The sequence below is a fragment of the Durio zibethinus genome, chromosome 21 (genome assembly GCF_047325235.1).
Source record: "Durio zibethinus cultivar Kanyao isolate XHJ-2024 chromosome 21, ASM4732523v1, whole genome shotgun sequence".
In the NCBI taxonomy this organism is placed as follows: Eukaryota; Viridiplantae; Streptophyta; class Magnoliopsida; order Malvales; family Malvaceae; genus Durio; species Durio zibethinus.
The window spans coordinates 5,987,876-6,114,827 of NC_143182.1; the positions used below are offsets into that span (position 1 = coordinate 5,987,876).

At 34.5% G+C, this 126,952-nt stretch overlaps 20 protein-coding genes and 1 pseudogene across 43 annotated transcripts; 11 read left to right on the top strand and 10 right to left on the bottom strand.

The window, feature by feature from the left end:
- Positions 1–1,845: 1,845 nt before the first annotated feature.
- LOC111305165 (E3 ubiquitin-protein ligase SP1-like) lies at positions 1,846–7,565 on the bottom strand. Of its 4 annotated transcripts, XM_089750395.1 has the most exons (12): positions 6,953–7,565; positions 6,808–6,860; positions 6,057–6,181; positions 5,866–5,961; positions 5,539–5,676; positions 5,387–5,452; positions 4,550–4,672; positions 3,751–3,863; positions 3,536–3,646; positions 3,342–3,385; positions 3,156–3,258; positions 1,846–2,196 (listed from the first exon to the last, which is right to left on the bottom strand). In XM_089750395.1, the coding sequence occupies exons 1-12, from the start codon at positions 7,024–7,026 to the stop codon at positions 2,094–2,096; spliced, it is 1,149 nt and encodes a 382-aa protein (XP_089606521.1). In that variant the 5' UTR covers positions 7,027–7,565; the 3' UTR covers positions 1,846–2,093. The 4 variants fall into 4 exon arrangements, with proteins under 4 accessions (XP_089606521.1, XP_022758154.2, XP_089606522.1 ...); XM_022902419.2 differs by lacking the exon at positions 4,550–4,672 and having other exon boundaries at positions 6,953–7,553; XM_089750396.1 differs by lacking the exons at positions 5,866–5,961; positions 6,057–6,181 and having other exon boundaries at positions 6,953–7,564.
- Positions 7,566–9,068: 1,503 nt separating this feature from the next.
- LOC111306076 (GDSL esterase/lipase At1g54790-like) lies at positions 9,069–11,027 on the bottom strand. The gene is made up of 5 exons (XM_022903981.2): positions 10,666–11,027; positions 10,351–10,551; positions 10,044–10,213; positions 9,670–9,940; positions 9,069–9,578 (listed from the first exon to the last, which is right to left on the bottom strand). Exons 1-5 carry the CDS (start codon positions 10,892–10,894, stop codon positions 9,319–9,321), a joined length of 1,131 nt encoding a protein of 376 aa, XP_022759716.2. The 5' UTR covers positions 10,895–11,027; the 3' UTR covers positions 9,069–9,318.
- A 1,455-nt stretch (positions 11,028–12,482) lies between these two features.
- Positions 12,483–17,021, top strand: LOC111305166 (elongation factor Tu, mitochondrial). Its single transcript, XM_022902423.2, has 12 exons — positions 12,483–13,053; positions 13,364–13,439; positions 13,554–13,646; positions 13,735–13,809; positions 14,275–14,379; positions 14,488–14,578; positions 14,679–14,884; positions 15,380–15,463; positions 15,669–15,734; positions 15,808–15,870; positions 16,190–16,430; positions 16,610–17,021. Exons 1-12 carry the CDS (start codon positions 12,863–12,865, stop codon positions 16,678–16,680), a joined length of 1,362 nt encoding a protein of 453 aa, XP_022758158.2. The 5' UTR covers positions 12,483–12,862; the 3' UTR covers positions 16,681–17,021.
- A 1,224-nt stretch (positions 17,022–18,245) lies between these two features.
- LOC111305167 (uncharacterized) lies at positions 18,246–21,967 on the bottom strand. 2 transcript variants are annotated; one of them, XM_022902426.2, is made up of 5 exons: positions 21,594–21,967; positions 20,950–21,130; positions 20,048–20,465; positions 19,644–19,724; positions 18,246–19,094 (listed from the first exon to the last, which is right to left on the bottom strand). In XM_022902426.2, exons 1-5 carry the CDS (start codon positions 21,684–21,686, stop codon positions 18,593–18,595), a joined length of 1,275 nt encoding a protein of 424 aa, XP_022758161.2. In that variant the 5' UTR covers positions 21,687–21,967; the 3' UTR covers positions 18,246–18,592. The 2 variants fall into 2 exon arrangements, with proteins under 2 accessions (XP_022758161.2, XP_022758160.2); XM_022902425.2 differs by having other exon boundaries at positions 20,950–21,133.
- Positions 21,968–28,254: 6,287 nt separating this feature from the next.
- LOC111305168 (BTB/POZ and MATH domain-containing protein 2-like) lies at positions 28,255–32,843 on the top strand. Of its 2 annotated transcripts, none has more exons than XM_089751152.1 (4): positions 28,255–28,909; positions 30,374–30,830; positions 31,224–31,500; positions 32,299–32,843. In XM_089751152.1, exons 1-4 carry the CDS (start codon positions 28,494–28,496, stop codon positions 32,478–32,480), a joined length of 1,332 nt encoding a protein of 443 aa, XP_089607278.1. In that variant the 5' UTR covers positions 28,255–28,493; the 3' UTR covers positions 32,481–32,843. The 2 variants fall into 2 exon arrangements, with proteins under 2 accessions (XP_089607278.1, XP_022758162.2); XM_022902427.2 differs by having other exon boundaries at positions 28,259–28,909; positions 30,374–30,722.
- Positions 32,844–32,964: 121 nt separating this feature from the next.
- Positions 32,965–35,921, top strand: LOC111305170 (sm-like protein LSM2). The gene is made up of 3 exons (XM_022902432.2): positions 32,965–33,295; positions 33,484–33,642; positions 35,600–35,921. Exons 1-3 carry the CDS (start codon positions 33,293–33,295, stop codon positions 35,717–35,719), a joined length of 282 nt encoding a protein of 93 aa, XP_022758167.1. The 5' UTR covers positions 32,965–33,292; the 3' UTR covers positions 35,720–35,921.
- A 134-nt stretch (positions 35,922–36,055) lies between these two features.
- On the top strand, positions 36,056–37,912 carry LOC111305169 (heavy metal-associated isoprenylated plant protein 37-like). Of its 5 annotated transcripts, none has more exons than XM_022902431.2 (5): positions 36,056–36,196; positions 36,343–36,675; positions 36,769–36,807; positions 36,879–36,957; positions 37,080–37,912. In XM_022902431.2, exons 3-5 carry the CDS (start codon positions 36,784–36,786, stop codon positions 37,574–37,576), a joined length of 600 nt encoding a protein of 199 aa, XP_022758166.1. In that variant the 5' UTR covers positions 36,056–36,196; positions 36,343–36,675; positions 36,769–36,783; the 3' UTR covers positions 37,577–37,912. The 5 variants fall into 5 exon arrangements, with proteins under 5 accessions (XP_022758166.1, XP_089607282.1, XP_089607280.1 ...); XM_089751156.1 differs by having other exon boundaries at positions 36,778–36,807; XM_089751154.1 differs by having other exon boundaries at positions 36,769–36,957.
- A 387-nt stretch (positions 37,913–38,299) lies between these two features.
- Positions 38,300–41,572, top strand: LOC111306077 (Exonuclease family protein). 2 transcript variants are annotated; one of them, XM_022903982.2, is made up of 7 exons: positions 38,300–38,504; positions 39,156–39,307; positions 39,386–39,519; positions 39,863–40,092; positions 40,187–40,393; positions 40,935–41,015; positions 41,147–41,572. In XM_022903982.2, the coding sequence occupies exons 1-7, from the start codon at positions 38,464–38,466 to the stop codon at positions 41,394–41,396; spliced, it is 1,095 nt and encodes a 364-aa protein (XP_022759717.2). In that variant the 5' UTR covers positions 38,300–38,463; the 3' UTR covers positions 41,397–41,572. The 2 variants fall into 2 exon arrangements, with proteins under 2 accessions (XP_022759717.2, XP_089607279.1); XM_089751153.1 differs by lacking the exon at positions 38,300–38,504 and having other exon boundaries at positions 39,156–39,255.
- A 2,170-nt stretch (positions 41,573–43,742) lies between these two features.
- LOC111305171 (mediator of RNA polymerase II transcription subunit 33B-like) lies at positions 43,743–53,534 on the top strand. Of its 4 annotated transcripts, none has more exons than XM_089751066.1 (12): positions 43,743–44,094; positions 45,117–45,227; positions 45,589–45,936; positions 46,167–46,486; positions 46,592–46,683; positions 47,234–47,594; positions 48,108–48,327; positions 49,402–49,516; positions 49,676–49,837; positions 50,230–50,890; positions 51,526–51,732; positions 52,112–53,534. In XM_089751066.1, the coding sequence occupies exons 1-12, from the start codon at positions 43,814–43,816 to the stop codon at positions 53,221–53,223; spliced, it is 3,990 nt and encodes a 1,329-aa protein (XP_089607192.1). In that variant the 5' UTR covers positions 43,743–43,813; the 3' UTR covers positions 53,224–53,534. The 4 variants fall into 4 exon arrangements, with proteins under 4 accessions (XP_089607192.1, XP_022758168.2, XP_089607194.1 ...); XM_022902433.2 differs by having other exon boundaries at positions 48,120–48,327; XM_089751068.1 differs by lacking the exon at positions 45,117–45,227.
- A 392-nt stretch (positions 53,535–53,926) lies between these two features.
- Positions 53,927–58,674, top strand: PAC (pale cress protein (PAC)). Its single transcript, XM_022902438.2, has 7 exons — positions 53,927–54,125; positions 54,246–54,313; positions 54,861–55,055; positions 55,714–55,800; positions 56,766–56,816; positions 57,503–57,682; positions 58,175–58,674. Exons 1-7 carry the CDS (start codon positions 54,017–54,019, stop codon positions 58,406–58,408), a joined length of 924 nt encoding a protein of 307 aa, XP_022758173.2. The 5' UTR covers positions 53,927–54,016; the 3' UTR covers positions 58,409–58,674.
- A 260-nt stretch (positions 58,675–58,934) lies between these two features.
- LOC111305172 (isoamylase 2, chloroplastic pseudogene) lies at positions 58,935–62,571 on the bottom strand (annotated as a pseudogene). Of its 2 annotated transcripts, XR_016331719.1 has the most exons (3): positions 62,263–62,571; positions 59,150–61,851; positions 58,935–59,052 (listed from the first exon to the last, which is right to left on the bottom strand). The product of XR_016331719.1 is annotated as an isoamylase 2, chloroplastic pseudogene, transcript variant X2 (transcript). The 2 variants fall into 2 exon arrangements; XR_016331718.1 differs by having other exon boundaries at positions 58,935–61,851.
- Positions 62,572–62,734: 163 nt separating this feature from the next.
- On the bottom strand, positions 62,735–69,680 carry LOC111306078 (hyperosmolality-gated Ca2+ permeable channel 1.7-like). 2 transcript variants are annotated; one of them, XM_089750654.1, is made up of 12 exons: positions 69,540–69,680; positions 69,111–69,457; positions 68,692–68,841; positions 67,913–68,048; positions 67,015–67,116; positions 66,739–66,855; positions 66,502–66,582; positions 65,590–65,930; positions 64,771–65,016; positions 63,952–64,276; positions 63,250–63,483; positions 62,735–63,148 (listed from the first exon to the last, which is right to left on the bottom strand). In XM_089750654.1, exons 2-12 carry the CDS (start codon positions 69,422–69,424, stop codon positions 62,939–62,941), a joined length of 2,256 nt encoding a protein of 751 aa, XP_089606780.1. In that variant the 5' UTR covers positions 69,425–69,457; positions 69,540–69,680; the 3' UTR covers positions 62,735–62,938. The 2 variants fall into 2 exon arrangements, with proteins under 2 accessions (XP_089606780.1, XP_022759719.1); XM_022903984.2 differs by lacking the exon at positions 69,540–69,680 and having other exon boundaries at positions 62,811–63,148; positions 69,111–69,503.
- A 3,096-nt stretch (positions 69,681–72,776) lies between these two features.
- LOC111305174 (EID1-like F-box protein 3) lies at positions 72,777–74,261 on the bottom strand. Its single transcript, XM_022902440.2, has one exon. It carries the CDS (start codon positions 74,161–74,163, stop codon positions 73,261–73,263), a length of 903 nt encoding a protein of 300 aa, XP_022758175.2. The 5' UTR covers positions 74,164–74,261; the 3' UTR covers positions 72,777–73,260.
- Positions 74,262–76,766: 2,505 nt separating this feature from the next.
- LOC111305176 (uncharacterized) lies at positions 76,767–77,856 on the bottom strand. Its single transcript, XM_022902448.2, has 2 exons — positions 77,081–77,856; positions 76,767–76,908 (listed from the first exon to the last, which is right to left on the bottom strand). Exon 1 carries the CDS (start codon positions 77,714–77,716, stop codon positions 77,120–77,122), a length of 597 nt encoding a protein of 198 aa, XP_022758183.2. The 5' UTR covers positions 77,717–77,856; the 3' UTR covers positions 76,767–76,908; positions 77,081–77,119.
- A 1,083-nt stretch (positions 77,857–78,939) lies between these two features.
- Positions 78,940–90,351, top strand: LOC111305175 (Tudor/PWWP/MBT domain-containing protein). 4 transcript variants are annotated; one of them, XM_089749684.1, is made up of 13 exons: positions 78,940–79,323; positions 79,967–80,043; positions 80,669–80,792; positions 83,447–85,519; positions 85,856–86,321; positions 87,550–87,658; positions 87,774–87,886; positions 87,954–88,141; positions 88,226–88,709; positions 88,811–89,252; positions 89,381–89,560; positions 89,714–89,766; positions 89,852–90,351. In XM_089749684.1, exons 3-12 carry the CDS (start codon positions 80,788–80,790, stop codon positions 89,737–89,739), a joined length of 4,086 nt encoding a protein of 1,361 aa, XP_089605810.1. In that variant the 5' UTR covers positions 78,940–79,323; positions 79,967–80,043; positions 80,669–80,787; the 3' UTR covers positions 89,740–89,766; positions 89,852–90,351. The 4 variants fall into 4 exon arrangements, with proteins under 4 accessions (XP_089605810.1, XP_089605811.1, XP_022758177.2 ...); XM_089749685.1 differs by having other exon boundaries at positions 89,381–89,536; XM_022902442.2 differs by lacking the exon at positions 80,669–80,792.
- Positions 90,352–90,639: 288 nt separating this feature from the next.
- Positions 90,640–94,456, top strand: LOC149512808 (putative glutathione peroxidase 4). 2 transcript variants are annotated; one of them, XM_089749688.1, is made up of 6 exons: positions 90,640–91,225; positions 91,326–91,402; positions 91,486–91,547; positions 91,852–91,970; positions 93,908–94,075; positions 94,194–94,456. In XM_089749688.1, exons 1-6 carry the CDS (start codon positions 91,172–91,174, stop codon positions 94,227–94,229), a joined length of 516 nt encoding a protein of 171 aa, XP_089605814.1. In that variant the 5' UTR covers positions 90,640–91,171; the 3' UTR covers positions 94,230–94,456. The 2 variants fall into 2 exon arrangements, with proteins under 2 accessions (XP_089605814.1, XP_089605815.1); XM_089749689.1 differs by lacking the exon at positions 93,908–94,075 and having other exon boundaries at positions 90,957–91,225.
- Positions 94,457–96,704: 2,248 nt separating this feature from the next.
- Positions 96,705–97,408, top strand: LOC111305179 (uncharacterized). Its single transcript, XM_089749690.1, has one exon. The coding sequence runs from the start codon at positions 96,842–96,844 to the stop codon at positions 97,259–97,261; it is 420 nt and encodes a 139-aa protein (XP_089605816.1). The 5' UTR covers positions 96,705–96,841; the 3' UTR covers positions 97,262–97,408.
- A 632-nt stretch (positions 97,409–98,040) lies between these two features.
- Positions 98,041–104,200, bottom strand: LOC111305177 (uncharacterized). 4 transcript variants are annotated; one of them, XM_089749687.1, is made up of 9 exons: positions 104,156–104,200; positions 103,518–103,582; positions 103,150–103,312; positions 100,498–101,333; positions 100,011–100,184; positions 99,789–99,905; positions 99,258–99,437; positions 99,115–99,161; positions 98,041–98,698 (listed from the first exon to the last, which is right to left on the bottom strand). In XM_089749687.1, exons 2-9 carry the CDS (start codon positions 103,563–103,565, stop codon positions 98,374–98,376), a joined length of 1,890 nt encoding a protein of 629 aa, XP_089605813.1. In that variant the 5' UTR covers positions 103,566–103,582; positions 104,156–104,200; the 3' UTR covers positions 98,041–98,373. The 4 variants fall into 4 exon arrangements, with proteins under 4 accessions (XP_089605813.1, XP_022758186.2, XP_022758187.2 ...); XM_022902451.2 differs by having other exon boundaries at positions 100,498–101,339; XM_022902452.2 differs by having other exon boundaries at positions 103,518–103,593.
- A 763-nt stretch (positions 104,201–104,963) lies between these two features.
- On the bottom strand, positions 104,964–110,477 carry LOC111305178 (DUF21 domain-containing protein At4g14240-like). The gene is made up of 13 exons (XM_022902454.2): positions 110,102–110,477; positions 109,731–109,807; positions 109,528–109,611; positions 109,326–109,439; positions 108,769–108,852; positions 108,597–108,668; positions 107,603–107,670; positions 106,930–107,017; positions 106,731–106,804; positions 106,275–106,647; positions 105,964–106,010; positions 105,782–105,863; positions 104,964–105,318 (listed from the first exon to the last, which is right to left on the bottom strand). Exons 1-13 carry the CDS (start codon positions 110,331–110,333, stop codon positions 105,211–105,213), a joined length of 1,503 nt encoding a protein of 500 aa, XP_022758189.2. The 5' UTR covers positions 110,334–110,477; the 3' UTR covers positions 104,964–105,210.
- Positions 110,478–111,289: 812 nt separating this feature from the next.
- On the top strand, positions 111,290–112,007 carry LOC111306422 (uncharacterized). The gene has a single exon (XM_022904294.2). The coding sequence runs from the start codon at positions 111,405–111,407 to the stop codon at positions 111,873–111,875; it is 471 nt and encodes a 156-aa protein (XP_022760029.2). The 5' UTR covers positions 111,290–111,404; the 3' UTR covers positions 111,876–112,007.
- Positions 112,008–113,781: 1,774 nt separating this feature from the next.
- On the bottom strand, positions 113,782–115,497 carry LOC111306079 (adenylate isopentenyltransferase 3, chloroplastic-like). The gene is made up of 2 exons (XM_089750299.1): positions 115,360–115,497; positions 113,782–115,188 (listed from the first exon to the last, which is right to left on the bottom strand). Exon 2 carries the CDS (start codon positions 115,179–115,181, stop codon positions 114,222–114,224), a length of 960 nt encoding a protein of 319 aa, XP_089606425.1. The 5' UTR covers positions 115,182–115,188; positions 115,360–115,497; the 3' UTR covers positions 113,782–114,221.
- Positions 115,498–126,952: the final 11,455 nt, after the last annotated feature.

Genomic DNA, 126,952 nt, shown 5'->3' on the forward strand with positions numbered 1-126,952 from the left:
CTGGTGGTATAGTCAAACTTGATGGGAATTTCTGATCCTTCACTACTTGTAGGTTTGGGGCGCTGTGGAGATGTCAGTTTGGTTTTGATATTAAGGGGTCTTATAGGAGTATCAGAGTTCGGTACTGATGGATTTCGAGCATGTTTGGCAGGTGAAGAAGGTGTTTGTGGTCGGCTCGAGATACGACGAATGGTACTGAAACCAGGACCGAAAGTGATTGCTCTAAAGATTTTCTCACACACACCCTTGGGGCAACTAGTCTGATTCTTTTCCATTGATACGAAAGGGAAGTGGAAAAGTTTTTGAGTAGGTTTTTGGTGAACGAAGTGACAAGTAGAAACTGGAGCAGCTGCCTACTCAAGATGGCAGAAAAACGCGCCAGTTTTATACTCAGCATAAGCCTTGTAAAGAGAAATTAAGAATCAAATATTATTATTTTAAACCTAGTAGTCTCCTGATCATTCTCGTGTGCCATGTGTAAAACAAAGCTGGCTTAATCTTTGCACAATTAAGATGGAAAATTTTGGCCAAGATTCCTAATGATTTCTAAGTTAAAAGGGATTGTTTTTTTTCAAACTGATGTGATGGATCACGAAGTTAGGATCATATTCCCTTTTCATTTTTCGCCTCCTTTCTCATCCCCATAAGCTAGAATCTAACCAAATGTACGGCTTAGAAAGCGCAAAATTTTCTCCATTTTATTTTTTTGACAATCAGCACACTCATAGCTGTTCTACATGATGAAAGAAGTTAGAAATAGGGAAAGTTTGATGACTTTGTGATGAAATTGAGAGGGTATCAGATTCGGTATCAGGGCTTGAAATATGAACATGTGAACAAAAGCCATTGAAAAGGTGACATGTTCAGGGCATGACTTCATGAGTTGGTGACGCTCAAGTTTTCTTGTGGTGAATCGCAATTATAATCCGACCTTCCCCAACCCAATCTAAAGTTCCTAGCTCACGAATAAAGTGGTGTGTAGTGTAGTAAGAAACCAATCAGTTTTACCAGAAAAAAAAAAAATCTTTTGCCATTTGAAAAGTGAATATGACTGAAGGGAAGTTACCAAGACTAGATTCAGAACATTGTGGGACGTGGAAACCTCCTTTCTATCCGAAGCTGTATTTCTTTCAGATTTTCAAAGTTTAGATCTTGACTATATTATTTGTAACAGAACTTCCCTGTTGGATTCCAGACAGCCTTTTTTATTTTGTTGTAATTTACTTCTCCTTTTTTTTAAAAAAAAAAAAAAACTTCATATACCTTCTAATCCAAACTAGCAATTTCTAAAAATCTGACCAACATCCTTTCTATCTGACCTAATTTTCAGTTGAGTATTACAATTTAGTTCCTCAATATTCGTTTCACAAACAAACCGCGGCACCTGCATGTTTCTCGCGTTCTGTTAAAGGTCGATGCTTTTTTCATATAAATAGTACCATATTGGTAAGTAAAATATAATCACGTTTTGTATGTTGACTATTACACAATTAAGCCACTTCCAAAATTAATGTACAAAATACATCTGAAGAGTCCAAAGCATCCTTAGCAAATCACTCAACAACAAAGATTTCTCGGCATCAATTGTGTTTCAAAAGATGATCATGATATACATACTCTATGCCATAACTAATTTTTCCAAAACCAAAAAATAAATAATTAAATCATAAACTTGAACTTGGGCAATGAAAACACACGCACACACACAAACAGGCTGGACCCAGCCCAAACCTGCCCATGGACAGTGCAACTCTGAATAATCTGCATCTTTGTTCCTGATTGCTTAAGGAAGAAAACACCTTTAGAGGTGGCGCAAATTTTTCAACAATAGAAATTGCGGGAACGGAAAAAATATAAACCTCTGCATCTGTTATTAAATTACAACATAAATCATTGGTCATTTGAAAGTAACAATTTAAAAAATAATCTAAACATTTACAGGACGTCAAGCAAATTATGAATTTACAAAAGAAGTGCTTGCTAGTCAATGGGGTTCTATACCACTCAAATCTTACATTTCTGACTAAAAACGTAGATCCTGGTTTTCCAGCTATTAGATTGCCACTTACCAAATCTCATAAGCAAGCAAAACTTCAATGGCGAAAGACTCTTACAATCTGCTCAATATGTCTCCGGCAAAGAGGACAGTTGGTCAAGTGTGAAGCGCATGTTGTACAACAGCACATATGACCACACCTGCATATAGTAAGCAATAGGTCTTTCATTATGGTTCTACAATTACAAAGGAGTAAAACTTAAACATAACCAAGTATGTCATAACTTATGAGTCTGTTTGAGTTTAAAAGTTGGATATGAAGAAACAAAATTTCAGAAGCCAAATTTGATATGAACACGTTTGATCATCTCACATGCTCGAACAAAATAAAAGAAAGAATCTATACAAGCTTTATGTATGGGTCAACCTAAATATTAATGCTGTCCAGAAACCTAGCAATCACCAGTTGCTTAATGCCTCTGGCTTTGGCTTGTAAAAGAGGAACATCAAATTCATGTGTTACTCCAGCTAAATATGGAAATACCGTGTCAACCAATGGGCCAATGACATTCTAATGCACCTCTTAGCTGATTCCAGCCACAACCCAAAAAAGATGGAGGGAAAAACAGATGACAATCTTGAATCAACAGTATCAGCACATTTCACATCAGAGACAAACACCCATCCTTCATATAGAATAACTTAGAATTTATGCAAATTAAAGATTTTACATAATAATACTGAATATACCTTTAAAAAAATCCAGCAGACCATCTAGACCCCAGCACCAATAAGGTGCACAAGGAAAACATCTTATTTGCAACTCAGTATGAAACAGAGGCAACAAAAATTCTTTGAACTGATTGATTCAACTTTGTGTTGAAGACCGGATATTGACAGAATTAATTTGGTAATAATAGCTGTTACATAAGCTGAATTTTCAATGAGACTGATAAGCATTAAGCATGGTTATACACAGTACATTATGGAAATAGATGCACAAATAAACTACAGTTAGAGAAAAAGCCTTTATTCTCACAACAAGCAGTAACTTGTTAAATTTAAGTACTGAGACACAAACAAGCATAGAGGGCATAGATATGAAGGCACTTTGGCCGCTTCATATGCATAATTAAGACAATACAACTAGTGGACTTACTGAATGAAGACGGCATTGTACTCTTGCTCAAGGCATATTACACATAGATCTGGCATTATGTGGTCCCTCTTGGTTTCTCCATTTTCAGCTTTCCAAGTTGAATCTACAGAAATGATTGTGAGATCCCAACATCTTCTACAAAAAAACCATGAACAATAACTATCCTTTAGACAGCTAGTAAATTACCTTCTTTATCTGGCCCTGATCTCTTAGCTGCAGCAGCAAGAACCCTGAACGAGCACAGTTTCACAATTCAGTTCGTTATTACAGGAAAAAGAACAAAAGTGGATGCTTGTAAATACATGCCTCTCTTAAAAAAGGGGTAATCAATTGTTCTCTATACTAGTCAATTTATATTCCACAACACTCATCAAGCATACCTTCGCCGCAATTCCCGCCGGCGTCTTCTCTCCAAAACATAATGGATTACATGCTTGGTGATTAAAAAGACACCAAAGATGGTCAGTCCAAACGATGCATACTTGTACCACCTAAATAATACACCTGTTATTTTCTCCTTTTTTGAAATAATCATCAAAACTTATCTATGCAGGAAAAAAATGTGGCAGTAGTCTAAGTCTGTAATATTTACAACCTTGCCCACTTCCCAAGGTTGGAAATGAGTTGATCAATAGATTTGGGGGACACATAAAAAGGCCCTTTATGGGGCTTCTGAATCCGAATTGTTCCAATGTCATCCTTGACAGCCTACCAAGTACAGGAGAGACAAAATGAGGAGAATTGGTAAATAAACCAATTATATGACCCAAATATGGATGATGAACTCAGAAATTGCAGCTTTCTAAATTCTAGATCATAAAAACATCTCGAACTCAAAAAGTTTGTAACAAAGGTTCCATAATAGTAGGACATTAAAGAAGAGCCGTGGCACTGTTAATTGTCTGATGCTTCAAGTGAAATATTCTATTCATCAGGCAGTGGTATACAGGACCAAGGTACAGATTTACCATGGTAGGCTGGTCCTTGGTGATTATGCACAGATAGAAAGGCTGAAAACTGATACTCCATAAAATCAGTCACTTTGGATGATATAAAGAGATTAAACTGCAGCACGACCTTTGAATAATAACTGGCAGCATGTATTAATTATTTTGATGATAAAAGGTGAACTGTTAGGCGCACATCTAATCAGAGCCACAAGGAATGTGTTAAAGGTGAATTATCTTGAAAATTAAAAGTATTTTATAGAACACATGATGCATGACATAGCTTTGAACTTAAATACTCTGTATACGCTACATGAATTCATTAACTAAAATGCACTCTACGCATTACTTTAATTCATTATTTGGAGAGTTTAGGCATGCAAGATCAGTACATTCTCCAAGAATTTTTGTACATTCAAGTTACATTTCAATGTCCACAATTGCCACCTTAAAGCTACCAGGAAGAACATAAGACAAAGCTATGAAAGCCTGCTCCTGGGTGGATGCTTCTTGAAACAACGAAATGCTCAAAGGGAAACTCAATACTCTAACCATACTAAAGAAATGAACCTGCTTGAAGTTGCCAATAGAAAAAATGTATAAGTAGAAATCTAGCCGGTCAACGGAAGAAGACATATAATTTGGAAATTAGTCATAAAAAATGAAAGGAATAATATTAGACAAAAAAGTCTTTGTGCCATCAGAGATCAACTTAAGCTTTTATAATTATTGATAAAAAGATATTGGTAGTATATAGATGGAGCTGCAGCTTAAAACTCCTAGGCAGAGCCAGAACTGTGGCCTTGGGCCTTGGCCTTGACTAAATGGTACCCAGGCCAAAGATCAATCTCAAATAACAGCTTCCAGTGTCTCTCATATCCATTCAAACTATCATCAAGCTGCTTCAGCACCAAGCTTTTAATGTTTTAAGATAAGACTCTAGCCATCCAACCACACTGAAACAGTCTTTTATTCGTTTAGTAGGACCATATATGCATCAGGCTGGACCGTTTTAAAATGAAACATAAGTAACCCAACTTCTTAAGGAACAACCTATCAAAAAAATTGATTTCCTACCATAATTATGTGCAAAAGATACTTTAATACACATTTTATCCCAGAATTTCAGGTGTTGTAAGGAAACAGCAGACTGCACCAAGTATATTAAAGAGTAATAAACATTTTCATTTCATAATATATTGACATTGTTGTATATTTGAATCTGCATTGATATTTCTGCATCATTTGCCTTAAAATAAAGGCAAACTTTAATCCAAAACATACCTCACCCACAACAGTCAAGGAAGAACCAGTGGGAAGCACCCGCTCAATTCTCTTGACACCAAGCATCTAAAAGCAGAAGTTAATCATTATTAAGCTTGACCAAACTGAAAGTGTTACCATAAAATGGACAAGTTGATCACGGGGAAAAATACCTTGAGACCTTGGAGATAGTCTAATGTTCCACGTACAACTGATCGACCTGACTCTTCAAACACTTCACTTCCAACAGTTAGAGCAAAACCTGATGCACCACGAGCACCGATGACATATACATGACCAGTCCCATCATCCTATAATTAATAGTTTAAAGATATTGTCAGCAAATCTGCTACGTTAACAACTTTACTTGTTACACAGCACAACATAATTCCTTCAAGTGTGATTTCTAAAGACAACCATCTTAAGAACCCCAGCAATCGTAAAGAAATAATTTCAGCATACTACTCAAACTAAAAAAATGGAGAAAAATATGTTCTAACCAGGTACCATGGAACCTCTTTACTCATAGAAAGCATCAAAGCAGAATCTTGTATCCAAGAACCAGCATCATTGTGCTTTAGAAAATGCTGTTCAGCCTAAGGACATATGAACACAAATTTTGAGATGCAAGTAGAAAAAAAAGGATGAGAAATTCTACAATTAATGCTCTTTTAATTAAAAAAAGAGTTACCGTTTCCTCTACTATAACACCTCTTAATCCACTGTGTTCACAATTGATTGGTGTCTCAGAACCAACTCTTCCAGAGATTGTAACAATTAAAGGAAGCACTTTACTTTCAAGGTCAAGCAATCGAGCTGAAATGTAACAGAAGCATGGTATCATTAAGGAACGTGTCTTAGCACATGCAAATGATAGCAATTAAAAATCAGTCTCCAATTAAGCATATCACCTAACATTAATTTTATGATGAACACCTTTAGGGGTCATAACAAATGAAAATGCATATAAAACTCACACCACCAATCAAATACAAGTGTCCCATACCCATTTTTCATTAGTTAATGTATAAGTTGCAGGAGACCATTTTTCCAATGTTATTAGATTTTTTAACATGAAATGCAAACTTATCCTCAATATCAATAGGGAACAACCTTGCTGCCAAAATAAAGATCTAGCAGAGCGAACTTATTGCTACATTTACACATGCCCAGGATGTTCCAGCGTGGCAAAATAATCAATAAATTCTTAAATGATTAACAAATACAAAACCAATCCTCTTTGAAATTGATATATTATAAGTTTCCATGAATTATAAAATGGTGCAACAACTTAAACTACCTTCTTACTTAGCACATTTCTCACATTACTTCCAAAAGTTGTAGAAAGCAAAGGAAATCAATATCCAGTAGTTGTAAATCTCAACAAACTAAAAAGAATTCCAAAATCACATAAAAGGAGGAGGGAAATTGGGGCTACATACCCAATTCCTTAAGTTGACTGACTCGAGTGACTGTCTTGAGAAGCTCCGCATCCCTGCTCCACCATTATTAAGTACAGAACTCGATTAACACTTTTTGAAAAATTCGGTCAAATGCATTTGGCAAATAATGTCGATGAAAAGTAACCTGCCACTGCTCCTTCCGAGAAGATAGAGAGCGGCTGCACTCAAACAGCAAGTGAGGCCGCCCCATGGAATCATCTTAAAAGGAAAACCCTAAAACGAAACCCTAATTTCTAAAGACTTTAAGCTACAGCATTCATTCCTCGTAAACAAGCACCAAAGCCAATTTGATTACGGAATTATCAAATAACTTATCACACCAAAATTGAAACAAAATTCAGTATAATAAACCTAAAATAATTTTTTTTTTTTTTTAAAAGCAGAAGGGTCGCTAAAATGGTGGGGAAAAGGTAGGTCGAAGGTGCAAAGAAATTAATGAAGTTATATCAATTTTGTTGTTGTTGTTTTGGTGTGTGTGTGGGAAAGAGAGGAGAAAAAAAAAAAAAGAAGAAGAAATTAGATACGAAATGTGAAGGAAAGGGCCAAGGAAGGTGATTATCCAAGGCACGCAAGATTCATCACTGCCACTCTTCACCCCCAACCCCAATTATTCTTGAATTCAGTACAGAAAAAACAGAGAGAGAAAGAAAGAACCGACTTTTTTCGCCTGAGGCTGGGGCTCAGGCCCAGGCTGAAGCTCTTTCACAGCCCAATCAGAAACCGCTGAAGCAAAACATATTTTGCACCAAAATAAATATTGGCATTAATGTAATTTGCATAGAATAGGGTTTCTATATCAGTACGATTCTTTTTTTCTTTTTTTTTGGGCCAAGGGCACGACAGGTTTTGGTATAGTTTTATATGAAACATAACTTTTTTCACTTTGAAGTCTTTTACGATGCATTTTTATACTTATAATAATTAAATTAGAAATATATATATATGATTCTTTTAGAACATATTTTTAAATGATGATGTTGACATAAGGATAAAATTTATGAGAAAAAGGATTCCACATTTAAAAACATAACCATTTTAAAGAAATAAAATAAAATCTATTCTTACTATTCTCCCAATTCATTTTTTATTTTCTTTAAAGTAGTACAAAAAAAAAAATTAAATCGATCTTACTTTCTTTATATATTCTAATCCATCAAATGAGTCTTTATTTTTATGAACTAATTAAACTATTTTTAACTTTTAGAGGGATATATGCAAAATTTTCCTTTGAAATGAAATCAATATATTTTACCTTAAAAAGAAAGATTTTAATATTTTTACGTGCGAACTATATATATACATACTTAGATGCACAATGAGAATTTCGTTGATACCAATTTTATAATTAAACCTCTAAAACGACACAATTTTAACAATGCTTACCGTGCATACGTTGGGAGCCTCCTCCCACCAAGCATCTAAAGGGACTCTTAATTATTTAACATGCTAACTTTGGGGCTTCTTTGGAGTCTATGAGGTGTACATATATGCCTTAATTAGATGAATTAGCTTATTAAGCTTCTTTAGCTGAAGCATCAATTTGCAGAGCAAATTTAGAGGAGAAGGGTTGTCCTACAGAGCCAAAAAGTTAGATATATAACTAGGATCAAAACCGATGGCTTACCTGCCTACCTTTTCTTTACCATGCCAATTAAAGAATTATCAAATAAGGTCTTGCAATTGCAATCACAACAAAATTAAATAATATTGTCCTGGTTTGGAGGAAAACCACACATTAATGCTATTTAATTCTTCCATTTCCCTTGTTTTTTTTTTTTTTTTCTACATTTCTATATGAAAAAAAAAAAGGATTGCCATATGATGGATGATGAAAGTAATTCATATATATGATTTTAATCTATATGTATATATCTATTTATATATTAAAAAAAAAAGATTTGTCTCTTAGAAATTCGTTTATATATTAATTAACATCTAGCAATTGTGCAGCCGAATTTAGAAGTAATTATTCACGGAACTCTAATGCATGCGGCAGCTTTTAAGACACAGTTGCATGCATGGTTTTTGAGGTTTGATGGATGTTAGGGTTAGGATGATGCTGACTTATTCTCTATAAAATCGACATTCAAGCTAATTATTGCACCTGTCAACCAATCATTGCATTTCATATTTATGATTTTGGATTGCTAGCAACAATGAAAATGATACGTCTGCACTAATAATTATATTGGGGCTCGAGCTATGCGGAAATATGATCCAACCTAAATTAGTACTGAATGAGCTGAAGAAACTTTGTATTGGTAATTTGTCCTTCTAAGCAGCAAAAGAGAACCAAAAAAAGTTTCAGTACTCATCAAACTATAACTCTTTTCGTGAACCTGTTGGTTTCAGCGGAGACATTTCACTGGTTGTCTTTATTCAACACATATGCCATGCTTTACATCTATCTGCCATTTTCATATGAACTCTGATTAAGTAATACAAAATACAAACTGAATAGAGCAACAATAGCTCATTCCCCCTCTTTGCTCAGGTAAGAATTAATGGTGTATTTGCCAACTGAGGTGAATCGGAGTAGTTTCCTGTTCGTATTAGGTCTGCAACAAATCTGTTTGCAGCTTCTGTATAATGATTTCCATCCCAATTTATATACTCAGCGGTGTTATTACATGGATTTGCTGACACTATGCTCCCATCCAGATCTTTAGTTAGGCCACAAGCAATCCTAGTGTCAAAATTCAATGGAGGTCCACCATAACCACAGCATGCTGCTAAACGTTGTTGGAATCCTGGAGAAAGCAAATATCCAGATCGAGTAACAGATGATGAACATGAAAAAGCATTGATATATGAAAGATGGACAAGTAATAGCTTGCTTACCATATAGAGAATAGTTTGAAATAAGGTTTAGCTTTATTGAGTAAATGTCAATGTAAGTGCAATTAGCTTCAGGCAATTGTGCCAAGAACTTTAGACATATATCATGGAGTTTCATGTTGAAAACATTAGCTGCTCGATTGTGTGAAATTACGCAACCAAGCTCATCTAGGTTCGAGGCGTCTTTTCCAAATGTAGCAATGATTCTTGGCAAGCATCCAAGGGGACCTGTGTTATGAATCCAGAAATTCCTTGCTCCTGCATCATATAATCTCTAAAAAAAAGCAAGAAAAAGAAATTAAGTATAGTAGTAGTAATATTTACTTAGATGAATCAGAACTGATATAATTTCTGTGCTAAAGAGAGCTTGACAGAACCTTCATTCCATCCTTGAGTGCTGACAGAAGTTTTGAGATCAAAGCAAGTACTTGTTCCTCCGACGTTGATGAGTAGAATGCGAAATCGAGATCATTCTGGCCGATATCAAACATGTAAAGGCCCTGCTTGAAATAATCTTCTGCAGGAAGATACTTCTGAAGTTCTTTATCTGAAAAAAAAAAACCCATTTTTTATGTCAGTGCGATTTGTTGAATGTTATGATCACAAGTATGGGATTTTCTTGTGGGGTGTGGTTCTATTAAGGTTGGTATCAAAAAACCTAGAAGCTTGTCCAATGATGAATACCTTTCGAGAGTAACGCAAGAACTCGATTCTTTAATCTGAAGAATTGAGATAGCTGAAGGTTAAAGGAAAAAGGATTTGGAGAAGCTGCATCGGCTGGAAGTATGGTCGACCCTCCGGTTGCAAAATTGCACCCTGTCTCGAAACTGGGAGAGCCAACAGAATCCAAATATGGGTTCAGGTATGGAAGCTCCATTGCCTCCACTGCCAGAACAAAACCAAAAAGTACAATATGTTAAATTTCCAACACATATTAGAATTAAATTCATCTCCAAGGACAAACATGTAGAATAAAAATAGGAAGATAACAATATATACTTAGAAAATCAATGATTAAGCGACCATCACAGAATCTCCCAGAGGGTTCATGGAAGTAAGTTTCTCCATTAAGTGGTATCATCGGAAAAGCTTTTCCGGCAACTAATCCGCCAGTATCTGAATTTGAGTCCCCAAAGTTGAACACCGCTGGATAATTCAAACTCAAGGGGGTAATAGTAGGCCAAAAGGAACAAATTAGAGCTAGTTTTAGAAGAGAATGCATATTCATATTCAGAGCTACGGAAATGGAAGCTGAAGAAAAACTGACAAAATCTTTGGCAAAAACAAACAATAGTTTGGATTTCCTTAAAATGGCTGGACCATGAAGACAAAGGTTGGTAGGAAGTAGATTTCTTGCAGCTGAATGAAATTGAATAAAAAACAAAAAGGTCTGTTATTTTAGCCTCAAATTTAAACTCCCACAATTTACAGTAGTTTATTGAAACGCTCCATTGCAAAAATGGAAGAGTACGAAACAGAAAGGAGAGAGGCTAGAAAAATATTTCCAGGCTATCGATCGCTAGGATGTCTTATCTCCACGACTAAAGGATGTGGACATATTTTCTCCACTGAACTCATAATAATAAAACCAAAAAAAAAAAAAAAAAAACAGAAACAAAACAAATCACAGTCAAAGGACACTGAATCCACTTTCCTGGTGGCCTTTTCCTTCGTTGTTTGTGTTAGTACTATTATTATTTTCTTTTTTCTTTTTTTTTTTTATAAAAAAACCCATTGTTTTTATCAGACTTTTCATGCAAGCAGTACTTTTTCAGCCTTGTGGGATCAACCAAATGTTTTTTTGTGGGTTTTTCTAAAGGGTTCATGATGCGATATTATTTAATTTATTTTATTATTTAATTTTCTGATAATAATTTATAAGATATATGCTCTAATAAAACATCAAATATAAACGTTTGTTTTGGAGCAACGCTCTCATGGTCTCATTTCGGACACTGGACAATAATAAGAGAAAGAGATTTAAATCAAAATCTTAAATTTCAAAGAAATAGCATCGCCTAAAATGTAAGGAACCATAACAATTGGGGTCTATTTAGATGGATAATAAAATTAATTTTGATAAGATTAAAAAAAAAACTAAAAGTGATATCAGTTCTTATATCAATAACATTTGGTACTGTAAAAATAATATTAAAATCAATGATAAAATAATATATTTATAGATAAATGCAATAATTAGATAAGATAAAATATAATAAAAAATCATTAAAAATATTAAATTAAAATTTATATATATTAAAAAATTTAAATTATTTGACATTTATGAAAGTAATTAAAAATATTAAAATTTTTATGTTAAACAATGATTTTTTAATAAATAATTAAAAATTAATAAAAATGATAGCAATATATCAAATGATTTTTTTAATTTAAAAATATTGTACTCTCAACTTTTTTATTTACTATATATTTGATTACTAATTTATGCATTAATTTTATTTATTAAATATTATTAACTTGTTTAATTCTAGATGAATATAATTATTATTTATTTATATTAAAGTTTAAGGTTTTTAAGGGACATTTTAAGAAAAATATTAATTGCTTAAAGGTATAAAAATAATAATATGATAAAAATAAAATGTTATTTTTTAAATTAAAAAAAATATTTTAGTTAAATTTTTAAATATAAGAATAAAATTGTATTTAAAAGATATTAACAGAGACAAAAATATCCAAAATAAGGTAGGGTGGCTCACCACATCCATTAGGTAGCAATGGAGAATCGGCCATCCACTTGTGCCATGTCAACACAATCGAACCGTGTTTTTACCATCCAAACAAGAAATAACGGTGCAATTGCACGAAACAGGTGTTTGTGAACGGTTGCCGTGAATGAATCCAAATCCAGCCTGCGTATTGGGCCGGAAAAGAACATGTAGATCTATGTTTATAGCGCTGAGACAATTGGGGCGGCCGACAACAGCGTAGAGCCTAGATTAAATGGATCTCGTTACGATTAATAATCAGCTTCGAAAAAAACGCTCTTTTTTTTTCTTGTCTAAATCTAAAACCCTTCATTCAGAAACAAGGTTGATAGCTAAAACCCTTCCCCAAAAGCCAGCGCTGCAGCTGTAGCAGCAAAATCCCCCACCTGCCTGCGCCAGCGCCACTCTTCTGTACATAAAATCCTTTGCTTTTCTAACAACAGATCAAATCAAAAGGACAAAAGAAAATGACTGCGGTTGTCCTTCGAAACCCTAATTCGAGGCGCCTTTTTTCATTATCTTCCCCACTTTACTGGTCCTCTCGTGGCTCCATCTATTCTTCCCCCTTCTCTGTCTCCGATTCTCTCTCTGGAAATGAGGCGGCGATTCCTGCTATAGCTAACCCTTGGTGGAGATCCATGGCTACTTTCACTCGCACGTCAGTTCTCTTCCTTTGATTTTGCTACATAAATTAGATCTCTTTCTTTTTTATACTTTCAACTCTCAAGTGCTTTCTGGGGGTTTTAGTTGGTAAAATTTGTGACTTTAAGAATAGAAAGGGTCATTCCTTTCCGTTTTGGGGGGTTTTACCATTTTGAAAAAAAAAGTGATAGGTTTTTTGTGAGGTTTAATGGGGGTATCTGTTGAAACATGATAAACTAACCATGAAAGGAAGAGATAGATGAAATTGGTTTTCATTTTAACTGTTGAAATCGTTTTCTTATTTGTATGATGATTTTATTTTCCAGAAAACCTCATGTTAATGTAGGAACAATTGGGCATGTTGATCATGGAAAGACCACACTGACTGCGGCAATCACAAAGGTTGGCTTATCATATGCTTAATGGTTTCTCTCCACAAATCATATCATTTTGGAATTGTTCTGAATTCGTTATTGCAATAGTGATCTGATGATTAGTTCGGTATTTTGTGAACAGGTGCTAGCAGAAGAAGGGAAAGCCAAGGCTATTGCCTTTGATGAAATTGACAAGGCCCCTGAGGAGAAAAAGAGAGGAATTACAATCGCAACGGTTTGTAAATTTTTGTGTTCTCTTGAAATGAAGCTGCTCACTTGAATTTTTTCCCTGCAAAGCTATCACACTTGATTTCATTTTGCAGGCTCATGTGGAGTATGAGACAGTTAAACGTCACTATGCACATGTAGACTGCCCTGGACACGCTGATTATGTTAAAGTAAGCCAATAATTTAATATGGTAAATGAAATTATGTTTCCAGAGTCTTTTTCTGCATAACCTAGCTGAAGATGTTGCAAAAAGAGGATGGAGCTAGTAGTACTAGAAAGATTTGTGATAAGATAGTGTACAGAAATGCCGAAGCTTTTATGGCAAGAAACATGCAATTTTATTTTGTAAAAGAAACCATAAACACTTTCTTATTGGGTTTTTTTTTTTTTTTGGGGGGGGGGGGGGGCGGCGGGGAGTGTTCTATTATTTGGATTTCCTTTATTCTATTTGTTCTCTTATCACAATGTCTGTACTACTTCTACTGCTAGTTTTATCTAATTTCACAATCATAGATACATTGAAATGATATTAACCATCTTGAATCTTTAATTCATTTTTGTTTATTAATGCACGACATGACTCTAACCATCAAACAGCTTATGAACAGTGGCCTAACTCTAACATGTTATGCAGAATATGATCACTGGCGCTGCCCAAATGGATGGTGGTATTCTGGTTGTATCTGCTCCTGATGGACCCATGCCTCAGACTAAGGAACATATTCTGCTTGCCCGACAGGTGGATACCACTACTAATAGCTGCTTGAAACTTATTTATCACGGATGTTTTGCCTGTAGTTATAGAGGAAAGTAAATTATTGACTTAGAAAAACGTATTTTTCTGCAGGTTGGTGTACCCTCACTTGTTTGTTTCCTGAATAAAGTTGATGCTGTTGATGATCCAGAGCTGTTGGAGCTTGTGGAAATGGAGCTTCGTGGTAGGTAGCCTTTTGAGTTATTTTGTCAACCTGTTATTTCTTGTTTGTTCAGTGCTGTCGCTTCTTTAAACTAATTCACATAAGTTTATGTTTGCAACAGAACTTCTTAACTTCTACAAGTTTCCTGGGGATGAAATACCTATCATTCGGGGATCAGCATTGTCAGCTTTACAGGGTACAAACGAGGAAATAGGCAAAAATGCAATTTTGAAACTAATGGAGGCTGTAGATCAGTATATTCCTGACCCTGTTCGCCAACTTGACAAGCCTTTCCTGATGCCAATTGAAGATGTTTTCTCAATTCAGGTAGAGAGCCATGCATTTTTTTTGTACTTATTATTTCTTTGGTTGACTTGCAAACCTTTGGCTTTGCTATATCAGTTGCTTTAGCAGCTCTTTTTTGTGGCTTTGATTATCATCAGTCTTGGTCTTTCTTCCTTTTTTGGGCCATTCAAATTCCTTTAGGATTGTGTTCAATGTCAGGTAACTAAGTTGTGGCTATAATATTACTGTCATTTACCCTTTTTTCTGTTTCATGTTAGTACGTGGAGGAGGCTGAATGCTTGAAAATGTGGGCTTTTTTTTCATTTAAAATGTGATCATGTTACTTGGCCATAAGTTTGCATTTTCTTTAATTGGAATTGTAGTCATATTATGGTCTGCACCTGTATTTCAGTAAAATTTATTTCCTATCGCATGCAAGGGCAATTTTTTTTAGTTAAATGTCATAAAATCAGAAGCAGAATTTTTGGAGTTAAAAATTTTAATTTAGCTGTAATGATTTTGGTTGGTGTCTTGAAGGGACGTGGAACTGTTGCAACTGGCCGTGTTGAACAAGGGACCATTAAAGTTGGTGAAGAAGTTGAAATTTTGGGGTTAATGCAGGTATATTTGTATATAGATTTTTTTGGTCATTTTTCTATGAAGTCCTTATGCATTTTCTTGTGATAAATTTGTTGGACTGATGATGTTCTGGAACTCTTAATCTGATTAAGTCAGCATGATGTGGGTTGTTTGATGAAGGGTTCTGTTGATTTGTTTTAATAAAATGCCTTTTACTTTTAGTTCTAAATTTAGCTTTCTTCTGCAGGGCACACCTTTAAAAACTACAGTTACTGGTGTTGAGATGTTCAAGAAAATCTTGGATCAAGGACAGGTAAGTGAACTATTATAGAGGCTCTTCTGCATTTGGTATTGAACTATATTTATGCGTGTGGATACTCTACTAGGCTGGTGACAATGTGGGACTTCTTCTGCGTGGCCTAAAAAGAGAGGATGTGCAGCGTGGAATGGTAATGGCACCAACAAAGCTTCTTTACATTCACTTGTTCTCTAGCAGCAAATAGAACTTTTTGTAATAACTCTAATCTATTTATGATTTATCTGAATTTTGAAGTCACATTTGCCATTGACCCCTTGTTACACAAAACCTTGTGAATCTTTCATCCTTGGAGGAATATTTTACGTAGTATAGGAGAGAAAAGAGTTTTGCAGTAACATTTACTATTAGCTTTTGAAAGAAATAAATATTTTAATGGTAAATTAGTTTTGTTGGGCATGATGTGCAAAAAGAGGATGTAGTAAAACATCTGATTTCTTCCAACTGCTTAGGTAATTGCAAAACCTGGAAGTTTGAAGACATACAAGAGGTTTGAGGCAGAGATATATGTCCTCACAAAAGATGAAGGTGGACGTCATACAGCCTTTGAATCAAATTACAGGCCCCAGTTTTATCTGAGGACTGCAGATGTAACTGGAAAGGTGGAATTACCTGAAAGTGTCAAGATGGTTCTGCCAGGAGACAATGTTACTGCAACTTTCGAGCTGATCTCACCTGTGCCTCTCGAAGCAGGTATGCTGCAGTATTCCCTTTTTTCCCAAAAAAAAAAAATCTATGAAGTTGCTAATTGGAAGTTCCATTATAGCACATTATCTGTGCCGAGAAGAGTTTTTTTCTCTTCCTAGTTATTGAAGTCTCAAAGCTTAGAAAATAAGACAGCCTTAATATGTTGCTTGCCATCAATGTAACAGGACAAAGATTTGCCTTGAGGGAAGGAGGTAGAACTGTTGGCGCTGGTGTGGTATCAAAAGTATTGAGCTAAGAAGTTGCTGTTCCATATTGTTGATGGTTTCTCATCTTGTTAGTTGCAGAATGGATCAGGTGAGAAAATCAGTTGGTAATATCTTTTGTTCTAGAATTGCTAAAGAGATTGTTAGTGATATGAAATTGGGGATGTTAATGGAAATTATTTTCATTCAATTTCCGGTGGTGCGGAAGTAGTCAGCATGTAATTTTTTTTCTTTTTCCATTTTCCATCTAAAAATCACAATTGAACAGCTTTTAAAGGTTATTTGAAGGTTATGGTACTGTTGAACATTTCTACAGTGCCATGTAAGCTTGGTATCTGCAAGTCATAACCAATCATTTTTCTTTGGAGTTGTACTTTTTTGTAGATATTTGTTGTTTATTTTCCTTTTCTTAACAAATTTGTAAAAAGAAAAGTTTTTCTTTTCTGTCAAAAGGGTATTTTCAGGGAAACCTGTCTCAAACCTTTTACTCGGCGATGAGCTTATCAAAAGCCTAGGTATTTCGAGGGAAACCAGTCACAAGGCTTAGGTGACATTATTATGAGGCAAAGTTGAAAAAATCTGACGCTTACCAATTTATATTATAGAGGTATAGAGTTACAAGTAAGCAACCACCAAATGTCATTGTTAGACTTTAACCACGTACAAAAAACGAAATAAATTTAAGCAAGCATTGATAGAAACTTACCTTTACATGGATTCAAAATGGCAATGCTACAGCTTGCCTTTTTTGTTTCAAATCTCACAAAAAGATCCAAAATGGCTATAGTACAGCTTGTTTTTTTTGTTTCAAATCTCTCAAAGTTATATGATTTTGTTATTACTGTTATCATGGAAAAATCTCATGTGACAGCTCTTGTAACGTAATAATCTCATAGACCAGTTCTTATAAGCTATTTTCTGTAGCATTGAGCCCTAGGAAATCTGAGGAAACTATGTCCAAGCAACTGAATACTTGGGTGATTCAACTTTAAACGCCTATCATATATTCAGCAGGCCATGCCTATCCTAGTTAACGTAACATTCAAAGAGAGAAATAAAGTTCCCCCAGTCCATATAGCATAGAGAAACTTGACCCATTATAATCATCATTTGTAATTTATTCATTGGGCCTGTTATCATAGTCCTATAAAAGAGTTATTAATCTTATATCGATTGTGTATTAAAATTAATTTTAAGATATAATGATTCATATCCCTTTAACTTACGAGATTTTTTTTGTGCGATAAAATTATGAAGTTAACGGATCAGAACGAATAATACCTCATAAGTTAATGTGAACTCTGACATTTAATATCATAATTGACTTTGAGAATACTAGCAATGTATCACCGAAAACGGTGAAACTCCGTTGGACTGGTGAAAGAAGTCATTGTCTTAGAAAAGAGTGTACTAAAATTAATTTTGAGATATAAAGATTTACATCCTTTAAACTTGTAAGATATTTTTTGTGAAACAAAATCGTAAGATCAACGGATTAGAGCAGACAATAATTCTGTGAACTGTGACACCTGTCTTGTGCACAGCATTCGCTTCTACAAATCAAATAACAATTATGGTTATTAAGACTAGCTTCAAATAGAATGACAAAATTGTATTTTTATAGATATGAAAGGAATGGTTCTTTTTACCCGTGAGGCAGTGACAACCCTTACAACTTAATGATTATTATACATACACAAGTTGACAGAGGATTAGGTCCTGCTCATATGTGCTCAAGGCCATCACAAAACCCTCATGGATAGCATAGAAGTCAAAGTTCTATTCTTGATATATCACGCTTCACCTCTTCAGATATTCACGTCCAAGATTAATATACTTGAGTCTAACTTTCAGCTAACTAGAATATTGTGATTAGAATATCCAGCCATTCAAGATGTTATCCAAATGGCTAACACCGTCATGAACATGAGTTTTCCTCAGAATTCATGCAAACCTTAAAACTGCTACAGCCATCAATGTTGCAGCTCTGAAGTAGATTTCATTAACACTTTTCTCCACTCTCTTAATCATCTCCTCTTCCTTCAGACCTGACTTGCTAGCATTCTTGCTGATATGTAAGACTGTGTCCCTCAGTCTGTTAACTGCCCATGAGAACCAAACTAGCCCAAAACCAAGGCCAGTGCTAAAGAGTTTAGACGTACAAAATGGAACTCTCCCACAAGCTACCTTACAAATAACAGAGAAAAGCACAGCAAGACCAGTCCCAGCAATACCAGCAGAGAATTGGGTCAAGAGCTCAGGAAGTTCAGGGCCAGATTTCTTCAGGGAAAGAATTGCTGTTCTGCCATGCCGTCTCTTATTAGCCATCAAGGAAACAAGGCTCTCACATGCATGGAAATAATTCTTTTTGTAGAGGTCTCTCTCCCTGGCTGACTTCCTAGAGGTCTTCTTCTTTGGTGATAGCTTGAACTTGATTTTCTCAGGACTGTCAAAAATGAGTTGCATAAGAATACAAGAAATAAAAACATGTTCTGAACAAAAAAAAATTCAAAAGAAAGCACCAAGACTATAGTTTTTGTAGAAGTTTACATTTTAACCATGTATAAGAACAAGCCATTTTTTAGGTCCCATAACTAGTGGACAATAGACATGTTGGAAGATACCTAATTCAACATAAAGGTCAGATCTGCCACTTTTAGCATATTTAGTAGATCATTTTACTTTCTATGATCCTATTTTTGTTTCACACTCTATTATAATTTGTATTTCTGTTGATACATACTTTCCTATGCTCATCCCATTGCTATGGTCTTAAATGCAATTAACATAAATGAAGGACAGCAACTCACAAGTCATTATCCCTCCATCATAGAAATTCTACGCATAGAATTCAAGATCCCAAAACAAGATAATTCCAATTACTTCAACTGGACAGTTTCCACTTTATTATATAGAAGAATTTTGGTAAGAGCAAGGGGAATTGATAAATGAGGTCGCAATGAAACATTCTTGAAACAGATGATCAGTCACGTACCTTTTTGGAGGTGCAACACTCGCAACTCCAAACCGTGGAGAAGACAGGTTAGCACTAGCATGTGCTTCGGTGCTCCAAGTCCTGTTTAATCGGAAGATTTTAGGGTCAGATGCCTTTCAAACAACACTGGAATCAACTTATTGTTTTACATTCCAATAAAATTAAACCCAAGCAACAAAATTTACTTAACCAAAAACCAGAAGCACAAGTAATGAACAAAACCATTTAAAATCATCAGGTAATAACACGAAAAATACAAATAATGACAGTAGAAAATTTTCATCCTAAGCTTACTTTTCAATAATAGTGAAAATATCATAATATGGTGCATTCATAACAAGACTTGTTTGTTTGTACTGATAGTTTTCATATAATTTAAATCAAACAGGTGTTAGTTTCCATACCTATCGAAGTGTGGTACCAGTGCCAACTGCTTTCTCCACTTAGTTGAGTTGCTTGACAAGTAGAATTCAGTAACGATTGAAAGGATGTCTTTCATCTCAGTCCCACTAGCTATCAGCAAAATTCGACCATCTGGGTTAACTGTAATTTTCGAATTACGCACCATCTCTCCTACAAAGTCTGGGAGAGGCTTCTTGGCATCAATTTTGCTACTTGGATATATTAGAGAAGAAGCATAAGGCTGTTGATGCACGCCAAACATCAATGGTTGAAGTCCCATCAAATCAGATAGCAAAGATAAATCAAGTTCCCCTCTTTCCACTTCATTTGATCCCGACATAAGAAACTTCAAGATTTTTTCATGTCTCATGCACTTTTCAGCTATGCCAAAGCTAAACATTGCCATGTCAAGATAAGCATCTGCGACCAAAACAGAGTGACTATAATTATTCGGCAAAGACTACCGGAGAGGTGTTGAGCAGAAATAAATAAATAAATAAATAATTGACATTGCAAATGAACGTAGAAGTGTCTGAACAATAGTCACCAACAAAAAAGTTTTCTGCTTTCTTATTGTATACTACATTGTTGCAGCATTGTATCAATTGGATTCACCTAATCTAGCTCTTAAGATCAACTTTTTTATAATTATGAATCATAGAACCGATTTGAGTTCCATCCCAATTCAAATATACGAACTCTCACCGAGGTGAAGCAAAAATTTAATTAGAATGTCAATTAAACTTCATACATTAACAGACCTTCCTTATGATGTTTTAGGAAGAATTATATAAATTTTTTATCGAGACTCTAAGAACAAAAATTGATTTATGTCTGTTTTCCTTAAGTACACAGCACAAGAAAAAACTCTTCAATAAAAGGAACTAGGAAACAAGTTGCAGACCTGGTTTATCAATAATCATAGGCTTTTGCGCCATAGGATCAACATCTATAATCAGTTTAGGCTGACACAATGCAGTAACTGGTTTTGGCTGCTCCTGGAATCGGTTGCATTTCAGATCAAAGGGACCTGTTTGTACTATGTCTTGTTTCACTAGCTGACTTGGCAAGAAGGATTGACACTCCTGCTTCGGTCCAAACAATAAGCATTCGTTAATAAACAAATACTAATCCAATTCTTACAAAAATATTTAGTATTAGAGAGAGAGATAAAGAGCTAAAACACAAATTATAAGTAGAAAAATAAGAAAATAAATAGTTGCAAATTACCGATAGAGCAAATCTCAATAATTTCTAACTCATATCAAATATACACACATATGCCGGCACAAATTTTAATAAAACTATATTAGAATTCAATAAAACACAAAAAAGAAATCCAATAACTCGAAAATATCCATGTTAAAATGATAGAGAATTACATTAAACAAAGAAGAATTAAAACAATTTAACAAGCATACATGGCCAACAGTAGCTCACAATTGAAAAATCAACCCCCAAAAAAAAAAAAGAAACCCAGTCGAAAAAACAACATATCTCAAAAACCCAAATCATTAAAACCATAGAAAACAACCCCAAAACAATTACCTTGATCACCCTGCTAACGCCTTGCTCTTGGTGCAAAACAAGCCCCAGGCCCGGAGGGTACCCATGAGAAGCCATCAAGCAAAGTTTCATCATATTCTTTTATGGAGAGAAACCCAGTTCCCAAATTCTCACAATTCTATCCTCCCTTTTTTTTTTTGTCACAGAACCAAACACTTATCCATCTCTAGACCTCAAAATCCTGGATTTTCCTCCCAAATTTAAGTCTTTCATTTTAGTGGTAATAAAAAAAGACGCAAAATTTTAAGATGGGAAATTCAGATTTATGTGATCCAATTATTAGGAGGATTGAGAAATTTGTCCGGGCTTGGTGTCTGTGGCAGTCGCTGCTTTGAGAATCCGGATCCGGGACCCTTAAAAACAGACCAAAAATGTCGCTGTTTTTAATCTTGGATTCTCCCCAGAGTCCGGTTCCTTTTGTTTTTATTCTTGGCCGTCCGATTTTAATGTACGGATGTGATCTGTGATGAGATGTGCAAATGAATGATTGTCTTTTGTCAGAAAGGTTAAAATGGTGTGATAGAATACACTAGGAGCGAACCGTTATAAAAATCTGGGTGGAGCCACCATGCCCGGTTCAAAGGGGTTGACTCAGTGAGGTCATTTGAATTTGTACTTAAGATTACATTACATCAACCGTGAATTTCTGACTTTTTTTTTTTTTTCTTTTTCCTTCAAATTTGCTGGGAATTTATTCATGGTGGAAGCACAAAACCTTAGGCAATGTTTGCCTTGAGAAAACCAAGAATGATAGGATACTCAACCACCAACAACCGTTTCTCCATTGATCAATGTTTTTCGGATTCTAACTTGATTGGGTTAAAATCTCTAAACTCTTTAAAAAAATTTTATTTCTCATTATTTTTTACAAATAGCAAGCAAAAATTATTGTAATATATAGTTTTTGTATACGTTATAGTTTTTTTCGCTATCGCTCTTTATCAATTCCTACAAATTTATTCTTTTACAATCACACCTTCAAACCTTTGGAAGCTAGAAAACGGAATTATTAGTGATATACTGTGTAGTTAAAATATTCGGAGTTTTTTTTTCTTCCATTGATTGGTCAAGTGGGTTTCAAGCTCCCATTTTTTATTTTCTTAATAAAAAATCTTTTTTGTAAATATATGCTAGAAAATAATGATGTTAATAAATTTTAACAGTATTAAAGCCTAGGTTAATTAATTGTCAGTTTTTAAATCTCAAAGAGTAAATTTTCTTTATTTTTTTTTAACTTGACCACAATGTGTTTATGTGTGATTTATTTAATATAAAATTAATCTAACCTTCTAGTGTTTAAAAGGACAAGGCTTAAAAATTTATTTACTGTGTGTTTGAATTGAGGGAAGAGGAAGAAAAAGAAAGTAAAGGAAAGTAAAGTAAAAGAATGTAAAGGGAACAAAACTTATATTCATTTGTTTGGATAAATTTTTAATTTAAATAAAAAAAAAAAGTGAAAACTAAAAAACTTTTGGTTTTTCTCATAAATTTAATTTTTTTAATATCCCAATTTGGAGGAAAAGTTAAGAAAATAAAAGTTAAAAAATATTTTTTTTATAAAAAGATTATTATGTTCATATTTTTATTAATACTAAAAACTTAATAAAAAAATTAAGCAGATCACAATCATTTTGTAATTTTTTCAAAATCATCTTTTTTTTCAAGTAAGTTTCACATATCTCTTTTAACATAAAAATTTTTTATAATTTTTTTGTGATTTGATTTTGATGAATGGTTAAATATAAATAGATATATTTTGTAGGTTTATGAGATGACAGATTAACTCCTAAAAATTCATCAATGCATGTTTGTAAAATATTTTATTGTTTCAATTGATATAACAACAATTGTAAGACTAGCAATATAGCAAACATATCATGATCCATGAATACTCTAAAATCACAGGTAATGAAATATTTTAATTGAAAAAAATTATTATAATAATATTTTCATTTCTTTTTCATTATTTATCAAAACAATAGTTGTTAAAATTTATTTATTTTATTTTCTTTATTAATTTTAATTATTCAAACATATGTTACATATATCATTTTCTTTTATTCAAAAAACTTTTTTTTTTTCATTTCATTTCTTTTATTGATATTTATCATTAGTCTTTCAATCTTTTCAGTTTTAACTATAAAACAAACTCAACTCATTTAACCGAAACATCAGTTAAACGGTATTAAGTGTAAAAAATGTGATGACGTGGATTAATAGATGTGCAAGTGTCGAGAAGCGATTATCGAAACAGCTGCCCTAGCATTTCCTTGAGAAAAATTTTGTATTTTTTATTTTATGAATTTTAAAAAATATATTTATTTTAAGAAAAAACAATAATTTGTTTAAAAAATAAAAATAGTAAAAATACATTATTAAGTGACAATGAATATTGATGAAGGATGACAGTCACTTATGCAAATGGAAACTAAAATTTAAAAAACTATAATCTAACTAAATTCCTAATGTTAAATTCATTTTTAATTTTATTGCTTTCAAATTTTTCATGCTTCCCATACAAAAAGTTTAATGTTTTCAATTTTTGGAGATAGCACTATTTCCATATATTAAATGATCATAGTTTTGTACTATTAAAGAAAATTCATGTTTTTTTTCACCCAAAATGATTATTTATATATATATACATATGAAAAAACTTATTGAGTTAATCTGAACTGACATAATAATAATAAGATGTATTTTTCTATAATTTATAAATTTTTAACTATTTTTTCAAGATTTGATCATAGTGAAAATGTAAATAAAAAAGTTCAAATTATTTAATGATTTTAGGTATAAAAATAGCACATTATCAATAATTAATGAAAGCCTAGATATATGAATTTAACAGATAAAAGTAGTAAATATTTCGTAAATTATAAATCTCTTCCATTCAATTGTTTTATGTTAATTTTTTTATTTGTTTATTATATATGATATATAATATATTTAAAAAATCATGTGATATTTGTTTACGTGATATTTTTATTTGTAAATGTAATTTTATATAAAAAAATCAAATGAATGTAACTTTTAAATTAATAAAAATTTTAAATGTATATTTTATATTATGGTCCGATAACTAATTTGAATGGTCCAATAACATAATGGATCATCCAAGCTCATTTAGACATAAATTACGAATTTATAAAAAGAATATATATATATATATATATATAAAGCATTATTGCATGTTCGAGGGTTTGAACCTAAATTTTTTGGTGATTTATAATGAATAATAAAAATAACAAAAAAAACCATTATTTTAACTTTTTCCATCTTCTCCAAAATATTTTCATTAAAAATAGTGAAAACATCTTTCATTTGTTCTCTAAATTTGACCTATTTTTATTTTCATTAAAAAAAACATTTTTTTTTTATTTTTACAATCAAACAAAAATTTCACCCCATTTTATGCTTTATGAAAAAATAAAAATAAAAAATAACTATGTTCTTATGAATCGAACACACCTTATTAGTTTTTAGAGTTAGATGACAAAATCTTTGTTTCAAGGATTTGGAATTCCCATAAAAGCCATGGATAGATCAATTTGATCTTAAAAATTAAAAAATAAAATTAATTAATTTTCTTTAAAAAGTAATCGAAACTATTGATATTCTTAATAATTGAAAACAATAGAACTAAAATAAATTTATCAAAATAGGTTTATCATTTGATTAATTAAATTGAAAAACCAAATTTATTCATCATTTTTTATCAATGATTTTGAATGAAAAATGTTATATTTGTCTTTTTTAAAATATAAAAATATATTTATATTATATATAATATATTTAAAATCTATTAAAAGTGATCAATTACTTCAATTATTAATTTTAGGCAATAAAAAATTAATTGAATTTTTTTTCTTCGAAATTAATTAGTCTCTAATGTAGTTTATATTTTTGAGACTTTTGATTTTAAAGAATTATTATAGATTAAAAGAAAAAACAGAAAAAAATTATAGTAATTATCAACGATAATGTATTTTCTAACTTAATTCGTTTATACAAAAGTAGAATAATGCATTTTGACTTTCAAATTTTACATGTTTGTGTATAATTCTTAAAAAAAAAATTTGTATCTAAATGACTTTTTACTTTTTTTTTTTTTTAATTTTTGAAAACAAAAAATAAAAAATGCATCAATCAAACGGAAACACAATTGAATTCAAATCCAATTAAAAGTTGGGAAAATTGGATTAATTTTTTTAACATATCCAATTTGGTTTTAATTTTTATAGTCGAAATGTTATTTGACACATCCATGCAATGTAGTGTGGAACCCTTTTCATTGCAATGTCCCTCTTATATTATATAGGACCCAAACACACCCTTCAAATGCCGGAAATAATCAAACAATAATTGACTTGTCATTAAAGCAGCGCACACCCATAAAAACAAAAAGGCTGACCAGTGGGCATGCATGAATTGAACGAATTAATTAGACTTTGTTTGGGTTTTTTATGCAAATTCCACTTTTAAATGCGTTTTAAAACCTATATGTGGATTAGGTATGCATGCTACTACTTCTTTCAATAAAGCACCCAGCATTCTTACCCGCCCAAAAAAAAAGTACCCAACATTAATTGAATTTATACTTTTAAATGGAAGTTGTGGCGGCAGCCTCCAACTTTTGGGATTAAAAAAATAATAATAATATATAAAATAAAATAAATATATATTGACATGTACTTAGTCGTAAAAAGAATATAATTTGATAATATTTATTATAAACTATATATTTAATAAAACTAATATTTAAAAATTAAAAATATAAATTATATATTTTTTTTATTTTATTTTTTTATATATTTGATTTAACCTTCGGGCCTTGAAAGCGTACATGACAGGTCAACATCTATCGATGGTACGACCATTTATAAGCAGATTCAAACATCCACCTAACGTACGCTCTTTATCTTTTTGCAGATTTAATGTCTACACACGATAGGATTTTCAAGACCCAAATTAACTGTACCCTTGACTCCAAAGTAAGCATACCAAACCACCTCGGGCCTTAGGATCTCAGATTTAGGGTACCCCCTATAGGCCCCTCGAGGAAGCAAAACTGGTACAGAAAATAAAAGAAAAAAAAGGCATCTAAAATAATAATGGGGGAGGGCAGTGGCATCATGATTGTGGTAGGAAAACTATAAGGGTGTTCAATGTACGTTCCCCTGGCAGGAGCCTCCCAGACGTAGTCTCTTCATCACTCCACTTCACCAAACTTTGGTCCCTACCTACCCAGTCCTTTTATGGCAGCCGTGTCTTAACTCTCACGCGCCCTACGTTAGGGTTCCCTTAGGTTAGCGCTAAAAATAAATGTTTTCAATGGGTGCATGCGTTTTACTTAAAATTTTTTTATCATGTGATATAATTATTTAATTATAATAAAAAATTAACAAAATTAATTTCATATAAATTTTTAATAAATCATACAATTTTAAATTTTAATTATTTAATTATATTATAATAATTATAAATAATATGATTCGTGTTCAACAATATAAAATCTTTGAAAATTTTTTAATATTGTATTTTATGTGCCAAATTTTGAGAAAATCAATATCAAAATATAATTATTGCTATTAAAAATTCAAAGAATCAAGATCAAGACAATGAGTTTTTATAATATTGTGTTCTAAAACACTTTTTAGCACTAAATATAATGATGCAATTTGGATGTAGGACTTAAATATACATATAATTTTAAAATGAGATTTTAATATTTAAATATTAACCCATGACATAATTTTCTTTAAATCAAAATAAAAAGTTTGAGTCCAATTAAACATTCTTTAATTATGTAGATATAGAATATATTGTTTTTACAAGTATCTTTTTTTTTTTCAAAAACAAAATACCATAATTATAATTAAAAAAATGAGATAGTTATATTTTAATTCATCACCACAATTTCCTCTTTAATTTATACTAATAAAATAATAAGAGCATGAAAATAGAGATAATAATAGTCCAATTTGAATTCGATTTTTTTTAAATATATAGGATTATAATATTTAAATTTTATTTTGAATCCAAATTGATTTTTCATTAAAATCAATTCAATTTAAACTGAATTTTATTAGTTTTATTCAATTAGATTTAACAATTTTTTAAATTTATTTTATTTTTATATATTATTTTATTATGATTTTAATATATTTAAATAAAATTTAGATATAAAATAATTATTTTATTTTATAAAACTTTAAAAATATAAAAATTAATAAAAACATATAACTATATTAAATTTAAAATTTTTTATTTCACAATCCTAACTTAATATATAAATTTAATATCCTAATTTAATTCAAATTAAATAAAAAAATCCAAACTAAATTAAATATTACAAATTTAAATTTAAATTTGATTTTCTTAGAATTTCCTTACCTTTTGAAAAAGCCTATAAATAATCATATCTACCAACATCAAGAAGTATTTTTAATAGTCAGATTCCTTCGGTCTTTATTCAAGAAGAAAAGAGAATAACGTGAAATTACTAGAATACTCATCAATTGACAGCTGTCATCGTCAAAAAAGTGAGTGGCGTCGAAATCCATGATACAACTTCTAAAGAACGCTGTGCTGCTTTACCTCAACCAATTAAAAAAAAAAAGAAAATATTTAATTTCATTGATAAAATGGAATTATGATAATTACGTACGTATGCCAATAAAGTCATCATTTTCGATCCAATTTCTCTCTCCGAAACCCTAGAAAATTCACTCTCCGAATAACTGAAAAAAAGATAGGACCCCTAAATTTTCTCAAAGAAACCCTCTCTTTTTCCGGGAAAATCCTTATCAATCTAAGAGACAAGAAAGTTTTAAAAGCAACAATTTCGGGTTAAAAAATTAGTTTTCTTGGGGAGTGCATATGGGGAGGGTTATGCGTGAAACGTCGAAATCATCCTCGTCTTCGACCTCCTCCGTCAGCGCCACCACGACTTCGACCTCTGTGACGGAGACGGTGAACGGGTCTCACCAGTTCAAGATCACGGGGTATTCGCTGTCGAAAGGTTTGGGGATCGGCAAATACATAGCTTCCGACACGTTCATGGTGGGTGGATATCTGTGGGCGATCTATTTTTATCCCGATGGGAAGAGCCCCGAAGATAATTCTGCCTACGTTTCGTTGTTCATTGCTTTGGCGAGCGAGGGGACCGACGTTAGGGCGCTTTTTGAGCTCACACTTTTGGATCAGAGCGGGAGAGAGCGGCATAAGGTGCATAGCCATTTTGGGAGGACGCTTGAGAGTGGGCCCTATACGCTTAAGTATCGCGGCAGCATGTGGTAGGGGTTTCTTTTTTTTTTTTTTTTCTTTTTAATTTTTTCATTGGATTGGTCTTTGATTTGGTTAATTTGGTTGGAATTACGGGGTGGGTTTCGGGTTTTACATTGGTTAATCGTCTTTGGGTTGATTAAACTTTTGGTGGATATTGAGGTTTGATGCGTTAATCGTAGTTCTTGTTCTTCTGTTGTTTTTTCTAGTGGGGTTTCAAGTGTATTGCTGGGTAGTAAGAACTGCATGATGGTTTGGTTGTGGTTCTTGTGTTGTAATTTGTGATTCGCAGGGTGACTTTGTTGTACGAGGGCTGGATTCTGGATCTTTTTCAGTTTCATTTAGTTAACTTTATGTTGGTTCTTAGGATCTGGGGTGTTTGTATAACAAGTGTGTTGCCTATATAGTACATAAATAGCAACATAATAGCCGTTGGAGAAATTAAGGAATGAGCTTGTTTTTGGTGGCATATTATTGACATCAAAAGAAGATGGGGTGGGGCTGAACATAATGTTCGCAAGAATTATGCTAAAATTGGTTATTGTTAGATGTTATTACTTATTAGCGACTATTATCTGGAATAAGCAAATGCATTATGCATTATGCTTTAACCTTCACTGCTGTTATTAGATTTTTAATTCTTTATTAGTATTATTATTTTGATTTTTCTTTCGTTCCCCTCATCTCGTTAAGATTCCATGACATGTATTTAAATATATTTAGAAAGATAAATATAATATTTCAAAATTATGTCTATGGTTCTGATGAGAGGTTGTTTGGATTAGTGACAAGAAAGAAAAAGTCAATTATTTTGTAATATATTTGTTTTTCTATTAAGGGTTACTTTTGTTAAATATTGTTTCTAAGCATTGAATGTTTTGAGGCTAATGTTTTAAGTGTTAAGGGTTTGTATATGTTTTGCAAATTGCCTACCAGGTTGATTGTTTGTCTAGATGGATTATTTTCTGAAGCTATGCTTTTATCTGGCGTGTTTTGGGCTCAATGTCAACCCATACAGTTTAACCTTACTGCAGCTTGGGTGTTTTGTGACATCAAGCATTTGGTTACAATCAAGTCAGAAATGATTGACTAAAGACATATGCAACAACATTATCACTATCCTAATTTAATAACTGCTTAGCTGGTGTCCCTTGGTTGCTTAACTACTCTAATTGTTCATGATGTCTGACCTTTACTAACTAGATATTAAGTGTTTTTAAGAAATTTGTTGGTTGATATCAGAATTTAGGCTTAGCCACTTGGCCCATGGGTTCTTAGCTCTCTATATTTGTTGGGGGATTTGTCAAGTTCCAGGTTTTGACTCCTTAGTCTCCCCCCTCCCCCTCCCCCCCCCCCTCCCCCCACCCTTGAAAGATAAACAAAATGAAGAAGCATATTTTTCTTGTTTCCCTTATTCTTCATTGTGTATGATAACTTTTGATGAGTAGACAAGTAATTAGTTTGATTTGCTGCAGGGGATATAAACGATTTTTCAAAAGAACTCTACTGGAGCAATCAGACTACTTTAAAGACGATTGCCTCTCTGTTCACTGTAGTGTTGGTGTTGTTAAGTCACATACAGAGGGTCCTAAGATCTACTCCATAGCTGTTGTGCCTTCAAACATTGGTCATCATTTTGGACAACTACTAAAAAGTGGAAAGGGAACCGATGTAAGCTTTGAAGTTGATGGGGAAGTTTTTCCTGCCCACAAGTTGGTACTTGCTGCTCGTTCACCTGTGTTTAGAGCACAACTTTTTGGTCCAATGAAGGATCAGAATACAAAGCAAATAAAAATTGAAGATATTGAAGCTCCTGTTTTTAAGGTTCAGTACACTACCTCGTCTTCTTATGTTGGTCAAAAACTCATGCTACTTCTTATCCATGATAATGCACTGATGATGGATGCGTGGCTTCAGCTTGCCATGGATAGCGTACACTGGGCTTGGATGCATGATGGCAACTTGCCATTGATAGCATGCCTGATTCCGATAATTAGTTAACGAAAACTTCTCGAAAGAAACTTTATGCTGGGGTGGCTGATGCTTTGTTTTCGAAGCCAGAATCATGGCATGTACTGTCTTAAGCTTTTAGTTAATTGCTTCATATAACGCACGTGTGGGTGGTCAATGGTTTTACATGATAGTACTTAGCTCATGAGTGTACATTTCTTTACAATTTATGAAAATCATGATATTCATGCCTTATTTAAAGTCTTCCATCATTTACCTATCTAGCAAAAGCAAACTGACTGTTAATAAGTATGTAATCTATGGTACTGATTACTGATAAAGTGTTGTCTCTATGGCCTATTTTGCACTTTGCAGGCCCTACTTCACTTTATCTACTGGGATTCTCTGCCTGACATGCAAGAGCTCACTGGTCTCAACTCAAAGTGGGCCTTTACATTGATGTCTCAGCATCTGCTTGCAGCTGCAGATAGGTATGGACTAGATGGGCTGCGATTACTTTGTGAGGCAAATCTTTGTGGGGATGTTGCCATTAACACTGTGGCAACTACGTTAGCCTTGGCTGAGCAGCACCATTGTTTCCAGCTGAAAGCTGTGTGTCTCAAGTTTGTTGCAATGCCAGAAAATCTAAGAGGTGAATCTCTTTTTATAAATGATATTTACATCTATGTTGCATCAGGGTATGGTAAAATTGTCATTTTATTTGGACAAATGCAATTGATTATGCTAATTATCAGTTTGACATAGGTTATTTGTTTCCTAAACTGGAAATCATTGAAATTATGGACCGTTCACTGCAGGCAACCAAATTGGTGACGGAAAAAGACTTGTTTTAAAATAAAAGCATAGCAAGTCTTCTTGTAGCTCTTTAATTCTGGGCCTTTTCTTTTCAGCTACACAGAAGTTGGTTGGAAAGTAAATAGGTTTTACATTATTTAAGATTTGTCTTATTGTAATATTGTGGGTCATAAATGCCACCGCTAAATTCTGTAACAGCTGGTATCACTTATAAGTTCCACGTTGTGCGACTGTGTCTTAGCCCTCATGATATTATATAACCATTCTTCTTGCAATCTAACTGCTATCCTTGAGACATTATTTAAGATAAATCTTATTGTAATATTATGGGTCATAAAAGCTTAATGTCTGTTTCGAGCTTCTATTATGTGTTGTTTTTTGTTGAAAGCTTGGATTTTTCCACCCTTCATGCAACTATCCTTAATTCCTCATTTGGGATTTCTGTGGGTAATATGACTGGATATTGCATCATGCAAGGGTTGTTGCATTATAAATATCCATAGTTGTTAGAAGATTTAGCCCGTTGTCAGCATTCTGGTTGTAAAGTTTGTCTTAGTGGGATAAATGTTGATTTTTTTTTTTTTTTGTTAACAATGTTTCTTGACTACCTTTGGTTTATATTCTTGTTTTGCAGCTGTAATGCAGACTGATGGCTTTGAGTACTTGAAGGAAAGTTGCCCATCTGTCTTGACAGAGCTGTTGGAGTATGTGGCTAGAGTAAATGAGCACTCAGTGATTGTATGCAGACATGCGAATGAAGCCATCCTCGATGGAAGTGATGCCAATGGTAGGCGGGTGAAGCAACGACTACAGTAGCAGCAGCTGGCCACATTTTCCAGTGTAGTTGAAAAAAAGGAAAAGGAAATGAAAGGAAAAAAAGGAAATATAAAATCTCTAGAATTAGGAAAAATTTTCCAGTGCTAGAAGCTTGGGTGGATTTGTAAGAGATGTAAATGTAGTTGTTCATTTGGTGTTGATTTGTTTGTTTTGTGATGGGAATGAGAAGCGTTTCCAAAATTGTAGGTTTTTCCATATCTTGGCTTTTGACATTACTACTTATAGTTGGTATTTACTGTGATTACTGGTGTGTATTGAGGATTGATTGACGTCCTAGAAGAAACATTTTGAGTCAGCAGCTAATGGTTACAGACAACAAGAGTTTGTCAATTTCCATTTCAATTTTCTCGATTATACACCTTTGTTCGCGGGCGGCAAAAGGCGATGGATGATATTGGAGTATTATTATTATTTTTTTTTTGGGGGGGGGGGGGGGGGGGGCATGACTTTTGAGCATTGAAAGAACTGAAAGTTGTAAAATTTTAAGGCCATAGCCCATGCCTGAGGGTGGGCCTTGTAGTCCCAAAATCAAAGTGGGAAGCCGCCAATGAAAATTAAGTACTAGTAGTAGATTTTTTACTTTTTGGCCAGTAATACTGGAAGTAGTTCAAACAACCGAAAAACCTAACAGAAGGTTTTATCATCATCATAGGTTTTAAGTTTTGCAACTCTGCTATACACCACCTCAGCTCTCAGCCTCAGACCGACTCTGCTCCATCAAATTTTCATTTTCATCTCACCAAAACCCAGAAAACTCTCCCTCTCACTTTTTGAGCGGAGGAATAAAAATCATGGTAATCTTCTTTTTCCCTTTTCCTCTTTTTCGTATTAGTAACTTTTCTTTTGTTTTCTGACCGCTAAAATCTTTTTTTTTCCTTTTCTTTTTAATTCAATTGAGTTCGTAACTATTTTCCCCTATGCCTTCTCTAATGGGCTTCCCTTTGACTTTTGTGTTTTTTGTTGGGGGGGGGGGTGGTTGCAGTTGTTCTTTTCGTATTTCAAGGACTTGGTGGGAAGAGAAGTTACGGTGGAGCTAAAGAATGATTTGGCAATCAGAGGAACCCTTCATTCCGTTGATCAATACCTCAATATCAAGCTCGAGAACACCAGGGTTGTCGATCAAGACAAGAATCCTCACATGGTATGCTCCCTTTTTTTTCTTTTATCTTCCCTCTGTTAATTGGATTCCCCCTTCATTTTCTTATTATCATTGGGGTTTATCAAGGAATTACCCCAAAATTAGGTTTCTAAAAAGTTAGGGTTTCTTTTTTCTTTTTGTTAAATCCTTAATTGGAAGAAATGAATTGTGTATGTTAAGTCCCTACTTTTTCTTTCACTCCAATCGGCCCTTTTTTCTTTTTCTTTTTCTTTTTCTTTTTCTTTTTTTCTGGGTAAACATGAGATGAGGAAAGCTGAATTTAGTGCTTATCAAGAATTTTTTTTTTTTTTTATACACGCTGTCTTCCTTTATTTAGATTTTCTATTTTTATTTTCCTAGCTGATTTTGTACCGAATGTCTATCACTGTATGCTTTACCAATGTAGCTACTTTGTGAATTATCCGTTAACTAATTTTCTCCATTGTTTTACTTCTCCAATAGAAGTGATGAGTCTAACAAAACTTTTCTTTTTTTCAACAGTCCAAAGTCCAAAAACTTCTTATCTTTGTTTGTTATCATTCTTCTGCATTTCTTCTTTGCATCTGAAATGCATGCTTACCTTTACCTCTGGTGAAATTCAATTCTGTTATCGTCTATATTTCTTTAGTATTTTGCTTTGCATGAATAATATTTCTCTTCCCTGTGCTATGTCAATGACAAATATATCTGTTGTGGTTTATTTAAATTAGTTTACTCTAATGGGAATGTCTTATTTCTATTTTTAACCCGTGGTTATAGAGCAACAATCTGAAAATTGGATTCAGGAACATTATGTTTTGTACTACAGAATATGCCTTGTCCATGTTAGTATGGTGGTACATGGTCTTTCATTTAGCATATAGAATTATTGATGCAGGATGAACATTCCCAGTATTATGTCCCGTCTGAAAGAGTCTCATCCTAATATTTGGCATTGGATTCAACTCAATGTAAAATCTATATAGTTATTGATGTTGCCAAGAAGAGGAAGGCAGGAAAGCCTATTCAAACAAGGTAATATATATTTTATGCTGTGTAAGAAAAGAGTAGCAATGCAATCCAACTTGTTAATGTCCAAAAAAGGGCAATCCAACTTGTTTGGTGCTATGAAGGTTAGGTTTGGCTTTTTGGTTTGTGTTGGATCCAGCCAAACCTGTCACCTTTTACCTCATTAAAGTGTGCCACAAGTGCTTTGATGTTGGAATGTGTCAAATGTGATGTCAATCTGCTGATCACTTATGATTTTAGGTTTTGCCAGTTTTTCGCCACTTCTCTTTTCAAAATACATTTGTTTTGAAACTTTTTGTTTTTCTTTTGGCTTATGACACAACTGTGTCAAGTCATTTCATGTTTTGACTATTGATGATTGCTTGCTTTGAATCGGGTTTGGCTACTAGGCATGTAAATGGAGTGATACACATGTGAATTTGACATGGAAGTCCCAGTTTTAGCGTGTAATATGTATTTGATCATCCTTTTTTAGTTTTTGGAACTGAAATTATTTTCGTGCTTGCAATGATCTACTAACTCTTTGAGTCAAAGACTGGTAGAGCTTTGAAACACTCTATTACTGCTAAATGGGATTTCTTAACTTTACATAAAGATGGTTCTTTCACTCACTCCTTCTTATGTGCTATCAGTTTTTCTGTGCTTGCTTTCATCTATTTCTCTTTTATCTTTAAATTCATCCTTCAGTATGAAGCCATGCATCCCCTGCTGGTTTTTGAAGTTATCCCGAACGTATCACCAGGTTGTATTGTCCTGTCACCCTATACCCATAACATGCGCCTTTTTTTGACTTCATTGTACACTGGCCATCTCAGTCTCAAATATACCAGTCTTCTTTTCAATCTCTTCACATCCTTTGGGCTTGATGTCGCTGCTTATGTTATGTCTGTACTTTTGTTTTTCTCTTTTCAATTTTGGTCGGCTGAATTGATGAGTTTCAGTTTGTTTACAGCTTTCAGTGAGGAACTGTTTTATCAGAGGCTCGGTTGTGAGGTATGTCCAGCTACCTCCTGATGGAGTTGACATTGAATTGCTTCATGATGCCACAAGAAGAGAAGCTCGGGGAGGCTGAAAAGCATTTGTTGACAAATTCAGTTTACTTTAATGGAACATCTGATTTAGATACTTTTTGCTTCAAATAGTTTCGGAATTAAGCAAAAGATAATGACTAGCTAATGATCATTGATCCCTCTTTGCATTGATGTAGACAAATTGATGTTGGTTTGTGTATCCACAAATGTTATTTTCTGAAAGAATATTTCCTTATCGAAGAAGACGTGTACAATGCTGGTAGCTAGTTATGATGCTGTGAAATGTCGATTGTTGGGTACGAATTCTGAGGATGAAGTCTGAAATATAGGCTGTGCAAAGTGTGTAGCAAGAGTGTTGCTGTGAAATGTTTCGCGTGGAACTTGGTTTGGTGCAATGCTTGGATCAATAGCAAGAGCTGAACTTGTTGACATTAATTATAGGGTTTCAATTTCATCAGATCAATAATTTCCCAATTAACATGACTCCTTACCATCCAAGGAATAAATTTAGTAAGCTGGTAATGGTAATTTTCTTTTTTCAGAAGAGATTCCTTGTTGATTAGTAGTTTTTACCATTCCTAATTTCCTATATGATACCAACTTGCCTTGACTCTCTCAACAATTGGTAATAATTTATCTAATAAATTTCTCTTGATTCTTTTAGTCGGACCTGCGGTCACCAATTTCAGTTTTGGAAGCTCTGCGGTTATGCACTAGAAATTATCACATTCAAGGCAATCAAACCTGATTTAGATTTTTTTTTTTCCTAGAAGTGGGATGTCAGTTACCTTATCTTCTGAGGACATTTTGAAAACGTAAAATCTACATCATTTACGGAAAATCATTATCTTCTCTAGTGCACAGCAAAGTTTAGGCTTGATTATTTCCATTTTCAAGCTAAGTGAAGCATCAAGATTTTCTGGCCAAGAAGGGAAACAGAAGAAAAAATCATCAAGAATTTTCTTTTAAATAGCCAGCAACGTACTTCGAGGCACACGTAACTACATTACTCCTCTCTGCTCTCCTTACTATCTTCTGAGAACATTCATTTCCTTTAATCCCATCACTCATATTTCTCTGTTTTGCTAAGGTTCTCTAGATTCCAATGGGAGATTATCTGAATGTCCCGGTATGCATCTGTTTTTTTTAATATGTTTAGTACCCATGGTTTCTTTTTCATGGTTTTCGATTTCTTTGCAGACTTGTGTTCTGAAAGTGAATATCCAGTGTTGTGCAGCATGTCCCAAGAAGGTGAAGAAAAAGTTGCAGAAAATCAATGGTATATTTCCTCCATGAAAGAATGTTAATGTATAAGATATTTTGATTCCTAAAGAAGCCAAAACTTTTAAAATACTTTCTGATTTCTTTCCTTTTTTTTTTTTTCGTTTGATTGTCACTTAGGTGTGTATGCTATCGACATAGATACCAAAAATGGAATGGTGTCCGTTCGGGGCATTGTCCAACCCTCTATACTCATCCAGACAATATCAGAAAAGGTTGGCAAAAAAGCAGAGCTTTACTCCTTTGAGAAGAACCCCAAGATTCAAAACGAAATGCTAGACCAAGGCAATAGTTGTTCTGCTTGTAAATACGAGGAAAAGAACCAAACATGTTCTTTTACCACTGATGAATCTAACGACCATGATCAGGCTGTCCTTAATGAAGTTAAGGACCCGATACCAGAAGTGCCCGAAGGCTCCCTTTCTTGGCATCAAACACAACATCGCCTGAGAAAGAAGAAACACAGGTTTGCTGGATGGATTGGCAAGAAGAGTACCGTTGAACCAAGAATGTTTGGCAATTTTGGAGGGCCAAGGCCAGGATATTCAAGGCTGCCACATGCAGCGACGGTGCCACCACTATCACCTCCAACTCTTCCACCGCCATCATATAGGTAGTATGGACAGCATCCACCAGTTTATCCCTTCTCACCACCTTAACGGATAGCAAAGCTGCCGTGGCCGTATCCATAAGATTTCTGTGAGAAGAGGGAAGGGAACCACCAGTAGGCAACTCTGCTTTTCACTCATTTCGTAATGATAATGTTAATGCTTGCAGCATAATGTGAGCTGCTCCAAACGTGAATTACTTCATCGATTATCACGGGAGTGTTTTTCTATGTTATCCTAGTAGTTTGATTTTTATTCTTTTTTCCTAGGCATTTATATGAAACTGTCAACATTCATCTAAATTGACCGTTTGAGTATTCGATATTTCAACAATAATTTTCTGTACCTTCAAATTTTAAAGTTTCCATCGTGTCTTTTACGTATAATTAACTATGTATATACGGAGATATGTTCAAACATGGAAAATGTTAGTCATCAGTGGCCAAAATATATAGAGAAATGCTGTTACAGGCATTGTATTACCATGGAAAACCGTTACTTAAATTTCAATTTATGATCAAACAGATGCATGGCTTAGCTTAGGTGACGAAGCTGCACGTGCTTGAAAGAGAATCTGGGTGTCTTGGTTCTCGCTGGTAGCTGCTGCTGGTGGTGGTGGTGGTGGTTGTATTGCAGTTGGATGATGGTATAAGGGTATTTTTGGGTTTTCAAAAAAAATTATATCACGTTACTTTTTCAGACGGAAAGTTAATTCCAAAACAATTTCGGGGGTAACTGGCATTATCACTAAACCTCGTGGGTGGGGATAGGGGGGGGGGGGTCTGAATCATTTTCCCTAGAAACTTTGATCAAATTTCACTCCAAAAATATAAAAAAACATACGTTCATATTCAACGGAAAATTTCCCCTCATTCTCATCTTCGGAGCAAATTCAGATGGCCTCGGAACCCGATTCTTTAAAATCCCGAACCCAAAGGTTTCATCTCTCTCTCTCACTCTATATATATATATATATATATATATATTTATATGGTTTATCTTGTTCTGATCGTTGCCCATTCATTGATGAGATATGTTTGGACGCTTAGAAAGTGTAGGAAATAATGTGGAAGAAAATGTGTCATTGGTTCATTTACTTTGTTTTTAGTTGATTTTTATTTCTAGGTACTAAAAAAGAAGTAACAAATTTCTTTATTTCCTTTTTGTTACCTTTCATTTTCTGGGAATCCCTTTCTAGCAGTTCTTTTTCTCGAGTTTTTAACTAATTTCTTAGCCATTTTTCTGGGATTTCAATGCTACTTATTTTCAGCTACACTTTTTAAAAATTCTTAGTTCTTTTTTCTTTGTTAATCTTGTACTTTGTTGCCAGGGACACCATGATTATGGGCAATTAAAGTTTAACTGTTCAAGTATGATACTGTGAAATTAGGGAAAAAAGATATTGCTGCAAACTTCCAATTTGCTGCTTCAGTAGCCTTTTGTTCTTGCAACACCTAAGCTCTATGATATTAACTCTCCATTTAGGTCTTGTGCTGATATTGTCTTTTTTATGCTTGACGATGATGCATTGGCTGTGCTTATAATGCAAGTAAGGTACAGTTTCTTTGTTTGTTATTTTTTCTTACAGGCACAAATGCCCTGCATGCTATAAACAATTTAAGAGAAAGCTGCATCTTATCGAGCACATGAAAATCTCATACCATTCAGTTCATCAACCTAGATGTCAGGTGTGTCAAAAGCACTGCAAATCTTTTGAATCAGTGCGAGAACATATTAGTGGTAAGATAATATGCATGTTCATTCTCATTTGTCAAAATTTTTATTGTATAATTGTTTGATATCTTTCCTTTTACTTAGGTCCACTGGCAAAATCAAATTGCTCGAAGATTTTTGGGGACCAAGGTTGCAATCTTTGTTTAAAAGTTTTGGGTAGTCCCTCTGCCCTTAATGAACATAAACAAAAGTGCCGCCTAACGGCTCCTGTTCCCCTTGTAAGTAAACTTTATGAAAGTATTAAAATGCTAATATAGAACCTTATCACTGTAGAGTTTTGGCCCTCTTCCCTTCTTTATTTGTCTATAATATTAATCAGTTTCATTTGGCCTTTGAAGACATGATGACTATATTTGTCTTGATTTTGTATTTTGGATGTGTCATTTTAAGTTCCGTGACAAAATAAATCATGACAAGGAAAAATAAATGCATGTTGGCTAAAGTTGACAGTAGATGGTCGAGTTTCTTATGCATAGTGACCTTCTAAACACATTCATATCGCGTAATAACTTGTTTTGAGTCATAACTTGATATAACCTAAATATTATGTTGTTGTTCCAGGGAGCAAAGATGACGCCTTGTATAGAATCTCATGTTATTACTTCAGGTTCAATCATGGATGAAAAGCACAATATTAAAGTTCAAAGAACCATTGCTATGGATTGTGAAATGGTTGGTGGTGGAAGTGATGGATCAATTGACCTTTGTGCTAGGGTGTGTCTTGTTAATGAGGATGAGAATCTAATTTTGCACACATATGTTCGACCACAAATTCCTGTCACTAATTACAGGTTTCCCTATGCACCGTATTGTATTTGATTTAAAAAATTCATCTTAAAGGAACTACTGATCATTCCTTTATTTCCATATATATATATATTTCAGATATGAAGTAACGGGGTTAACAAAAGACCATCTGAAAGATGCCATGCCATTTAATGAAGTGCAAGATAAAATAATGAAAATTTTGTACAATGGAGAATCTGTTGGAAGGATACCCCTAGATGGGGGAAGGGCTAGGCTTCTTGTGGGTCATAGCATACATCATGATTTGGACTGCTTGAGAATAAAATATCCTGGCCATCTGCTGAGGTATATTGAACTATTTCAATGGCTATCAGTGCAGCAAGCACATCTAAATTCCTTCTTGAAATATGGATGTGTGGAAAATGGTGTTTGTATTTTTTAATGAAACCCGCTGTATTTTTTGTGTTTCCTTGCTCATCCATTGGCATAACTTAGTTCACTTCTAGCTCAAACATATACTGATATTAACATTAGTACAATGTTCCAGCACCATTAGATATCCTTTACAAATTAACTCGCTCTGTTGTTCTTGTGTCTCATTTAATCGTATGCTTTATGTATTGATCACTTTTGAATTTTGTGCAAGGAATATATTGGCTTTGTAAGGAAATGATGCAGTGTGTAGTCAAACATAGTGGAACAACGGTGTTGTTGAAGGGTTTGGGATAATTTTAGATTTTGATCTTGTTTTCACTTTATTATTTGACATGGAATTCTCTCAACAACCCTTCCCCCTTCCTGCCATTTTTCTCTGATCTTTATCCTTACTAAAATAAAAATTTTGTGTTGAAATGTCCTCCCTTTCACAGGCTTTTCTATTGTGCAGGGACACTGCAAAATACCGCCCATTGATGAAAACAAATCTTCTTAGCCACTCACTGAAGCATCTTATCAAAACATATCTAGGGCAAGTTGCTATTTCAGGATCTACATTACACATTTTAGATTACGAAATTTGCTGCTGCTGCTGCTGCTCTCTGTATCTTCATTTTCTTTTTTCTCTCTTTTTCTCTAGCATCATTGTGTATTGTTTTATAGGTATGATATCCAGTCTGGTACTCACGATCCATATGAAGATTGTGTATCTGTGATGAGACTGTACAAGAGAATGCGTGGGCAAGGCCATCATGTAGAAGAACTTGGAGATAAAAAAGCTAACTGCGGCTTTGATTCTTTCAGATCCACGGAATTGGATAAATTGACTCCGGATGAGCTATATGAGATCTCTACATCTGATTACAAGTGTTGGTGTCTGGACTTCAGCAAGGATTGCAGCCCTGTCAGCTGACTGTCCATTTGTTTCGAACTCAACTTTTTTAATCAGTGATGCCTGCAAATTCCACTGTGTCCCCTTCTATGGGTGTCATTGGGCTTTAAAACTATTTGAATTCACTGTGGTCTTCCTTGTGTTTTAGATTTGGCCCAAACGTTAATATTGACTCAAATCAATAACTTTAAGCCCAAGTGCTTTTATTTGCCAAGGATAAACCAAAAAAAAAAAAAAAAAAAGGGAAAATAACATAAGAAACAACAAAATTATAAAGAAAATATATAACAATAGTTGAGTTATTAGGTTTACTGTGCCATCTTTTAATTTGTTCTTTTTAGAATAATATTCTTTATAAAAAAAATATCAAAGTACTATGGGGTAAAAGAAGTTAAATAATATATATATATATGTTTATATATATGGGTGAATTGCAAATGAACACATTTTTTGTAATTCTTTTTTTTTTTTTTTGTTTCTATTTTCATTTTAAAAAAATCATTATATTAAAATAATTTTCTAAACAAAAATATGCAATTGATTAAATGATTTTATTTTTTTAAACTATAAAAGTGTTATCCCCACTCAAAGCGGCCGAAAGATAAATAGTTAATTTTATTAAGAAACTTCGTCCTTAATGGCAGTGCAAGTAACCATCCTTATGGACCTTATCGAATGCAAATGGCCAAGGATGATGGGTAATTGCCTTTCTAATCTTCTAATTTTTTGAAAAAAATTAAAAAATTAGTTAGGAGAGAAAGTTATCCAATTTGGTATTTGTTTTTTTATTCTTATATTTACTACTTAAAGTAGAGATTAGAGAAATTTAACAATTTTATTTAATTTATTCTGTTTCTCTTAAAACCAAAATAATTTGTTAGTTGATGATGAGATTATTTTTAAAATTTTTAATTTACCCTTAATTTCTTAATTTTTATTTATTTAATTTATATATATATATAAAGAACATTACATATTTAATTTTTTTAATTCATAATTTCTAAATTCATATTTTAATTCACATAAAAATATTACATGCCTTAATCTTCTTAAACCCTTAATACTCAACTGATATCTATATTTTCTCTCTTAATTTGAAATATTAACTTTCAATTAACCTATATCGGCTGCAACCGATCGATTGTCAATAAAAGGTACAATAACAATAGCCAATGGCCAATAAGTCAACCCCTAATTGAATCGATTTGATTAATTAACAACAATTGTCAATGGTTCAATGTCATGACTTAAATATCGAATTAGTGGGCAAACAACAACACCACCTATCACGTTGTGATTTTATTTTTTGTTGTTCTTTCATTGGCTTGTAACTATGATATAACCTACCTTACTACGCAATAATTATTTGACATTCATAATCAATTTTTTTTCCAATACTAATCCATCATAATCTCAACTTAATATTACTCTCTCTCTCTCTCTCTCTCTCTTGGTTTCAAATTTATCGCCCAATTTAACTTTTACAGAATTTAAAACTAAAGTGTTAAATTTAATTTAATTTAATTTTTACGTTTAAAATTTTAAAATTTTTTTATTAAATTGATATTCCATACCTTTTAATAATATCCAAATTTGAAAAAAAAGAGATATTGAAAAGATGAAAAAAATATATATATAAATAAGAAAGAAATAATAATATTATATTAATCTCAAATGATCTAGCTCAAGAAGAAAAAGGTGGACTAGAGTTCCAGTACATCTAAGACTTGTGTATCAAAAACAGTGCTAAAATATATATAATTTAATATTTTTATTTTTATTATTCAAATATATATTCCACAATCTTATATAATAATATTTAATTTCATATCTATTATTAATATTAATTTTATCGTAATTAATATTATTCAAATATAAAATGATTGTATATATAATATTTTATTATTTTTTAATGATTTCATAAAGGACAAAACAAGCATTTGCTAAGAATCTAGGATATTTTCCACCGACAGAAGAAAGCATGAAGATTTAATTCTCATTCCCAATCTTTAATTAATTGTAGAAGAAGGAAGCCAAAACTTTACGATTTGAAAAAAAAAAATCGAATTTTAACCCAGAAACGTTGTACTGTTGATTTGACAGACAATAATAGCAGATGAAAAATAAAACAGCCGGCCCCAAATTTGACTGTCCCGTTTAACGAGTCAAAAGCAAGCCCAAACCCCTTTCACACATTCCCCAAATCTAAAGAAAAACCCCGAAGCATAAGTTCTCTTCCCCATTAACCCATTATATGTATGTATTTTCTTTCAATCAAGGTGTCCCCACGTATAATCTTTGGTTCCAACACCCAACCCAAGGTTAACACAAACAGCAATAAAGAGACCTTGACGCAACTCTCTAATCGACTGAGTCCACTGTTAGATCAAACTTCACTGGACCACCACCTTGCGGCGACAGTTGCAGCGGCAGCCGGCATGGCGGTGTCTGTTCGAGCGATGGGTCCGGTGTGGGAGTCGGTGTTGGAGCACACTAAGTCTGCTCAGGACAGGAATAGTGACCCACTTCTCTGGGCGGTTCAGCTCAGTTCTAGCCTTAACTCGGCTGGGGTTTCTTTGCCTTCAATCGACCTAGCTCACCTCCTTGTCTCCCACATCTGCTGGGATAATCACATGCCCATCACGTGGAAGTTCCTAGAGAAGGCCTTGACTGTCAAATTCGTTCCTCCTATGCTCGTTCTCGCCCTTCTCTCTACTAGGTCCGTTCCCTTTGTTTTGTTTATATATATTTAAAAAAATGGGGTTGATGATATGTGTGACTACATCGTTTGAATTTTTGTGGTATTTTTGTATTTTTTTTGGGTGATTGTATGTCTGTATTGGTTGGTTTTGGGTTTTTGAGCTGAGTGGGGATTGAAGTTGATAGTATCACGGTTTTTGAAGGCCTTAGTTTAAGTTTCTAAACACAATAAGCTTCTGCAGTTCATGGAATATAGCGTGCTGTAGATTTTGTGAGCTTTTGTCGTGTAAGAATTAGCCATACCCCCGGTTGCCTATTATGAATTTTGTTTTAAATTGCATTGCCATTTTACAAGATAATTACAGTTGTATATTTACATACTTATGTATGCATGTATATACGTATGAGCAAACGTACTTGTTTATGTATTATGTATGTATGTTGGGAGTTCCTGCCTTAGGGGAAGTATGAGAGGTGCTAAGGTGTGGCCAAGGTCAGTTGTTATGATGTATATGTGTTCATCATTCAAAGGACCTATTTATAAAAACTGTTTTTCATTCATACTGCCTTTCTTCATGTTATAGCCTTATTTAATCAATGTATAAATATGATAATGCCAATATTCTTAACAAAATAAACTCATTATCCTGTTTCATCAGGAAAGATTATACTTAATTATAGTATTTGCTTCTGTTTTTCTTTCTTTTATATGTATGACTCAAAAGATTGTTTTCAAATGCCCAATTGCTAGTGTGCGACGAAAAAATTTGAGGATATCTGACAATGTGTTTTTTTGGTGGTTTATTTCTGTGGTTTTTTTTTTTTTTTTTCTCTCTGCTGGTTTTGAAATTATATATTAGATTGTGATCATTAAATAGCTATATTTTGGGTTTTTTGCCCAAAACATTTGTCTTTAACTTTTAAGTCCACCAGCATATGTTGTCTAACAATGGGTGGCCTGTGAAGTCATGATTTTGCTTGGATGCTGCCTACTTATGTGATATTTCTAGTGAAAATGATTCCATTTGGTGTCTATGACAGGGTCATTCCAAATCGTAAGTTCCATCCTGCAGCATATCGGCTTTACATAGAACTGCTTAGGAGACATGCCTTTTCACTTAAATGTCAAATCAATGGACCAAATTATCAAAAGTAAGCTTCAATTTCACCCCCACCCCTTTTTCCATAGAAGTAGAGTTTGTTTAAGTCTTTAAGATTGCCATTCAAGTTGATCTCTTTTATTGCCTATGATAAATCCAAGATTCATCATATCTATTTTGCATTTTATTTTATCTTATTATCGAAGACATATTATTATCTAGAATATATTAAAGAAAACTATATAGCATTTAAGAAAATAATGAAACCTAAATTTCAGCTGCTATTTTGTGAAAATGGTTGGATCTGATTGTAGAGCTTCTCTCCTTTGCCAATGTATCACTTCATATCTTTTCAGGGACACTTGGATAAGCAACTGCAATAGTATTAATGCAAGTTTCTGGTGAAATTGCAGAATTATGAAATCAATAGATGATGTTCTTCATCTTTCCCAGATATTTGGCGTTCAAGTGTCTGAACCTGGTCTACTTCTAGTTGAATTTGTTTTTTCAATTGTATGGCAACTACTTGATGCATCACTAGATGATGAAGGGTTACTGGAACTTACACCAGAAAAGAGATCAATATGGCCTACTGTACCTCAAGACATGGAAATAGATAATGCTGATAACTTTAATGAGAAGAGAAATGAGCACCATGATGTGCTGCATAAAGGAAATACTATGATGGCTATTGAGATTATTGGGGAGTTTCTGCAAAATAAAGTAACTTCAAGGATTCTTTTCTTGGCACAGAGAAACATGTAAGTACTTATACCTGTTATTAATTTTTTGAGGCATTATGGTGCTAATTATATCCTATGAATAAGAGAGCAATGAGAAAAAAGAAGCAGTTCATGTGGTGCCTTTTCACTTTATGTAATGCCATCATTTGGTGCAAGGATTTGATTTACTGAACTTTGTGTGGGATCCTGGTAATACGAGTTAATTGAGTAAGATGTGACTAACACTTATATTCTGTTCCTCTTCTTAGGCCATCACACTGGGGAGCTTTCATCCAGCAATTAAAAGTTCTTGCAGCAAAGTCAGTGGTATTGAGGAATTCAAAACATATAACTCCAGAGACACTGCTGCAGCTGACATCTGATACACGTAAAGTTCTGTCTAGGGAATGTAAAACAATATCAGAACAAGAGTTTCGTGCTGTCATAGGCTCCAAGTCTCTAACATCTTCATTTGGTCAGTGTCACGGAACTAGTCCTTCTGCACATTCGCTTCCTATTGACCTGTTTCTTGAAGATGCTATGGATGGATCACAGGTGGCTGCAACTGGTGCTGTTGAAAGACTTACTGGTACTTGTTAATAAAGGTCTTCGGATGCTCTATTCATTGGTTTATTTGAAGCAGAAAAGGCTCTAGTTCCTTGATCATTTTACTAAGGCAGAGTCAATCTTGCAGGTTTATTTAAGGCTTTACAGGCTGTCAATGGTACAACATGGCACGATACATTTCTTGGTCTATGGATTGCAGCTTTGAGGCTTGTTCAAAGGGTAAGAATTTGTGTGATTGAGCTCTTGTTTACCTGCGACCATCTTTCTTCTCTTTTGTACTGAGAAGAAAATTTTTGAAGATATACATACATAAGTACATACATAAATGTATGATATAGCATTTATGCATGCATGCATGTATCTACATGGATGGATGTGTGTGTATGGTGCTGGCGGAGAAGCTTCTGTGTTTGTGGCTTCCAACTTTTCTGCTTTAAAAGCCACTTTAAATTTGGTTCTATGGTTTGGTCTTGTACTCTTGTCAATGTGTGAGGGAATTCAACATGATTTGTTGTGACAACCAAGTAGGTAATACACCTTTTCTCTGGAAAGACTGGAATATTAAAATCACGCTGTATGCTAGGAGAAAATGATATTGAGAAATGATTAGTTCATCATAGGTGCAGGCTGGTTTGTGAAAGGCAAAATTCTATTTCAAAGAAGCTCATACATTATGATCTAGAAAACATTCTACTCCAATAATCTTTTGCCAACTATTTCATGTGTTTAAACTGATTTTCCTTTCCTTTCTATTTTATTTGTTTCATAGGAAAGGGACATTAGTGAGGGTCCTGTACCTCGCCTTGACACCTGCTTGTGCATGTTATTGTCTATTACCCCACTTGTGGTGGCCAATATTGTTGAGGAAGAGGAAAGTGAATTGATTGATGAAAGTGATTGCAGCCCAACCAATCAAACAAAAGAGAAACAAGCCCCTGCAAGATGTCGTAAGGATTTAATTTCCAGCTTACAGATGTTGAGCGATTATGAAGCTTTATTGACTCCACCTCAATCAGTTCATTCAGTAGCCAATCAGGCTGCTGCCAAAGCAATTATGTTTATTTCTGGTCTCACAGCTGGTAATGGGTACTATGAGGGCATGAGCATTAATGACATGCCCATCAATTGCTGTAAGCATTGCTATACTTCATCTTTGATATGTGAAAGTTACTGATCTATTAAGGCTGTTTTGGGATATGTTCTTGCATAAGTCGACTTTAGTGCAGACTTCTAGTGAGAAGTTCACGAGGCAAGAGTGTTTGCTACTTTTTTATCATTTCAAAATTTCGTGAAATTTCAACACAACTATTCTCTCTTATAAAATTCAATCATGCAATTAAATAGGGGATTTGATTATTTGATCTGGTTGATTTTCTTGACTGAATTATTCTGGTAGAGCATGGTTATCATGAATCTCTCTTTCCTTCTCTCTAGATATCAGATTTCTTTTCTGAAAAGTTTCTTGATTTTTTTTCTCTTCATTCATGTCAGACAGATTTTATGTGTCTCATTTTCTAACTCTTTTCTGTCTGTTTGTAGCTGTTTTTTCCTTAAATTTTGTTTTTGTTTTTTCTAGCCAATGCTTTTTCCTATTTTTTCATGTCATGTAATAGTTTTAATTTGGTTTGTTTTATAATATTAAGTATTCCTTGCAGCTGGAAACATGCGGCATCTGATTGTTGAGGCTTGCATTGCCAGAAATCTATTGGACACATCCGCATATGTCTGGCCTGGCTATGTAAATGCACATGCAAATATACCCCGTAGTGTTCCGAGTCAAGTGCCTGGTTGGTCATCACTGATGAAAGGATCCCCTCTAACTGCGACATTGATAAGTGCTTTGACTGCAACTCCAGCTTCTAGGTATGCTGCAACATATATTTCCTCTAGATTTTCTTTTCCTTTGCTTTACTAAAGGGTGAGGGTAAGGTGGTTGCTTAGTTGGTAACCTTTTTCTTTCATTGTCCCAAATCTCTAAGATGGGGCTGTAGACTCAAACATCAAACTCTGAACCATAATACCATCAGTTTAAGAGTTGTCTTCCACTTCTTTGCTCAGTTGTGGTGAGCATAATAAAACTCATGGAATAGATCCATCTATTAATCTTTATTATGTTCTGATATTGAAAGGGAATGCGTGGTTTTTATGAGAGTTTTCATATTTGCTGTTCCTCATCCATTAAGTTGTATAAGTTACTTATACCATTCTTTTTACCGGAATGCCTTTTGTTTTCACTTGATTTTTTTAATTTATTTGCTTGCCTTTTTGGCTTACACATATGGTTATTCTTTTTGCTTGTTTGTATGAGTTTGAATGAACTGTGATCCTACTATTTTATGTTATTATTATAGTTAAAGATCTAGATTTGGGAGCTTATGAATTGGATGGAAGAAAGATGCCAACCAGTCAGTTATATCATTCTACCTTATGGTTATTATATACAGCTCAGGAGTTGGTTGTATGGAATTTGGATTTAATATTTTTTCCAGTTACTGCCCACGTTAGTATGTTTTTTCATTTTGAAGTTAATTAGTTTTAAGGTGGCTTAGAGATACTGTGTTTCAACTTCAATGTATCATCTTTTTTCTCTTTCTGACTTTCTGTTACCCTATATATATATATATATATATTTATCATACTTTAAGTTCCTACAAACAATGTGTAAATAAATACATGCATACACAAATTAGAAATGTATGTCTCCATGCCACGGATACCAGCTGTTTATCTCATTATTGTGTGGTTCTGTGACTGTGTGTTGGGTGGGGACTGAAATTGTCTTGACTGATTAACTGTAGTACCCAGTAAGCTATTGGCTATGACCTGGTCTTCAGTTACCACCTTCTTTTTCCTGAAGCCAGGTATATGAGATGTTCTTTTTTGTAAATTTACCCAGTGCTAAGGCAACTGAATTTACGCTCATGGATTTGATGGAAGCTTAGCAGAGCTCGAGAAAATATTTGAGATTGCAACCAAAGGTTCAGATGATGAGAAGATATCTGCTGCTAGCATTCTTTGTGGGGCATCTCTAGTTCGTGGTTGGAATGTACAGGTAATTTGACAGAAGGTTACTTCCTACAGGGTGCATTACAGTCACATAGTCTGTCATTGTAATTCTTGAGTGCATCAGATGTTTGTTCATCCCTTCTTTCTTTAAATTTTCTTCTCTTCATACTAATGTTGGGTTTTTTATGGTCTTGCTTGTTTGTAGGAAAATGCCATTCTCTTCATTACAAATTTGTTGTCACCACCAGTTCCTGCCAATAATTCCGGAAGTGAGAGCCATTTGATCAGTTACGCTCCATTTTTGAATGTTCTTCTCGTTGGAATATCACCTGTAGACTGCGTCCAGATCTTCTCTTTACATGGCTTTGTAGGTTTTATTTTTCATGATCCATGTTTTCTACAGACTTATATGTGAATATTCTTGTCTGTCATATGAATTGAAAAAAGGTCAATGGAGCTAGTTTTTGAACAAGTTTGCTAAAAGATCCTTCTCTTTTATATTGCAAATAAATGATACATGGGTTTTCCCAATCTGTGCAGAATTGATGGGATTTCCTTAGTAACATCTTTTTAATTTTGGACCATTAAAAAATTAGTCAGCTCCTTTCCGCATTTGACAGAGACAATAAGTTGCATGAATAATGAGGCATGCCTTGTGCACACATCCACACAAGAAAAGAAAGGATAGCAAAGGGTTGTCTGTTGGGAGGGGAAATCATATGTGCTTCATGCACTGATGTTATTTGATATTCTTGTCAGGTTCCACTACTTGCTGGTACATTAATGCCCCTTTGTGAGGTTTTTGGGTCAACTGCTCCCAATGTTTCATGGACTCTTCCAACAGGGGAAGACCTGACTAGTCATGCGGTGTTCACCAATGCATTTACTCTTCTACTGAGATTATGGAGGTTTCATCATCCCCCTCTTGATCATGTGATGGGAGACACAACACCAGTGGGATCCCAACTAAGTCCGGATTATCTGTTGTTGGTTCGAAACTCTAAATTATCAGCTTTTGGAAAATCACCAAAGGATCGTTTGAAAATTAAAAGGCTGTCAAAAATTTTAAATTTCTCTATGGAACTCATATTTATGGATTCCTTTCCCAAGTTGAAATGCTGGTACCGGCAGCATCAAGAATGTATTGCTTCCACCCTGTCAGGACTTGTGCAAGGGACCACTGTTCATCAGATCGTTGATGCACTCCTCAATATGATGTTCAGGAAGGTAAGCTGGGGTGGTCAGTCTTTAACTTCTACAACTTCTGGAAGTAGTAATTCTTCTGCATCTGGAGCCGAGGATGTATCTTTGAGACTAAAAGTGCCTGCATGGGATATCCTGGAAGCAACTCCATATGTGCTTGATGCAGCTCTGACAGCCTGTGCCCATGGAAAACTCTCGCCCCGTGAACTGGCGACGGGTTTGTCCCTTTTCTTTTTCTTGCTTAAAAGCAGTCATATGCATGGAAAATATATTGGTATACCTTGAATTAGAGATAACAGTATATCAAGAGCTTACTAAGGAAGATACTAATAGATCTTATTGTCAAGTTAATAATAATGCTTAGGGTGAAATTTCAGGCATAACTTTTGAATTTGAAGTTTAGACGCTTCTTTCTGTTCGGTTGGAGTTGATGTAATTTTGTAAATTGACCCTCTGGTTAATTGCTGGTATTGTGCAGAAGTGTTTTTGGGGCCACTGTATTATGCAGAAGTTTAATTTGAATTTATGCTGTTGTGAGTTTGTTCCTATTTGAAAACATGATATCACATCTAGTTTGACAATATCTACATTAATATCTGAAAACTAAATAAGGGGAATGCAATATAGTGATAATAAGTAGTTGCAAACTGTTTGTGGCATAATCCAATCAATTGCACATTAGATTTATGTAAACAGTCTATTTAAGTTGATGAGGTGTTCTATATCTTTCATAAACACAGTGCATGGGCTGCATTTCTGAAGTAATCAATTTACAATGGAAATGGTAATATCCTGTTCTTCCATATATCTTTATTCCTTTGCAACATAATTTTTTTGCCTGAAATATCTCAGGACTCAAAGATCTTGCTGATTTCCTTCCGGCAACTCTGGCAACCATTGTCAGCTACTTTTCTGCTGAAGTAACACGAGGTATATGGAAGCCAGTTTTTATGAATGGATCAGATTGGCCAAGTCCAGCAGCAAATTTATCCGTTGTTGAGCAGCAAATCAAAAAAATTATAGCTGCCACTGGTGTTGATGTCCCAAGCCTTGCCGTAGGTATTATCTTGTACCATTATGTTTGTTCCCCCTTGCTGAATATTAGTTTGTGGGCATATGATAATTGTCTATTGAGATGCATCTCCAGAAGTAACTTTTTGAACAAAGGTTGCACCATTTGTACTGCCCACTTATGTGTGTGTGGTTGTGTTTTTCTTGCTGAATGGAAGCATGAATGGAAGGTGGATCTAAAATTAGGATCAACCTACATGTACTTTAGATACAGATCTGCCGCCAGTGATTTAGCAGGATCCTGGAAATGTTAAAAATGTTGGAAAGATGAATTTTACTCCAAGCTTGTGTAGGGAATTTTATGATTTGACAAATTTGTCAGCTAATGTTATGTCTCAAATCTTCTTTTTTTTTTTTTTGCTTGCAGGGGGGAGCTCTCCGGCTATGCTTCCTCTGCCCTTGGCTGCCCTTGTTAGCCTCACAATAACGTATAAACTTGATAAATTCTCTGACCGATTCCTTATATTAATTGGCCCAGCATTGAATTCCCTGGCTGAAGGTTGCCCATGGCCTTGCATGCCCATCATAGCGTCACTATGGGCTCAGAAGGTTAAGCGTTGGAGTGACTTCCTTGTGTTCTCTGCTTCTCGTACCGTCTTCCATCACAGTAGCGATGCTGTAGTTCAACTTCTTAGGAGTTGCTTCACATCTACTCTTGGATTAAGCCCCTCTACCATTTACAGTAACGGTGGAGTGGGTGCACTCCTTGGCCATGGATTTGGTTCTCATTTCTCAGGAGGAATGTCTCCAGTTGCCCCGGGGATTCTGTACTTAAGAGTGTATCGATCAGTCAGAGATATCATGTTTATGACAGAAGAAATTGTCTCTCTTTTAATGTATTCTGTAAGAGATATTGCCAGTAGTGGGTTACCTAGGGAGAAATTGAAAAGGACAAAGTTTGGACTGAGATATGGGCAAGCTTCTCTTGGTGCAGCAATGGCACGTGTCAAACTTGCTGCATCACTAGGGGCTGCATTGGTTTGGTTATCTGGTGGGTTAAGTTTGGTCCAATCGCTGATCAAAGAAACGCTACCTTCATGGTTTATATCAACCCATACACCAGAGCAGGAAGGCGGGGAACCTGGAGCTGTAGTTGCCATGCTTGGGGGTTATGCACTTGCATACTTTGTAGTGCTTTGTGGTTCCTTTGCATGGGGTGTGGACTCGGCCTCACCAGCATCAAAACGTCGACCAAAGGTTCTTGGAGCACACTTGGAATTTCTTGCGAGTGCAGTTGATGGTAAAATATCACTCGGATGTGATTATGCCACTTGGCGTGCGTATGTAACAGGGTTTTTGAGCTTGATGGTAGGCTGCACACAGAAGTGGGTTTTGGACGTCAATGTTGATGTTTTGAAAAGGCTGAGCAATGGATTGAGGCAGTGGAACGAGGAAGAACTGGCTATGGCTTTGCTTGGACTAGGTGGTCTCGGAGCTGCCAGTGCAGCAGCTGAATTTATTATTGAAATTGGAGTTTGAATTTTTGTCACAAGCCCATAGCATAGACAACTTTGTTTGCTGCTTTGCTTGCTTTTCCAAGTGGATTTATTGCTGTTGCTTTCCTTTCCTGTAAAGATCATTGCATGTAGAGTTCTAACAGGGAGTTGAAGAAAACTAATCTTAATAACTCCTGTAAATATGGTTTAAAACATGTATTTTCCATGCGCTTGAACCAACTTTATTTTTGTTGAATTTAGTTAGTTAATTTATGTAAATCATTTTTAAAAAGAGATAATATTCAGCTGGTGTGAGAAAATTAAATTTCAGTATATGTAATTTTCTTATCTTTAGATTGTGTGTGTGTGTCTTTTTTTTTTTATATATAATTTATTTTGTTTCTTTCCTAGTTGATTGATTCAATTTAAGTTTTTTTCTTTTTCTTTTTTCTTTTTGTCTTTATTTATTTGCCAAAACCAAAAATAAAAACAAAAGCATGTAATCTAAATAAATAATTTTTTCCAGGAAAATAAAATCTTTTTAATAAATTTATTATTATATTATTACAACATAAATTTTTTTATTTTACTTTTATTATTACAAAGTAAAGAATATTTTTTTTCCAAAGGCAGGAATACTACGTAATAACTTTGAGGAAGCAAAAACTAGTTACCATTTTAATTCAGAATTTAATTAAATTGATTTGTGCAGTATCTTTAAAACAGCCAATAAAATTTAACATGCCAGCATATCATAAGTCCAACAATTGCAACCCACGGAAATATCCGAACTCCGAAGTGTTGTGCTCTCAGTCTGATAGTTGTCGGAAGCACATATGGAAGCAAAGCCGTTCCCTCTAACCTGCGCACCCTCCTTGCCACCCTTGCTTCCACCCACTAACATGCGCTTCTCTCGTTTCAAGACCATTTTCCCATCTGGAGAAGGTTACTTCCTATAACTTCATTTTTCTACTGTCAAAGAAAGAGAATCAATCAAGCCTTTTTTTTATTTGCTCAAAAGTCCTTATCTTTTTGTTGGGTTTTTGAACAACTTATAATTTGCAGTTTTGAGAAGGAGTATGCCCAAAGAAGAACAACTTCTGGAAGGGATGCCGAAGGAGTATTACGATGATGTATGTTTCTCTTTTTTTTCTTTCCCTGTTTTTCCCCTATATTTTTTTACTTTTTACTCTCTGGTTAACACTGATAAATGGGTGCTCAAGTTTTGCGATTTATGGGTCACGTCTAAATTAGTTATTGCTTCTCTATGTCTCTCTCTGTCAAAAAAAAAAAAAAGAGAAGCAATTACTACTCACCAAATTGTGGTACTTAATTCAGGTTTGTCCACTTTTGTGTCCAGACAGAGTTCACAATGTGGTCTATTTACTGCTAATTTAACCATTTGACATGTAAATTGTAGCCTGAAATTCATTGATTACATATTCATATACCTGAAATTTAAAAGAGTTGTTCTTTATGAGATGAATGTATAAATATTTCAGGATACTGGGATGTGTGTTTTTATTTGATAAGTTTGGCCCTAGAGCATTGTTTGATTTACGATAGACGTACACATGCCAATGTCTAGGTGTAGATTCTGTTGATGTTTCATCAGGGCAGGTGGGCTGAATTGTTTGTAATGACTAGTCAGAAAATAGCACTGATATATATCTTGGTCAGGAATGGCAAGCCAGACAACGGGAAAAAACAAAGGAGTTGCATAGAAGACGTCGAGAGGAAGAGGAAGAAGAGGAAAGAAAGATTGAAGAATATCGTGAAATAGGTTTGCGTTTGATGGGGTACCCAGAAGAAGATGTCAGAAGAGCAAGAAAATTAGTTTCAAGCTTCATTAGGGCTGAAGAAGAGGTGGAAGAGGTAATATTTTTGTATTTATGTTTGCAGACACAGGAGCCAGTTCATTACCACTAGTTGATTTTGTCTCAACATAAGGTTTTCAGATAATGGAAATGTTTAACTTGAATTTATTTTCCTCTGGTAAAGTTTCTAACAAGGATAAGAATAATATCGTCAAGTTATACCTTTTTGCATCATTGTGGAAACTCAAAAGCCCAGCTGTTTTCTCTGAGGTTCAACAGCAATTGCCAAATGTCTTAGTGACACGTTCATGTTTTTAGTTGAGAAAAATCTGAGGTTTTTTGGTATAAATGAAGTTGTCTCATGATATCTTACACCCAAACTTGGACAAAGATGCTGCTTGGAGATAGGAACAGTATCTATTGATGGCTTGGGAACTCTTTTGCTTAAGCATGCATAGAAATTTTACAATGCTCTTCTTACCATCTTTGTCTTCAATAAATTAAAGTAAAACATCTCAAATAGGGAAAAGAAAAAGAAATTAAAGTAAAACTTTGGAAACTCTTAGAATAGCCTAATTTGACCTGATTATAAACACCAGGGCACGGAATTGCCATAGTTATCTTTCTCCCTCTGATCGTAAATAGAAACTGAACATTTTATTGACGTCACTTTGTGCTGATGGTCATGCCCATTGATTAACTTTACTCTAATGCAGAAAATTGAGGAGGCTGCGGAGAGAGGTGAACTCAATGAACTTGTGCTAATGGTCATATGGAATCGCCTTGATCTTGCTCGGCGTGATGTAAGTGGGTTTTTACTTTGTAGTACCTTTCCATTTTGGCAGCACTCAACTTTGCCTATTTTTTTTTTTCTATTTTCCAGCGAGCCTTTCTTTTGGAGATTTTACATGTCCTTGCAAAAGTTTGCAGTAACTCATAAGAAACTTAAACAAATTTTGGATCCCACTCTGGGCATTTGAAAGTTTGATGTATCTCAAAAAATTTGGGAGTTTTTGAAAACCCTGGAAAATCATCTCGAGGTATAGAAAAATACAACAGTAGTAACAGTAATCAGATCCTTCAAGCAATTAAGTTAGTCTTTTCTATACCAAGCATGGCGTACTTGTTGATTAGGTACATGGAAACTAAACCCAAACTTTGTTGCCCAAGAGTAGATGCTTTTTTTCTTTTCAAAAGGGACCTCGTACCCCTGGGGGAAAAAGATACTCATTGATCTTATGTTACTCTGGCTTAAGAACCTGTTTCGTCGCACAGCTTACATCTTGAGCAGTTATGGTTGTTTGGTTACAAATTTGTTATATAATATGTACGCGCACACACGCACACACACACACACACACACACACACACATATATATGGAAAACATTATGAAAAATTGATCATACCTGTCCCAGACGTAGATAAAAGCCTGACGCTTGTGTTCAAGTTTGAGCACTGTAGCATTAGACCTGGACTTTTAATTTTTTATGTGTACATGAGTTTACTTATACCATGATGCAAACTCTTCTAGCAAACATCCTTATGGGCCTCATCTATATTGTTATTTCAATGTAAATTAAGGGGATTCCTGCAATTGGAGTGAATCAGCCTTGTGAATGTTGTGTTTACCATAACAGTGCCTGATAAGAAGGGTTTCGAAAATAAATTCTATTCACAATGTGTTATGTAGTCCATGTAGTGACCTTAGGTTCTCTCTCTCTCTCTCTCTCTCTAGTGTATCAATTTAATACTTTGAACTTTTTCCAGGATGAAAAGGATGCCATTAGGAGTCTTGATCTCCTATACAGAAGAGTTGAGGTATGCACTGCACTAAATATTTTTATTACCAATGAGAATATGAATTCTGTTTAGGGGGTTTGCAGATGTTGATAAACTTGCAATGACTATTCAGAGAATCATCCTACTTATATTAATTATTTGATTGTAAATTTAACATGTATAATGCCAGACTAATTTGATGTTCAGTATTTAAAATCTTGAATCCTATCTCATTTTCTGATAAATGCCTCTGTCTGTTAGCGATCATCTTCAGAAATACCCAAAGCTTCCTGATGCATCAATTATTCTTTATCTGCATTAACCTTTAACCTCCAACCCTGAACCTTGTAATATTTGTCAGCACCTTGAAAAATCATTTTATTTCATGGATATGGTTGGTTTTGGATTTGCTTCATTGAGTTCGAATTTGATCAGTAAGACAAATCGCAATACGATTATAATCAACAGTTATCCATTCTAATACAGCAAAATGAGGTTTTGGGAATGAGCCTAATATGAGGCACCTAGAAATTACAGAAAATGATAAAACCTGTCAAAAATTTTCTGAATTGCTCTACTTTGCTGGAGTATGTGGATCCAGCTCATCTCATGCAGTAAGGGAATATTTTGTTTCTCACCTCCATTGCCTTTATTTAAATTCTTGCTGTAGTTAAACAATTACTACTAAACAATTGACAAAATCTAAGTTTTACTTTATAATTTAGACCGAGATACTGAAACGGGAGGCTACTCCTGCCATGAGACTGCTCAATGATCTTTTGAATATGCATGATGGGTTTGACGATGAAGGATGGTTGAAGGAATGTAAAAAACGCATGGCTGATGCTTTTCCACGGGAGGATCCATTTACTGTCCTTGTACCAGCTGGATTTGACATTGATAAGGTATGCTGCAAACAGAAATGCATGCGGTTGTGTTTTTTTTTAATTATGAACTGCCACATGCACATATGGATATGATACATATGACATTGAAAATGCAATCATATTCATGAGTAAATCTAACATCTTATGTTTAAGCTGTTTCTATTATTATGCTTCTCTCTATGCTGAATGTATGCCTATCTATTATATCTTAGCCTCTGTACTTGTAGAGCCTAGTGTTCTAGCCTTCTTCGTGAGACCAAGCTAGCTAAAAAGTGGCATTGAGGCACTGTCCTTGTTGCCTGTCGAAAAGAGCTCACTGAGAAAGTTATACCTTTCTGAAGTACCATAGAAAGCAAAATGCATATAAATACAATTTGTTAAATAGGCATCGTGAATTTAGTCAAAATGTATAAAGACATTCTCAATTAGCGAATGCAGTGACCTGCTCATAAATGTTATAGTGAAACAAGAACCTTATAATTAACTTATCATGCCTGACTTTTCTATCAGCATCACGGGCCATTGTCACTGCCACTTGAAGCTGATGATATTCTTCTGAGAGTGGATTTTGTAAGAGAGGTTGATGCTTTGCTACAAGAGGTTCGATCTGAACAAAATGAAGCACAAAGCGCACAAGGGCTTGATCCAGAATCTGTTGCACTAAGATTGAAGGAACAGGAGAAAAAACGAACCACACACCGAGTTGAAACTCTAGTAGACTTGGCAATTAATTTGAAGTGGTAGCTCTAGTTTTTTGTTTTCGGGTGAAAGAGGGAGCCTGATTATTGGGGGTTCAGGAGAAAAAAGGCATCCAGTTTTCCCTCATCAGCTTCTGCATAGTTAGATTTTGGCTTGGAAGATCCAATGAATCTTGTACCCATAGTTGGATATGGCATATGTACTTGTAGGAGTATATAGTATAGGTTACAGATCACTGGTTTTATCATGCCTAGCAATTATTGGTTTTACAGGTGGAATGCATCGTCGCAATGGACAACATGGATTTGCAAGCTTCTATTCTTCCTTTCATTCTCCAGATTCATGATGCCTCCTAGCAATACAGAAGTTTCGTTCCCAGAAACTTACTGGGAGCTACAGAAATGACTTGCCCTTGTTTTCTCATTAAGGGTTTGAGTTGGAGGCTGGACCTTTCTAAAACTAAATCCAACAGTCTCAAGTAATCAAAATCACCCTATTTATCTAACTGAAAATCTGAATGCAGTTGGCCCATTTATGCAGCTGAAGTTTATATTTTTCATTAGAACGTAAATGGACAGACAATTAGTTTAAACTATTATTTATTGAAAAGAAACTGGTGGATGTACAGCATTGCTCACCTTGCAAACCATCCAGTTTTGCATGCTTCAATCTGTTGTCACACAATTATTCTGCAAATATAACGACACAAAAAAGAAGGTTGTACCTCTATCATTTACCGGTCTACAAAGCTTTCGAAGAAGAAAATGGAGGGTGAAAGGGGGATACATTAACTACCACCAGCGCAGGCTTCAAATAAAGTGCAGCTGTGAGACTTCATTTCATAAGCAACTAATCCTGTCGTTTGCTCAGGAACAGCCTTACCATCAGCTGAGAAAAAAGCTGGGTATGGTAAAGATGTGTCTACTAATCGACGCCATGACATCCCTTGAAGAGGTGGGGGTAGAATAATGCTCTCTGCTTTATCAGCCGCATTAATGGCAATAAACAGGTCACCCTTCAGTTGAGAAGCCTCAGAGCTCAGCTGGCTCTCTGCTTTGTCAGCCTTCAATGTCATAGCCAGGAATTTGCAGGAGGGGTCTTGCCATCCTGGCGGAGACCGATTGATTCCTTGCCATTCAATATTTTCTTCTTTGAGAAAGCTCCTTTTCTGAAGAAGGTCGCTTCGCCTCATTCTAAGCGAACTAAAAAATGAGATAAACTTGGTTGTTTGAATACCAAAACCTGTTGTCATGGCATTCCAATCTAAAAATTTTCTGCTATCATATGACAGGGAACCTCCAGAAGATTGGCCACATTCATCCCCCATGTTAAGAACAGGAACACCCAGCGAAACAAACAAAATAAAGAGAAAATTACGAATTTGTTTCAGTCTTCTTTCAAGAACAGCAGTTTTAGTTGTAGGTCCTTCTTCCCCACAATTCCAACTTATTTCTGAAGCTAACTCAGCATTACAAAAGCTGACCAAGTCCACAAGAGGAAGTCCAAAATTCTTGGCAATAAAATTGAAAGAAAAAGCTGGGCCTCGTCCATCTGAGAATATGTCCCCACTCCCACAAAGCCGTGTAGCAAGACTACTCAGAGCACCCTCACCCCTCAAAAAGTTCCTTATATCAGTACAAAACTTTGAATTCATTTCTGCCCATTTCTTCCAATGAGGAAAACGAATTTCCTTTGGCATCATGTTCTGTGGATCCCAGCAATCTGCGATGATTTTAGTCATGGAGAGCAGTGGATCAAAAGCTATTGCTTCAACCAAGGGAGGGCGAGACAAATGTTCACCATAAAACCCTCTCAACAGACATGAAGCATTGATGAAACAGAAGCCATCAATGTGGAATTCAGTCACCCAATGCCGAAGACTATCTAAAATCATCTGTTGAACAACGGGATAGTTACAATTCATAGCATTTCTAGCTTCTAAATCTTCAATGTTGTTCCTGCAATAATAGGATAAATCATCAAGTCCTTGCAGGGCTCGACCCTCAGCAGTATGGGTAAAAACCACTTCCAGGAAGACCTCTATCCCATTGGCATGCATGTTCTTAACCATCTCCTTAATTGAGTTAATAGCAGATACAGAACCATTAGCAGGCCCATACAGGTTCATTGGCGAAAAGAAATGACATGGGAAATATGGTCCCTTGTGCTCATCAAATGTAAATATTGGCTCTAATAAGACAGCATTGATGCCAAGATCTTTTAAATGCTGTACTTTCTCAGTTACACCAGAGAAAGTTCCTGCCACATTAGCAGGTAGCTTACTAGACTTGTCTTCAGTAAAACGCATAACATTCAACCGATATACTACTAACTTTTCCATAGCTATGTTTGGAAAAACATCACCACTCCAGTCAAAAGCAGGCTCCTTGCATAGTCGACCAAGATGCTTCAGGAGCAGACCAGACTCACAATGATTAGGAATGGAACTACCAATTATTTTAGCATAAGGATCCAAAAGAACACGCTCTGCATGAAATGTGTCTCTGTCCCCCTTGCATCGATACCCATAGCTCACAAAAGTCCATGCACCTTCAATTGAAGCATGCCAAATGTCACCAGTTCGATTAACATAAGGATCAAGATCGAGCTCTAAAGCAGGTTTTTCTGATGCAGTATCATTATACAAGCACAGGACCAAACTTTCTGCGTTTCTTGAATAAACTGCAAAGTTCATGGAACCATCAGATGAAAAGGAAAGACCCAATGGAGCAGGATACCCTTGATCAGAACCAATTGGTACACAAAAACTAGTCTTTCTATGACTCCTGATTTCCAAACGACTTGAATTTGCACCTGAGGAGGCTTTCAGCAAGAATGAGAAGTAGCATGGCACTTCTTTAGCTTCAAATTCGAACTCAAGTGCCAACTCACTAGAAGACCTTGCTATAAATGGGGTTTCAATGATCCTGTTTTTGATATGTTGATCAGATCTGTATATTCCCCCACTTAGCACCAGCTGACTTTCATCACTGGATAATTGCAGGGATGAAACTTCAATATCAACTACATATTTGACACTTTTCTTTCTAACAAAAACTTTGACCTGACCACCAATTTCTGTCCTAAACAGATAAGTCGATAGGTTTTTAAGTTCATCAACTTGGCTAGTTTTAGTAAATGATTGTTCAGTTTGCTCAAAAGAAACTTGTGATGCCGCAAAGCATCTCAAATCAAGACTCCAATGTGGAGATTGCACGGCATTTTGTACAACTTTTCTAGGGAAAAGATTTCTTCCTACATCTATTCCCTGAAGGTTCTGTCCCTTTTTGTTTTTACAAAGAAAATGGGTGACAACCGACAATTTAGACAATTCACTGGCCCCAAAGTTCAGGCAATGGGGCCCTATTGTAAGGGATGGAGAAAGAGTTGCCATATATTCTTGCAGAAGAATGATTCTGAACAACAAAGCAGAACAAAATCCTCCCAGACAAGGAGATAATATTCCTTACTGAATTTGAGACGTTTTTCTGTTTGAAATTAGAAAAGAGTTAGCTCACTGAATCAGTAAACCAAGACAAAATAACTCTTTTAATTGGTTTTAGATACCAAGGCCTTAAAAACATTCAGACACAGAAAGCAATCAAATTCATGTTAGCATAGGCAATCGTAGAACATCAGGCACTCAACGTGAAAAAGCAGTCAGATAAATAAATAATTGAACATAGAGAATGCAGAAAAATGATATATCTATATGAAAAACAAAAGCAAGAAAACCCCATATAAATCGCAGTGTAAGAAATTATGGGAAATTTGAAATATAAGAAGTTAATAACAATGACCCAGTTCACAAAAGAAGCATATGTGGTAGTAATGAACCCAGATTAATGCAAAGAATAAAGGAAAGGAAGCAAATAAGAGGAATTGAAAGTAGAACTTACAGCATTGGATTCTATATATGAGCGAGAGAAGCTGAAATTGATTGCTGAAAAACCAATAAATAAAAGGAGAGAGTGAACCCAGAATTATAAATAAATAAATAAAAGTTGCCAGAAATAGTAGAAGAGAGGAAGTGCAATCAGTGCAGATTTGTCGTTGCTTGATATTTATAGCTTTCCCGAGGACCGCATAACGCATTCATCCATGATCTAACCTTTTTTTAAAATTTTTTTTCTACAAGCGCCGTTGTGACTGAAACGCTGCGTCTCACCAGAGAAATCAGCTTTCCGTTTTGATGTAAAATTTGTTGCAGGATTTTTTTTATGACATATATATATATATATATATATGAAACTCACCAAGAAATTGCTATTGTTGAATACAATTTAAGGCTAAATTTGTATAATGAATTGTCATATCACATACCAAAAATGAAAAATCTAAATTTACTACACTAAAAGACTGAAATTTTTAAGCAATCAAAATCCGATGAGAATGGTATCAAATTCACCAAAGCAAACCTTTTCAAGTTGAAAAGGTTGAATGTTGATACAACCATCATATTCACAACCAACTTTATGAACGTTTTATAAACAACGAATACGTTTCAATCTTGCCGTATCTACAAGAAGAAGAAGAAAACAATGACCAAATGGTGATGGTTTCTGCCTAATATCTCTAACTACTGTGAGTAGAACTCGCTTCGGAGCCCTCTTTACTGGTCCTCTTTGTCGCAACAAGCGGGCTGTTCTCCTCCTCAAAAATCAACTGCGGTCTGTCAAGGTCGCTGCCCTTGAAAACTGGATGTATATAAGCATCCTTGAGGTAAGCTTTCAAGTTTAGGTTTGGCTCTGTTGCCCGTTCCAGGGTATCTTTGATCATTGCATCCTTTGTTTTGATAAAATATATATATATATATATATTGTCAGATAAAAAATGTCACATATACTCACCCTTCCTACCAATTAATTCAAAGTAGTAATCCTAACCTGTAATGGGAATTTTACAAATGCTGATTCAAAACGGCCCTTGCAGTATCTGCGAAACCAGAGAGTCAAAATAGGAAGGGGAAGGAGTGCAATTGTTGATTTCTCAATCTTCTTTGTGCTCAACAATCCCATTAGAAGAAGTTGAGATATTATTAAACCGATAATCAGACGCCGATGCACATCTGGCCAAAATGAGCCTCCACTCTCGTATCTTTGATCATACACGTTGATAACCTTTCAACAAGAAAGAAGATTGTGAACAAAGAACAGGTAAGTACTATACCATGAGATGAGACCATTTCGCAATAATAACCGTGAGAGCAAGAAATAATGAATATTGGCGCAATATGCTTCACGTAGCCGAAAGGGAGGCCGTCTCGTGACCTTAATTGTTACAAATGACTGACTGAGAGGACCATCTTCAAAACAATGAGAAATAAATTGTATGGTTCTATTCTTACGAGGCAAAAAGCAGTCCTACCTAAACTACGGATGCTATATCTCCATTATGAATTTGTCTAACCGCCCAGCAGGGTACAACTCCAAGACACTAATATGACATAGGATGAATGAAAGGAAGCAAAAGTGATCTACGTATGTTTCCAGCATTTATTTAATATATAATGGAATGAAAGGAAACCTACTAAGCTTCATATAGCTTAAACATGAAAAGAAAATACAATATTTGGTTAGATAGTGTACCTGGTGACGAAATACCAAATAGGAAAAAGCAAAGAAGATGATGATGAAAGGAAGAAGCACAGGTGTGACAGCAGAGTAAACAAGTCCGAGCAAGATATATAATTGTATCCTTGGTTCAGATGTAGCAAAGTCCAGGCAACCAGGATCCATTGCTTGCTCCCTATCTTGTTCTGTTTTCACTAAAAATGTATTTTTCAGGTGGAACATGACTAATGGTACTAATCTGAGGATTTCTGCAGCAATCCCCGCCCATCCATCGACCATTACGTAAGTAATGAAAAAAGTGGCTTTCATTGGAATAGATACACCAACAGTTTTTGGAATCCTGCATAAGTAACAAAATATCCCTAGTCAATCACACCTCCATATTGTCAGGTATGTTAAAAAAAACAGCATGATATAAATAGCACGACAAAGAAAATCTGGTCTCTGGCGTGCAGACACAATGATATACTAATCAGCAGAACATCAAATCAGAAACATGTTAATGGAGGATAATTACAGAGAAAAAGCATGCACTGCAACTGAAAGAGAATAGAAGGAATGAAAGGGTAAAAAATGAAGAAAATCAGTGGTCCAGCATTGATTAAGAACTAAGGTTGAATATCTCAGTTCAGATCACCAAAACCTAGAAAAAGAGATTGATACGAATACCTAGTGAATTAGCACGTTTGAGTTCATTGCTGCTCTAACTTAATTTCTTGATGCAACAACCTTGGCTTTTGACCATCAATTGTTTCAGTATTCAAAATGCAGGTGTGCATCGTAGTATTAAATGTGTTAACCCATCCATTTTTCAGGGAAGAGGTAGGTACATACTCTGTTGGAGGCTGATCAAGGAAAGTTTTAAGCTGCTGCAATGCTGTGCCTGTGATAATACTTCCAAGAAATACATTGACCAGAATGAATAAGTGATATTTCCCAGCTGATCTTCTATCCAAAGATGAGAGTGATGAAAATCCTTCTATTTTGGACATCGTCATAAGAATTGTTGGAAGTAGAATAAGAAATATCTTCAGTGCAATCCCAGGGAGAAAACCTTGGATGACAGACTTGAAAGAATCCCTGAAAAAGTGTTTTCCGACAATTGAAATTTTAGCTACTACAAGTCTCAAAACATCATTACTAGTTGCTAGGGATACGGGAAACCTAATGGTTATGTCCAGATATCAGCCTGTGATTATGATCAGGTAATAAACTTCCTGCAGTCGCTCATATACATCTATTTTCTTCCGCTCCCACTGGGAGCCAGTTTGAGCAGTAAGCAGGGTGAAAATTTTCTACAGTTCACTATGGTAATTACACCAAAGAGAAAGGTGTAACTTTTCATCATGGCAAGTCCGAAATTTTGCTATGTTACCAGCGGCAAATTCCTAAATAGGAGCAGAAGTAATTGGTGTTATAGTGTTTTCACAAGGTTCAAGAAAGAGTTAAAAACTTCCTTCCCTATCGATTTAATTTTGGTAGTGCCATCCCTAACAAGTCCTGCTTGAGAAAATGGTTAGACAAGATGGAGGTATAAAAGCAGGACACTTTTAGTTGGTCAAACACATGAATGACTATTGTTATAGGGATGAAAATATTGAGGACACATAAGGAAATGCTACGTTAATAGGACAACACTGAAAAGGAACTTACATTTCTATTAGTGGCTTCAAGAAAGGAAAAACCTTCTCAATCCCCTCAATGTTGGCTAGAGATTGAACGAAAGCTATAGGGATCATGAAGAAGAAAATAAGAAAAAATAGTGCAACAGCCATTAGCAACCTTCGAATAGAGAGTTCAAAATATGGTATAGCAAGATTGTTCCAATAAACATCACGTGGTTCAGCGGCCCATTCTGTCAACCAAATTGTTGGGTTACGGGATAGCTGAGTTTGAGCACAGACAGCCGCCGCCCACCGGGATTTGAATGAAACGAATGCTGCTGGAACTATGGCCTTTGGATCACTCATGACTTTGTCTCTTTCTGCAGCTTCCTACATAAGAATAACAAAATTACAGTTTCCTTATGAGTAACTAAATTACACATTAAAAGAAGGGGGAAAAAATATTCTAATGTTCTCTTTGACCACATGCAGCTTTGTGTCTCTCCTATTCCTTACTGAAGAGGAGGAAGAGAATATGATGTTTCCTGGGAGGTAAACTATACGTCATCTTGCCTTGATCCTATCAATTCTTACCTTAATTGAATAAGAAGATTGAAAGTAAAAGTTTTTCTCATGTTTCAATGCATGTGTGCCTGGGAGGAAGTAGGGGACAGAGTGCTTATTAACCAAGAGAGATAATATAGCAATTAACAATGGAAATAGACTTTTCATTGGAAACTTTAACCATATAAATACAACCTCAGTACAGGACAGTTTCAGCATCAAAATACACGTGCTAACAAAGTGTTTAAATTATTTCCCATTGTTTCAAAAATGATGATGGCAGAAATAGAAGTAGTGATAGTTGTAGAAGTAAGAACAGCAGGTACAAAGTATTGCTAGAAACGATATATGAAATTAAAAAAAAACCCTAGTACAGTCACTCTGTGTTGAAACTTACTGCTTCACTCAGCTTCTGAATCTCTGAAGAGTAATAATCGATTGCATCAACTTTAGTGCCAAAAAGACCACAGAAACCTGTCTATAATAATAAAAAATTTTGGATAATGAACTAGAAAGCTAAATCAACATGGAATGCTAAATGTCATTTCCTGTACACGTTAAACAAACTATTCAACGAAGAAAGGAAATGAAGCCAAATACATGTCAATAGTAAGTTTTCATGCAAAGATATTACCTTTGTGGCCGGCCTGTTTGAAGTTCTCTCATATTTATTAAGGTAGTAAGTATACCAATTCTGCAAACTCTTCTTCTTTTCAACCAATGTCGCGAGCTTATTTGCATTATATACAACCTATCAAAGTTACATGGTAAAGCAGTTTATGTTATAGAAATTTATCTCACATGCAAATGGAAAGATAATACTTCCAAACACCATCAGTTCCAAAAATTGCAACATATTAAATTTCCCTGTTAGACGACCTATTTTCCTTCTTTCTTACAGGAAACACACCTGATGAGTAAGATAATAATCAGGGTGATTTACGCAAAAATAATGTTCGACATGCTCACTAACTGATTCATCAGGATCAGGAGGAACATTTCTCACAAGAACCTGCAAAACATATTAAAGGTAAACAAAAGAAAGCTAAATTAGATATAAATAATAAAGCTGGGATGAGATAAAAATGCTCTAGCAGGCATGCACGTGCATGTTGATAGTTTCAAACATGACAGGAAGCTGCATATAATTGCCAAATTGCCCTCTATCTGACAACAACAGCATACACCCCTTTGATTCAATCAACTTTGAGTAGAATGACAGAACAAGTCCTTATGCAGACACCACTATAATTAGGACCTACATACAATTTGGGGCTTTCAAGGTTGAATCTTAACATAGGAGGAAATGTTAAGGAATGGGAGAGGGCTACCTCCCATCATGTAGCCCAAGGCTCAGTGTGCCCAGAAAACATTTTCGGTTGAACAAGGAAGCAATGATACAAGTCCCTCAGTTGTTACCTACAAAAATGACAACACCAAAACTAGGGGACAAGAAAAGAGCGGGGAAAACCTCAAATATGAGTGAAAACTCAATGATAATGCAACACCATTGACAAAGATACTTCATAAACCATAGCTTGATCAATAGGAAGGTATATGATAGTTCACACTATACAAGATTCATGTCTGAGGTTTAGGGTTTTGATCTTCATGTGAGTTGATGTGTTTTGGATATTCATGGGTAACAGAATCTGGATATTCATGTGTTTTGATGTTTTTTAATCAGAAATTCTAGTGCATTCAACAAATCAACCTTTCTAAGATAGTCGACAATTGTAAATAGCTGCATTTGCATATAGCATAACAACAATATAGGCATTAAGCACTGAAAAAAAGCAAAAACTTACCGTGAATTGATCAGGACGACGATTTTCTGAAGCTAGATATCGTAACCTCATAGCAGCTACCGCTTTGTACTCGGCATATAGTACATAAAACGTCCAAAGTGTGAATACATACGACATACCGATATGTGCCCAGAACCTAAAAAGATAATTTGAGACTTTCTCCTAACTGAGAAATGAAACAGATATTTTGTGCAAATTGAAATTTTTGTCACAACAATACTCTGGTGCTGCGGTGCATCTAAATGCTAAAAAGGAGAAGAGACAAGGTACTTAATTATTAGGATGAGGGCCTAAAACTGGATTTTTATCTCTAACGTGCCACCTTATGCACAACCCCTTTGAAAAGAAAGTACCAAGCGCAAGCTTCACTTTTGGCTAGTACTTATATTAGAACAATTGCACCAGGGGTTCGAACCATTCAGCCCACAAATGGTAAGTTACTGCATGAGGACTTTGAGAACATGTAGCAACAAACCAAAAAAAATATAAGAATCAGGTTTGAGAACTCAAAAGAATTTTGATGTACTGTAACTCGGTATTTAGTATAGTTTGCAACCCACTTCCTCAGTGCTGCACATAACATAGATATTGAAATAAGAAAAACCTGCCTCACATTCTACTTTGAACAAAAATTACATCAGTAGTGCTGTAGGGAAGGTCTAGTATTACTATAAACCAAACTGAGACTCCAATCTTTTCCAATTTTGTAGCAGACGAATTCCAGATGACAACCAGAGTATAGCATTCGATAAGAAAAGAGTAAAAAAACTATTCCTGACCTTTTTGATCCGTCTGGAACATTTGATATTGAGAGCTTGTCAATGTCGCTGAAAGTTAAATTCTTACTACGCTCTAATGTCTCCCCCGTCCAATTGACAGGGACCAAAACCAAGAAAGCCAGCACTGCTTGTGGGACAATTATTTTCAAACTGCACAAAAATGCTATCATATTAGACTGTTGTATCCAGAGCAAACAACAACTTGAAACTCTAAATACACTAATTCTAACATAATTATTTCATAGTATAAACTATAAAGTAAATCATGCATTTGATTTGACAAAAAGAAAAAGAATTCGGTATTTTATTTTTAAATTCTCATAAAGATTTCTATGTAATATCACACTTTTTTTTTTGTTTCTAAAGAAATTCAAGATAAATAGCAAAAATATCATCCAAATGGGTATCTAAAAACTGACCCGAGAAGGTAAATTCGAATATAGACAACAGAATCAAGTCCAGCATGATCAATGAGCTCTGGTTCAGGCATTCTCAAAGCTGCAGGCATCCAATTCAAGAATTTAATGTATGTCCTCCAATCTAAGTTGACAAATTTGGATACAAATGCTCCAGATCGTCTAGGGCTGTTTCTTATCCCCTTTCGGTACCATTTCGGGAAGTAAACCCTATCATTGAACGGTTGAAGCCTCAATATTGCAAAAGCCACTAGGAACACAAATGCAGAGAGAAGATTAATAGCAGCTGAGACTGATATGTCTTGAAGAGTCGCCATTTCGTTCCTCGCTGAGTATCGATACGATTTACCCTAAAAAAAAAGTCATGAAATGTCAGGCATTCCATCTTGAAATTTGGATAAAAGGAGAAAACAGCAGGAGAAACGAACAAACCTGACAATGGCGTGGCTTTTCTCAATTGGACTTTCCACGAAGACTTAATAGAGGAAACTCACTCCGCGATGAACAAAATCGGATTTGATTGTCTTTGGAAACGGAGGTGAAAATTAGGGAGCTTTTTTCCCTTTTATTTTCTTTCCTTGGTCGCTTTTTTTGAGACCGGAGTTTTGCGGGAGAGGGAGAAATGTAAGGCTGCAAGTGATATGGCGGCAAAAAGCACGGATCTCGGTTTTGGTGTCGTTGCAACTTCCAACCAACTTCCAACGGCCCAAATGTTTGAAAATTCCCCTGTTTGACGTAATTAGCCCTCTGACACTTTGATATTTTTGGCTTCTTTACGTCCTCTTTCGACATTTCGAAATTAATAATTTTATATTCAATCATTTCATTCTAAATTCATAACTAATTTTTTATTTAATTTATTACAAAACAAAACAATTTGTCCTTTAAATATTGGTTATGAAATTTCTATTCCTATCACAATTTTAAGTTAATAGGTTAGACATTGACTTGAAACTTAACCGAAAATTTAATATTAAAATGAAAATAAAGAAATAAATAATGTCAATAAGTATCGGTTAGTATTTTCTCAACAAAATTTTCTTTTTTTTGCACTAATTAGTTTCTGTTTGTATGTTGACATACTAGGTAATTTGTGGCATGAAAGCATGCATAGAAAAATAAGATAAGGGTACATTAAGGGATATAATTAGGATCCTATGTATAGATTGATTTGGCTCAAGCATGTAATATAGTAATGGAGTAAATATATTATCAATTATATATATGGAGATGTGTAGGTTTAGTGGGTTGAGCACTTGCCATTTCCAATAATGAAAGGATATTTGGCATTAAGATAAAATCTTGAATAATTAATTAAATGTTTGACAAAAAGAAAGTTTTGGCACAAAATGGCCCCAAAACAAATTTAATTGTGGACTGTTACACTATTTAGGAAAGTGCATATACACATACTGTTTAAACATAATCGAGTTAAATCAAAATTAATTATTGGAATTTATGTGATAATTAGAATTTGGCCACCCATTATGTAATATACGTAAACGTACATGTTTAAATATATATATATATATATGTTTTTTAAATGAGAAAACCACTGATCAAACATATAATAAATTCCAATAATAAAGCATATTATTAATTTTGGGAATGATTTTCTTCGTTTCTACATTAATTATTTCAAACTAGAGATTCTAGTAATAATTGTGTCAATTGACCTACATGTTAACAACCTTAAGTGCTTGCAAAGTTTATCAAATCTTTTAACAACAAAAATATAGGGTTAATAAGCAAAATGAAAATACATTTTCCGATTGACGAGTTAGGATAACCTTATCCTTCTCAATCATTTTCATATTTTTTATACCAAAAATTTATTGATGTTTTTTTTTTTATATATTAAATAAGAGATAAGAATGAAAATTATAAAATTTGAATTTTTTATTCTACTTGTCTTTTTAAATCCATTAAAACATTATTGATATTATTAGCTGTAATTATTTTCTTAAGCGAATGTTTAAAGTTTACGTGTCACGGGTTGAGACTTAAACTTCGAACTCGAACGATTTTGAGACTCGAACATTCATCATTTCGATGTTTCAGATCAATCTTTCTACCACGATTCACACTTTTATGAAGTATTATCTACTCTGACTAGGGTTGACAAATCAACTCGAAATCGTCGGGTTTCGACCCGACCCGACTATTTTAGGGTCGAATTTTTTTTCAAAAATCGGGTTTAATGTCGGGTCGGGTCGGTTTTATTTTTTAAAATATCGGATTCGGGTCGAGGTCGGGTTTGTATGAAATCCGACCCTACCCGACCCGAAATATTTACCAAAATACCCTTAAGATATATATATAATTTTTTTTAGGGTTTTTGAATTTTAATTTCTTTTCGTCGCTCTCTCGCCTGTAACGTCAATGATTTCAATTCCTTCTTTTGCTTCCAAACCTCAGTATCGGTTTCAGCCTTACTCTTCTCACATTCCAAAACCTTATTCTCAGTCGTTAGCTGAAAAACCCTATCTCGTCATTCTCCTTGGTCAAATCAACAACTCACTCTGTCACCCCTTTTCCTCCATAGCTAACTATCTCTTCATTGTCGCTCTCCGTAATCAGATCACCAACTTCATTATTCTGACTCTTTAAAACCTTAACTTCATCCTCAAGTACAAGCTTTGAGGCTTCTAATGTCCTAAATCTAATTCAAGTGCTTCACAGTCACTTTTCCACTTTAGAACCTCCAATTCCAATTCCAGAAACCTTGCATCGGCTTTCTTTTTTTAACAATTACTGAAATTACGAAAACAGTGGTAGGCAGAGAAGGAGACAGAAACGTTGGTGCTTTAAAGATTAAATTAGGATCAGGTCGGGTAAAATTCGGGTAAATAATATTTAAGCGGATCGGAGTCGGGTTTTTCAGCTACAACCTCCGAACGGGGGCGGGTCGGGTATCAGGTAGAAGCATTAAAGCATTGGGTCGGAGGCGGGGAAAGTGAAAAATCGACCCGCCCCGCCCCGCCCCGATGCCATCCCTAACTCTGACCCACCCTGATCTCACGATTTTATCTTACAAAAAGTGTCTCATAAGGCGAAAATGATGTGAACCCTTTTATACCCCAGTGACCTTCTGATTATGTTCGATGTGAGATTCGAGATTCTTCCTTAAATCCGTGATATTCTCTCTCACCCAACTTCGTGACGCCCTCGTTACAGAGACTGATCATCCTGCCTACCTCCCTCGAGGTGCTTGACGTGGATCGAACGATTTAAGACTGACTTTGATATCACTTGTTACGGATTGAGACTTAAACTCCAAACCTGCGTAACTCCGGGACCCAGATATTCACCCTTCCGACATTTCGAATCAATCTTCCTATCATGATTCATACCATTGTGAGATATTATTCACTCTGACCCACTCTAACCTCATAATTTTATCCTACAAAAAACGTCTCATAAGACAAAAATGATGTAAACATTTTTATATCTCAATTATCTTCCTATTATATTTGACGTGAGATTCAAAATTATTCTTTAAATTCGTGACATACGCCTCCCCTTTTTATTATCTATTAACTCTACCCATAATGTAAAATGGTTGGCTTCCTATATATTGACCTGAACATGACTTCAACCGAAAAATCTCAAATTTCCATTCCACCGTTGAATTAAAAAACAAATAGAAGACGAGAAAAAGGACGACAATTATGAAACGATTTAGTAGAAGTATATTACTACTACAATGGCATTATTACAAGAAATAAGTCCAACAAGAAGCAAAATGGTCCCTCCAATGCAAGGCAACGCAAAAAAAACAAAAAAAAAAAAAGTTTAAAGAAGAATTTGAAAAATGAAGTACTAACTAATAGATTCCTCTCTCAATTGGCCGTTCATACTATACCTAAAGCACAAAGCTCAAACAAAATCTTCCGGCATGAATATCCACGTCAGCATTAGTCTCGGTAAAGTAAATTATTCTCCACGTCATATTTCTCAATCCCAAGAAAATCAGTTTCTATCAACAGGTGGGACCTGAGGCCAGCCATGGGAGCCACCTCTCCTCGACACCTCATATTTAACAGAAAGCAGAGAGACCCAACCTGATCCACCGGTCTATCTGCTTGAATCTCGTCTTTCTTAAAATACGCCTATGAATATCGATATTTATCTGCACTTACAAATTTAGCAATTAATTGATGGGCCCGTCTCCTAAAACATCTTCCCCTAAAGAGCTCGCGCTTCCATTTGTCACCGTCTGATGGCTACAGGCGTCCCCGTTGATTTCATCATCGCCGTCCAGATCTTCACTCCCATCATCATCGACGTCCTCTTCCTCCCCATCGTCGCAAACTTCTTCATCGGACGACAGAGGCACGAGCCAGCAAGTCCCATGCAAGTGCCCGTTCACACAAACAAAATACTCTAACCTTCTGTCAGGTGACCCGAGCCGCCTAGCCGCGCTCTTGGGCACGAGCCGAGCTGTCGTCATGCTCCACACTCGGGTCCCACAATAAGGGCACCTCACTCTCTCGTCGAACGCCACTTGTCGTCTGATCAAGCAGGTTCTCGTCTTGGACCTCATAAATCCTCGAAATACCCCTCGATAAATCCCCAAATCGTCTTCTTTATCCCCCATTGGATGCTCGCACGGGTCACTTATAAACAACAAATCACCCCGACACTTTTTGGTCAAGAAGCTCCGACCCGAAGTCTTCGAAAACCGAGAAGCTCTCGCGAAATGACCCGGAGTAGGGCGACTCACCTTGAAATGGCGAGTTGACTCACAACCGCAGCAGAAGAACATGAGCTTTGCAAGAGCGTCCCATCCGCCACCTATTCTTCCATTGGGGGCGCCGTTAGCCAATGCTGCTACCATGCGCGGTGCGCGATACACGCAGAGGTTTCGCCACAGTAAGCGCTTCGCTATAGCTCGAAGCTTGTGGTTTACTGAAGCAGTGAAGCAAAGTACATGTAAATCCCATTTTATGGACTCAAAGACGAGGAGGAGGATACGCTCGTTGAGTATCCCCGATTCATCCGACTCGGAATCATAACTCAGTGGATTAGGCCTGCGTCTCTGGTTGGCACTCATTTTTTTGGGGGAGAACACAAACACTGGAGGATTGTGATGGCATGGTAATTAGAAGCGCCTAAATACCAGAGTCCGAAACTCAAATGAAGGACACGTGTCGTAGGAGAAATGGATGGTTTACTGCTGTAGATCCGGGACACGTGGTGTGGTTCAATTGGAAAAACAGGAAGACGCGTGGTGACAGAGCATTACTGAGATGCCGTGACGGAGAATCGAGGAATAACGTCAGCTGCCAGATTGAGAGGTGGTACTTAGCCGCCACGTGTCGAGCTAATCCCAAAATCCGAAATATCTTTTTCGTTGCTTGAAAATATCTAAGTGGTTCAACCTGTTTCGATGGGAGTAAGTAGAGACGTGGAAAGATACCAAGGAAACAAGTGTTTTACTTCCATTTGTTGAAGTATTTGAAAAAGTGGTTTTAATGTGAGAGCACATGGTGACCTGGCCTCTGGGGTATGGACCAAGAAGGAGAAGACGACGACTCAGTAGGAAGCTGAAAGGGTAAACCAAAGTTATTGGTTAGGAATTAGGATATTGTTGTATGGAAACCAACACAAATTATAAGCTTTGATGCAATGATCAGTGTGTCACTTCGCTCCTTTTTTAGGATATTGGAGTCCACTTCATTTATAGCCCATCAATAGACTCGTTATCTTTCTTTTTTACATTTTTTGGCAAAACGATAAAATAGTCCATTTTGGATAATAATATCTAAAAAAATAAAATATTATTTTTATCATTAAATTTATTTTAATTAGTATATATAATGATTTTATTATGAAAAATATCTATACAATCAATTAAAAATGTAATTACAAAAATATGATTGTTAAATGCTTGTCCTTACTTTATAGTTTAGGATTGGGCAACGAGGAAAATGGGTCTCTGGGATGACAGGAATTCTTGAGCAATTGCTTGTGTTACAAGTTGAAATAATTTGAGAGCCACGTGTCAACTTCATTTAAAATGTAAGGGATATTAAATCAACAAAATCTTTTACCTTTACATCAAATCGACAACTGGATTCTCAAATGCGTATACTAGTATTAGATTAGGCATTGGTGATAGAAATTTGTATAATCTCATTTTAAATTATCAACACTTTCAGTGCTTCTTTCCACCAACACCAAGCACGTGCCTAAAAAGAAATTGAAAGAAAGTGTGGTACACCTACGACTTCGCCTTTTTACCAAAGAACATAAGTATTAAATAAAATCTCATTAATATATGTTCATGGTGCTTTTTATGGAATGAAGAATTGAAATATGAGTTGGGACTAATTAGTGATTTAAAATGTGACTTGGAATCGGTTAAGATTTGTAATCAGAAAATACGGTTACGTGATCACATAATTTTATTTTTGAGATGCATTTTAATGTTTGAATTATGTAAACATACAAAAGTCGAAAGGACTAAAGGAAATATATAAAAATTTAGAGGTAAAATATTTAGAAGGTTATTTGTGAACATATTTAACTTTTTATTTACCTTATATGGGGAATGCATAGGGATGGGGATGTTTGGGCGGCGATAAAATTAAAATAGGTGATAATTGATAAAAAATTTTATGTAAAATATGAGAAGAATTTGCATGAATTAGTATAATTATATTTAATAATTTTAAATAAATTGTTATCAATTCAGACTTTTTATAAAATGTTAAATTAATGTGATGTTGGTAAAAGTAATTTAATGATTCTGTTTATAATTGAAAAGGTCTTGATAGATAAATATTTCTATGAGTGAGTTTTTGTAACGGTAAAAAATTTGCATATTGATTTCTTAACGTAGTGATAAATGAGTGTTGACTTGGCGTATATAAGAGTTAATTTTATTAATTAATTTGGTTGGATGTACCAATATATAATCTTAAAAAAAAAAAAATCTCGTTGAAGAATTTTCTAACATTCATCCAAAAAAGATTTTTTTTTTTTTTCTAACAATTACTTTCATTGACCGTTGTTCAACGAGAGTTTCAACTTTGAAACGTAACCAGAAGTTGTTAAAAGAGTATTAAATTAATCAGACGCGTTTTGCGGCAGGAGGAGGGAAAGTCCCATAACCAGAATCAGTCCCCTATATCAGTACGATGGAGACGAGACCTGGGATTGTCGGTCATATGGTTTGTGCGCGTACCACCCACGACGCTCATCTCTCAATCGGGCTCTGACTCAATGTAAAAAATCTCTATCTCTTATTTCCTGACGCGTGTCAGAGAAACCAACAATGACACGTGGCATTCATTACATTTCAAAACCTTTTGCGTACTATTATTTTAAGGACCGAAGTGAGTCAAGTGACTGTCCTTGGTGGTGGAATGGACACGTAGTGGGCATGCGAATTTCTTGTCGGGACAAATGGCAACTAGAAAATGGAAGATGGACCACCATCATAGGATGTCTGTTGCACCACCATCATCACATAATTGTACTCGGAGATTTAAAAAAGGACATCTCATTAAGCTCCCGGCTCATTCACATTGTCGTTTTTCTTGGCGGTATGGTCAAAGTAGCACTGGTTAGTTAGGGTCAACCAATGCCAAGTCCAATTTAGCGTTATTTGGATGCTCAAAACCAAACCTGGGCCACGTCTGGGCCACCAAGTCCATGCTTCCTGGTTTGGGTGGGCCGTGTTGACGCAGCTCACTTTAGAATGCAGATCATTCATATCCAAATCACCAAAATATGATTAGTCCTGAGGTCTTTAGTGCTAAGAGGCGAGGGGACGAGATGCCGACGTTTTGCGCTGGATGATTGGATAGCCAAAGATAGAGAGAGAGAGAGAAAAAAAAAAGGGTGAAATTTAATTCCAAATTTATTACTGCTTTTTGCATATAAAAGAATGAATGAACTTAATCATTGTTCATGATTGAGAAATGTTTCAGAAATATCCATGAAGAAAAAGAATAAGAAATTACAAGGCTCGGTTGACTTCTGGGTCTGGGTTTTCGGCTTTTTCACCTTTGATAATCGAGGCATGAATTTTCAAGCATACGGATTAGCAAATTCAAGTCCTTCAGCTTCTCCTCAAAATCTCCATTAACGCTTTTTAAATACTGGACTGGCCGCTTCAAAAACGTGTCTACGATTTCTCTACTCGTATTCTCCACCAATAATCTATCTTCATCTGACATTGTTGTTCCCTTAAACCTTCCCATTAACTTCTGTGTCTCCAACTCTCTGACCCTCTCTACAGCTGCCTTCAGCCTGCAGATAATACTTTCAATCTCTGTCTCCAATGATTCATGATCTTTTTGCTTGGTTTTCATCTTACTAGAATACCCACTTTTACCTTCTTTCTCTCCGAGATCTGTTGTTGTCAAAGTCTTATCCGCAAAAAGCTGTCCTCGCCTTGAAGACGATTCTTGAAGAACAAGGTTGTTGTTGATGAACCGATCAAGGCTTTTGGTTTGGTACGACGTCTTCGGCGTTGAGATTACGGCAACGTGAGATACATGTTTACCTGTGCCAATGGACACCAAACTGGGCATGGAAAAAGGGCTACTATTACTTGGCTGCAATTTAACTGACCATGGATTTGGCAAGATCACCATTGTTAGTTTTCTTTGCCAATTGCAGAGTACTTTTCCTGCTTAAAATTTTGGGAGTTGGAAGGGTTTAGCTAGCGTTTAGAGATATTAATGCTGAGAGCTGAGAAGGTTGAATTTGATAAAAGGACAATAGGCAACGAACTAGTTCATAATGGCGGTGGCCAGACACGTTTAAATTGTATTGACTTTCAGACATGGAGTTCTTCCGCCGTCCATATTAACTTTTCAACTGTGTAGGTTGAGATTGACCACGGCCACATGCAAATCCCATCTATTTACCATAACATAGTGGAAAAAGTGATTTTTACTTTTGGTAGGTGAAGCTAAAATTTGACTAGAATTATTCTCCTTCTAATGACAATAATTTGGACCGATATTAACATAATCTAAATAAAACTATCTACGATGACGATTTGTGCTTGCTTTGTAAAGAAAAAGAAGAGAATGATTATTAATTTCATATAGATTCCATTAATTCAAACGAAGATTTAAATAAATATTTATTTAATTACGATATTGTTTATTTTTACATTTATGTTTATAAATTTCGTATTGAAAGGGGATTATTTTTTTTTAAATTTTTATTACAAAGTTGAAATAAAATTCAAAAATATTCCAATATTCCTCCATTAAGAATAGTTACATCTTAGCTTCAAAGAAAAAGTTGTATTAAAATTCTTTATTCCAAGTTAAGAAAAATAGAACAAAATTTGTTCATTTTCATTTTGTAACATGGATGAGGGAATGGCACAATCATTGAAGCCCAAAGGTCATCCAAACCAGCCTTAGAGAATTAAAAAAAAAAGTTTAAAATTTGGGCCTAAAATAAACATGGACTGATACTAAAGGCCCAGTTCCCAACCCAATGGCTGAGACCTTCATAAAAAGAATAAGAATGAATTTTTATTTTCAGGTTTTACGGAGGTTTCAGTCAGAACTGAGAACCGAGAAGAATCGAGAGAGTCCACTCCAAAGTATTTTTGTTTGATTTTGAATTATGATTTGCCTGCTGTCAGTTGGGTAAATCACGTGGATTTACATACGCCTTTTCAAACCCTCCCCCACCAGATTCCGCCATTTACTCTTAACCTACGCTCCGCGCATCTTAGCCCTTTCCCCTTCTACGTTCCTACTCTCTTAACCTACACCCCATCCGCGTACTTTAGCTCCCCCCATGCCGCTATTTCAATATCTTTGTATATTCCCCATGTCCCGATTCTCTTTTTGTACCAAAAAACCCACTCCCACAAAAATAAAAAAGGAAAAAGAAAAAACAAACACTCTTTCTTGACACAAAAATTAGGGTTTCTTTTGTTCTTAACAGACTGAGCTGCTCACTCACTTTGAATCGAGGGGGGCTTTCAAATGCCTTCAAAATCTCGTGCCAAATTGTCTCACCGGAACCCTAGAGAGTGCCAGAGTGTAACGCCTTTTGGGCGATTTTGGCGTGCCCTTGAGTTTGGGATATTAGTTTAATATATTCTCCGATGGCGCCCAGCCGAAGGAAAGGCGCCAGTAAGGCGGCTGCTGCCGCCGCCGCTCGTCGCCAATGGAAAGTCGGTGATCTTGTCCTCGCTAAAGTCAAAGGTTTCCCTGCTTGGCCGGCCACGGTATGCCAAAACTTTATTACTGTCTTTCTTTTTCTGTCTTTTATATATTGAAAATCTCTGTTATGTTAGAAAATCTGTTATTGCCTTAGGGTTTGTGGTTGCATGTGAGGTTTTAATGATATTATTTTTGTTGATTTAGGTGGCATGATTAATTCTTTAATTTAGGGTTTGTTTCTTCGTTGATGGTGCATTAATCCGGAGGAACTCTTTGGGGGTTTCTTTTTTATATGCGTATTTAATATTCAACTAATTTTTGAATTTACTTTTCGCGAAAGAGGATGGATTTTGTTGATTTAGAAACTTGAATGCATATATCAGAAAATTAAATTGGATATCTTGTTGGCTAGTTTTAATGGCAAAACTTTTTTTTGGGCAAAATCGAATCCTTGGTTTCTCTATTCTGCTATAACTTGCTTAGAGTATGCGAACTTATCTTTTGTTCTTTAAGATGTTTTATCATATCTAACTTTTTTGCTTTTGATTTCTTATTACTCCCAATTAACATATTCTGTTTCTTTATGCTTTTTATTATCTTCTATTTCTTCCTTTCCCCCTTTATTATTGTTATTTTTTTTTTTATTTTGGTTCATTCTTTTGTATAATCATTACCTCTTAGGCTTATGTTTCTGATTGCTTGTGGCAGGTAAGTGAGCCTGAGAAGTGGGGCTATTCATCTGATTGGAAGAAAGTTTTAGTTTACTTTTTTGGAACCCAGCAAATGTAAGTGTACATTTCATTATTACTTTGTTCAATCCATCCTTTTGCTTTTCTGTTCTCTTCTCTTTTTCCCCCTTTGTTTTTCTTTTAGCTTATTAATCAGTCATGCCAAGTTGCAATTCTCTGGTCTTAGCTTTTTGTGCTCCTACTTTCTTGTTGGTATTAAGGTAATTTTATAAAAACTTTTTGGTGACTTATGTTAGTTGAGGTAATTTGATTCTCAAGCAAAGATGATTTAGGTGGCCTTTATCCTTGTTGCATATAATCTTTTGGCAGTCTTGTTTGGATGATTTATTGATCTATATGTTATTATCGTCATCATGGATAGGATAATTTGGGTTTACCATGTTTTTGATGTGTAAAAGCATTTGGCATTATATGATTAGATGATTTATTGAACTATATTAACAACCCTTTTTCACAATCATAATCATTGGTAAAATAGTTTCACTGTCCTTGATGTCTACGAGCACTTTGGCTATTCTTCTTAAGATTATTATTTCAACCATTTTGACAACACATTATCATCATCATTACTTTATTTTGTCTTCTTCTTCTTCTTCTTCTTCTTCTTCTTCTGTATGTTATATTATGAGGGATCCATTGTTTAGTAATATTTTTTCCCCAGCAAGCCAACCACCTAACCCATATCAACGGTGGTGATATTTTGTTGTCACCAAGGGAAAGGCATAATCATTTGGAGATGGATGAATTAATTTCCTTTCTTCACTGTCCATATGTAAAACTATGAGGTATATTTTAAATTATACATATCTTTAAATAGAATGTTTATGATATGTTCTTGTTCATGGAGAGATATGGGTGCTTGAAAGCTCAATTAAACATTTTAAATGGGACTCCTTTTGTTAATTAATTTGTATCATAAGATTGGTAGATGTCTAGAGTTAATGTTGGTGATGTATTGTATAAAAATTTGCAACTATGGAAGCATCTACGTTTTTGGCTTCTCAATTCTTTTTTTTTCTTTTCTTTTTATCATAAGAAGTATCTCAAGTGGAAGCTCTTCTTTTCCCCCATAACTTTGTTTGTTAGGTTTGTTAAATCATGAATTCTATAGGCTATAAACTTAGTGGAGATGAATTTACCTAGGTTTTGGTTGGGTGGATGCATGTTGAACTTTGATACAATGTATCTTTTGATAATGTTAAAAGACTTTGAACTATCCTCTATTGTAATTATTCAGGAAGGTAGTGGGTTAGGTGCTGTTGAACTCCAAGGTCATTGTTGACTTGTTTAGAATATTGCATGGTTTCTGCATATTTAACTCCAACATAGAACAATATTTTAAAGTTATGTTTAGGTATTCCATGCAGCTATTACAGTGTATGGTAGGTGTAGAATTTAGTTTCTTGTTGTAGTGGAATCAGAGTTTTTCACAATACCTTTTTGCTTGCAGAATGATTTTAAACATTAGTACTAATAATTTATGACAGTGCATTGGTGTTTCAAGTTTAAAAGTATACTGGTGAGGATATGGCAACTCATTGTTACATAACAAATTTTGAAATCATTCTGGATAGCTTCTGAGCTCGTGGAAGTGTGAATACTGGTATAGTGTAAAGCAAACCAAGCTCAAATGTAGGATGAAGGTGTGCTGGGGATATAGAAACTTTAGTTGTTTATCTTTTTGTATTATTTCTTTTATACTTGCAATTAAGAGACAATTTGTACAGGAGGTTCTCAAAACTGGACTTTGAATTTATAGGATGTTGAATTTGTTGAGGTGAAGAAAAAAGGGCATGTATCTAAAAAAAACTCTCAAGTAGAGCTAGTAAAATGTCAATTCAGATAACGTAAATCTTATGGTTTCTATACATGAAAAATAAGGTAGGAAAGAACATGTGGTGTGCATTGATCTAAAATTAGTGATGTTGCTTTCCAAAAAAACTCCATAGTCAAACAGCTTTCAGATTATAAAACTCAGTAGGTCTAGCCAAGAATGGGAAGATATCTTCCTATCATTTCACTGTTACTTCACCTGCTTCCTTTACTTTCTCTTGCATTAATCAATATTCCATAGGTGCTTTCTTTTATGTGGTGAATGAATGCAAGAAGAAAGTAGGTATTAGCTTCCATTTTCTGTTTTCTATTATATTGAGCCATGTTGGTCTTTGTTTGGTAAATCTTTTGTTTGCCTATTGTCTTTTAGAAGGTGGTGGTATTTCGTTCTAATAATGTCAAATACTCCTTGCTGAAGCATTTCTGTATGTGTATGTGAAGTTTGCATATTTTATTGTTATAAAAATTTTAAAACTATATGAATTTAGTTCGTTACTGTGAATTATTGTAATATTAAGTCACAGATTGTGTTGTTAAAGCTTTTGTACTCTATATTAGGTGATACTAAAACTTTATCTTATTAAGACCTCAATATTCTGCTGGTTACGTGAGTCATCTTTTCTGATTGTAGACTGATCTCCTTTTCTTTGTTGCCAAATGGTCGGCTTATACTTTATTTGGGTTGTCTTTGGTTCTTCCACTTTAGAACATAATATTTAACCTGATAATAAGTTTTTAGTTTTCATTTAGGGAACCTATACGTGGTCTTTCAAAGGGTAGAGCTACTGTAATCTGAAATGGGCTTTTTGGAGGCTTCTAAGTGAAGACATGATGTATGCTTAGTTGGGATGCTACCATTCTCCCTAATTTTTTCTGTTTGTGGTTGTGATATCTCTTTCTGTAATATGTTTGTACATAATAAAGATGTATTAGAAAAGAAGTTTCACATTCTGGAAAAAAATTTCTAGGGTATCAAATACCTTGAAACATTACTGGTATGTTTTTTAGATTGAGGAAGAGTCATGTAGTTATTTGATGATGCTGATGTTTAGTAAGATATAGTTCTTAAACGTAGAAATCTACAAAGACTGGCAAAAATGTATGCAATTATTTGATAACATGGGTTCAGAGGTTCATTGATATATTTATCAGCTTTTTTGCAACTGTACTTTCTTCGTCCCAATGATATTGCATTTTTAAAATTTTTGATGTAAAAGTTGGTGAAACCTATTAAAAAAATGAAAGAGGTTGGGGGAATGAAGACAAATGCTTCCTTTTAATGTGTAGCACCTGTATGTATGATGAAAATTTAGTTGTGCATTGAAATTATGTATGCTAATTTCATTATTTAAATAATTGTGTACAGGCTGCCGTTGGTATGTAGATAATGGAAGTATAATAAAAGCTACTATATTTTTGAGAGGAACTATGATAGTTACTATATAAAATTTTTTAGACTTTTTTTCTCAGGTTGGTCTTTATTGTGTGGATATTTTATATTTGTTGGTTGTTGTAACTTTATCTCTATACTTTTGTTCCTCATACGTATTTCTCCTTAGCATATTTTGGATTTTGTTAGTTCTCATATGGATATCTTGTTATGCAGAGCCTTCTGTAATCCTGCTGATGTTGAAGCATTTACAGAAGAGAAGAAGCAATCTCTTTTGATCAAACGTCAGGGGAAGGGTGCAGATTTTGTTCGTGCAGTCCAGGAAATTATTGACAGTTATGAGAAGTCAAAGAAGCAGGATGAGATTAATAATCATAATTCTTCTGATAGAGTCACACAGGCAAATTGTAGGAATTCAGTGGACTCATCTGCATCAAAGGATCTGACTGACACTTGTGAGGCAACACTAGAGTTTCGATTAGGAACTTCAAATGCTGTTACAAATCGAAATGATCCAGGTCTTGCAACTGAGGTTGCTCAAGCTGAGCCAAAAATAGATGGTCTGTGTGAAAAAGAATCTGTCTCAGAGCAACCTCCGGATATGATGTTGGTTAAAGAGACAACCATGTTAACAACGTACTCATCAAGAAAAAAGTCTGGAGGTTTACGATCTCAAAAACCTGTTGCACAGCAGAAGGCACCACCAGTTCGAAGGGCTAGAAGCTCATCAAGGGTGGAATCCTCTAGATTCCAGAACTTTATGATATCATCTAATGATGTTAGGACTGGCTGTGATGTATCAGGAAATTTGATCCAGAATGGATCCCTAAGGAGGAATAAACGAGTTAGGAAGTCTGCAGATTCTTCTGAGAGTGATGATGTCGACTCATCGGTGTTACTGTCGAATGGTAGCACTGATGATAATGGGTCGGAAATTGCTACTGTTGATTCTGATGCGGTTAGTTTGAATGAAGGCAGCACTATGGATTCTAGTTCTAAACCTGAACACTCTGAGCCTGTTGTTGAGTGTTTGAAGGGAGATGTTGAGTTGAGCAAAGGGCTTGATTTTCAAATAAAGGCTGTCGTCATTAAGAAGAAAAGGAAACAGATTAGAAAGCGGGTGAATAATGACTCTGCTGAGCCTTCTGCTAGAACAGATGGAGAAACAGATCTGGATTTAGGAATCAATAATACTAGGCAAAATTTTGGGAATACATGTGAAAATTTAAATGAGAGATGTTCCAAAGATGAGGGAGATGAGCACCTACCATTGGTGAAAAGAGCGAGGGTTCGCATGGGCAAACAGTCTGCTGCTGATGAGTTCACTAGTTCTTCACCAACTGAAGAAAAGCCTTTTAATGAAGGTGGAGTCAATTCATTGGAGCAGATGAGTCCGTCATCAACCTGTCGAAATGATCCTCCTACTGATAGGGACGCTTTAGTGTTGAAGGGAGCTTTGGTTAATGTATCACCTTCAAAGGTTGACACTCAAGATCAAGGAAGTAGGCCGGAATCTTGGAAAGCTGTGAGAAATCAGTTAGGCTGTTTGGCAGGCAGCGAAGCTGCCTTGCCTCCATCTAAACGCCTCCATCGTGCATTGGAAGCCATGTCAGCTAATGCTGCTGAAGATCGGGCATGTGATGAACATTCGCCAACCATGAAAACATCAGATGATCGATCTCATGGTTCTCCAATGGTAAGTTGCTCTCATATAACTGTTGGGGACAAAGAGGCTAATGGGTTGGAGCAACGTGGGATGGATTTGATTGTGAATAGTGATTCTGGCATCTTTTCCATATCAAACCCAATACCTTCGGATAAATTTGCCAAATCTTCTTTGGAACCAGATATTTGCAGTCAACCTGCCAAGAGTCCTAACAATCAAAAGCATGAATCCCATAAGGATGTCTTTGTGGAGCCTTTGAACCATTTTGATTGTGGTACTCATAAAGGCCTAAGTTTAGAACATTTGTCCCCTAATCCTGATAAAAACCAAGGTAGCTTCACAGTGAATTGTGGTTCTTCAGATCAGCAGTTGCCTTCAGGGGATGATTCTGTCGCTGAACCTGTTGGCTTGAGCAATTTTAGGGCTGAAAATCCTGATAAACAGTTTAATACTTCAGAACATGCTGGCATGAGTTTGGATCCTGTTATAGGGACTGAGAAAACTGATAAAGTATCACCTCAGGGTGATTCAAATACGTTTCAGTGCACTGCTGAGCATACCAGTCATGAGAAAAGTGAGTCATTGAAGTCTCAAACTGGTGACAGCTGCTTAGTCAACAGCATGTAAGCATACTTGCCTTGTTTTAAACACAGCTATTCAGCGAATTAATATTAAGAATTTAGTAAAATAATATTGAGAATTATTTGTTCTTAAAGATATGCCATGCAAATTCAACTTTTAAAAGTGGAATTTGCACCTGCAATCATGAAAGTGGTCCCTAATCTAGCCTTTTGGAATATGACGACAGCTATTGTAAGCAAATTAGATAGTCATGCTAATATTAAACATAAACCTCATAAAAGAATTGAATTTATGAAGTTGTCTTAATCTTTTTTTCTCATTTTTGTCTTTAGTGGATATGTTATGAATTTGTAGAATTTCCTTTCTTGTTTGACTAGGTGTGAGGTTGTGGAAGAGTTTCAACCTGAACCAGGGAAGAAGACATCTTCTAGTCTGATTTGTGATGACAACTTAGACAAGGATGGTGCAGGTATACAGTTAAGTCTATCTTCAGCTGATGGGGTAGATTCTCCTGCCAGGGTCTCTCCTTCCAATGCCTCAATTTGCCATGTTTCTACCTCAGAGAGTGCTAATAATATTCAAAGCAATGGGTATTGTAGTCCAAATATTCACTCTTGTCCCAACAAATCTTTATGTGTTTCAATTACTGACGATGAAGGTAGAACTGACTCTGTGGCCTGTGAAAGACCAAAATCAGTCAGTAAGTTCAGTAATTACACCGAAGCGCATGCTGCTCTGTCATCCTTTGAAAATATGCTTGCAATCTTAACAAGGACAAAGGAGAGTATTGCTCGTGCAACGCGCATAGCAATTGATTGTGCAAAATTTGGAGTCTCTGCTAAGGTAGTATATTTCTTTGCTTTTATTTATTTATTTTTATTTGCTTGAATTATAGTTGTTATACATGTCAGTTACTTAAAAAGTTATTTTACTCTAGTGCTGCAAATGTGCAAAAATTGAGTCAATTCTTTGTGATGTTGAGATCAACTGTTCTATCCATAGACACTAAATTATTATTATTGTTATCGTCTAAAACAAATTTGGGTGGATTTCTTCCTGCTTCTGTTCTAATATGAAATCTCCTTTCATATAGCAATCTTCAGTCTTTCCCTTTCAAATTCAGGGCACGTTTGATTAATTCTCTACTTTGTGGTGAGTTTATACTCAACAAAACTAGAGTGCTATGCTTTGCAACTGCAGCAGTAACTAAAACTAAGAATTTGGTAATCAATTCGGGTTTTATGGGTTGACATGTCAACATGGTGGCTGCATTGAATGTATCTCAATGCCTGCAAATTTTCTCACTCTAAAATCAGTGTTTCAAGGATGTATTTCGATTCTAATGGCATTATAAATGGTGAGGGATTTGTAAGACATCAGAAGAGGGTTTATTGTCCCTTGGTAGAGAAGAATTTAGGTTTTAGAAGGAAAGTCAAGGTTATTGTAGTGATGCATATGTAGTTAAGAATGAAAAAGGATAGAAAAGAGCTGATAATTTCATTATTCATATATTTTGAATGAACTTTTATTTGTCAATTTCATTGGCAACTTATTCAAGTCTGAAAAGATAGAGAATCTTGTATCATTGTTGGATTAGGAATCTTTTCAAAATTGTTAGGTTTGGGAAAAAGGGTCATCCAAATAAACCAAAAATTATGTAAAAGGCAATCCAAATAAAGTTGCAATGATAGGTGTTTCTAAACTTGTGTTCTTATTGTACTCTGTTTGTAAAAGTTTCTGGATATTTGTATATTTTCTCTCTTGTTGATGTAGTTAATTTTTTGGGGTAAAGTTGTTAATGTTCTTTTTTTAGGTATATTGTTGAAGTGCTTATTAAGGGCATTTCTCTGTCAGTATTAGCACTTTATATTCAAGACATAGGTAAACATTGGCTGTTTGGCATTAAAAGTTGTTGATTAACCCTTTTAGGATTTCTATTAAGACTTACAGTGTATTATAGTACACACTGAAAGAGAGTGTTTGTGTACTGAGAATATAGACAGATAATATATCTTTATTCTAAAAGATCTTATTTTATTTGAAATGCATTGATTTCTTCATTTTAACCTAGGTTGTGGAAATTGTTGCACGAAATTTGGAACGTGAGTCGAGCTTACACAAACGGGTGGACTTGTTCTTTCTTGTGGATTCCATTACTCAGTGCTCCCGAGGTTTGAAAGGTATTACTTGTGTTTATTCCCTAATAACTGGGTGAAGATATAATTTAGCAGCATGATAGGTGTTTGATTTATGGATTATGAATGTGGCTATGTTTTTATTGAGCATGGTATCCAGGTGATGTTGGTGGCATCTACCCTTCAGCTATTCAAGCTGCACTGCCTCGTATACTCAATTTTGCAGCTCCCCCTGGGCCTAGTGGACAGGAAAATCGTCGGCAGTGCTTAAAGGTGAGTGACTTTGGCTGTCTTTTTTTTTTATTGGATTTTGGTTTCTCACTTACTTTCTTTGATATAGGTTTTGAGAGTTTGGCTGGAAAGAAGAATCCTTCCAGAATCTGTTGTTCGCCAACATATACGAGAGCTTGATTCACTTAGTGTTTCATCTTCTGGTGGTGCCTTTTCTCGCCGTTCAGCTAGAACTGAGAGAGCGTTGGATGATCCTGTAAGAGACATGGAGGGTATGCTTGTTGATGAGTATGGCAGGTCTGAATTTTGGGATCACTTTAACTTATGATTACTTTTAAAAATTTTAGGATTGTGTTTCTAAGATATTTTTTGCTGCCTCAGCAATTCAAGTTTTCAGCTTCCTGGATTTTGTATGCCCCGAATGCTCAAGGATGAGGATGAGGATGGGGGAAGTGATTCTGATGGAGGGAGTTTTGAGGCTGTCACTCCTGAACACTATTCTGGAACCCCTGAAAAACAAGAGGCAAATCCTGCAACTGAAAAGCGCAGACATATTTTGGAAGATGTTGACGGTGAACTTGAAATGGAGGATGTTGCTCCCTCTGAGATTGAAAGGAGTTTAATCAGTGGTGCTACTGGAGTCAATACTGCACAAACTTCACGAGAGCAGTGTGATCAGCACTTTCCATTGCCATTTGCCCCTCCTTTACCTCAAGATGTGCCTCCATCATCACCACCATTGCCATCGTCCCCGCCACCACCTGCGCTGCCACCCCCACCCCTGCCACCTCCAATCGCTCCTCCTTGTCCCATTTCTGATCCCTATGCAAACATTGTTGATTCAACAATTCATACAAATATACATGTAGGTCCTACTTGTTTGTATTGCCTTCTTTGATTTCCTTATCATTATGTAAAATTGAAATATGTTATTTAAATTTTTATTTGTTTTGATTGTATTTGCAGAATAAGGAAGATGATTTGCGATCTACAGTTCCACCATCAGTTGCACCCAGAATTAATTCAACAATGTGCACCAATACAGTCCCTTATCATTGGCCTGAGTCTAGAGATCTTCCAGTCCCTGTGCAGGTTTCCAATTGTAATACCTCTTTCAACAGTTACCCTGTACGTCCAGTGAATAATATACAACAACCTGATGGTCCTAACTTTCATCACAATGCCTATCCTCCACGTCCTACTTATCCTGCACCATCAAATCAATTCTCATATGTTAATCCAGGCCAGCATATGAATTCGATGAGGGATGCCCCACCTCCTCCCTACTCCAACAGATACTATTCACTCAACATGGATGGGGGAACTTATTATAATAGCCATGAGAGAATGAAACAGGCCCCAAATGAACTTAGAGAGAGCTGGAGGTTTCCTCCACCACCTTTCCCTGGTAAGTTTCTTTTTAAGATATATATTCTGTACAAAAGATACTAGGGAACAGTATACTGATATCATGCCTTTGTTTGTCACTTTATCTGATGACACCTGGTTGTATATTATTTTATGTACCCCTATTAGGTCCGCAGTATGCTGATAAAGCCAAAGCATCATATGGTCACGGTTCATATGGTGGGCCCCAATGTGAGCCAACAAGGTTTCCAAACCAAGGATGGGGCTTCCACCCCCCTGCAATGAATCAGTGCAACTCCTTCCCTGTCAGACCACCTCCAGAAGGTGTGATTCCTGTTGGATCTAGAGGTTTGCATTTCTCTTGTGAGATTGTGCTTTAAAAGCTAAAAGCTAAAAACACAGCTCTTTTTGATATCATTTGCATTTGCATACTTGCTAGATACCCTGCATTTAGGTAGGTTTCTGTCAGGGTAGGTTCTTAGTGTCTTTTATGTGTTTCAGCTCCAAGCATTTGGCGGCCAAGATGACCAAATATTACCAAGCAGCTTTAATTGGTATGTTATTGTCATTATTTTTATTTATAACTTATTCTGTCAAATTCTTTCTTTCTCATTATATTCCTTGTTGTTTACTTGTTAGATATAAACCCCTTTTCTCGCGGCTTGTTGAAAAGAGTTGAGTCTTTTTATGGCCCTATATTGTGTGGGATGCAAGGAACAGATAATTCATATATGAATTTGGAGCGAAGATCAGCACCATCAGCGTTGCCGATACTGATTTTGTAAATATGTAATCTAGCACCTCTACAATTTACTGGGGAGGACAGTAAGATGAGCCTTACTGTAGAGATTAGGGAGAGAATTGTACTTAACTCTAGGTTGTATTGTATCAAAATTTTTATTTATTTATTTGTTTGTTTGTCTTTATTTCATCATCGCCCCAATAGGAACTTTAGCAAAAATTTTTATTGGGCCATTCCCTAGAAACTTTTTTGCTTGGCACCCTCCCTTAGCTAGTTCTTTTTACCACCCCATTTTGACTGTAAACACTCTTTGCTATTTTGTTAGTACCGTGGCAGAACCTCAGTGGATCAGAATGAACCAAATGTAATCTAGTTTCTTCATTTTTATTGTCTTAAATATTTGTACACATATACACGAATTTTCCCATCACGAGCACAAACTTTGAAAATTATCTGCCTTGATATGTTTTCATATCTGTTGTGCTGCCTCAAAGATGTTTGAAATCTCGAATGGTTTCATATCTTTTAAAAATGAAATCCAAAATGTTTTATGGTATGGAGCGTTTTATAATTTGGAGGATAAATCAAGATTTGGTGTTTTGTAAAAATAAAAAATGAGATTTGACGGAGTCGTGGACAAAATTTTTAAACACTGTGTTTGTTTTTGCCCTTCAATTTATTTGATAGATAGTTCTGCACTTTGATTATTGTTTGCTGCCACTCTTGCGAGCAACAAACCACTTCTCTGGCTGTCTGACTAACAGCCTGATTTACCATTTGTATTTTTTCAATCAAAATTTCATTTCTTTTTGTTCGGCTTTGGGTAAAAGCATCCATCCACCAACTATGTTTGACATTTTTTTTTTCCTTTCTCGGCCTTTTCCCCGAATTTGTTAAGTTTTCATCAAGGTTTCAAGGAGAAAAACAAAATTTGAAAGAGCGTTTTAGTTTTAAGATTGGATTGGATTCGCTTATAATTGCCAACCTTGAGAGAAGTCAAAAAGATTACTTTGGACTACAAAATTTCCTTGTTAAGCTCAATAAATTGTATCATCGTTGCTTATCGCATCAATGTCTTTATTATAGCATAAGCTTCTTTACTCTGCAAATTACAATTACATACCCAGCTGATAAGATAAGCCGAGATCTCTTCCTTCAATTTGTGTTGTAGACATATCCAAAATTCTCAGAGTTTGAATCCAACCCAGGAAACCAAAATGGGGGCTTCTGGATCAGTCCCTCAGAAATCAATCCATGATTTTACTGTCAAGGTTCTTGCTTTTTCTTCTTCTACCATTACGGATTAACTGAATGATTTCCAAGATTTATTTGTTTCTTCTTTAAGATTTTACTCTGTTGTTTGTTTTGTAGGATAGCAGTGGTCAGGACGTGGACCTTAGCATATACAAAGGAAAAGTTCTCCTTATCGTTAATGTTGCCTCCAAATGGTTCTTTTCTCTCTTTCTATTTTTCTTTCTATTTTTTTTCATGATTTTGTTTCTAAATTATGCGCCTTTGTGATTTTGAACAGTGGGTTTACTAATTGGAATTACGCCCAGTTGACTGATCTTTACAACAGATACAAGCACCAAGGTTAATTCTCTTTTCTTTATATAAAAAATTCTCTTAAATTCGTTTCTGGATTTCAAAGGTCCCTTAAAACTCAAAGGCTTTCAGTGTGACTCTGCACTTCTTTTTCTTTTCCAAGGTGGCTTTATTCTTTTTTCATAGCACTTTACACAACCTTTTTCCGTGATGATATGATATTTTGGTTTTGCAATCATCAGTTTAGGCAATTTTGTCAAATAAAAAAGGGGGATGAATTGTAGTTTTATTTACAGTTTTCTCCCATGGATATGTGTTTAGACTTGAAGATGCTTTTATTTTCTGACTCAAGGACTAGAGATCTTGGCATTTCCATGCAATCAGTTCTTGAAGCAAGAACCTGGCTCCAGCCAAGAGGTACAACAATTTGCTTGTACAAGATACAAGGCTGAATATCCTATTTTCCAAAAGGTAATGAAATATATTTAGAATTGGATAATGGATCTCTTTTATTGGAAGTAGTATCTGTTCTGCTGATGGAAATGGGAGATGTTGCTTTCAGTTAGTTGAATATATGACCATTTATTGGGTTAATTGTGGTTGCATTTGTTGATTTTTTTTTGCTTTTCTTAAATTAATTTAACACAACCTATGCTGGAATGCTACCTTAAGAAGATAGAACTCGGAGGTTCTCTCTTACCCTGCCTTAGTCATTTGCCACCATGTAGAGTACCTTTAAAATAAACTCTGTTTCCTTTTTAACTCCTGACAATTTTAGTTGGTGGAAGAATAGAGGTCTTATAATATGTTCACAGCTTCTAAAATCTCTACTTAAAATTGAATAGTAGTTAAAACATTGCCTAGATATTATCAGTTTTGACAATCTAACAACTTTTGTCCCAAAAAAACATGTATTTATTTGAAATTTTTAGGTAAATATTGAAGTTCCTTATGAATGTGCTTTACATGCGGTGGTTGTTGTTGTCTGGAATGGAGGAAAAAGCTCATTCAGAACTGTATTTTTAAAAGAAATTCATTGACTGTATGTTTTCTATGTTCACAATACAAGCTACATTTTCTTATGGTTCTTTCTAGACTGTGTTCAATTTTGGACAACCCACTTATTTAGCTGAGAAAGCATGTCTTGCCAAGTTCAAATAGGTGCTTGGAGTCTTAGACCTACATCTAACTGTTTTTCTGTTTGATTGTAAAATATAGTTGATGCTGGACTATTAAATGGAAACTGTTGCTTTTCTTCCAAGAAAAACTATTAGTAAAGCCCAATTATCTTTTGACTGTAAGAAACAGAGCTTCTATATTTCCTTGACTTGTGGTTTAACATTGATTATTGTTTGGTTTGTGGTCGTGCATTTGATAGTTATGTTCTTTATCCAAGTCAGATGTGATGTCTTAAGTTGCTTGTTAGTAACATATAGACTCACAAAAGATAGTTAATGCTGGACAATTAAAAGGAAACTGTTGTTTTTCTTCCTAGAAAAACTGTTCTTAAAGCCCAATTATCTTCTGGCTCTAAGAAATGGGAGATGATATTTGCTTGAGTTGTGCTTTAACGTTGATTTTATGATTGGCTTGTGGTCTTGCATTTGATAGAAAATGTTCTTTTGGAGGGTCAGATGTGATTTCTTAAATGGCTTATTAGTGACATATAGACAAATTCACAATGCCCTCGGCACAGAAAAGGCATGAGTCTGGCAGTGGCTGATCCGGTGGTTCCTCTTTGGGTGGGTATTGGTACATATGATAACTAACATTATATAGAATAGAAACTATTCAAAATTTCTAATATTATTATCTTGGGGTAACCGATGTGATACTTTTTGGAGTTTGACCTTATTTTATTTGCAAAGCCAAGAATAAGGTGTTTGAATTAAACTGGAGGCTGGTATCCAAGCTGAATTTCAGTTACACCATCTGATCTGATGCAGAGGAGCTTAGGGAGCTAGGGTTTTAGGTTAAATTATAATCTGAATTTCTTAAGGAAGTAGGAAAATTGAATAAAGAAAAGATAACCTAAGCTTCACATCTAGGTTTCCTTGATCACCTCACTCATTTCTGAAGAATGATGGAGAAGATTTTATACTCATATGTACTTGAATATATATGACTAACTCATATACCCGTTTTGAAGAATGCATGAAGGTTTTCTGGGCCCTTATCTCTTACTTTTTGACTTTTTGACCTTTTGGGAATGCACTAGACAATGGATTAAGTGGTTCTGATAGTTGTCATGTTGCCTCGATTATTTATAAGTGGGATTGAAGCTCTTATTTCTGCGAGCTTGACTGTTCATCATGCATATTGTGTCTTCAATACACGGACAATCTTCTGGACTTTGCAATCTACCAGAACTGATTACTCTTTGCTGCTAAATTTTCTTTTATATTTAGGTTTGTGTCAATGGGCCAAATACAGAACCTGTCTACAAATTTTTAAAATCAAACAAAAGTGGTTTCATGGGAACTAGGATAAAGTGGAACTTCCCAAAGTTTTTAGTTGATAAGGATGGCCTGGCCCTTGGTCGCTATAGCCCAATCATTTCGCCATTGGCCATAGAGGTACTTCCTCCTTCATGGTGCATTTGCAATTTAATTATGCATAAGACATTAATTTCAATGTTATTTTGAAATTAGAAGTATACTCATCCTTGCTGTGCTGCTTTGCTTCTTGGCACAGGCTGACATCAGGAAAGAGTTGGGACTGGATGCGTGAAAGATACGAGTTGGAGGGGAAAAGAAAATTGGAAAAAATGTAGAGATGAAAGTGTTAGCCATGCCCATTATACTCTATACTACTATTTTGGTTGATTACATTTGGTTTTTGTATATGATGAAAATGCTTCTTGTAATAACATTTGCCGATTCTGATGGACCATGTCGCTTTGGGGCCGAGGGATCATATAACTTGTGCAGTATATCATTGACTCCTTTTTTCTTCAACAGCAACACCCAACTCCATGCTACGAACTACTTAAAAGTTAGATAAATTATCTGAAGTAACCATCTGGCTATTTCCTGATTCCTATGCTACTAATTTTTTAAGCTTATAATCAAGTCGAATCCTTTACAATTTGCAGAGTTCACCATGGATACATCTTGCAACTTTCTAGGGGACGAATTTGTTGGCTACAATGATAACCTTTTGGATGGATATAGCTGACATTAGGAAACATGGACTCCTCTCTGTTTGCCACTCGTGTACTATATAGTGAGGTATTTTATTTGCAATTTGCATTGATTTTTTGTCCGACTTACTGTTCCTATGAATCTCCATCTTCCCGACAACTTGGATTTTTTTTTCATAGAATTGTATTCAAGTTTGCAGCAACATTCTCATACTTTCAACGATTTTCTTGACAATAAATTAACACCCCACTTCATTTTTGCTTTCTCGTGTGCGTTTACTTATCATCATTATCACCTTAGGCACAGCTTGAATCCCAATCGAATTGAGCAATCACTTAGTTGCATATTTGTCACGATTCCTGATTTTTCTGTTTTGCTTTTCTCCTCAAATCGGATTTAAGGAAAGACTTTTTTTTTTTTCCATGCAAATCTTTATCAATAACAATGGGACAGTTTCTCACGTGAGCTGGACCAGCTTACGGAAAAATCAATCATCTTCCTTTGAAAGACGACGATTCTAAGCACAAACGTGGCATGGTTCAGCCCGCTAGAATGAAAACTGTGGCCTAATCGGACCCGATATGTTCACCATATGGGTAACATAAGAGGGATTGTGAAGTTGTTGCTGAGACTGAAAGTGAGGAGTTGAGGCTTTGTGCCCGACATGAGGATAAGTAGGACAGCAGCTTATGAACTTGAGGCGCATGTAAAACTGACTTTAAACTGGTCTGTCACGGCCGGCAATGATAGGTGGCCGGCATGTCGGATTGAATAGGACAGTGTATTGGTAGGCCTTACTAACGACACGGAACCACACGTGACAACGGAGAGTAGCAGAGGAGTATAGTTGGCCAAGTGATCAATTTTTAGGTACTACATATAATCCCATGTAAATGTCAAAATTTAACATACGACGGATTAAAAGAGTAGCAGACGTGAAATAACACTCTTTAACAGATTTAGCAGAAGAAAAACAGGCAACAAAACAAAACAAACTCAGACTCTAATACTGCATCAAACTTAAAATCAAATTACAATAGATGCTGCACCAATCAAAAAAAAAAAATGATAACAAATATAACAAATAAGGAGTAGTACCATTTTTTGAATTATAACAAATAAAAGTGTGCTGCTGAATTAGATGGTTGGTAATTGGAGTAGTTCCCTCATGTCCTCATCAAGCAGCTCATCAAGTAGTGGCATGAAATATGTTATCCTTTAGGTATATTATTAAAAAGGTGTTTAGTTACACCTTGCTTTCAATATTCCTTCATTGGTGCTGATTTTGTCTCCAGTTTTGTGGCCTACAAATACACTTTATATATATATATATATATATTTATGTATGTTTGTATATGCTTTTAGTCATATGACCTTTGAATCGTGTTTAAAGCGGCTGTTAGTAGCTCACGCTGAAAACCCAAAATCATTACTTTAATAACCAACAATGATTGATGCCCTTATATTTTATTTGGTTCTGATTTTTTGTCCCACCATTTTAATTAATAATTATGACGTCGTGGCAATGAAAAATGGTTTGAATTAAGCGGTAATTCCATTTCTCTCATCTAGTTATTAGGCAATTTTTTAATTAATATAAATATAATTTAATTATGAATTTATATTTTCTGTACATGTTATGTGTATAATGTTACATATTGTCAATAAAATTATATAATAATATTTTATTAAAAAATTAATTTTTATAATATATTATTATATGATTCAATGACAATATAATATGTATATATGCAAGATATGTAACAAACATAAATTTTTTAATTATATTTAAATATTCGATTTAATTATTAATGCATTTGAAGAATAAGAGTTAAATTTTCTATTTAAATAAATAAATAAAAAAAGATCTTAACTTTTTATTGACAATAACAATCCTTTAAAAGGAGAGTGAATAAATTTGAAGTTCCAACTTCTTTCCAAATCTCCTAAAAAAACCAAGAAACAATGGCAAAATAAAATAAATAAAAAACCCAGAAATCTCTAAGAATTTATCTGTCAAAAATTTGGCTTGAATAAATAAACAAGTAAACAACTACAAACTTTGAACTTGGTGGCACAGTGTTATGATTGACAAGTGCATGAATGAAGCATGAATAGGATGATGCATGCGAGACAGAGATGACCTCCAGAGGGAGAAGTTGATGACAAGTCCTTATCAATATAGTTTGGCGAGCAGACATGCTGGGTAGCTCTGCTCTGTCTTCTTACTTAAACCAGTGGGTCCTAATGCCAGTGACCCAACCAGGGGCCAACATTTGTCAGCCTCCACATATTTGCTTCACTCGTATCTTCAACTGCTTTCCTTCCTATAAAAGAGCTTCAAAATCTTCCACAGCCTTTCAATCTCCAAAACAAAACTCAGACTACATGCACATATTACCAAAGAAGAAGTTTTCAGGTGCTTCTTCCACTCTTTTAATTCAGTTCTGCTTCCCAAACTGTTTTGTTATCCGCGTTGATATGGCAGAAAGCTCATTTTCAGTGAGGAGTATGAAGGGTCGATCATGGCAAAGGTGTTCAAAGCAAATTAGGGAACAGAGGGCAAGGCTTTATATTATATGGAGATGTACTGTGTTGCTCCTGTGTTGGCATGACTAGCCTTGGGGTTTGGGGGTTGGATCCACTCCAATTCAATTTTGGAATCACCAATTCTTAATACACTGCAAGATTTGGACGCTTGAGAGCTGTGGGTGTACAGTTTCGAAACAGATATCACACTTCAATAAGGAGGTGGAGAATTTTTTTTTTGGCCTTTTTTTTTTTAAGGAGGTAGAGAAATTAGATCAAGACGGGATTGTCTGGTTGATGAACATTGCCTAAAAATTTAACGTGTAAGTACAGAAGAAAAAACTGATAAATAAACATGTTCGTTCAATTTTGTAAATGGTATACTTGTTCTTTTGCTCCTAAAATCTTCTTTTTGTGAGCCACTCCAAAGCCTAGAAAGCCAGAGCTCCAAAGGTTGATCTTTCCACGAGTAATTGTGGCCACGATGTTTCTTTAAGTTAATTTGCTTTCACCAAAATTGCCCCAAATTTTCATCACAAAAAGTCTAAGCTTTTTTCGCTCCACCCAAAATTGGTTTGCTTTGGTTCAATTAAAACCCAACCTATCAGACCTTCATTTCCCTGATCCACAGTCAAATGCTTCCATTCTAATCTTTTGATTTTTTGATCCAGCAAAATGTTGAACCAACATCTCTTGTTCATTCCTTGACAGGAACTCATATACAAAAGGGAATCGAAATACTATTAAAAGTATTTTTTTCCCCTTTCCATCGTATTAGTCCGGTAAAATGATCCAGCTTTTATTTTAATACAGTATTTATACAGCCAGAAGCAGAATCATGGTAAATCCGAGCCAATAACTGCCAGCACTAACACAAGTTTGCTAGTAGCTAAAATTAACAATAACATTAAAGAGTCACGAGCTTCAGCGTTCAATAAGAAGGCGACTAAATATATAGACAGAACATAGAGCAGCTGCATAGACGCAGTCACTTATTCAATGCTTAATGCTGTACAAAAGTTGCGTGATGGTATTTTGCCACAAAAATAGATACATGATGTTCAAAAGAAAATGCCTATATGCTCATGAAAATACCAAGTCACTCAAATAGAGATTAAATCACGGATCCTAGTACTTAGAAAATGGTTATTAAAATAAAACTGCAGACGTGTAAAAGCCATTTATAACTGGAGGGGACCCTTTTATGCATCTAATTCAGCATCTCCGTCCAAAATTTCCCACCCGTTATCCAATAGCTCCTTGCCATCATCTTCGTATCTTTCTTCCAATGATATACTTTTTGGTGATTGCGCATCAACAGATGGTGTTGGGCTTCTCTTCTCTAGAGTTTTAGCTATCTCCCCCTGCTTGGGACCAAGATCAGATGCCATGCTTTTCAGTGATGAGCCGGAGGAGGCCAGGATGCAGCTGGTTTGGCTTGAGGATATAGATTTGCTTAATGGGATACGCTCATCAAACTTCTCTTTAAGCAATCTCACATCCTCACAAATAACAGACATTTCTCCCCTGCAAAAAGGATGAAAAGTAAAATGTTACCATTCTTCCATTGCTACTTGGTTCCTCTTGCAAACAGCAAATCAGATTTCACAAATTAATGCACTTAAGTTTGTCAGAACATAGTTTGAAATATATCCACAAATAATAATATTATGCATGTATCGGTATCCATGGAGTTGAATATCCTTGGTGCTGATTGATCCTGAATACCAGAGGCATAACCCTCATATATATGGTGATTCATATATTTTTCCCATCACTAATCTACATTCTTGTTACTAACAAGAACGGATCAACTTAACTGGAACAAGCAATACCACTTCTATCAGTTAACAATTTTCCACCAAACTCATAAATCAGACTTGAATATGATAAAATATTTGATGCAAATTGATAAAGATAAATAATTGGGCAATAAAACTTACTGTAATGAGTCAACAATCCGACCACGGTCCATAAGAAACTCGCGTAACTGCAGTAAAGCAAAAAATAGGATATGGTAAGTCCAAACAAGTAATCTATTTTAAACTTTTGTTAAGACTACAGAGTGCACAGAAATGAAAGCTACCTTGGAATTTTCTTCTGCCTCCTGCCATAGAATCTTGGACTCTTGGACCACCTTCACCATAATAGCTTCTTGTTCAGTAAGAGCATTACCAGCAGATTCTTCTTTTTCCAGCTTTTCCCGCTCTGCTGTTTTCATCAACTCCTCTGCAGCAGCTTGTCGAGCTTCGAGGGTTTGGCGCATCTGTAGATAAATACACCATAAAATTCCAAGGATTATCTAGTGCAAATCTCTAAACAACTTATTCAGTGATGAATCTGTTTCAAGAAATGGCCGATTTATCTCATGCTTATGAAACTCAACCAAACATTGGTTTATTGCACAAGATGATATGAATGTGTATTTGCAAAAATTTTCAACTCCTCAATATGCCCCAAGACATGGATAAACATATTGATCAACCAAGATCAAGACAATTTACGACTTACATATAAATAGATAGACAAATAAACCATACCAGAGCAAAAAAAATATCAAGACAAGATTTTCTACTAAATATCTACTAGATGACAATTTAATTTGCTCCAAAAATACCTCATCAAGAATAGCAAGAGATTTATCTCTTTCCTCAGACAAGCTGAGCAAGCGACTTTGAAGCTCCCTCACTTCAGTGGCTAGGATTGCCTTCTCTCCATATACTTCTCCAGCATGCTGCAAAGAAATGCCAATAGCTGAGCTTTCATACTCTTTAAAGAATCATAGAACTACGTTGTATTATCAGTAATTTAAAAATGTGGTTATTAACAATTGCACAACCATGTCATTTGCTTCCTTTGCATGTGTCAGCATCTGCTTAAGTTCCTCCACCTTGACCAGAATATCTAAACCTCCCCTGGCAGCTTCCTCTTTTGCTTGTTCTGCAGCTTCCTCTTGAAGTTCAACTTCTCTCATCAAGTTCATAATTGACTGCATAGCCTGAAACAATGTTTTCTGCACCAAAACATGATAAGTTAAGAGTCTGCCCTCCCAAAATAGAACCATAAAAAAAAAAAGAAAGAAAAGAAATAAAGAACTAACTTTTCATATTAAAAAGACTCTTATATAAGCAATAACATCAGAAACTCAGGATAGGTTTATCATCATGCCACAATTGAATACCACAACAGATGAAGTTTATCATCATACCAGAATTGACTAACACAACAGATGAAGTATTAGTATTGTTAGCATTGCATAGGATTCTTTCTCATACCCAAATAGCCTCCAAAATTTACAAAAGTAAAAGGTTTGGAGCAAAGGGTACCTTGTTATTTTTAGCATCGTCAATGATCTCTTCAAGTAGATCAATTCTGCATGTTTGACTAGACCTACTAACAACAGCATTGAAGGTATCATCCTCAATACCACCCATTTCACTAATGGAATCCTGCTGGCACTTCAGTTCTACAGAACCTCTTTCTTGTTTCTCAGAATCAGTAGAGTGAATCATAGAACCACTTTCAGAATGAATACCAGCTCTAAGTTCTTCCGGCATTTGTTCTTGAGAAGATGATGGAACCAGCAGAACCGCAGCATTTTCTTCACCTACCATAGTTCCATTTAATGAACTGTTTCTGCATAAATCTGATTTCAAATCCACAGGCCCATCAAAATCTATTAAATAATCATTAGAGCTGCCACTACTATCAGTATTCTCTGGAAGTGAGGTAGAATCATGAGCTGGGGTGACTGGTGAAACATGGGGAGTCCTTACAAAGCCATCTTCGATGTCTATGGCTAGGTCTTTACTTGATGAACCAGACTCCTTAATTTCAAGATTTGCATATAGCAGAGAATTCTCTATCCCTAAGGCATTCAAGCTGACACTAGATTTATCTTCCCCAATTTCAGCACTTTTTTCTGGGTTCCCCAACAAAATCAATTCCTCAGTTTCAATATCAGCAGCCTCAATTTTGTTCTCGTGGAATTTTGAAGTAGTCACTGCATATGGTGCCTCAAGAGAATCCACATTGGTGGCAGCACCTGTAAGACGATTGTCTCTGACAACTTCATTTGGTTCCAATAATGGTTCTGTAGAAAAGCATGCGCTTTTCACCAACACTTCCTTTTCCCACATAAATTGATTGCTTCCTTCCTCATCTACAACTGCAAATTCAACAAGCGATTTATGACATTAAACAGGCCAATAAATCAATGAATAAACCCCAATATGTAACCTATAGACACGCACAGGGATTTAAATTGCGGTTGCGGTCGCATTTTCGGTCACGTCACGTTTATTGCGATTACAGGCATAACGGAAGCTATTGCGGTCATCACAGTTACCTCAGTCATGAATTTTTTTTATTTTCGCAAAACATATTATAAAATATTGTAATTATAATTATAAAAACTCTTATTTTATTATTTTTAAAATAGTTTATGATATCACATATCTTTTATTCACTTGATTTTTAAATGTAATAATCTATTAAATATTTATTATTTTATGATTTTGAAATGCAATATTTTATTAAGTATTTTAATTTTTTACACATTAATTAATTGAAAATTGTTATCATAAATTACTTTTAAATTATTATACAAGGGATCAAACTTTCAATTTTTAGTTAAGTACACAAAAATAATAATAATAAAAATTAATCTACTACTCAAAAAATTAAAAATACAAATACCAAAACAAAATATCATTAATAAAATTCAAATATAAAATAATAAATAATAATTCAATATATAATCATTTAACTTTAATTAATTTTCATTTAAGTTATACAAAAAATTTATCACCTCAATTTTTATCTAATTTCTCCAAAATTTCTCTATCTATCTCATATTAATTCCTAAGTTTATTTAATTTTAAACTTTCCTACCATAAAATTTAACCTCTAAAATTTCCTATAAACAAAAGTTTCCCAAAAAAAAAAAAAATTACATGAACAAAACCCATGGTCCCTACCCCAGAACTAAAATTTTGGTTTTATTCCCCTCTACTCACTCTTCTCTCTCGGCATCTTTTCCTTTTTATTTTCTTTAGTCTCATTCTCACACTCTCATTCATCTCAACCTCTTACTTTTCATTATTTCTCAATGTCCTGCACTCTCTCAACTCTCAAACTCAACCCAAAAATCTAAAATAGAAGCTTCCCCCGCCCACCAGATATGGCCCTACCGATTAGGTTATTCAGTCATGGACTCATGGCGACATGCGTCTGGCTTCTGCTTAGGCTCTAATTTTCTTCCGTATCCCAAATCCTAATTCTCAACCCAGAAAATTCATCACCACCACCCAATAGCCCACCCTGGTGTCTGAGCCCCAATCCCTCACCATCAGAGTCAGAGCCCTCACTCAGTAGAAGATGTAAGATGGAGAGGCTAACTTCACCGATCAGTTCAGTCCCATTAAAATTCAACAAAAATTTGCAATATTTTTTACAAAGGTAATTACTTGTGTTGAACTGCTGGTTGTAATGGATTGATGACTGATTTGAGATTAAATTTGAGTTTGTTTGAGGCTGGATTGAGGTTGATGTCAAATTCAAGTATTTTTGGGGGCTTTCTATTTTTTTTTTTATTCTGGTTTTTTGACAAAAAAATGGAGCAGCGGCAATAACGATCCGTTAAGACAGCTATTTGCCGCTACAGTATTTTTTCGCGGCGCCACACTCCGTTATCGATGAGATTCAAATTCTCACCCGATATTTTTCAAATAACGGTGGCGGGTGGTGGCATTACTGCAAAATAGTGGCCGCTACACTGCAACTGCACCGCTATTTGAATCCATGGACACGCATAGACAAAATGGCGGTTACCCTCTAATCCACAATATAGAGTAGACAAAGATAAAAAAACTAAATCTTCCAAATACTTGCATGATTTAAGCAAATCCATGGAAATAAACAGCCTACGCACAATGCAGAGGAAAACAAGTCTGACATTAAATCATGAAATATGCTACCTTCATTTGGTTGCACTTGAGGACTCAGGTTCTGTGAGGAAGAACTAGCAGCCACGGTTTGTTTAGACAGGTAAGGCACAATCTCAGACAGAACAATCTCCGCAGCTGCATCCACATCCTTAGAGTTCTCGATAGCAACAGCTTTTAGAATACGTGGATCAACCTGTGCAGCAGGTGTAAGAAAAATATTTTCACTGTATGTTTCTTACATTTTCAATGAACTTTAATCAGATGTTTCAGAAACTACTATAAAGGGCTCACAAGAATAGTTGAAAATTTCTAAATTACTACGTTTTGAGTTTTATTTAACCAAAAAAAACAAAAAACCCAATAACAGCATGGGATTAAAAATGAATAAAAAGAAATACCTGCGGGAATATATCAATCAAGCATTGATAAACCTTTTTAAACCCCATACTAGAAAGCTATTAACCTGCAAATAAACTAACAAAATTTACACAATATTTATAATCAACGTCATAAACAATAAAGCAAATATTCACAATGAGAATCATAATTGTAATCATGTTAAGTAAACGTAAACCCTAAAAGATTAATTTTTGCAGCGGAATTGAAGAAAAAAAAAAGAAAAGACAAAATTTTCTTTCAATTAATAATGAAGAAAACCAAAGGATCAAAATACAATTTATAAGAAATACCGTATCACAGAATCAGATAAACCGAAAATATAAATCCTAACGCTCAATTTGGTGATTAAAAGGACAACAAGAGCCAAACTTTATTAAAAAAGAAAAACAGACATTTCTTATTTGATTTTTTTAGAAAAGAGAATAACAAAAAAAGGAGAATGAAAATCGAAGGGAATCCTAGTATGAAACGAAGGAAAACGAATTAGGAAACAACTCTCCGTTTGGCGGCAGAGGAAAAAAAAGAAGATATGATCGAGGAAAAAAAAAAGAGAATTTAACCGTTGAAAAGAAAAAAAATAGCGTTTTACGGGAAAAGGAGAAGATCAAATTAAGAAAAGAAAAAAAAAAAAACTGACCTTTTTCAATCGAGAGTGAAAGAGAAAAGAAGACGGACAGAGGTTGAGAGAAGAAAGGGTATGTTTTTAGTGTTAGTTATATATTCTGGGGAGAGAACCCAGGCCAGGAGAACCACGCAGCTAAGGAACTGGATAGCACAGTGATTAGGGATTTTATCTGAGGGCGTTTTCGTCTAATAGTAGTTTATATGCAAACGACCTCCGTTGACTGAGCTTTCATGGTGGAAATCAAACGCTAAATGTTTGGGTTGTCGCGATTGGCTGTTTCTCTTTTTTTTTTGTCTAAGCAATTGCATTTTTCTAGGGAAGCTTCCTCTCCTTACCCTGGACCCCATTCCAATCCTTTTGTAATAACTACAGTAATTTTTTTGTTTTTACTACCTAATTTGCGTTTGACTAATTGTCCCATTTTTAATTTTATTACAACAATTAATATCTTTTTCCTTCCAAAAAACTCGTTATTTCAATGAAATAATGATTTTTTTTTTCCAAATATAGGTTAAACGCTGTGACGAGTACATGACTTAACATCGATGTCGTAGAGAAGCTATCAGACTTGTTGCTTGTTACTTGTTCTTGTCAAATATTTATATACAAAAAAATTATCTCTCAAATCTTTAAATGAACATTTGCTCATGGAAAATTTATCCTAATTATGTCTTAGTAATTGATGGCCACAATTGGTAGAAATTGAAAACTACTCGTGTATATGAAAGAGAGAGATCAGTCTGAGCACCTTGCTCAAAACAAAACCTTTTTTTTTTTTTTTTTTTGTTTCTGTATCGAAATATTTGAAAGTAAATGATCCTCACCAAAAACCAAACTTGCCACCCCGTATTGAGAATTCATACCTAGATAGCTATTTTGCTAGTGGAATTACTAACAACCACAAAACAAAATTTCCCCTATTTTTCTTTTACAGTAAACATGACTAGTTTTCTCACTCTGAACTACAGGCATAAACTGCAATATACACAACCTGATTTGAGAATTTACAATAGATGGCAAGGAAGAAAAACACATGATTTCTATTCTTCTTTGTCCAACTAAGATCTTTAGATACTGCCTGGAAGAGATTCCCCTGGGCTAACAACAGATCTCCCTGTTTGTGAACCATCATCCACAGATTTCTTAGTCATTTGCCCTTGCTTACTTTGAACACCCTGAAGGATATCAGTAAGTAAATTGATGATTAATGGGAATCTCTCATCAGCTTACAGCTGTTATCAGAGTGTGGGTGATGATACTTGTGAAGCATTCTATGGGTAAAAAGTCTGGAAGCTTAGACATGCTATTTCAAATTATTAGTCACATCTGGCAATATCTCTGATAGGGCAAAGTATTTAGTCAATCTCTTTCCCATCAGAGAGACCAACATATGCGAACACAAAAAACTCAAAGGGGATATCTCCAGACATGCATTTCCAATATAGAGGTTTGGAGAGATTGCACTAATGGGGAATGCCCAAAAGTTTTCTTTCTCTACCCTATTTAATCATGGACATAATTTAATATTATCTCCTAGGTTACATATCACCACAGTATGCTGGCTTTAGTTTGTTACTTCCCTAATGATCTAATAATGCAAGCAAGAGAAACATAAAATAATAAAAATTGTGTACTTACTGGAGGCTTTTGGCCAATCAATCTACGACTGGATGGAGCCCGTGCCACAGATGAAGCAGCTGCAGCAGCGACCACTCGTATCCTTGAAAAAATAGAAAAGAAAAAGAGATTATATGAAGCTATAAGCGAAGCTGAAAGAGCAAAAGTGAGTAAAAAGCTATGAAACCCAAATTGTATTGTACCTTTTATGTACATCAACATATACATCAGTCTCGTCTACAATTTCCTCCTACAATGCAAAATGGGATCAGCAAGTACCATATATCCAAATTGCATACGCATTTAAAGAGAAACACTATGGAAATTCCATGATAAAACACATTTTCACAAAATTAATTGCCAAACCATTGATCTTAATAAATTGAAGATAGAATATTAAGACAAGGTGACAGAAGAATTTAGTTCGGATGGAAAATCCACAAGTCTGGGGCATGGCTGAACCGAAGGTTAGAAAAAGTGGCAGAGAGATGAAAGTGACGGAAACAGCACTTACTTGGAGAAGTTCTTCAAAAACATCTTCTAGAGTTATGATACCAATGACTTCCCCATCTTCGGTATCCTCTGAAAAGTGTTGCAAGGTATTTGTTGCAACACCATTTGGTTGAGGATTTTTCATGACAGTGATAGGCCTTAAAGATTTCTCAACATTGACAAGAGCACTATCTGATTCAGTGACATATGTGGTCAGCAAAGGGGTGGTTAGTTGAGAATTCCCATTGGTAACTCTATGCTCGTCAAATTTCTCTCCCTCATCAAAGAACTGAAGGTGTTTGTTCTTTCCTTTAACCTTCATTACAGCTGCCATATGACTGCTTCCCTTTTGAAATTCATTGAGGATATCATACAAAGGCATATGAGCTGGAACCCTGAGATGTCTGTGTATGAGAATTCATACTTTTGCATATATAGAGAGAAACATAAAAAAGCAAAGGGGAAAACATATGTATACCTAGGAATTCTCCGGATGGAAACAGCACTGACTGGAGTCTCTGCCTCTGCCCGTATAGTGAGAAGACTTTTCACCTAAATCTCAAAACAAAGGAGAATTCATAGGAATTTAAGAAGGGAAATAATTGCACATTGAACTGGCAACCTTTATCAAGAAACTCACAAAACCCATAAGAAAGCTAATCGGTTATTAAACACACCAGCAACAGCCCAATGATGTTTTTCGGATTCCCAGCATAGACAGGGATACGACTATGACCACGTGCAAGAATTTTACCAACTGCTTCCCTGAATCAAAAGGCAGATAAATCCACTTATTACCTAACTTCTATATAGTAATAGTGAAGGAAGCACTTCATATATAAACCACCTTTGATGGTAAGGGTCATCTTATTTACTAGAACTTACCACTTTAACAGGGGATAATCTTTAAAGTCAATCATGTTTCCTATAGTACCTTGCTAAAAGAAGCAGCATGAATTGTATGAAAGAATGAAAAAAAAAAGAAAGTATTTTCCACATTAGAATAGGGTCTTAAGCTATGCCTATCAGTGTGACATTACAAGTTCTAGATCCAACTAGCTAATTTCCCCACCTATTACAAGATCCATCACTCATCCAAAAATTCATTTTCCCATGTAAAACCTCAAAAAACCTGAGACAGACATAGTTGTATTCAATCATTATAAGAGATAAATTATATTCAACACTTTCCTCAAAAATAAAGAATAGGTCTAAGATATTTTTAGGCTTTCCAGAACCAGGAATGTGAACAGTGGGAGCTTCTGTTACTTTTAACTTGTTTTAACTGCAAGATAAAGAAGGAAAAATGATGTGGTAACAAAAAAAGAAGGCCATCCAGTTGAAACTCACCAATCCAATTTTGAATTGACATCCAAGGAAAATGTTGATTCAATTGGTGTCATAGCCTCCTCGGCAGTCTGCATGTTCTAAAAAAGTCAGGATTGTGACCATTTTATAAAAGACAAAGCAATTAGCTCTTATCAGCTTCTGAGCTATCTCAAAGTCGAAAATTGGAAGTGAAATTGATAGATCTTGGAACAGATGAAAAATAATTTGAAACAACAACAACAAAAAAGATATGTAATTTAAAATGGAAAAGCAATTTAAAAGGGAAGATATATATATATATATATATATATATATATATAGAGAGAGAGAGAGAGAGGAAGCAGCTGTACAGCCCTTAGAAGGCAATTACAAACTTGCAGAGACAAACTTACCATTTTGGGCACAATATCTACAATTTAAATAGTAAAAGTTAAGAGCCAAAGCCATACTCCAGGGTAGTTTCCCATCAGGCAAAAGTCCAGATAAAAGATCATGAGGTGTGTGCTTCAGGATCTCTACTATACTGAAATATGTGGGAAAACACTTATTTACAGCTGGTTGTAATCTTGTAATCTATATATTTATATTTGTATCTCTAGAATTAAGTATTTGTATCCCTAAAATTAGGATAGACAATCCCTCAATTATAGGATTAGTTTTTTAGGAAGATTTAGTTTCCTAATTTAACCCCTCGTTAGTTGTATATAAACCTAAGATTCTTGTATAATTCTCAATAAGCAGTTTTTCAATATACATTCAGTTTCCACACTGATTTATTTCTTAGTTTTTTCACAAAATAGTATCTTACTATTTGATAATTAGTACTGGTTAAGTTTAATGTGTGTCAACTGTGTGTAGAGATGATCGCGATCTGAGTATATTTGTTCATCGTGTATTGTCAGATAACAATATTCATCTTCTAAAAAATGAAGGTCTGAATACTGTATACAATCGGAAAGATAACAAGAGACAGGCCATTTTGACTCATGAATATTATTTCAATAATAGCATTTACCTTTTCAGTTAAATCTAGTGCACCACTAATGATGGTTGTCTCATCATGTGTTAGTTCACCGCCCTTGCCAGCCTATTATAACAGAAACAACAAGTTAGTTTAACTTTTAAATGAAACAAAAAACAACTTAACTTGCTTGAGCAATATTGTCTTGTCTGGTTCAAAAAGTTACCTCTTGGCTGTGGATAGAGACAAGGGCTTTTAACTGAGCCCGTCTAAACAAAGCATCACCATGGCCAATCACAGCATCCAGAACCTAAAGCCATGGCCATGAATGTGGGACCATCATTTCATAAACAATATGTAATTTGAGCAACCTCAGAAAAGAATAAAGCACTGCCAAATTATACATGCTGGTGGCTGAACCTTAACAGAAGTTTTGGAATAAAACCTCAAATGAAATTTAATCTCAAGAAATATCATATACCAAAGGCTATTTCAAAAACAACTCAATAGGGCAGTTTGAACGGTAAGAAATATCAAGACTTAAGCAGGCACATTGCTCATTTACTCAATAAATTTGACCCTGTTTCTTTGCCCCATGCAAATCCTCCTGAAAAACCCACTAACACTTTCTCTTTATTGAACTACATGGCTTTCATTTAACCAAGCATGAATGCTTGTTAGCTGATACATATAGCATAAACACCAAAGGAAAGCTGCCCTGTTGTCCAAAAAATACTAGTGAAGTCGCAATTTTTAATCAAGAAATTACAATTGGGATACTACCTTTCCAATAGGATAAGCAATCGGATAACAAATAATCATCAGAATCTTCACGAGCCACACAAAATTTGCACCAACAGAGAGTCCATATCTTGAACATATTGCTTGTGGTAAAATCTGATCCAAAATGGGTGTAAAATAAATAAATTCCATCAAAAGGCTTAAATCACTGAAAACGAGCAAGTAAAAACACAATATATAATACCTCTCCAAAAGCCAGTACAAAAGTAACAGATAGCAACACTGCAACAAAGGGGTGAAAAATTTTATCAAGGGATATAGGAAGGGCCTGCAAGAACAAAAAATCAAGACCATAAGGATAAATCAAGGAAATGCCATTGCTTATTAAAAAAACAAATTATTATTGCAACTATTACCAAATTTTAGTAACAAAAGATAAATGTTTACCTCCATGGCACAAGCATTACAGAGAAGCAAAGTTACAAGAAGCTGATGCTGCTTTTTAACAACCGGTAAGATAACAGCTGCACACAGGAAAGAGAAAAAAGAAAAAGAAAAAGATTGAGAGTTAGAATGAAAAGGGAAAACATGTAACATTACAATGCAAATAAACGATAAATTTTTTTTTTGTGGGGGGGGGGGGGGAGGGGGGAGAGGGCAAAATTTGGGTTTTTTTTTTTTAATTTTAGTATATCATATCATAATTCCGTAACTTGAAACAGTAAAGTCGACAAATTTAATTAGTGGGAACCGTTACTAGTTTTTCAGTTACTGTTGACTAATTAAAGAAAACTGAAACATTGAATATGGGAGTTTACCAGCTTGCTTCTTCTCGGTAATAGTGCCGCTTCTCTGTAGAATTTCGAGCTCAACGAGGCCCAGAGACATCAAACCCAAAGTAAGACCAGACATTATGCCGGCGAAGAGCACGAGCAAGCAGGAGAATCCCGCGTAGACGAACCACTTAACGGAGCCGAAGGGGATGTCGTCAGGTTCGAAGACGAAGTCGTTCAGCGATGACAACGTCATGATCGTCCGAGCTAAGGTCATGGGGGTCTCTTTCCTTTTCGGATACTGCTTTTGACTGGAGAGCGGAGTTGGCGGTGGTGTGTGGTGAAGTGGTGAGTGGTGACACCCTTGCTTTTGTTTTGTGGCTTGCAGGATCTTGTGGGGGGGGGGGGGGGTGGCGTCGCGCGTGCCGGAGAGAAAGGAACAACTTTTGGGATTTATGAATACGAGACAAAAAAGCGGTCAAATCATATGTTGATTTTAAAGTTTTAATTTAAAATTTATGTTCCGTCATGGGCCTCATTGTGCAAGTTTACTTGGCTTGGATCAAGGCCTTAGTCTCCAAAAGCCCATGTAAAATGGATTCCCTTGGATTCATTGTGGGTCTATGCATTCCAGCATTCTTTCATGGGTTGGCCCAAATGCAGCTGTGTAACAAAATGCCGACTTTACTTTTGATGTTTTTATCCATCCAACTATTTCATATTTTACTTTGCTGATTCGATCACCCAATGTATTGTTTTGGAAATGGCTGGAGTTTGTCCTGTCCAATCCGTTTGTAAAATGATCAGTTTGTGCTGGTAATTATTAAAGTTATGTACCTGCACTACCTGATGCAATTTCACTACGACTTTCTGGTTCTAAAACGGTGCCCACCTCACAAATAGCCATCAGCCATGGTTGATTTTAGAATGAAATGTATTGCAGAGTCTCAATTTCTATTCAACCCCCAGAAAAATGCTTTGTCGTATCAGAAACAAAAAGGTTTGTCACACTTCTGGAAGGCCACCACCAACCAAATTGCAGACTGGTATTTTTCTTGGAGGAATGATTTGAGATCAGCATATTATATATTGTCAACAATTTGGCACCTAACAAAGTCTTCACACTAAAAGGAATACTAGATAAATAAATATACATCAACAAACCATTCCCTTATTCTCTTGGTCATCCCTGTTTTTATATTCTTAATTGCCTCAGAAGAAAGAAAGCAAAAAGTCTATGAATGAATCGAGTATAAATTGAAATAGAAGAAACCAACGCTGAGATGCCAAATTCCCCTCTTTTTTTGGTTCATATTACCTGAAGAAAATTATTGAGATAGGATTAGGAATGGTGAAGATCGGGATTCCTATATTATTTCTCTTCTCGATGTTCTTCGTAGCCCTGCCTATTCCCCTGCCCCTAACGCCAAAGCAAATAGCGGCACCCCGTCTACTTTGCGCTTCCCAATTTGCCCTGGTGAACTATGTATGTGCAATGGTGCCACTAGTCCCATTGCCACCAGCAACTCCTCACCCAGCTCTTCCATCCCCTCCTCCCCCAGAATTAGGACGTAGAAATGGGCATAGACAAGGACACAGGCACGGACACAGGCACGGACACAGGCATAGGCATGGGCATCATGAGACACATGACCAATATTATTGTTGTCAATGGCTGAAGCAGGTAGACACTGAGTGTGTCTGTGACATTCTGGTTCACTTGCCCCCTTTCCTTTCGAGGCCTAATCATCAGTATACTGTCGTTGTTGATGACACCTGCAACGTCACCTTCTCATGTGGAGGGCGACTAAGACCGTGATGCAGCTGCTCATTTTTCATCTGCTACTGCTGATTCTATGCAATTCAATTATGGCTATCTTCTTTTGGTATCGAGTTTGATGCAAAAATATATTGCTATTATGTTAGTATTATACAGAAAGTTTATTTTTATTCTGCATTTTATTTCTCACAACCTCTTTAGAAAAATCCAATAATAAAAATTATTGCTTCAGAAGAATTATACCCAAAACATTAGATTTCCTTATCTAATTAACAATAATGCACCGTTATTTTTTTCCTTTGCAAATTACTTTCACTTTTTTAATCCAATTTGAGATAAATGATTTTACCATGGAATGCGGCCTTGCCTTCTTACTCTGTTCTTAATTTCTCCTCATGACATGTATACTGAGCAGGCATACAATTGTTCATGGTTTCTTATTAGCATTTACTTCGCTTTCAATTGTCATTTTCATATTGATATCGAACATACATGAATCTAGAAATATTCTTGTTTTTGGATCTTCCAACTCCAACTCAATGAAACAAATTCTGGGAAAGTATCTAAAACACTTGTATAATAAAAATCTTCGGGCAAATGCAACTGCATTATAATTCTTTAGTTAACTTCTATGCACTTCAGAATCAGAAGGTTACACTCAAGAGTCAAGCCCCACTTGCGCAAGAGGCAACCAAACGTTGCAATCCTGTTTTATATCATCAAAAAATTATTCAAAAATCATTCCATAGGGCAACATGTTGTAAAAGCTCTCATCAAAGGTTATAGTTCATGGGATTCGATACCCAGAGCTATCGTCATTTTCCGCAAAGAGAATATTAAGTACATCTTGTCGAAACGACAACAGCAGCCACCCGAATGAAATTTAGAGAAAGTGCTAAATGCTGACTCGTTGAACAAAAAGTTTATTCCATAGCTTAGCTTTGATTCAAATTTCCAGAAAACAGAATAAGTGGTTTACAGTTTGGTTATGCTAGCTAGTCGGTTTCATGTTGCTCCATATTCATTCCATATCGCTGAAGCTTTTGTCTGCTTTAAAATAATCGACTGCCAAACCAAATATTGGACCACACGACAACTTTGTATGCTGGATGAAACCTCTATTTCTCTTTTCCGTGGTGCTAAAGAATCTATCAGCATATATGAATATATGTATTTTAATATCAAAGTTCAACAGCCTCTAGCTAGTTGTCAAGTTTCTTTTCACAGCCTTAATTTCCCTGGTCAACAATTGCAATGTTCTGCCATTCAAAATATATGCTTGATTCTCCCTTACCATTGTCCACTTATTTATAATAAAGTAGTATTAAACCACTGTATATCAAGAATTAGAAAGCCGGCCAAGCCTCAAATAACACTCAAATTATTCTTATGTTTCATGGATAACCTTTTTTTTTAAAAAAAAAAAAAAGGAAATGGACCGCATGTAGGATTCCTTAATAAAAAAATGCCTTTGAGTAAAATAGTCAAAGATAAAAGTTGCTGAATTTGGGAAGAATTATTTACAATCTTTAAGACTGATCCCTGACAATACTATAATAATTATATCTAAACTCAATCAAGCATTCATAGTTAGTGGCGAATATCAGTATCAAACCATTACTATAATAATTGGTATTCTCTCCTCTTCTGTCTTCTCATGCATCTTCGTTAATAACAAAATTTCAGTCTTTTTCTTTTGACAAGTGGCTATGAGAATCTTGAGCAGCTAACAGGCACCACCAACTAGCCATGGGGCATGAGCATCAGGCGTGTGCTTCCAACGGCCCCAACTCCCCATTAAAATTTAGAAGGAAGTAAGCGAGAGCAAGCACCGGTTTCTATGTTGCTTTCCAGTACTGCCACTAATCAAGTACATGCATTTCATTTCTTTTTACTGCTGTTGTACCTTTCGGAGTGTTTCTGAAAAGTTGTTTCAGTTATTTGTTTTTGATAAAATGCTCTACTCTCCCGGTCAACAATAAACTTGCATTAACATGTCTTGCCAAATGAAAATAAAAACAAAACAACTTACTTTTACATGGGTTCTTTCCTTCCCCCAAAGTCTGCATTACAATTTACAATCCCAGCAACCAGTTCAAACAGTTGCATCACTTGATTTTTATTTTGCTGTTCAAGTGGCAAGATAAAGGTATCCTACAGTACTTTCTGATATAATAAGTATATCAGAAAAAAAAAAATGGTATCTCAACTGATGAGACATCGAAAAGGAAAAAATAAAAAATGCTTTCACATCATTAAATGGCAGGGGGCTGCGAAATTGAAGTATCTTTTTTCCAAAAGTGACTTCCATTAAGTAGCATATTTCCATTATTTTAAAATTGAAATGTATCACTTCAATAGTTAATTCCTGGTTCAGATATGATTTTACAGCATTATGCCACAAGGCACTCTAATGGCAGGATCAGTGACTAGGGCCTCAGAGCTGATATTGTATAGAAATTCTGCCACTATCTCTGTACTTGGACCAGCTACAAGCTTCTCCCATGCCTCATCAGCATCTTTGCCACGCCTGTGAAAAACTTCAGTGGCATCGAGCCTGTGTATCTTCCATTTCTTGTTATTCCTCAGCCTGTGAATCTTCTCCAGTTGACGACAAGCTAATTTGCAAGTATTTCTTTTGATTTCTTGTATTGCTTCTTGTAGCAGTTTATCACGGCCTTGTTTGTCCAAAAATGGTTCAGCTCTGAAGTACCGGTCAAATTCAGGAACTCCAATGGCTTTCCTAATCCCCCGTTCGTAATTTGCATTGAAATCAAAAAAACTCCTTACCTCATCGACCATTCCCATTTCAACCATCTTATCTACTCGCTCAGATACATGCTGGTGGAGTACTGGCATTGCTAAATCTACCCAAAGGAAACAACATTCATATTTTGATCGGAATCTAAAGTCTTTGTCATCAACTAAGGCCTCAATATATGAATTTGAGCCTCCGGCTATAATTGGAAGCTGGCTACGGGACACAATTGAAGCCATGGCATGTGAAGCCATGTCAATAAAATTTGTTGCTGTAAAATCTGAATTGGGATTTATCACACCTAACAAATGGTGTGGAATTCCACACCGTTCTTCCTCAGTGATTTTGTTGGTGGCTATGTCAAGTCCCGCATGTATTTGTATCTTATCTGAATTTATTATTTCTGCTGGAAATCGGGTCGCAAGGTCTATGGAGAGTCTTGATTTGCCGGTTCCGGTTGCTCCCATTAGGATCACAACCTTCTCTTTTTGTCGCCTAGGAATAAAGAAGTCAGCTTTCAGCACCCCAGAAGGTATGTCCAGTAAAGGCACTGTTTCTTTGCACATAGACAGGGAAATTCTCATCATGATTAACCTGTCGTGAAACAGCAACATTAATTTAAAGCAAAAAACTAATCTTTCATTTCATTATTTTATACTGTATAGTGCCACTGCTAATTCGGAATACCTTGATGTTTACAGGTAGGTAGAAAATTTGAGTAACAATAAAAGAACATGCAAATGATTGTTCTTTGGGAAACTTTACCTTTTACTTTATGCAGCAATTTGAGAAGGTTCGAGTAAGTAAGACAGTCCAAAGAATGACCGTACGATGCCTTAGAAAATAGCAATGAAGAAGATTTACTACTTGGGATGAGAGAAGCAAATAAGAGTGTGATGACAGTGTATAGCTAAAAGGTCAAATAACTGCACGAGTGACAAGAAGCTGGAGCCAAGTAATTTATAGGCAATGCCAAAGGCCAAAGGGACCAACTTGCAGTCTCCTTTTCTGATCTGTCTTTCTAGTCAAAGGAAATGTAGTTTTATTGATATTCCTTCTAAAGTTCAATTGCTTTGTTTAGTATAGCTCTATAATTTTTTTTAGTTGGACCCTCCATTAACGTGGAAAGGCACTGTACTGTTTATCAGTAAGCAATGGCAAAATTGGTTCCCTTTTATGATTTAGTATTTCCATATGTGGTTAGAGTACTAGCAAATTGTAAAAGAATATGGTTTTATTTAGGTTCTTTGTCCTAGATTTTATTTTGTCCTGCATTTGCAATATATAGTGACAATATTAGGTGCCTTTCCACGCCTGCTACCGCAGAAGATAGGATAAACAAACTGTCACCAAAAATTAAAATATTTGCAGATTACATTCCTCCTCTTCCTTTACACTTTATAAAGATGTAAACAGAAAATTTTAGCTCTTATTTTAAGTTTGTTAATAACTTGAGATTTTCCTAGAAAGTAAATACAAATAGGAAAAAAAACCCGTCAATAGTTGTATGATCTTTCGGACTTTTAATTTCAAATTTCTTGTTCAATCATGACAACTTTAAATATATAAAAAAAATCCAAGAAAATGTATGAATTTTTAAACTTTTTTCTCCCTCAGGCCCCAGAATAGCCAGGATTAAACCACTAGAATTACTGCAATTAGATAGTCAAATGGTATATATACTTCAACCTTAAAGTTGACTACGGTTTGCTGCTAAAAACTTTAGTAGATTCCTACTGTGACAATGGAATGTTAATCTGATGGCTGTAGCTGTACTCTATAACGAGGAGATCAGTCATATTTGAACTGCATGATAGTACATTAGGGAGTTTATATATATATATATATATATATATATATGTGAGTGTGTGTGTGTTGGACATTATTTAGTTTAAAAATTTAAACTATTGAGCTTTATGTAGTGAACTTTATTTTAAGAATCTCTCTCGTTCATTTGTAAATTTTGATTAAGTCTCATTTTAATTTTTTATATGAGTAAATTTTATCAACACTTGTTTTTGAATCACACAACCTCACATCTTAGAATGATCTCAGTGCCCTTTAAGCCCAACATTCAACTTTGTCTCTCCGGGTCTAGATTGTTTCAATGTTTTTTAAGTTTGGACTCAATCATAACACACAACTTTACTACTTAAGTTGTATCAACTTAGTCTCAATTATGGCCTTAATTTTGCATTCCTACATAAATTGATTTAGTATATCGTCTTTTTAAGTGTTTCGATTCCACACAATCATTATGTTTAAGTCGAACCTTCGACTCTTATATCCATTATTAGAGAGATAAATCACATTTAAAATTTATAAAGACATATCTCAAAGAGTTCATTCATATATGTTGGACATTATTTAAGCTAAAAATTTAAGTTATCGAATTCTTAAATCTTTCGTTATACATATAAAATATCTCATTAAAACTTATTAGTGATGTAAAATTCTTAACTTATGTATAAATCTTATCGCACCACTCCAATGCAATTGCCGTTTTCCCTTGGCTAACACGCGATTCTCTCCGCTCAAGTGGTATGGCCGCGGTAATGTTGGCCCTGGGATTTCGCATCAGCCGTGCAAAAAGTCATCTCACTTTCTATCGGGTGTCAAAATCGAATCGTTACATCATTATAAGAAGAAGAAGCAGCCATTGAGTTTATACACTCTTTCTAATGAGTTAACCAATGGATGAATGGTGAGAAACGTCAATCTGACAAATCATACAAGTGATCATCTGATAATGATTACTACTTTCAAAAAATGTAGCTGTCCACAATTTCATCCCTTCTTTTTCAGCCAACAAAAGGGTTTGAGAATGGAGGGTTTTGATTCGAAAATTGAAAGCGTAAGGTTATCGTGAAGAATCTCCACGATCGGACTTCCCGACAACAATATCGTTCTTTTTTTGTAATTTAAACTGGCTTATGAGATTTGAAGTTTTAATTTAGCCAATCCCTCAGCAATGAAGTTTTGATTTCTTGGAATGTGAGAGATGCCAGCAAGTTTGACTTTGGCTTTGAGTTGCTGATCTTTATGCGCCAAGGAACCTTTGATGCATCATCAGTCCATAGGACAACAACATTGTTGCCTTAATAAGTCAATGAGGAGCAACATTTTTTACAATGATTTGCCCCTTCTGATCATGAAAATTAATAAAAGAAGTCAGAATAATGTGCTGTTATTTGTCAAAAAAACCGTCATTTGATTGTTAATCTTTGATGATTCAAATCATGGGTTTGACCTGTAAATAAAAGTGATGATTAGCTAAGAATCTTCATCTTTTTCTCTTTTATCTATAGATTAGAATTAACAGAAAAAAGCAGCGCTGAAAGATTGACAATTCGAACCTTTTTTTTTTCCAAAAAAATGTTAAAAGTAATAGTATAATCACTTGGAACATACATACATGGATCTAAAGTAATTAAGAAAACCCATTTAGAATTGGCATAAATGTGAAAGCATGGATGAAAGTCTTTCTCTTGATTGGGAAGATCAGTTATCTTTTTGCCAGTTTTATTTTTGGTGTTTTCTTTGCTTTTCTGATATCAATAATTCAGTTTGCGCAAAAAAGTCTTTCTTCCACACTTGTTAGGCAAATCAAGTGATGGATCGCTCTAACCTAATTTTAAGATTTGATTCATCAATTCAACAATAATTTGTACACGATCAACACCGGAGAAATTAAAAGGTTTTTGTACCGTATTAAAATCCAATTCAATCCATCTTCCATTGACAGGTGTCAAGTTATAATCTTGCCATGTTTACATTCTAAGTTACAACTTGACATTTCAGGTATATGTCCTGTCTGATTTAAGCTCAACGTTACTGTGAGTATGATCTCATCCTATGCCCCTTGACTCCGTCGCAATTGCTGGGCTTTTCAAGCCGGAACCGAGTGCATCGGAGCATCATCGGTTAATTTAATCATTGAAAAGCATAAAAAGGGTGATGATTTTAAGGAATAAATTAAATTTTTGGGTAATGTTTTAATTTTTAAGATTTTATCATTGGTGCTAAATATAATGATTGGCATATTTGATATAACATTAAAAATAATGGTCGATTTCAATCTAATATTCAATCTAATATTAATAGAATATAATAATTAAAAATAATATAATATAATTCAATTTGATTATATTTTAATCATATCAAAAATGATATTTTAATTTAATCGTATTATAATTTAATAATATTATTATAATCAGGCATTCTATTAAATAATTGAAACTCGTGGATTGGTGACAGAAATGTGTCTGTCCAAAAAACTAAAGTTGAGGACTTCAGAGCACTACTTTTTGGAGTCTCTCGAAGCACCAAGTTAAGTGCTTCTTGAAACCCTAACCAAGCCACCAACTCTAATGCAACAAAATAGCACTAGAGTAGTCAACTAACTAGTAACAAGCGCCCATGCCAAAATTCATGTTGATTTATACAATTAATTTTAAGATTTGACATTTAATAAATTTAAGATTTAAATTTTAATACATATAATTTTTTTCTTTATTTTTAAATTACAATCTTTATTATGAAAAAATAAAGTACTAGCCAAAGTGATCCTAGCTAATGATGTAGTTTTCGTGCTTCAAAAATGTTGAAGATTTTAACTTTTTTTTTTCTTTTTCGGCCAAGAGTTGATTTTGATGTAATGGGGTCTCTAGTCGCTAAAACAAAGACATGCTGGGGAATCATTTCTTGACAACCAAGCCTAGTACAAGAAGGAAGATATTAATAATGACCTAAGAAAGGAACCTAATCTCTAAATAATTACCAAGGACATATATTTGAGGTTTGATTTTCGTTTTAGTTGGCTTTCTCATGCAAGTGCTTTATATCTTGTCAACTTATTAAGCTGCTGCCGTTGGGCTGTTGCTGTGCGTTATCATCATTCATCAATCAACACGATCATGACCTATAAATTTTATTTTATACAACTTTTTAATTCGTCTTCTCCTTTGGTTCTATCCAATTGCAATGCGAAAAGATCATACCGACGAATAGGAATTACGTCTCTAGAGAAGCAGCTAAAAAGGTGGTGATTCAATCATTGAAGGGGGAGAAATTTTCCATATAAAAACAGTCAGATCCAATCAATTACAAGTGAATTCTAGCTAGGCTGCTTAACTGCTGATTTATATCAATCCCATTTTGTCAGTTGAGATCCTAAATTAAATGTTAGCAATTGTAGTCTTATGGTTGTCTGGCTGGCTGCTAATGAGTAATGATGGGTAGAATACAATCAAAAGGATAGATTAAAAGAATCACTTGAGCCTGAAGAAAATAGAATGTTAAAAGTTGAATCTTAATCATTAAATCATTAAAATCAAAAGCTTGGCATCAATAGATTACGCAATTGTTACTGTTGACAAATATTTCATCTTTTATATGAAATCTTCTTGATGAAAACTGTCGCAGAAATGACAAAATTAATGCTTGAAACAATGGATGGCATTAAGCATGGCAACTATGATCTATCCTATATATGTTAGTGCTAGGCCACATAGTCTCAATTGAATCACACTAAAGTAAGCGAAATCAAACTATTAATTAATCATATAAGAGACAGTAATTTAACGTAATTCGATCTAATCGATTTACGTCTAAGAATAAAAAAAAAACATTTATTAGTTGTAGAGAATTACAAACATACAATTAAATCAAACACTCACAATTAATACTCATAAATATTTTCAATATTCTATAATTTTATAGAGTATTCTTAATCCAAACAAACATATACTTATTTGTATTCATGTATCATACTTATTTGGATCCTCTTAATTCACTCATAAACATTTAAACATATACACCAATAAAATCTTACAATTTTTTTATATTTTTTTTTTATACCTATTCTTATAGAAACTTCAATTACTTATAAATATACAAACTTATTTATTAATAATCTATTTTTTCTTAAAATTTTTTTTTTGTAATTTTTTTATCCATCAAATAATATCTAATTAATCTTAAATAAATATATTTTATAATTTGAATCATATTCCCAACAGATAGGACACCTACAGTTATTAGAGACATGGCATGTTGCTTAGGAGGTAGGACTAGTCAAGGCTGACCACTTAAGGCATTATCGATTGCATCTTTCCATTCTCGATGATGATCTTCCAATGTGAATTGCTTGCTCGGATAACCCAAACCAGCATTCAATCTGATCTCACGAAGTGGGAAGTGGGAACCATTTCAATCATACTCTGTACCACTCGTGGTGATTGACATTATGGCTTAGGTGCACCTTGTCTAGAGGATCTATGTTCATATTGAAAACCTAATTTCTAGGACGTCCTTGGTTATTCCGTTGGAGAGTATTAATTGGCTTTACTTTGTTGCCAACCTATTAATTGGCATTTAGTAATCCTTAAATCTTGAAACACAATGATTATAAAGTTTTCCAAATTCACGATTGAGATCACTTACTCCACCGTTACTTTTGATCTGGAGGATAAATACGAGAACTTAGTAATTAATCATTAATTGACTATGAACTTGAATTTCATTAGTGAACTTATTAAAACTAATGGAATTTTTTCTCAAACTAAGGAATTAATAAATCTTAATTCCTTAACTTCACGTCTTCACCTCTCTCCTGATTTTCTTTTTCATTTCTTCTCTCTTTTTTTTTTTTTTTTTCATTTCTTCTCTCTTTTTTTTGCAATAACCTTGTTCTTTTTTTTTTATCTAAACAATAACGATAAAAAAAAAAAAACAAACTATAGGTTTTTCTTGATGAAAGATATTGCAATACTCACTATCTTTTAGATTACTTATCTGCTTGTATTTTTTTTTGCTTAACTTGGATTCGTATCACCGGCATTATGTTTCCATTGATGATCATTCTTTTAGTTTTTAGTTTTAGTAGAACAAAACTTTTTATCCAAGTTTTTCAAATGGCACATCTTTATGATTTGGATGCCGCCGAGAACGAAGAGGCACCTACTTTGCCATTTAAATTTGCCCTAGTAACATCTGTTTTCCAGCAATCCAAACTCTTCACTTTCCAATGATTATTAATCATGTAAAATTTTTTCTTATTATGTTTTTCTGATACTGGGTATGATGATCCTCTTTTTCGTCCGCACTTGTTGTAGTTTCGACAATATGTAAATTCTTTTCTTTGATCATAAAATCAACCATAGCATAATTTACCTTTCTTGACTAAAAAAAAATCAACCCAAAATCATGAAAACCAATGTAAAAAAATCCTTTATGACAAAAACAAGAAAGAAAAATAGGAGGTCATCGATGATGAGTCCAGCAGCACAACAAAAAGAGAGCTTTTGGGGAAGAGACAAAGAACGTACTGTTAATGGGAATGATGGTATAAGGAGACAATTGAAGGTTTCTTAGAATGAAAAAAAAAAAGTTACAGAAGCTAATGTTAGAAAATAAATAAAAGAAGAGAAATATTTGAAAAGAATTTTGATTTGAAACGTGAATAATATCTTTTTAAAAGGTAATTATATTTTTAAGATACAACAAAATTTAAAATTTTTCAATCAAAAGTAGTTAAAATAATTATACTAAAAGATTTATTTGTAATGAATGAACAAACATAAACTTTTATTTAGATAGTTATGATATTTTGTATAATCATGACTTTTATGAATAATAATCTATTCATATTTAAATAATTATGATTATTTATCATATGATAATTGTTTCTGTTTTAAATATAATTATTTAAAATATGAATAAAATTAATACAAAAATTAATTTTATTTATCAATAATTAAATCTTTCTATCAATATGGGATGTATCACATTCTAAACTGCTAACAATCTCCCACTAGTTTGAAATTTAGTACTTAATTTTTACCTTTCACACAAATAAATATTATGAATATAAAATGGTATCTCTTAATTTAAACATTTGATTAGCTTATATATTTTAGAATTCTAACGAAATTGATAGTATTCGCAGATTAAACCTCAATTTTTAGTGTTAGAATTGAATATATAACACACATAATACTTATTTATTTTTCTGTCAAAGGTTTATAACTATTTTTATCACTATTATAATCATATGCTTATCCTATTCATAAACATTTATAAGATAAACCTCAATTCTTCTTATTGAAACGACACCACTTTTATGTTTATATAGGTAAAGTTTCTATTATCTCTTCATTACTTTAGACATTTAAAATTCTATTAAGAGTATAAAAACTCATTCTTCTTATGCAATGGATCACATTAGTTCCTAAAATTTGAATGGACTTTACAAGTGTTTAATAGACATATAACCATAATTTATTTTTACCTATTAAACTTTGTAATTAGAGTTTACTAATACAAAGTTGGATTTTCATTATTGGTGTCTACTAATAAGGGTTTAAATTCATTTTACTTGTAGTACTATTCACCAAATATCTTGGAATTTAATTTTCTTTTATAGTAATTACCCTCACTTGGGATTAAATCTCTAATATACTTACTTTAGGCTAATATTTCAAAATTTTTCATTTTGCATATCATTTATATGTTCTAGACATTATTGCCTCATTTTTATCATTTTAAAAAATAGTTGATTTTGATTGTGGCCATAACTCTATATTCATTAATTTCAATCATTCTATTTCTATACTTTTATATATTTTTAAACAATTATACTTCTAATACAATTAGATAAACTCAATGAATAAATCAAATTATTTTAGTCCTTTTAAGATTTTTAAAAACTTTTTTATGATTTTATTTTAATAAGTGTCTAAATTTATTAGCTTGTATAATTTACTTAATAAAATTATATTAAAATCTTACAACACTATGGTAATAATTTTTATTTCTATTGATTTTTATCACCCCTATCATATGCAAAGTGTGCATTCTTTTATTAAAGAATGTCTCATTCAATTGTTCAAGATATTATATATACTTAATCAAGTTACCATTTCATTTATCTTTTCACTATTTGATTTTTTTTTTTAAGTAGGAAGCCTCCAAATCCACCCTTAGTGAAAGATAACTAGCAAATATCTTAACATTTCTATGAAAGTTTCAAAACTTTTATATTTTAACTCAAATTAAGAATTTATATCAATAAGCAGATTTTAAATATAATCATACTTCTATAATTTATTTTTAAGACTTTTTATGTCAATGTATAAATATTTATATGAATCTATTTCATCATAAATACTATAAATAATTTTTTATTACCATGAACATAACCATATTCATCACCCATATGGATCAAATAACATTTTTTTTGCTATTATAGAAGTTTTCAAATTTACAAGATCTTTAAATCACTCATGTCTTTCAAAAGAAATATACTTTAAAATTTTTACTATACAAAACCATAGATGATAAATTATTTTTACAATCCATAAATTAGACCATACACATAACAAAAAAAACTACCACAATGTGATCAAGATTATGGTATGGATTTTGGCTTATGACTATTTTAAGCCAACCATAATAATCCACACCATACCTACAAATCATATATATTTGGCTATTAAAGTTATCTCATTTATAATGATGGCTTTTAATGAGAACCAACTATCTCAAATGTTATCATGAGTTTTCAATGCATATAGTAATTGCCTAATAGCCAATTCCAAGTTCATGATAATTGAAACCTCTAAATTCGATTTCAAAATTTTATGAGAACTTTATTTCTCCACCATTGTCTAGCTTATATATCTCTGTTATTTATCACTTTTAATTGGTCATAACATTTTTGGATATATAATAAATTCAAACTTTACTCATAAGACCGATATGCCTATATTCAATAAGAGTCCATAGTATATTTAACTTCAATTTTAAATACTTTCACAATTATTTTGTGATCAATATGTTCATATCTAGATCACCATATATTAATATAAGTCATGAAACATGAATCCAAAAAATCATTTTTATAAAATAGTATAAACAATAATTATAATATAAGTTTTACTCATATTTTATGTAAAAATTCATGATGAATTTGCATTGATTAAATCATTGATTGGTTAATTCTAAAGCTTACAATTTTCATAAACCAATATTATTATTTAAACTCATATATTAATATGGTATGTAACCAGCCATATCTTTGCCGTTGTTATAAAATTATTGAAAACTTCGAAAACTTATTCACTTTTCATTTTAACAACCTGCAATAAGTATTTTTTCAGGAACAAGAAGCAAAAATATCTTTGTTATCTTTAACTAATAATATATTAATTGGATGATGTCATTCTATCTCCATAGTCTATATATTTCTTATATGTACAAGAAAGAAAATTCAATCTCATTTAGTTCATTTTTATAACATATGACAAACTATACCAATGTTCTCTATGCCATTATTAAATGGAATTAAACACATGCATGTATTGGTGCTTTTGGAGCATTGAATTTGCATGTTCTTTTCTAATTTATAAACATGCCTAATTAAACATTGATGAACATTTTTCACAATGTTAGTAACCAACAAATGCTTTAATATTTTTTAATAGCATACCTTTTTGTTTAATCAATATCTCACATGTGAAAAGCAACAATGCTTTTTTGTAACCACTGATTAACTTTTGACGATTTTTTATGATTTTTACTTTGTGGTTATTCGCAATAAAATTTTATTTTGTAAAATCACTTCTAGTGTAATATATCTAGCAGGTAAAATACATGTCACATTGCCTATTTTTCTGATAATAACCATTATTTGGTTTATTATCCACTAATTAATTCATGAAACATCATATCTTAATAATAATTATTCACATATATCAATTTAATTTTAATTGGTTTTAATAAAAATTGAATACTAGTCAAAATTTGAACCAATAATAAATTTAAAATACATATATCAACATTTAATTTATAAACAATCAACAAAGAACTAATACAAATAGTTTTACTTAACTTATTATCTCGATTTTGATGCCATGATTTAATAATAAAGTTAATCATGTAGCAAAATCTTATTTTCTATATATATTCTTTACTTATATCTAATTTCTCATGGTAAATTTTTTTATCTATTTTTTATTGTTTTCATAACAACCACGGGACAATTTGCATGTTCTATATATATCCAAGATATGACAGTTAAACAATCGTCCATTCCATTAGAACCTAATTTAATTCATTAGATGATAACAAGTGATAATTCTTTTGGTCATAAATCAATTCATGTCTTTTTTTTTTTTATGTTTTCAGGTTATTTTCCATCATAGTCTTTATAAGTATTGATTTTTCAAATAAATATAATACAATTTATTAAACTCAATTGTAGAGTCAATTTCAGTATATGCGTAAACTTATGCAATGTAATCAATATTTTGCATATTATGTTTAGACTTTACACACTAATGAAATAAATTGTTAACGTGTTTCTCTCGTTCAATCAATCTTTTTATTAGCAATTATGCAAAAAATAAAATATATACCTCTAATGAAGATCTTTATGAAAATTAATATTTTGGTCCATAGAAATATTAATCGTTTAACACCTTAAGCTTTCTCTAATATTGATCTTCAAATCATGCCAATTTCTTTTCCTTGTATCTTCCTCATGTGAAATATAATTTTTTTATAATTACCTTTAAATTGTTAGAAAAATAAAAAAGAAAATAGAAATAATAGAAAAAAATTTTGGCTTTAAGGCATAAAGAACACTTTCTTAAAGACAATTATGTCTTTAGGATACAATAAAGCTTCAAACTCTCCAATTAGAAGCAATTAAAATGGTTATACTGAAAGATTTATTTATAATGAATGAATATATATAAACTTTTATTTATATAATTGTGACATTCTGTATAATTATTACCTTTAAAAATAATAATCTATTTATATTTAAATAGTTATGACTATTTATTATATGATAATAGTTTTTATTCAAACATAATTATTTAAAATATGAATAAAATTAATACAAAAATTAATATCATTGATAAATAATTAAATTTTTTTATTCAATGTGAGATGCACTATATTCTAAAGTACCAATAGCTAATAGCTTCAGATTTGATAATAGGTAAAAGAAATGAGCCCACGTTTGTAAAAACAAATTTAAAAAAATCCAATGACAAATGAGAAATTAGAAAGGAAAGATCATAGTATTATATTTATTTGATTACAAGATTGTTGATTTTAGAGGAAGAAAAAGAAAAAAGAGAGCTTTATGCAATGAATAAATATAGGGAAACTAAGTTGCTGAGACTAAAAGAAGAAGAAGAAGAATGAGGTGAAATAATGGAAAGCAAAATGCATTTTTTAAGAGAGAGATGGAATGAAAGAGAAATCCAGGAGAGAAATGAAGTCAAGTGTTGAGTTGGCCTGCTTCGTGCTTATCTGTTAAAAAATACCCATCTAAGTAAATAAGAAT

Bases quoted from the DNA above. Each gene is read 5' to 3' on its own strand.
- LOC111306422 (XM_022904294.2), top strand. From the start codon at position 111,405: ATGGTGAAGATCGGGATTCCTATATTATTTCTCTTCTCGATGTTCTTC.
- LOC111305167 (XM_022902425.2), bottom strand. From the start codon at position 21,686: ATGATGAAACTTTGCTTGATGGCTTCTCATGGGTACCCTCCGGGCCTG. The intron at 19,725-20,047 runs GTATGGAAACTA...CCGATTAAACAG, and splicing joins CTGGTACCACACTTCGATAG to GACTTGGAGCACCGAAGCAC. The intron at 19,095-19,643 runs GTACGTGACTGA...CATTTTTGACAG, and splicing joins AGTGTTGCACCTCCAAAAAG to TCCTGAGAAAATCAAGTTCA.
- LOC111306076 (XM_022903981.2), bottom strand. From the start codon at position 10,894: ATGAATATGCATTCTCTTCTAAAACTAGCTCTAATTTGTTCCTTTTGG. The intron at 10,214-10,350 runs GTATTCATCATT...TTTTTTTTTCAG, and splicing joins TCTTGCGTTACTCTCGAAAG to ATAAAGAACTTCAGAAGTAT. The intron at 9,941-10,043 runs GTTCTGTCAAGC...GCTTTTTTTTAG, and splicing joins CACTCAAGGATGGAATGAAG to AGATTATATGATGCAGGAGC.
- LOC111305166 (XM_022902423.2), top strand. From the start codon at position 12,863: ATGACTGCGGTTGTCCTTCGAAACCCTAATTCGAGGCGCCTTTTTTCA. The intron at 15,464-15,668 runs GTATATTTGTAT...TTTCTTCTGCAG, and splicing joins AAATTTTGGGGTTAATGCAG to GGCACACCTTTAAAAACTAC. The intron at 15,871-16,189 runs GTAATGGCACCA...CCAACTGCTTAG, and splicing joins AGGATGTGCAGCGTGGAATG to GTAATTGCAAAACCTGGAAG.
- LOC111305168 (XM_089751152.1), top strand. From the start codon at position 28,494: ATGGGGAGGGTTATGCGTGAAACGTCGAAATCATCCTCGTCTTCGACC. The intron at 30,831-31,223 runs GTACACTGGGCT...TGCACTTTGCAG, and splicing joins TTCAGCTTGCCATGGATAGC to GCCCTACTTCACTTTATCTA. The intron at 31,501-32,298 runs GTGAATCTCTTT...CTTGTTTTGCAG, and splicing joins AATGCCAGAAAATCTAAGAG to CTGTAATGCAGACTGATGGC.
- LOC111306077 (XM_022903982.2), top strand. From the start codon at position 38,464: ATGGCCTCGGAACCCGATTCTTTAAAATCCCGAACCCAAAG. The intron at 39,520-39,862 runs GTAAGTAAACTT...TTGTTGTTCCAG, and splicing joins TAACGGCTCCTGTTCCCCTT to GGAGCAAAGATGACGCCTTG. The intron at 40,394-40,934 runs GTATATTGAACT...TCTATTGTGCAG, and splicing joins TATCCTGGCCATCTGCTGAG to GGACACTGCAAAATACCGCC.
- LOC111305171 (XM_089751066.1), top strand. From the start codon at position 43,814: ATGGCGGTGTCTGTTCGAGCGATGGGTCCGGTGTGGGAGTCGGTGTTG. The intron at 45,228-45,588 runs GTAAGCTTCAAT...GTGAAATTGCAG, and splicing joins AATGGACCAAATTATCAAAA to AATTATGAAATCAATAGATG. The intron at 46,684-47,233 runs GTAAGAATTTGT...TTTGTTTCATAG, and splicing joins CTTTGAGGCTTGTTCAAAGG to GAAAGGGACATTAGTGAGGG.
- LOC111305170 (XM_022902432.2), top strand. The intron at 33,643-35,599 runs GTATGCTCCCTT...GTTTGTTTACAG, and splicing joins AAGACAAGAATCCTCACATG to CTTTCAGTGAGGAACTGTTT.
- LOC111305176 (XM_022902448.2), bottom strand. From the start codon at position 77,716: ATGGTGATCTTGCCAAATCCATGGTCAGTTAAATTGCAGCCAAGTAAT.
- LOC111306079 (XM_089750299.1), bottom strand. From the start codon at position 115,181: ATGATGAGAATTTCCCTGTCTATGTGCAAAGAAACAGTGCCTTTACTG.
- LOC111306078 (XM_089750654.1), bottom strand. From the start codon at position 69,424: ATGGCGACTCTTCAAGACATATCAGTCTCAGCTGCTATTAATCTTCTC. The intron at 66,583-66,738 runs GTAATATCTTTG...TTATTATTATAG, and splicing joins CAAACAGGCCGGCCACAAAG to ACAGGTTTCTGTGGTCTTTT. The intron at 63,484-63,951 runs GTACACTATCTA...TCTTGTTGAAAG, and splicing joins ATTTGGTATTTCGTCACCAG to GTTATCAACGTGTATGATCA.
- LOC111305179 (XM_089749690.1), top strand. From the start codon at position 96,842: ATGCTGGGTAGCTCTGCTCTGTCTTCTTACTTAAACCAGTGGGTCCTA.
- LOC149512808 (XM_089749688.1), top strand. From the start codon at position 91,172: ATGGGGGCTTCTGGATCAGTCCCTCAGAAATCAATCCATGATTTTACT. The intron at 91,403-91,485 runs GTTCTTTTCTCT...GATTTTGAACAG, and splicing joins GTTAATGTTGCCTCCAAATG to TGGGTTTACTAATTGGAATT. The intron at 91,971-93,907 runs GTAATGAAATAT...TTTTATATTTAG, and splicing joins AATATCCTATTTTCCAAAAG to GTTTGTGTCAATGGGCCAAA.
- LOC111305165 (XM_089750395.1), bottom strand. From the start codon at position 7,026: ATGATTCCATGGGGCGGCCTCACTTGCTGTTTGAGTGCAGCCGCTCTC. The intron at 5,453-5,538 runs GTATTTTTCCCC...TTCTGCTTTTAG, and splicing joins ACTATCTCCAAGGTCTCAAG to ATGCTTGGTGTCAAGAGAAT. The intron at 2,197-3,155 runs GTAAGTCCACTA...TACTATATGCAG, and splicing joins TACAATGCCGTCTTCATTCA to GTGTGGTCATATGTGCTGTT.
- LOC111305174 (XM_022902440.2), bottom strand. From the start codon at position 74,163: ATGAGTGCCAACCAGAGACGCAGGCCTAATCCACTGAGTTATGATTCC.
- PAC (XM_022902438.2), top strand. From the start codon at position 54,017: ATGGAAGCAAAGCCGTTCCCTCTAACCTGCGCACCCTCCTTGCCACCC. The intron at 55,056-55,713 runs GTAATATTTTTG...ACTCTAATGCAG, and splicing joins CTGAAGAAGAGGTGGAAGAG to AAAATTGAGGAGGCTGCGGA. The intron at 55,801-56,765 runs GTAAGTGGGTTT...AACTTTTTCCAG, and splicing joins TTGATCTTGCTCGGCGTGAT to GATGAAAAGGATGCCATTAG.
- LOC111305175 (XM_022902442.2), top strand. From the start codon at position 79,201: ATGGCGCCCAGCCGAAGGAAAGGCGCCAGTAAGGCGGCTGCTGCCGCC. The intron at 85,520-85,855 runs GTAAGCATACTT...TTGTTTGACTAG, and splicing joins AGCTGCTTAGTCAACAGCAT to GTGTGAGGTTGTGGAAGAGT. The intron at 89,253-89,380 runs GTAAGTTTCTTT...TACCCCTATTAG, and splicing joins TCCTCCACCACCTTTCCCTG to GTCCGCAGTATGCTGATAAA.
- LOC111305177 (XM_022902451.2), bottom strand. From the start codon at position 103,565: ATGGGGTTTAAAAAGGTTTATCAATGCTTGATTGATATATTCCCGCAG. The intron at 103,313-103,517 runs GTATTTCTTTTT...CCTGCTGCACAG, and splicing joins TGATTGATATATTCCCGCAG to GTTGATCCACGTATTCTAAA. The intron at 99,438-99,788 runs GTATTTTTGGAG...ATTTATCTACAG, and splicing joins CTCTTGCTATTCTTGATGAG to ATGCGCCAAACCCTCGAAGC.
- LOC111305169 (XM_089751154.1), top strand. From the start codon at position 36,810: ATGCATCTGTTTTTTTTAATATGTTTAGTACCCATGGTTTCTTTTTCA. The intron at 36,958-37,079 runs GTATATTTCCTC...ATTGTCACTTAG, and splicing joins AAAGTTGCAGAAAATCAATG to GTGTGTATGCTATCGACATA.
- LOC111305178 (XM_022902454.2), bottom strand. From the start codon at position 110,333: ATGACCTTAGCTCGGACGATCATGACGTTGTCATCGCTGAACGACTTC. The intron at 109,808-110,101 runs GTAAACTCCCAT...TCCTGTGTGCAG, and splicing joins TACCGAGAAGAAGCAAGCTG to CTGTTATCTTACCGGTTGTT. The intron at 109,440-109,527 runs GTATTATATATT...ATTTTGGATCAG, and splicing joins TTGTACTGGCTTTTGGAGAG to ATTTTACCACAAGCAATATG.